The following is a 115,369-nucleotide window of genomic DNA, read 5'->3' as shown; positions in this document are numbered from 1 at the left end:
GTAGCAAAAATCCTCAAAAAATTACTGTTAATCAATTCCAGTAATGTATGAAAATGATAGAATGTCATCACCAAGTTGGTTTTTATCCCAATACAAGCTAGTTCAACATTTTAAAATCAATCAATATAATTCACTATATCAACAGACTAAGAAAAATTGTAAGATAAAGAAAAATCATACAATCCGATGTAGAAACATTTGACAAAATTCAACATCAATTCATTATTTACAAAACACCTCTTGCCCTAGCACATGTGGTTCAGTTGGTTGGAGCATTGTCCTGTAACCGAGGGGTTGTGGGTTTGATTTCTGGGGGTGAGGGAACATACCTAGTTGTGGAGTTCGATCCTCAGTCCTGGGTACATACAATCCCTGTCAGGGGAAAGGCAACCAATTGATGCTTCTCTCTCACATCAATGTTTCTCTCTTTCCTTTCCTCTCTCTCTAAAAGCAATAAAAATATGTCCTTGGGTAAAGATAACAGAAATAAAATAAAATAAAATAAAAAATAAAATAAAATAAAATAACACCAGCTCAGCAAACTGGAATTAAAAAACTTTTTCAGTCAAATAGGGACCTCTGTATTACTTCTATTTGCTGCATAATGACAAAAAAACATAAATATCAAAAACATTTATTATCTTACAGTTCCTGGAGGTCATGAACACAGATATGACCCAGCTGGGCTATCTCTGGATCAAGGCCTCTACGAAAGATTAACTTATATTTGTCAGCTGGGGCTCAATGTCATTGGAAGGCTCACTGTAAGGGTGTTGTGAGCAGTGGGGAGGTCTACTTCCAAGCTCATTCACATGGTTGTTGGCAGGATTCATTTCCTCACAGAATACTGGACTAGTGCTGAAGTTCTTCCTGGCTGTTGGCTGCCTCAGTTCCTTGTCATGGGGCAGCTCACAGCGTGGCATCTGTATTCCCTCAGGAGCAAGAAAGTGAGAGAGCACAAAGTGAGCAAGGTGGAAATCAGTCTCTGTAACCTACCCTCCAAGTGGTATTACATTACTTTTGACATATTCCATTCCTTAGAAGCACGTCACTAGGTCAAGCCTACCCGAAGGAAACTTTGGGCATGGCTGCAAGAAGCAGCGGTTATCAAGGGCCATCTAGAGGCTATCAACCACAGCATTGACAAAGGGAATCTCGCTAGCATCATACCTAGCGGTGCGAGACTGAATCCTTCCTCCTAAAATCGGTAGTATGTATATCTGCTGTCACCACTCCTATTTGAGTTCACACTGGAGAGCCTACCAAGTGCAATAAGACAAAAAAGAAATAAAAAGCATACCAGTTAGGAAGAATTAAAACTGTCCCTATTTGCAGATGATATGATTGTCTACAGAACAAGGAATTTCCAAAAACTTCCTAGAACTTATAAGTGAGAAAACATCTAGATAGCAAATAAGCATATAAAAAACTGTTCAACATTAGTCGTTAGGGAAATGCAAGTTAAACCACAGTAGACCATTACCTACATATTAAAATGGTTGAAAATCAAAGACCCTAGCATATTAAGTGTTGACAAAGATGCAGAGTAATTAGAACATTGCTGGCAGAAAGGTAAAATATCTCTGTGAACATTCTGGCAGTTAGTTCAGTATATACTTCTTATATGACCCAGCAGTACTCCTCTAGTTAATGAAAACATGTTCACACAATAGACCTGCACATGAATGTTTATTGTGGCGTGGCTTCTGATCACCAAGAGCTGGAAACAACTGAAATGTCTTCAACTGGGAATGGATAAACAAGCTATGGTACATCCATACAATGGAACATTACTCAGTGGTAAAAAAGGGAATAAACTTCTGATAATGCCAACAAAATGGATGAACTTCAAAATTTATGAGAAAGTCTTAGCTCAAGGAAGCTCCATAATATAAACTCCATTGACATGACATTCTGGAAAAGGCAAAACTAAGAAAAACACCGGTGGTTGACATTTCATGCACACAATTCTGGGAGGTTCAGATGACCTTTGGTGAACCCTTGGACCCTGCTGCTCCAATCAAGGCTGCCACCAGTCACTTCTCCAGCCAGCTCAGCTGCTACAGCCCCTATCTGATTTATGGTTGGTGCCATGCTGCTGCAGGGATTTTGTCTTTGTTTTATAGACAATACGTTATTTTCTCCTTGGGTATTCCTTCCAGAACAGCCACCTGAGTGCTGGTAGATGAAATGGGATAGATAGATAGATGTCAAGTATTGAGACGGATCTACCCATGCAAGTTCACTTTCATGATTTCCCGTTTATTAACCTTCCCTCCTTTGTGCTTAAATGAGCAAGTAGGAGCAGGAGAAGGATGGGACTAAGGAGCACTGAAAGCCTCCATCTTCGCATCAGAAGCCTGGGCTGTAGTGGAAGTCAGTCGCACGGGAGCACCCTCTCTCCAAGCTAATGGAGTGAAGTGCTGACCTTGATCAGTTTCCGGTCATACCTTCCTCTTCGTCTTTGCCTTTCTCTCCCGTTTTCTTTCATTCATTCATTCACTCACTGGATGCTATGGCCACCGATCAGACACTCGCGAAGCTTCCCTCAAGGCGTTTACAGGCTAGCAGAGGACACGGGGGAGTAAATCACAGTTGTTACACGATGCGGGGAACCTCTGTGTCCGTGATGCAGGCAGGTGGGGTGGGGAGGGGGTCTCGTGGCGCTGAGGTCTTCCCAGCAGACTCTGCTCCTGCGGTGTTTTTCCCCGACCTGTCAGAGTTTGCAGCCTTGCAGGCATCCTCTCCCGGCCGGGGGACGTACGTGCAGGGCCCAGGCGCCGGGTGCGAACAGCTCCATCAGGGGCCGAGGACAGCCCACAGGGCCCTTCCCCGCAGCAAAGACAGCGGCCGGGTCCAGCAGGGGAGCCGGGCACGGCGGCTCCGCCCAGGACAGCCGGGGTGGGGGGCCAGTTCCCATAGGGATAGCGGGCCAGGCAGGCCGAGAGCGGAGCCCGGCAGGAGTCGGCGAGGAGGAAGCAAGGCACGGCCGGCAGCGTGGCCCGTGAGTCCCGGGTCGGGAAGGGACGGGCCCGGCCTGCACGTGGCGCCTCTCGAAGCTGCGCGGCGCCGGCTGGAGCGCTGGTGGAGGCCAGGGCGGCGCTGGCTACGTCTTCCCGCGGCCGCGAGTTAGCAGCCGGGCGGGAGGGGTGGCCCCGCGCGGCGCCGGCTCGCCAGGGCCTGCGGTTCGCCAAGCTCCAGGCCTGCACCCCTGGGCGGGTGGCGAGGGCGCGGGCGCGGGGCGGGCACCTCTGTCGGCCGGGTCTCCGCTCCGCCTCCGCCTCGCCGCCACCCCCGCGGGGAGCCGGGCGGTGTCTTCTTGCTGCAAGGAAATCAGACCCGAAATTAGAACCGGGAAGCCCCTTAGCCTTCCTCGACCTCCAGCCAGCTCATGTATCTTAGATCGGGTGAACTACAATATAACATTTAAAAGATAGATTATCTTACAACTCGGTTCGTTTTAGGATGATGAGTTACATTTTAACTTGCAGGGTATATAAAACAGACGGTTAAAATTGGGTTACCTAACTCTAGGCTGTCGTTGGGTCACGTTGCCATTGCTGAGGGGCGAGGCTTTAAAGCTGTGGGTTAATTCCTAATTCTTGATCAGGTTGGTGGTGTTCTGTTCTAGGTCCTTGGTGAAGCCGTTGCTGAATGGGACTCCAGTACAGTCTGTTCGTGCTGATGTTTTACAAGCGACATTTTCAAACTATGTGAAGATCCATTTTAAGAAAGTTTATTCCTCTGTGATGGAGAAGTATGAAAAAATTGGGAAAATTGGTGAAGGATCCTATGGAGTTGTTTTCAAATGCAGAAACAGGGACACGGGCCAGATCGTGGCCATCAAGAGGTTTCTGGAATCAGAAGATGACCCTGTCATAAAGAAAATCGCCCTTCGAGAAGTCCGCATGCTCAAGGTAATGGATCCTTTTCAGTGAATTTTCAGGGGCTAAAAATTGGAGGCATGTTATGTTAAGTAAATGCCTTGAGGTATAGTTGCGTCTCCTCCCTTCAAGGACTTTTGTCCTCTGACACAAATGGAACGTCTGTGCACAAATCACCAATTATGTAATGAACTAGAAAGCAGAGATGTAAATACAGGCAAGATGGTATTCACTTTCAGACATGCTATGAGATATTTTATTTTTCTTCCCAATAGCTTCTTTTCCATGTCACCTGTAGAGCTAGTTCTTTGAGAGTCATCAACTTTGAGAGTTTAAGAACATACCACAACTCAGGTCTGTTAACATGCATAATTTTTAAACTCCTAGGCAATCTTCTGTTGATGTTCTCAGTCCATTAAGAGAATTAATCATCCATCTTTTTTTCAAATTGCTAGGAAGCTGACAGGTTTTCATTACATTTGAAAACCTCACATTTATCTACCTCTGAGCATCATAATGTCCTGTCTTGAAAAGAAGGATTTTTCTCAAAGGAGCAAAATGATCACTTAAAAAATGTTTCTTAGTTAACCCTAGAAGACCATGATATTAAGGGGGGGGGAGGGTTGTTAATTACAAGCTAAAACTTTTTTTCCCCTTCTAATGGAAAGAGGTTTCTTTTCTGAATTTCTGTGAAGATGAAACCCAAACCACAAAGTAGACGTGTAATGAATGCAGTGGGGTTAACTTGGTTTCAAATAGTTAAGGTCTGCGTCCTGACATGCTGACTGACTACAGGACAAGGAAAGAGCACCCTCACGGGAGGCGAGTGGAACACTCGGCATTTTCTCTTATCCCTGCTTCTCCATCGTCTCCAGGCCTCTCTCAAAGTCCTCTTTCCCCGGGAATTAAGTATGTGGGATACCTCTGGATAAGGGCCTGGAATGGGAAGCAGCAGCAGGCTTTGGGTAAAGTGGGTGGATAATAGGAACACTTTCTCTGTTTGGATTGAGGATGTTCTTTACCAGCAGGATGTTATCTGTTCTGATAAAAACACTTCCAACTCCCTCCCCTTCCCGAAGTGCTCCCCTAGGAAGGGGTGAGACCAGCAGTGTTTGCACAGCCCACCCCCTGGCCCCCTCTGCCCTTCCCCACCCTCTACCCAGGGAGAGATTGCCACCATTTCTTTTGGGCTGGTGGGCAGTTTTTCACTTTCTCTGGCTTGCCTAGAGGAGGAAGTGATCATTGCATTTCAAAGTTCCTTTCCTCCGAAGAAAAGAAAATTTCCTTCTAGTGGAGACCCTTGTTCTGCTTCTGAAGGCCCCCTGCGGCTGCCTTGCTGCGCTCCCTCACCGCTCTCTAGCGCTGTAGCGCTTACAGGTGTGGCTCCCTTAACTAACTGAACTCTGCCAGGACAGGAACCTCGCCTCTGTATCTCTGTGTCACTTACTTGGCACGTAGTGGGCCTCCAGTAAATGTTCTTGTTGGGTTTTTAAAAAGGTTAAAAAAGTAAGTTCTTAGGACAGGTGGGTATTGCCCATAAATTAGAAAGTGAGATGTGTTCTTTTGAATAACTGAATATTGATTTGCTCTAAAGGAGAGAGTTGTGCACACAGGATTTCAAAGCATGCAGCGCGCAATCCCCTCCCTTACCGCCCCCTCCCCCCGCCACCCCGCCGTCAGGGCACAGATGCGGACTCCCCGATCTGTATGAGGTGATGGGACTAGACTTCTGCAGAGGCTGTCTCTTTAAGCCCTAGCTTTTCAGAATTCTCTGATATTCCTAACATATAATGGCTACTTAATAAATACTGGCTGAATAAATGAACTGACCGTTTGTGCACTAAAGTCATGTTTTTCCATTTATTTTCTCAGTAAATACTTATAGTCCCTGAAACAATGTTTACACCAAGTTGCGCAGCCTGTCTTGCAGGTGCTTACCTTGTGCAAGGGAAGTGATTCCCCGTCGGCGCCCACTCAGGATAGACTGGGTTCCTACTGCGCAGGGCCTGTGTCATGTACCTCGTGTCCCCAGGCCTGGCAAGACCCCCTCTAAATGTTTGTTGAATAGTGAAAATAAATTGTTAGGAGGCACATTTGAGCTAGACTTTGAGATGTTCAGGGAGGCACGGAATGAGAGAGAAGGCATTCAGGGCAGATAGTGTGTCCTAGGAAAAGGTGCATGAGTGGGAAGCAGTGTATGGAGGGAGCCCAAGTGATAACTCCAACGTCTTAACCAAGATGCCTGCCGTGTGCTAGCAGGTCGCATAGACAAGGGGAGGCCAGGAAGCCAGGGTCTAGTGGGAGGGAGTGCGAGTGTTTCCTGGGAACACCCTGGCCCTGGGATGTGACGGTTAGCACAGAGCTCCACGTTGGTCCCAGGTGGTCTTTGGGGTTTGGAGCCTGACCCCAGGGCACGTGCTGTCGCCCCTGAGAAGAGGAAATCGGTGAGAGGTAGGGATGTGTTTGAGGGTCTCATCTGAACTGGAATTGAAGGCAGAGCTTCAGGGCCCATGGGAAGGAGGAGTACCAAACTGGAAGCAAAAAACAGTTCCTTGGACCCAGGGGAAGGTTGCAGCTCAGTGACTCAGTGAGTTTAAGTTCCTAGGGTTTTCCTTGAACATCCCTCAAAGAGCTGAGGGTTTAAATGACCCCTGCAAAGGTCAGGAACCAGGAGCCAGCAGGACTAAGGCTGAAGGTACCCCAGTCACCTTAGCCAAAGCAGGTGAGGACCGACAGGTGCTGATTGCCTGGCTGCCCCCGGAGTGATAAGGAAAGCTGGAAAGACACCTCAAGACCAAATGTAGAAGACTTTGAATGCCAGGCTAAGGATTTGGGTTTTCTCCTAGAAAGAAAGAAGGGAAGCTAGCTGAAATGTTTTTAGAAAGTTGTCATTTGTGGATGTTTTGTATTTTCATAGACCAGTAATAGTTTAAAAAAATTTTTTTTTTTGTTTTTACAGATTGGGATAGGGTTCGTAGCCTTTTAAAAAAACCAGCTACCAACTATCACCATTGCTTCATCAAAGAAAAGACGTTGTAATATTTTTTTATAAACCAGGAACGTCAGTTTTAGAATAAAGCAGTCTTCCCGAGAGAGAAGTTGATAACTACAAATAACATTTGTATAGATTCATTTCTCTGGTGTGTGTGAATGTATGTGTATAATTCTGTGAGTGTATCTATATCATTGTCCTTATTTTTCTTATTTTACTATCCATGGGAGAGAATGGTGACATCATTTGTTTTGTGAAGCCTAAATCTCATGAAATTAAGCACTATGTCTGGGAACAAAAAGATTCCCCAAGTCAGGTAATGTCCTGCTTAATAGGACCTATATTTGATACAACAAAACACTAATACTACAAAAGAACTGAATGGTTTCTTGGATTTTGTAATAGAATTTGGCCTGCATCAGTCAATCCTCAGAGAAGTCCTTGTTTGTCTGTCTCTTCTTAAAACTGTTTATTTAATAATTTAAAGCAACTATCTCCCAATAGTTGCTATTGGACTCTTAAAAATATTTGTTTCCTCTTAAGCAGGGATGATTGTAGGAGTGAATTGTCCAGTAATTGATTGTGTAATTTTTAAGGCAGCACATCTACAATGAAAATGTAGCGCTATATATTGGTAAATGCTTGCTTGCTTTTTAAAATATTCTCACCCGAGGATGTGTTTATATAGTTCGGAGAGGGGAAGGGAAAAAGAGAGAGAAACATTGATTGGTTACCTCCCACATGCGCCCTGACTGGGGATCAAACCCACAACCTAGGTATGTGCTCTGACTGGGAATTGAACCTGCAACCTTTCAGTTTACAGGACAACACTCCAACCAACTAAGCCACACCAGCCAAGGACTTGTTAGTAAATGCTTTTGAGGATGATAACTATTATCAAGAAATCTGTTTTGTTAATATTTTTAGAAAACATTTTTTTCTGAACATTTTAAACACTTCAAATAGCATTATTTTGTGCCATTTGAAAAAATGGGCGACACAGTTTTATGAGAAAAATTTAGTATTTGTACTAATAAACTACTTCTTAAACTAAATATAATTCACTCTTCACCAAGAGGTCCTACTGCAGTGAAACATTCAATGTTTTAATTTTGAATTATATTTTATCCAGGTTAGATAATTAGGCTTTATAAAAAATAAATAGTTCTTCCATTAAAATCAGTCAACTCATACTCTATTTAAGGACAAATTAAGTTCATTCTAGTGACAGTAATAAAATCATACGGTAATACCTGAGCTCAAAGCAACTATCCTACCCTTTCTCAACCTCATTTTCTTTTTTTAAAATTACATTTATTGGGGTTACACTGGTTGATTAGATTATATAAGTTTCAAAAGTACAATTCCGTAATGCATTATCTGTATATCGCGGTGTGTGCTTACCACCCAAAGCTTAGTCTCCTTCCGTCACCATATATTGACCCCTTTTACTTGTTTCAACCTCTCCTCACTCCTCCGCCCCTTCTGGTAACCACCATACCGTTGTCTGTGTCAATGAGGTTTTTGTTAGTTTGCCAAACTCATTTTACATTGTGGGGGAAAAAAGGGAAAAAGTCAGTATTTTTAGTTAGTGCTTTGATAAAACACCCATGCAAAATATAGTTGACATGTGTTCATTTGGCAGTTTTTACAGAACTCTTGCCATGTACCAGGTGCTGTTCGTGGACTCTTTTCTCACAGAGACAGAAAGACTGAGAATAAACAAATAATGATATGTCGAGTGGTGAAAAATAAAACGAGATAAGGCAGGGAGAGTAACGGAGGGGCTTGTCTTCTATTTAGGGTGGTTAGGAAAAGGCTTTCTGAAGAATGCCAGCTGAAGGGAGGCTGGAAGGCAAGGTGAAGGGAAGACTCATGTCGCTATCCAGGGCATAAGCGTTTCAGGCAGAGGGACGGCCCCAGGGCCCCAAAGCAGGATCAAGTGATGTGTTCTCCGCATGTTCCGGAGTGTCTGGAGCAGAGTAAGTAAGGTTGAGGGTTATAGGAGATGAAGGTAGAGAGGTAAGGGGGTCAGACATGAGGGCCCCGTGGGCCACGGTAGGGACTGTGGATTTTACTGTGAATGAGATGGGCGCCACCGGAGCATTTTGAGCAGAAGGATGCCTTGGCATGTCTTCTGTTCCAGAAGGGTTCCTCTGGCTGCTGGCTGCTCCAGCTCCACACTCGGGAAGGTCATGAGGAAGACTGTTGGAGTGATCCAGGTGTGAGACGATGGGGTCAGAGTGATAGAGGGGGGGGTCGTCAGATTCTAGAGTTATCCTGAGAGAAGCGCACATGGGAGTCTGGTGGTTGGATGAGGAACCCAGGATGACTCCAACATTCCTGACTAACTGGAAAAACAAAGAGAGAGAGAGGCTGAAGTACAAAATTGGGGGAAGGGAAATCAAGCCTTCTGTTGTGGTTGTGTTAAATTTGGAATGTGCATCCAAGGAGACTGTAAAGTAGACAATCAAATATACAAGTCTGGCATTGAGGGAAAAGTCCAGGTTTCAGATATGAAGTTGGGAGACATCAGCTTAGTAGTGACATTTAAGGCCATGAGACTAGGCCACCGTGGGGAACAGAGACAGCAGTACCAAAGCCTGCACCCTGGGATGAGGGCGTGGTCAATGGTGTCAAAGGTCCTCATTGGTATAGACTTAGGATTAAGTGCCGGCTTTGAAAATGTGAGGGTCATTTGTGATCTTCCAGGAGCTGTTTGGGAGGAGTGGTAGAAAGAAAAGTTTCATCCAAGAGGGTTAAAGAGAGAATGAGAGGTGTAAAGTGAAGACAGTGATACAGACAACTCTTTTGAGGAATTTTATCATAAAAGGAAGCTGAGAAATAGGGCAGCAGACACGTGGAAAGATGTGAGGTCAAGAGAGTTTTTGTTGCCATTGTTTCTAATACGGAAGTATATTTGGATGCTGATGGTATTAACCCAGTAAAGAGAAAATGATGATGTTGGAGGACGGGAATTTCTGGGGCCATGACACTGGTTTACTAATGTGGACCATGAGCAAAAAGCATAGCTATAATAACATAATAAAAGACCAATCCATAGACCAGCTAGGAGATTAGGCTCCCGCTTATTTCATTTGGAATGTTGCTAGGTTCTTTACAGAGACTATCCTTAATCTTTCTGTAGCAGGACCCACAGCTAGCTTCAAACTGTGGGTGTAGAACTTCTTCCACCAGCATGTACAACATCTTCTATTTGCATATGATCCATGTACCCTACAGGAAAGAATTCAACCCATTTTCATGACTGGGATTCAAGCATATAAAGATAGTTTGGATGGAAGGTAGGGCAGTCCTGACAGAAACCAGATTTCAGAGGGAAACAAAGTCACTGAAAGAAAATCACCTTAAATCAAGAAGTATGGCATGATAGGCTGGAGTCATTGCAGGCCCTGTAATGGGAAGTGGACACTGTTCCTGCATAAAGCATGTGACTGAACTTGAACCCAACCCAGACCCTTTGGGAAGTGTCCAACAAGAAAAGAGCTGTGGTTTCAAAACAAACACAAACCAACCAACCCAGAGTAATTGTATTGCTGAGGTCCCAAGCCACTATGTTGCTGAACCTTCTCTTTGGAATGAAGATGGTAGAACCATTGGAAGAGGAAGCAAAGAATTCCAATCAGCAGTGGTGGAAAGCATAGATGCTCCCAGAGCCGCTGAGATGAAGGACAGGACAGTGTCACTCTTCGGTGTCGGGGCAGACCGTCAGCAGTGTGGGAGATGGGAGTGGGCCTTAGAGATGATCAGACCAACATCAATCAAGAGCTGAAAGCAGCAACTAGGACATTGTCTGTGGCAGCTCACCCTCCAGAAGAGGAGAAAAATGAGAAACGACAAGGAGAAGGAATCACATATTGTCATTTGGTCACCTAGTAGACTTGAACAAAGTGCCCTGTGTCCTTACCTAGAATGCACAAATTACACTTAGACAACCTTGGAGGGTAAGTATTGTTATCCCATTTTACAAATGGATTGGGGATGGTTAATGATTGGCCAAGTCCACACCCTGCCGTCCCACACGTCAGAACCATGATGTAGCACTGCTCACCACACTCTGAAGTCTCCCCAAGACTGGTCCTCAGGTTCACCCTACCCTTGCTGCATCCAGGCCTGCGCTGTGGCACTCACGGTTTCCATGGGTGCCTAGGTGCAGATTCTTACTGGAATAGCAGTATTTTCCAACTCACATTCCATAACCATGTAGCTTATTTTAGAAGACAAAAAGTTAGAGTTTACCACCAACAAAGATAAGAATAACCATGGGGGGGGATGGTAAATGTCCATCAAAAACTTTACTATAAACATTACAATAAAGCTCTCCATTCTTCATGAGAACAGCATCACTTAAGATATGCGGATGACACCATTGTACTGGCAGAAAGCAGGAATGATTTGACGTGACTGCTGATGAAAGTCAAAGAAGAAAGTGCCAAAGCAGGACTGCATTTGAACACCAAGAGACATGAAATTATGACTACAGAAGAAATACACAATGAAGACATTGAAATTGTTCAAGATTTTGCTTAGTCTGGTTCAGTCATAATTCAAATGGAGACTGCAGCCAGGAAACCAAGAGAAGGCTAAGACTCGGAAGGCAGCAATGGAAGAATTAAGAAAGGTCACCAAGAGCAAAGATGTATCATTAGAAACCAAGGCTAAGACCATCCACACCTTCATAGTCCCAATTACTATGTACAGATGTGAAAGCTGAACAGTGAAGGAGGCTGATGCAAAAAAAAATAGACTCATTTGAAACATGGAGTTGGAGGAGAGCTCTACAGACACCCTCCAGAAAGACAAACAAGTGGGGCCTAGAGCAGATTCATTCTAAAACATCGCTGGAGGCAACAATGACATAACTGAAGCTGTTCCACTTCAGGCACATCCTGAGAAGGCAGGGTTCTTGGAAAGGTCAGCCATGCTGGGAAAAACAGAAGGCAGTAGGAAAAGAAGACCAGACTTGGGGGTGATTGACTCCATAGAAGAAACCATAGGCATGAGTCTCCAGCTGAGCAGGGCTGTTCGGAGCAGAACACTGTGGACACGACTCATTCACGGGCCACCAGGCCTCCGAGCATATCATACACGCACATCACTCCTAAACTGTGTACAGAGATATACAGTATATTTGTGGTAGAGAAACTTCAAAGGGAGGTAATTAGGAAAATACGTGTAGAAAGACTTCTTTGGGGGACAAATATGAAAAAAAGCTTCCCAGGGGCTGGGAAGGTAAGAATGTTGAGTGTGTACTTTGTGCTCATGAATAACGATAACCACGGAATGCTCGGGGCATCCCCCTTTTTCCTACCGTCCCTCACTTTTGGTGGCCTTCCAGTGAGGCTGTGCCCGTGCGACCGCACGGGGAGCAGAGCCATGGTTAGGAATTGCAGTCCCTGATCTGGCTCAAAGCTGTCGGGTGACCTTGAGTAAGCTCCAGTGCCTCCTGGAACCTGGCCCACCTCATCGCCATGATTTATGTCTCTGTCTGGCATTGCTTTGCTGACTTTTTTGCTGAGGGAAGCAAAGTGCTCTTGGACCAAACACCTATTGGCAGTTAAGCCACCTTAAGGCTCCAAAGGCAGGGAAGTAGAGGGTCAAAAAGAACAGCAAGTAGACTGCACAGCCACTGCAGGAAGCAGTATGGAGTTACCTCAAAAAATTAGAAATGGAACTACCTTATGACCCAGTGATTCCACTTCTGGAAATTTATCTGAAGAAACCCAAAACACTAATTCGAAAGAATCTGTGCTATCCTATGTTCATTGCAGCATTATTTACAATCGCCAAGATTTGGAAACAGCCCAAGTGCCCTTCAGTAGATGAGTGGATAAAAAGCTGTGGTACATTTGTACAATGGAAAACTACTTGGCTGTAAAAAAAGAAGAACATTTTTACCTTTTGGGACAGCCTGGATGGATGCTGAGAGTATTACGCTAAGTGTAATAAGCCAGTCATAGAAAAACAAGAACCATATGATTTCACTTATATGTGGAATCTAATGAACAAAATCAACTAATAAACAAAATAGAAACAGACTTAGATACAGCGAACAAAATGACAGCTGTCAGAGGGGAGAGGTGCTGGGGGCTGGGTAAAAAATGTGAAGGGATTAAGAAAAAAACAGAACAGAGCTCATAGACACAGACAACAGTATGGTGATTATCAGAGGGAAGGGCGGGATAGGAGAGGGTAAAGGGGGATAAATAACTTAGGGTGGTGAACACACAATTCAATATACAGATGATGTATTACAGAACTGTACACCTATAACATAGAACTTTATTAAGCAATGGCATCCCAACAAGTTCAATAAAAAAAGAGCAGTAGCACAGGAGAGAGAAACCCGCAGGTGGGAAGGCACAAAGGTGGGATATAAACACGGGTGCTAATTCCAAAGGGAGGGGCTGAAGGTGAAGCGGTTTGCCGGCTCCCCTAAGAGGTTCCCTGCTCTAAGATGTCAGCCCAGAAATGCTGCTGGACAAATTACTACCCTGGTGATGGTAATGTGCAATGGGAAGTATGACTGTCAAGGTCCCTGGTTATCCAAGGCACTTATTAAGTGCTTAATTCCATGTGCTCTTATACCAAGACCCTATTCCACTAAACGCTAACAGAGTACCATGTAAATGCTCCCTAGCATTAGAATCTAATTAGAGCTTTCATAATTTTTAAAGGCTTCTGCTTCCCCAATATTAGTTGAATAATATTTCTCAACTCAATAAAACTCTCAATGGAAAATTCTGTGACTTCTTTAAGACTTCAGTCCCGCTGTTGTCATTTGATGCTAATTTCTATGTCCCGTCTCTTCAAATTGTTTGGGTGGCTGGTTGAAATGCATTAGTAACATTTCTGTAAATGATTTTAGCTATGTTCAGCATTCTCTGTTATGGCTTAAGAGATTACGAACCACACTGATCACATAAATGAGTGAAGCAGGCTGAATGCGAGACGAGACAGAGCTGGAGACTGGGGCAAACTGGGGACCTCATGCCTCTCGTAAAGTGGGTGGCTGCTCCCTGGCTCCACAGACTGCAAGCCAGGGGCTAGGTTTTCAGTCTTTCTTGAAAGACTGAATTTTATGTAAAATCTCCTGGGTTTTTCCCTATTAGTTTTTGTTTTGAAAGCATTTTCAAAATATATAGAAGTGGAAAGAATAATACAACGAATACCTATATGCTTATCTAGACTCATTAATCATATGTTAGAAGTCTTTATTTTTGTTCTGTTTCTGTCACTCTCTCTCTCTCTCTCACACACACACACACACACACACACACACACTTATTTACACTTCTTTTGGCTGAATTATTTTCCTAAGTATGCAGTACGAATCTCCTAGAACAAAGACATTCTTCTATGTAACTGCAATATGACTTCTACACTCAAGAAATTTATCATTGATGCATTATAATCTAACATACAGTGCATAACTATAAATATATAATTTGATATACAATATATATTTCAAAATCCAGGATCAAATCAATGATCATACATTGCATTTAGTTGTCATATCTCTTTAGCATACTTTTAATCTAAAAGAGTTCCCTACCTGTTTAGTTCTTATTTTGGTCTTTCATGGTATGGCATCTAGGCCAATAGTTTTGCAGAATGTGCCTCTCAACATAGGTTGCATGGCTGTTTCCACGTGACTTGAGACAGGATAAATGGTTTCAGCAGGCTCACCGCCTGGGTGAGGGCGTGCCCGTCCCACTAGTTCTCAGGAGCTACATGATGTCAGTTTGTCCCATAATTACTGCTCGCAGTCTTCATCTCATGGTTGAGATGGGTCTGCTCTATTTCTCAATTATAAAGAAGCATTTTCCCCTCGGTAATTAGTAAGTAACCTGTGGGGTTATAATCTGAAACTATGTGGCTACCTTGTTCCCCAGTAAATTTTACCCAATGATGCTTGCCTCAATCAATTACAAGAAGAGGTAAAATGGTGACTTTTAACAATTCTTTCTACTGTATCCATTAGTTACAATTTTGGGGTAAAAAAAGAGTTTTCCTTTGCTCCTCTTCCCCCCTCCCCACACCTCATACATATATTTCCTAGCATCATTCTGAATTCGTGAATTTTTTTCAACATGTTAGAAACCATCACTGTCGTTATTCTTTTTGATTCCCAGATTGTACACATTTGTTCACGTGGGGCTCCCTGGCTCCAGGTCCTTTGGCAGATGCCCATGATTCCTTAAGCACCTCTTTACGATGTGCACAAAAAAATGTCTTATGTGCATCCTGCCCCAGCTATGCAATCAGCCATTCCTTCAAGGAGCCCGGTTCCTTTTAGTGACAATGAAATCTGACTTTAAAACATCGACAAGTAATTTAAAAAAAAATTTTTAAACACCATTCAAGCTAAACAAAACACATCTGCTGACAGTGGTTTCCTGCAAGCTTCACTGGGGGCCTTGAGATTATACAGCTTTCATGACATGCAGATATTGTCATTAGAGAATGGCAGCTCTGGCCCCTGGCTGGCTGTTACCAGCACATAGATAGGTGCTGGCAGTTTGTGGAAACTGGTTGTCAACAGCTTGAAAGGCAAGCAGACCATTCCCTTGCCCACAGTGACAGAAACCAAACAGTCTCCTTATCACCATCCCTCCTTGTTTGTTCAACAAGTGGAGACCTGTTTAATTTTATTTTTTTAAGATAACATACTAACTGCAAATAGTAACAGACTGTTTTGTTTGTTTATTAGAAGTTTTTTTTTGCCTTAGCTCATAATGTATTTATCTAGAAAGATTGTATTCCTGCTGTGTAGTGAACTCCTAAGTAATAAAGCTGCCACACAAATATTTCAAGAACAAAAGAAGCAGAAATCAACAAGCTGGTTCATTACCCTCTTAAAGACACCCAGCTTGCCATGTGTGAGATTAAGCACACACCACGTCCACCCTAAATTCTCCTCTGCACATCCTGCCACACACCATAGGATCTAGAAAATAAAATACCATAAAGCAGGAGGAGGCAGAATAAGGGATTTTATGATACACACTGATAAAAATAAATTTTGCTATAACTTTTTTTTTCCATTTAAATTATTTTTATTTCTGACAAATGAAATTGATAGGTAGACAACCTGTGTTACATACAGGGTTGGGCAAAAGTTAAGTTTACAGTTTGTAAGGAAAATAATATAATAATTAATAACCAATAATACAAGAATAAACTGTTTTGCATACTCACAACTGTAAACCTGCTTTTGTCCCACTTTGCATAGTTATTATAAACCACACTAGAAGGTAGTACTTTTTAAAAAATTGATTTGAGAGAGAGATCAATTTGTTGTTCTACTTATTTATGCACTCACTGGTTGCTTCTTGCATGTGCCCTGACTGGGGATCAAACCCACAACCTTGGCATACTAGGGTGACACTTTAACCAACTGAGCTACCAGCCAGGGCAGAAGGTAGTACTTTTTATATGAAATGGAATTTTTTTTAAATGGACCAGGCTCATGTCTTTCACTTTAAATTTTTTTAATGTTTTCATTTACCTTTTTATTTGGCAGGATTGATGTTTTAGGCCACAAATTTGCTTTCAACGGGCATATTTTCTTGCTAATTATTAACCTTCTTTATTACTTATTAACTTTAGAAGCACTGTAAAAATACTGTTGGATGCAATTGCCTGGTTGAAAATCTTTGAACTCCATTCCTTTTTTTGTTAGACTAACGAAAGGTGGGTTTCTAAATCAATGGATGGTATCAATCATACGTAAAAAACCAAGCTATGTGTTTTATAATGATCAGTACATTGCTGCGTTCATTTTTGGCTGTGTCATTGTTAATTTTCATTTTGATCACATTTGTACTATTGCTTCTTTCCCGGTGCTTTTCATACACTTGATAAATCACAGTAAAGTGGACTGAGCATCCACTGTGCACATTCTTAGCCAGTGCTGGGTCCAGGAGGGGATCCAGAAGAGATCACAGCCCACGGCTCTGGCCAGAGGACCCCCGGGAACATCCTATCCCATCTACAGTAAACCCAAAATAAATAAGCACCAGGCCCTCCTCCACCTTCCACCCCTGGTTCCAGCTTTTTCGTTACTCCTCCACTCCATATGTCCCTCCCTTTCCTTCTCTCGTCCTCCCTGGAACAAAACATTAGCCAGGGTGTTTACCATGAGGGTTCTTGGCATTTGGAGGAAATGTGGGATTAAGCACCTTTCCTTTCCCAAAAGAGAGTGTTAAAGGATGATTCCTCAGCAACTCCATAATGAGTGTGGAATATTTCCCTCTAGGCTGGAGATGGTGGTAATAATTAAATAGCTTTTAAATAATGAAAATAGCTTTTCCTTCCCCACAGCTGATGTATTAACTCTCTGAAACTGACTTTAAAATATCTATCTTGGTTAGACAATACAGTGAAGAGACCTATGCAATCACTTAAAAGATATTTGTATGAGAAAGTACTACATGCTTATGTAAGAAGAAGACTGAATGTGCAGAGAAATGTAAAGTGAAAAAGGAAACCTACATTGGCCTTCACTCTCCTTTCCCATCCCCCCGCTGTCTCTCGTACATCATTCCAGAAGACTTCTGTGTTGTACAAGGACATAAATTTCCTTCTTAAAAACAGATACAAATGCTACCATATTGAATATACTATTCTGTAATTTCCTTTTTTACATTTAACATCATACCTTGAACTTCTTTCCAAGTCAGCACATATAGATATGCCTGCTTTTCTTTTTCTTTCTTTTTTTTTTTTAAGATTTTGTTTCTTTATTTTTAGAAACTGGGGAAGGGAGGGAAAGAAGGAGGGAGAGAAACATCTATTGGTTGCCTCTTGCACACGCCCTGACTGGAAACTGAACCCACAACCAGGCATGTTCCCTGACCGGGAGTCAAACCAGGTGACCTGTTGCTTTGTGGGACAATGCCCAGCCCACTGACCCACATCAGTCAAGGATGCCTTCTTTTTAACAGCCGCATACTACTTTATCATTTGAATGGACTATAACGTCCTGTAGTTTATTTAACTACTCACCTACTAACGAACATTTGGGTTTTTCCAATGGCTAATAATGTACAAATGGAGCCCTGGAAATTTGAGAGAATATTGGGGATAGGAAGCATGATTCCTGTAAGTGGACCGTTGGGAGGGATGTTGAGAGAGTCCAGTCCTACTTCCGCTCCTGGTTCCCAGCCCCACAGATTAGCTACTGAAATAAAGACTCAACACCGCATTGTGGCTGCTAGTTCAATGCATGTGTCCTCAAAGGGCTTGCGTACAGATTCCATCATTCCACCAGGCTGGCTGGCTGTAGGTGATGATGAGGTTTATCGTAGAACCGATGGATTCCATAGCCATGTGCTAATCGTCACGCCTCCTTTGCTGTAAAATGGGCCTCTTGGTCTGATGTCGTGTGGACTCCCATACTGCTAAAGCAGACATTCTCCCTTGAGAATGGGGCTGGCAGGAAAGCCCTTGATTGTGGGGCTGGCAGGAAAGGCAAACCCCATATCTCAAGTAAGTATCAGTCCCAGTAAGGACAAATCGCAACCCCCTCCGTGTAGCAGCTGGTCTCCTTAAAGCACACGGCCTGTCAGTACCTAAGTATCATATTTTGCTACTGGCAGGTTAGGTACTCAGCAACAGCAGTAGCCAGATCAGCCTTGGAGGGAGGGAACTGGTGTTGCTGGGCCATGCCTCCCCCTATCCCTGCAACCATGGCCATCCTGTTCATGGATCAATTACACGAGCACCAGGGTGGCCAAGGACAGAGCAGGCTGACACCCACCAGAAAAGACATCCTCTGTCTGGTTGCTCAGTGCTTCCTCTGCAGTAGCTGTTCTCTGGTGGGCATTCGTAGGAGGTGGGCATTGGTCGGAATTAAGTCCTCAAGCTCTGTGCCCACTCCCACAAGGATGTGTTATGTTTCTTCTCCGAATGTTCTTTCAACCTTGCTCCTTCCAGACTTAAATCAACAAGACAAACTATTTTGCCACTACCCATAGGTCCATGCTTATCCCAGGTCCTTTCTTCTTCACACGAAGTGGACCATCAAGAGCACTGCTTGGAGCTCTGCTCAGTGGGAGCTTTCCCTTTCATCGTTGTCCTTCAAGGCCTCTGCCAAGTGGGCTATGGTATGGTTGCAGACCAACTGCAACTAGTGCCAACATAATGAGCTGATCCGTCTGTGAGCTGGACTTGGGGTTTTTCTCCCCCATTATAGGAAACTCTCATGGAACCATACAGGGATGTATGGAGGAGGGATGACAGTGCAACAGAGTAGATGACATGGGAGAACAGGCCACCTCTTTTTGTAACTTGCTTGTCGCCCCCAGACCTTCTTGAGCCTGACCACAAATGTATAGTTTTCGTAGTTTGGTGGATTGCTGGTGCACCCTGGCAGCCTAATGACAGTCTGTCTTTATGACCCAATCCACAGGAGCAGCTCTGGGTCACAGAATCACATGATGTCCCAAGGTAAGGGGGGCTCAGTCTCTGTTAGGGACTTAACAGGTGTCCTTGTCGGAATTAAGTCCCAAGTCACAGGACAGTGCTGCCATGCCAATGAATTTCACCCTGTCCAGCCTTATATTTCTCCCCTGCCATGGCCCAACACCCCCAAAGTCCCTGCTGGTATGTATGAGCCAGGTCTTATAATTCTTTGAGGATACTTCTCTCCTCCTGGAGCAAGAGCTGTATGCCATGCTCAGGCAGTTACAGCCTCGTGCTAGGTCAGGGCTGTGGGCTGGGAGGAGGCTGGATCGAGTCAGGAGGCCTCTGCCCCATTGAGTGATTTTCAGGTCTCCGTGTGAGAGGAAGCATTTCACCTTTGGCAAAGGGGCAGAGGCTACTTCTCCCAGCCCAGAGGGTTCAGAGAAATTTAAGGGTTAAGATTCTCAGCCTCATCCCTCTAAATGTCCCTATCCCAGGCCTCTGGGTCCCTCGCATTTCTCATCAGAGCCCTGACTTTGACAGAAGGGACCTGTTGAAGCTCTACACTGTCTCTTTTGTATCTCTGCTCCTTTTTTTTTTTTTTAATCCTCACTCAAGGATATGCTCATTGATTTTAGAAAGAGAAGAAGGAAGGGAGAGAGAGGGAGAGAGACATTAATGTGGTAAACATTGATCAGTTGCCTTCCGTATGCGTCCTGACCAGGCATGTGCCCTGAATGGGAATTGAACCTGCAGCCCTTTGACTTGCAGGATGACACTCCAAACAACTGAGCCACACCGGCCAGAGGTATCTCTACTACTCTTAAAAATTAAGTTCTGAGTCTGATTTTAGCACAGTCTATCCTGTGTCTACAGGAAATGTCTCTTTAAATAATGCCACAGTGGCCTTCTGACTCCCACAGTTGATGGGCAGCTAACTGAAACCTATCTATCATTTTCTCTTTTCTTTTCTCAATGACCTAAATGTGTTAACAAAAGCCAGCTCATTCAATAATCCCCTTAATTACCATTGCCCCATATTACTCATGTGCCACTGCTATTGCATAAGCCAACTGCACGTCATTCAAAAGCACCCCTGATTAAAGTCTTAGCAATTGTGTCCCTGCAGTCCCTCAGAGTTTCCCCGCGCCTGGGCGGGGCGCCTTTGGTCATTCCTGATGCCTCCCTCCCCTCCGCCTTCCCCTCCAGTCCATCACCATAACTCTAATAACAAAATATCTCTGAACAGGGCCTTTCTTGCCATCTTCCTTCCTCTGCCCTGGTCTGTGTTCTAGATACACACCTTCAGGTGTATCAGATTGAAGAATCTTCCTCATTTTCCTGTGTTAAGATGTTTCATCAACCTAGGAAATGTGATGTACTTTTTTTATTCACAAATAATTACTGAGTGCCTATTACGTGTGAGGCGCCATGCTAGGGATTCAACAACATCATTTTAAGTAAACGAGAATGCAAGCCCGGATATCACGGTTCTTACATTCTATTGATTGTATCTATTATACCTGTCGACAGCAGAGGACGCTGAACAATCAACTGAGTAATCCTTACTTTGTAATTACATAGTAAATACAAAAGATGCTGAAGGACACACACTGCAGCGGAGCTATCAGCCTTACGGGGGCATTGAACCAGTCTGGGGAGATCAGGGGAGACCTCCCTAGGAGGGGACATTTCATCTGAGCCTTAAAGGATGAGTTTGTATTAACTAAAAATCTTTCCCTGCTCTTCATTCTCCTTTCTTTTCCAGCCTTCTCATATCTCTCTCTGCCTTCACCATCTGGGTTATAATTGCTTTTCACTTACAAGTTGTTAACAAACAGCTCACAAAGACAAGTAAGGTAATACTGTTTACAGCCTACTTCAACCAAGACAGCGCAGTTCTTAAAGGACAAACCACTTTCCTTTTATTGGATCAAAACTAGAGAAAGCTGTCTTTCACAAGTCACATTTAGCACCTTGCTTTTTATGTTTTCAGCAACTCAAGCACCCCAACCTTGTCAACCTGATTGAAGTCTTCCGGAGGAAGCGGAGGCTTCACCTGGTGTTTGAGTACTGTGACCACACGGTTCTCCATGAATTGGACAAATACCAAAGAGGGTGAGTGATCCATCCCTGACAAGCAAAACACCACAAAATACACCAGCCTTTGTGCGGGAAAATGAGCAATGACCCTTTTTCAGATCAGACAGGAGCAGCCAGTGTTTGGACAGCACACTCTGCTGCTGGGGTTGACAGAGGGGGAGACCAAAAACGCTGGGAAAGGGACCGTAACGAACCATGTTCGCGAAGAAAGCAATGGCAGCATTATTAGGTTGAACTTGATTTCTTCGGTGTATTATCTTTGTATTGAAGCTCCCTGAGTCTCTAAGAAAGAAAAGGAGGGGTATTTGTTATTCTGATTAGGGAAGTGTAAGGACTTGGAGATTGAAAAGAAGATTCCAAAGACAATGGCTAATAGGAAGTTTACAGCTGAAACGAACAGGTGGCTTCATCCAAAGCAATCCGGGTGTCTGTTCTGCTGTCTTGGCCTGGACTTCTTTGGTTACAAGTGACAAAAACCCAGCTGAAGCAAGGATGGGTGAAAAAGGAATGTGTTGGTGGCTGTAGCTAGGAAGGATTGGGGTGGGGAGGTTGGGGGGGTGAATTTAAAGGCTTCACCAATCTCATCACATCTCTCTAGCATAGGCAACTCTTCTATGTGCATTAGAAAAAGGCTTAGTAAGCAGGCAGAGTCTTTGTTTGGAAGAAAATGGGGGATTCCTTCCTCTGGCTGAGGGTAGCCCCTTGCCAAGGCAAGCAGAATGCAGGCTGGAGTTTGGCTCCTGCCCACTCCTCCGCCGAATGTCTTAAGGTAGAGTGTGATAGGCGGTGGCTGTTCTCTCTCTCTCAACTATTCTTTATGTTGACTTCATTCTACCTGGCAGGCAAGTGTCCCTTATAAGGTGAATTTTGGAGGGTGTGTATGTCTGTGTGTGTGTGTGTGCGCGCGCGCTCGTGCACGAGAGAGAGAGAGAGAGAGAGAGAGAGAGAGAGGTGGGATGCAAAGAGTAAGGAAGGGAAAAAATATGATAGAAAGCATGACCACAGACTTTTATCAACCTGTGTAGCCATTCTAGAAGAAAGGAAGTTCTAGAAGAAGGTAGCATCTGCATATAAAGTACCGTGGAAGACTCTGATTGGTTCAGCTCAGGTGATGCAACTATCCTTGAGGCCAATCATTGTGACCAGAAGGAGAGGGTAGAATAATTAACAGGCCCTGGGAAATATGATTCAAAACAGGTCAGTCAAGGAAGACTTCTTGGAGGAGGTGGCCTTTGTGTTGAACAGTGAGATTTAAGAGAATTTAAGCAGTAAAGAATATTCCATCCTTTCCTTTTGCTCTGTTTCTGGGAGCCCAACCTTGGCTAGGGACAATATGCGTAGTGCATTGTAAATCAGAGTGATGGAATGATGCCCCATCTTGATCACATTCATACTCAGTGGCTGGAGGCTGAGGCTCTTTTAACAATGCTGTCAAGCCTTGGCCAAGAGCTTGCTCTGTCATGTAATTGTGGTTATATATTATCTGCCTGAACCTCCAGGCAAATGGGATTAAAGTGACTTGTAGTTTGACCATGGCATAGGTTTTTCATGTTAATTTACACAACCAGAGGGAGCCAAGAAAACAGACACCTCCCTTCAGGAAGTCATTGATGTGGAGAAATTATGCATTCAAGGGAGAAAACCTTTAGTATGTTGATATTTGCTCTTTTGACAGCTTGGAAGTGACACTTCAATGAAATTTATGAGTATAAGTTACCTGTGGCTATGTACAAGGTGTTGCAGGAAGTTTGATTAATCATATTAGATTGAGTCACTTGAAAACACTGGTTAGTAGGGGTTTGAAAGCAATAAGGAGTCAGTTCTTTTTTGGCATATAGTTTGAGAAGAAAAAAAGATAGGACAAGGAGTGATTAGAGTTTGTTCGTTTTTTAATCCTAATCCGAGGATGTGTTTATTGATTTGAGAGAGAGAGGGAGGCAGACAGAGAGAGAAACATCAATCTGTTGCCTCCTGTATGTGCCCCAACCTGGGATTGAACCCCTAATCTACATGTGCCCTGACTGAGAACTGAACCTGCAGCCTTTTTGTGTATAGGACCAATTGAGCCCCCAAGCCAGAGCATAGTTTTAAAAGCTGATTTTTTTTTCATCTCTACTGGCTAAAATATATTTTATATGCTCCAGAAAAGACGAACATGTTTTCCTATGGACGTGGGTTATTTGTAAGTACATTCTAGTAAAAGTAGGTCACCATAATCTGTGTGACCTTTGTCAGGTTGTCTCCAGGTGTCCCCACCTGGGAAAATGAGAGTTTAGTACCAGGTGAAGTGAAGGGGAACTTCAAGCTCTATAATGCTATGAGCTGATGATCTAATGTCCCAGAATGGTTCTTCTTTAGTTTCATATTTGATCTGTTAGATGCTGTCCACAAAGGATAATGTGCGAATGCTGGTGTTTTCCCTGCGTGGTGCCAGGCTGAGTCCTCCTTAGGTTTGCGCACTTACTGCCAGAACACCCCGTGATCACCATAGGCACTCTGCAGGATCACCCCATTCCCACCAGTTTCCCATGCTGCGGGAATAATTTGCATTCTAGGATTTAGGATGTGCTGTTTTCTCACATCTTGGGTTGTCCTACCTTTGCTACTCTCCCTAGCAAAATCCTGCTTGTCCTTCAGATATAGCTCAAATATGACCTTTGTGATACCTATCTTTACAAAAATTTTTTATTTATTGAGAGAGCGAGAAAGAAAGAAAGAGAGTGAGAGAGAGAAACATCGATTTGTTATTCTATCATTGATGCATTCAGTGGTTCTTTTCATGTGTCCTGACCTGGGATCAAACCCATAACCTTGGTGTATCAGGTCAATGCTCTAACCAACTGAGCTACCTGTCCAGGGTTCCTATGAGCAATCTTAAAGATATTGTTTGAGTTGACTAGTGATTGCATGTTTTATCTAATGACAAGACCCTCATTATTTGGAGATAGGTATGCCTAAGCTGTCACAGACTATTGACAGTAACCAGTCACATAGCTACTGTCCCTTATCCCAATATTTTACTCACCAAACACCATCTGATTATAACTTGACTTTCTTTATGGAATTGTCTACAAAGAGAGCATAAGCTGGTACTCAGGATTTCAACAGGATGAATAAATTGGCATTCGGGTTTTACATATCATGCTGTTAAATTTATTTAATGTTCACCTACCCCTTTGAAATGGATACTGCCTTAGTGCGCTCACAAAATAGTCTGTGTCTGCAAGCCTGAGACCATTGTCAAAGCGGTCAACCTGCTGGCTGCTTTTCCAAACAAAACACCACATTCTTTGAGTTGCTGTGGTGAGATGACCTTTCCCCGCTCAATTCTGCTGTTCACTTAATAGTCTTTCATATACATTTCTATTTATGTCATAATATAATCTTTAGATCTGCTATTAATAACTATAAGATTGTACATGTAGTTACATTACTATCTAACTATTCCTCCATTGTTGATATTTAGGCTATTTTCAGTGTTTGGTCTGATAAGTGTTTCTGCTATCAAACTTTCCCTGCAATAGATGTTTCTTCTTTTGCACTTTTGCCTTAGAAGCTCTCAAAAAGGGATTATTGGGTCGTATGGTTTGCCAAACTAAACCAATTTACCTTACCAGCCATGTGGTAGATTTATAGTTGTGCTATTGGTTTTTATTATTAAAATGTTTGAAGAATGAATTCCATCAAACATATAAAGCAGAAATAATGGCAACCCTACACACACTCCTTCAGAAAATACAGGAGGAAGAAACATTTCCCAAATCGTTTTATGAGGGCACTATACCCTAGTACCAAAACCAGATGAGGACATTTCAAGAAAAGAAAATGAAAGACAAATATTGCTCATGAACATAGTTGTAAAAATCTATAGCAAAATTATTATTAACAAATCAAATCCAGCAATATAATATAATATAAAAGGAATGATGTACCGCTATTTCTTGATTTTATCAATTTAGATGTTATCTATAGACTTCCTATTATGATAGATAAGAATTTTGCTTTCTTACACCATTATTCCCTCTGTTTACCCTTTCTATGCCCCCAAAATCATTACATTAAAGTTTTTTTAATTCCATATTCACTGTTCCAACTGTTATAACTATGTAAATATTACTTAGAGCTGAATATTTTACCATACTAGGGTTTCCTTTTGTACTTTTTCCACAAATTAATATTTGCCTTGCTTTTTAAATTTACTTAATATTCTTTAATCTGACCTGGCCGGCATGGCTCAGTTGGATGGATATTGTTCTGTGAAATAAAAGGTCACTTGTTTGATTCCCAGTCAGGGCACGTGCCTGGGTTGCGGACCTGGTCCTCAGCTGTGGTATGTGCGAGAGGCAGCCAATCGACGTTTCTCTAGAAGCATCCCTTTTTCACTTCCTCTCTTTCTTCCTACCTTCTCCTCTCTCTGAATAAATAAATAAGATATTTAAAAATTATATTCTTTAACCCTATTACTAACTGTTCTCACTCTAATAGCATCTCAATATACTTTTCCACAGGATAATCACATCAGATAATCCATTCATTCCTTTTCTGGGGTACCTTCCTGCCTTTAGAAGCCCATTCTCCCTCTCGCTGGCTTGCTGTGCCCGGAGCCTGTTATCCAGCTGTCTTCCTGGGACTTTCTTTTGCTGTCATCCTTGGAATCCTACTGCGTTTCTCTATGGTTGGACTCACTACCTCCTGGATTTCCTGTCTTTCTCTTTCTGGGTTTACTTACTTATTTTGGCCAAGCACATCCCTCTCCAATCCTTTAAAAAAATGGCACAGTCACACAGAATTCTAGATGACAGGCATTTCTAATAATATCCCAACCCCTGAGCCTCATCTCTCCGTGGAGTCACGCAGTTGGGATCCCCTTATGTTCCTGGGGGTGAAACTAGATTCCCAAAGCAGGCAGGAAGAAGGCCATGGGGTCACGCTGGTGGAGGACTCCGGAGCACATTCCTCCCCCACCTCTTCCTACTAGTGGAAGAAGGATTCCATTGCACTCGCCCCAGAAGGAGCCCCTCTGCTGAGCTGAGAGACAACCCAGTGGGCTTCGGAGGAACGGTCGGAGCTCTCAGTGAGGCCACTGACCTGAAGACCCCAGGAAAGACCACCCAGCTACTCAGGGAATGAAGACGTGCCTTGCTGAGCCCCTCCCACCTAGGTTTGGGGCAGAAAATAAAGCGAGTGTCCTTGCTCAGTGTTCTCACTTCCTGCCTAGACTTGCACTTCTAGGTCTGGGGAGCTGACAGCTTCAGGAGTGCAAATCCCGCGAGACCTGCCCAGCTGGCTGGGAGTCCACGAGGCCCAGGCTGGATCCTGTCCAGCTCCTCTGGAGCACTGTTTACTGGGAGAGGAAATGGGGATAAGGTTTGTTTGAAGTTCAATGGCCTAACCTCATGGTGGAGGAGAACCAGGCCCAGGAATAAAGCTCAAATGCCACTTCCCTCCCAGGTTAAGGTTGAGCTTATGCATAATTCCCCTAAAGGGACAGCTTGTCTTTGAGTTAGAATCCAAACAGGGACTCTTAAAGGCAGTCAAGAATGCGAGAGAATTGGGGCCCCTTCCCTCCATCACTGTTCCAGCCCTTCCCGCTCTGCCCCGGAGCTTGGCCACGAGACCATCAACCACCAGTTGGGAAACACACACTATAAAGTGCAGTGAATTCCTTAGCCTTGCCAGCATAAGCTAGAGCTTTAAGAATGTCTGCTTTAGCCTGAAGGGTCTGGCCAGACACCCAGGCTCTTCCAAAGCTTTTAAGTTTGTTTGTCAAATATTTTCATATTTATTTAAGATGGTATAAGGCAGAGGGCATGATGATGACAACCCTCAACATGCCTGGCTCTTGAGTCACGCTCTTCTGAGCCGGACGGGTTGCTGTCTGCGCCTGGAGTGCAGCTGTTGTCCGTGATTTCCCTTCACCTCCCCCTCCAAGTTGCTGTTGCCCCCCTCTGGGTCAGGTCTCCAGTGCTCTCCGTTCCACGGAGCCTTCTTTGGTAGTTTACTCCTTTTTTGGGGGAGGGCATCCTCTGGGGGGCTTCCCGAGAAAGGGTGTGTGAGAGGTTAAAGGAGAGCGAGAGACTGAGACTTTGCCTTTGCATGTTTAAAAAGTATGTTCTCTTCATGCTTACTTAATATTTTGTTTGTTTTTGGTGAAAAATAATATTTCTTCAGAATTTTGGAGGCATTTTTAAGTACCTTCTAGCTCAGTGCTGTTAAGATGTCTGTTGTCATTCTCTTTTCTGCTTCTTTGTGAATTTCTGTTTCTTTTTTATTTCCAGAAGCTTCTAGCACCCTCTTTACTCGCAGCACTCTGAATTATGAAAGTCATGGGCCTTGCTTTTCACCCATTATTCTGGCACTTGGTGGGCCCTTTCTGTCTGAGAAAAAATTTTTTTTGAATTATTTTGTTATTGATTTCCTGTCCTTTGTTTTCTCTATTTTCTCTTTTCCTGGGCCTTCTATTATTTGGATGTCTGAGTTTTTGGCCCTCTTGTTTTCTTATAGTGTCCTGTGCTTGTTTCACGGATGCAACAGCTTTCCTGTTCCACCCTCTCTGAGGATATTAATGATTTTTTTTAATGTTCTCTTCATTCTCCCTAGTTTTTGTTTTTTTCTTTTGAGTTGCTTTCTTTCTGTTTGCTTTGGTCTTTAACTTTCTTATGTGATACTTCCTTGGGCAAATATAATGTCTGGTTGTATGCCTATGGTTTAGAGTAGGAAGCTATGGAAAGCTCAGAGCTTCACTTTTGGGTAATCTGGCCAGACCTTTTGCTGGGGAAACCCCATTGTTGGATTTTTTGTCCTGAACTTCCACTAGAAAAAGCCTTCCAATATTTTGCCTAAAGAGTAAAGTCAGGCTGCCGGCTTTCTCAGAACCTAGTGCTGTAAGAGGGTTGGGGAGTCTCAGAATTCGATACTTAGTGTGAATGCAATACTCAGTATGTATCCTGCTTTTGGAACAGAATCCAAAATCTCAACTGACCCAAATGTGCTCTGTTTTGTCCTCCTCAGAAAACAAAACTCCAGCCTTCTACTTAGTAAGGGAAGAGTATTCCCTACTGGACTAGAACAGGGGAGAGGGTCTAGGGACTTCTTTCCCAAACAGATTTTTCCACACTCCTTTCCCCCCATTTCCACACAGATCTTGACTGCTGGGTCCTGAGCCTTCTGAGGGATCTTTGGGGTAAATGGGCTTGTCCTCCCCTCTCCCCACTCTGGGCTTGGCTTTCAGCTTTCTAGGACCTGTTGTCAGTTATCATTCATCAGACTGCTTTCCAGATTCCAAAATGCGTTATCACCTCTTTCTCTATTCTCTCTGAACAGTTCTATTCTCTCGGTGTATTTCTAGTCCGGTTTGGGAAGGCAGTGAAGTGAGACGGGTTTGTTCAGTCCACCATCCTAATCCAGAAGTCCTTTGAGGCACTTTTTTTCAGTTGGCTTCAGTGATGCTGTTCTCCTGAGTGAGGTCTTAATTCATGCGATGCTCAACCCCAGTCTTTTGCTGGTCCCTCCAAGTTTCTGGGCCTCTGGACTTTGATCTCCTTTTCTTCTGTATTCACTTCTCAAGTGGCTCCATCCTGTCCTAGGGCTCTAAGTACCACCAATAGTCTTGTGATTTCCACATTTATATTTCAAGCTGGACCTTCCTTCTGAATTCATAACTTCCTACTTAGAGTCCCTTAGAAGTCCCCAGGGCATCTCAGTTTATCCACCTTCCCCTCCCCCCAAGCCAAACCCCACCCCCGCCCTCTCCCTGCCCCAGCATTCTTCTCAGTATAAGGTCCAACATGAACCAGGTACTTAAACTAACCCTCATGTCAGTCCTTGTTTTCTCTCTTTTTCTCACAAATCCCTCAGAAAATCCTGAAGGCTCTATTTTTAAAATGTGGCCTAAATCTGGCCAAATATTATCACTTAACCACTGTGTCTGAAGTAGTGAAGCAGAGGAGCTTTCTGGAACATTTTATATAAGATAGAACCCCTTACAACACAGCACCCTCCTACATATGTGCATATCCAATTCCAGTCCAACACCACAGAATAGATTCTACCTTTCTCCCTTTCCATATTTATAACTCCCATCTTCAGCAGTGAAAAACCTGACTCCTAGCATAAGCAGCTAAAAAGAATCGTAGAGGTAGAATCCGAGGCCCTGGCATTTCAGAGAAGAAATGGAGCAATAAAGAAATGAAGGGATGCCCTGGCTGATGTGGCTCAGTAGATTGAGTGCTGGCCTGCAAACCAAAGAGTTTCTGGTTCAATTCCCAGTCAGGGCACATGCCTGGGTTGCAAGCCAGGTCCTGGGTAGGGGGCATGCAAGAAGCAGCCACACATTGATGTTTCTCTCCCTCTCTTTTTCCTTCCCTTCCCCCTCTCTAAAAATAAATAAAAGAAAATCTTAAAAAAAAAAAAAAAGAAGTGAAATGAGTGGTGAGCCCAAGACAACACTAGGTCATTTGCATAGAGTTTTCATACATGGGAATTGTGTAATAAGTGTGCTCAGCCTTAAAGGAACATTAATAATATGCTATTATAATGTAATTTAAATGTTCCTTTTAAATAATTTCTTTTGGGAAATGTTCTTAAAAACTTAATTTGCCTGGGATGGATAACCTTATATTAATAGTTAATTCATTAAATAATCAAGATATATTCCATTTTTCTGGACAGAATGTGGAGGCTAGGGGAAAACATTTTCCCCAAAATATTCCCTTCTTAGTTGTCTTTTTCTAGACAGGTGAGTTTTTCTAGCATCTGGGCCTACCTGCCACGAGAATAAGGAAGAGAACTTAGAGGGGAGCTACTTGAATCCAAGGGCCATAGTTCTGATGTGGAAATGTTCCAGCTTGTCTTCCTGGAAGTGGCCTCTTTCATGTTGTCCCACTGTTGAAGCAGCCTCTTATCTGCTTGAAAGGATTTCCTAAACATCTGGTCTGTGGCAACAGTGACCTTGCAGCCCCTCTCAGAGACTGGAAGTGACTTTTTTTGGTCACCTTGACACAACTACTCAGGAGTTTCCTCCCTTCCTTACTTCTTAGTTCTGCCTGGGGACCACAACAACATTGTTTAATATTTGATTCGTCAAAACACTAGGTCCAGCTGGTGGGTAGGAGTCTCTGAAAATAAGTGTACACTTTCTGTGGCCCCTTTCACCCCTGCCTAACTTTTTTAAAAAAAGTCTCCCCTAGGAGGTGCTTTTCTTCTAATTCGCACAAAGGACCTCCTGGGGCTCGTGGGTGCCTGGTTATATAAGCTCAAAGTCAGAGGTGTACTGGCAACAGTGGCATCAAGTTTAGATGCGGTGAAAGGGCAGAGGCAGGAAGAGGAGAGGGGTGCAGCGAGCTAGCAGGGAGGAGCAGTGTGGGGACGGGACCGGGCTGCCCACGTGGGTTTTTAATTATCGTTAACTTTTGTTACGTGGTGTACAATGTAAACTTCTTCCCTATCTTCAGTAAAATCTTCATTGCCTTAAAAAATATCCTGCCTAGGGAGCCTGAAGAAACCAAGTGCTCACACACAGAAAAAGAGTTCTGCTGCAAGGCCATGAGTTTGGGGCAACTAGACAAAACAAACAGCATATTTTATGCTATATGTTAACTACCTTTCCACCCACAAAAATCTTCTTATAGAAATGGAGCTCAAGTTACCAGGAAGGTTCCCAGTGGTGTCACAGATATTTGAGATCGCTGGTCATAAACATGTGCTGAAATCCCCATGGGTCTTCATGGTCCTCCCCACCTCCCATCAAAGCAGATGAGAGCATTGTTGTTGGTTTGCTGTGCCTAGAGTTCAGCAGTGTGCTGATCACGTGTCCTTCACACTTTGACGCTGCGATGAGTTCGATGACTGTATGTGCCACCTAGGATTTTTCACTATTTAAGCCTGTATTCATGCCGCTTCTTTGTTTTCTGTAGGGTTCCAGAACATCTCGTGAGGAGCATAACTTGGCAGACACTGCAAGCTGTAAATTTTTGCCATAAACACAATGTAAGTCTCATGATTTCCCTTGAAGAAATCAGAAGGCTGCCCTTAAGCTGAGGTGGAGCCTTTGTTCAAAGTTTATATTGTGCTTTTGTGGATATCATTTCTTATCCAAATCTTCTTAAACCTTTGTAAGTAGAGGCTAAAAATGCCTCTACTTACAAAGTAAGTAGTTGGGGTAAGTAGAGGCTAAAAATGCCAACCTAACTATTCCTTCTTGCTCAGGTTACATAAAGGATGCCTTTTTATGATTTTCAGAAAGTAGTTACACTGATCAGAAGCTACTCAGATTTCAGGTAGCATCTCATTCACTTGGAGTCTCTGTGGGTCTGCTCCATTTCCAAGACTCTGAAATTGGGAAGGGGAACCCACATCACTTGTGTCTGTTCAGTTGCAGCAGGTGGGGTTCCAGGCACGATGCCTCAGTGCTAGCGTCTGCTTTGCTGAGCTATGAGTGCCAGGTCTGGCATGAACCAGCCCAGTGGAGGCCTGTGACGCTCCTGGCCACCGTGAGGCCTGACAGAGGCAGTGGCCCCAGATGGTGTGATTTCACACAGGCTGGGAAGCCTGTTGCCCCCTCCTATAGAACACTGCCCACTCCCTGCACACAGGAGCCAAGTCCCAATGTTAGAGCTTCATTTTGGCCACAAGGCTGTCTGACTGCAATAGGTCAGTGTACTGACTGCCAGGGTCAATTTAGCTGATGGGCCTGAATCCTCATCTTGGAGCTCTTTCTAAATGATTTTTCCCAACGCTGCCTTCCAGGACGGAGAAAAAATGATAGTAGTCAGCACTTCTCCCTACTGAGTCTCCACCTTGCTGAATGAAGGCTACGATCCTTGTCAAAATGCAAAAAGCAGAGAACATGGATACCTTATACTACTATTAACTACAAGCGAGTGAGAATTAGCACTCTCCTGAAAGTAGGTGTTAGGATGGGGGAGCAAGAGAGGCTGCATAAAGACCCTGGTGGGGCAAATGAGAGACACCAAGGGCAAATGCATACCTCTGTTCCCTGAAGAGCCCCTGACTGCTGTTTGGCTGCAAGTGCTGATGAGGGGAGGGCGTAGCAACTTGTAAAGAATTCCCAGAACAGAATAGGAGCACATTCTTGCTTACAAGTCCTTCTGCCCATCTGTCATCGTGGTATCTATGGGTGTGCCCATTTATAGTAATATGTGAAGCCAGTGGGAAAAGAGTGAAGATCTCAGGGCCACTAGTTGCTGAGAACCAGATAGATTCAAATAAAATAATTCAGAAATTGTTTCCCAAATTTTTTTCCAGAGGAATTAATACCCTTTGGGGAAACACTGACATTGATCTCTCACCCTGAAGGGCCTTTGGAGTGAGTACTAGGCCAGACCCAAGAAGAACCTTTGTCCCTTTTCCAGATTCTAGAAAGTCAAGAATACCCCCAGGGGTTCAGCTGCAAGCCAAAGAGGGTGGGTCTCTCCTTGTAGGATCCGACATTCTTCTCCGGAGTGGAAGAAGGAGAGATGATTAGGGACCCTGAAAAGTAATTTAAGCCAACCATTTTTATATAATTGTTAATTAGGTTGTTGATTTGTTCTTTGCCAAGGAAGTTATTTTATAAGAAAATCATGTGACAATTCTTAAACATTCTTCTAACATCTCCCTGGTAAGCAATATCTGCTGTGGTTTGGAAAGCACAAGTGATTTCAGTCCAAACTATGGTGTGGATGCAGCTCAAAGTACCCTTGATGTGTGTGGGACGGAGCTGACATCTAGCGACTCCCTCCAGAGGGTGAGCGCTGCCTACTCTTGTTTATCTTGTCAGAACAAATGTCAGAGCTGGAAGGGAGGTCCCTCGGCAAGCTGGGCAAGCTCGGGGTCCCCGCCCTTCTCTTCCCCAGCTTATCTCAGCAGGCCCAGGGCTTGTCCTGTTTACCAGGCAGGCTGTGTTCTGTTCTGTTAAACAACTGAATGGTGAATCCTGCTTCTGCACCAGCTTGCAGCTCCAGCAGCCATGGTGGAGGCCTTGTCCAGAGCCTTTTGACATTTCCCTTTCCCCTAGGGTTGCCAGATTAAATACACGCCAAGTACTACATGAGACATACTTATACTCAAAAATTGTTTAACTAAAATGTAAATTTACCTGGCTGTCCTTGTTGGTCCTTTTGTCCCCTTCAGGAATTTGGAATGATACAGGCTATGACAGGTAGGACACTAAATTTATTTCATGCTGCTCTTTTGCAAATTTTGGGACTTTGCAGCTTATTATCCAAAAGACCAGTGAGAGGTTCAAATGACTTCTCAATGATTTGCTAATTATTCATGTGTTTTATTTATCCCATATATTATAGTTTCTCTTTAATAATCTATTTTGGTTCTATTTCTGTGACTAGTGCATACATAGAGATGTGAAGCCAGAAAATATCCTGATCACAAAACATTCAGTGATTAAGCTTTGTGACTTTGGATTTGCTCGGCTTTTGAGTGAGTATTGAAGCTTCTCTTAAGTATAAAAGGTGGAAAGATCCTTTATATATTAAATGCTATAGAAAGCTAGTTCCTGTATATTTAGGTCCTAAGCTTGCTACAAATTATTATGTAGTTACTGAAAACATGTAGACACATACAGTGGTTTAAAAATTGTATGCTATATGGAAATTATACTGCAGCAAAGTGGTTATTAAAAAAATATGTTACCCTCCTGGTTTCTACCATTTTTTGGATACTAAAATAGTACCAAAGTACTATTTTAGAAAAAGGCGTTTTTCAACTGTGGCTGCAGTTTAGACTCATATGGGGAACTGTAACTGTAAAAACTATATGGATCCACCTCGCCCAGGGACTGTGGTTTAATTGGACTAGGGTGGGGCCCAAGCATCAGTACTTTGAAAAATTCAATATTCTAAGTGATTTTAATGTACAAGTAGTACTGAGAGCCACTGATTTAGAAAAGCCACAGCTGGGGCACAAGCTGGATGTCTTAGGTCTCTGCCCTCCCAGTTTTGATCTCACGCTTCCACTGCTCTCTCTGTTTCCCATGTCCCATCCCTGGCCAGCTGGACCGAGTGACTACTACACGGACTACGTGGCTACCCGGTGGTACCGCTCCCCGGAGCTGTTGGTGGGGGACATGCAGTATGGCCCCCCAGTAGATGTTTGGGCAATCGGCTGTGTCTTTGCTGAGCTGCTGTCAGGGGTGCCTCTGTGGCCAGGAAAATCCGATGTGGATCAGCTCTACCTGATCAGGAAAACCTTGGGTAAGCGGTACCTCTGTCCCGCCTTTTGGAAAACGGGGTAGTTTTACTCACATCAGTGCAGAGCAGAGCCAAGCTCCTAGTCCCACCTACTGCCCTTTACAGTTGTGGAGGAGGGACACTCTCAATGTCTCATTTAAATGATCCCATTGAGGGTGTCCACGTTTGTCTTAATAAAAAGAATCCACAGTTTTGACTATGTATTAATTGTCCAAAAGGACACAATTCTCTCTTTTGGCATTTGTTTGGATCAAGTTAAACTCTGAATCATGATTGTAGCAACAATACACACATATATTTCTACAAGGGCTTAGCAGTTTAGAGGACGCTGACGAAATTATTTCATTGACGATGATGTGGTAACTCATTTGTTTGTTGTCCTTGACCCCAGCCTGCCAGGCTAACTTGGATTATTCAGACCCTATAGAGAAAGATTCTCAACCTCCTGTGTGTCAGGAAGAAAGTCACTCCTCTAATGTCCCTCTTCTTGTCGTGCTTTCTCACCCCAAAGCCACTTCTTTTCTTTCCCCTCTTGGGGTGGAGGCGCAGAGGGGAGGAGAAGAGAGAGGAGAGGGACAGATGAAAAGACCTATAAGCAGTGATTGTCCTCTTCAAAAGTCGGGGAGTTTAGCTACTACTTCCCTGAGTAGTATCCCAATTTAAAGAGAACTGTCCTCTTCCAAAAACTTGCAGCCCCTGCTGTCACCCGGGCTTTTACTATCTCCCCAAATATACTGTAAATTGCCTGAGGGTGATGTCGTGTCTTTTATTTCTGTCTGCCCTCCACCAGTGTCTGCACACGGTAGGCAGTAAATAGTTGCTGATGGCTGTTGTTGAGTGACAAGTAAGAGACCTGGGAACCCTTGCAGGGGCACTGATCCTTCCTTGGCTGTGTCTCCTCTGGTCATTTTAGGACACCCTCTCCATGCCCCCCCAACTCTGATGGAAGAAGGTTATTAAGGTACGGGCACTGTTCCCAGGCTGAAGCTCAGAGGTCTGGGGTAAGGTATTAGAGAGTATTTTTTAGCTGCTTGTGCAAAATGGGGTGGGACAGCAGCTTTTGGATTTGAGTGAGAGATAAATTTCCAAACCAAATTGATAAAATTAGACAACTTGATACCCTGGGGTAGGAACTCTAGCCCAGTCCAATAGCAGCAATTCTGGAGGCCTGATTTGGAGGGTTTTTTGCTCACTGTGCTCTGGGAAGTGGTCCTGGGTGTGCCTCGGGGGTGCCCTTTTCTGAGTATCTCCTTGCATTCTCTGAACAAAATTCCTCTTTAAGTGTACAATCCCTAGAATTTTGCGTGAGGGCAATTCTAGCTGATTTGGTTGAAATGTGGGCAGAGTGAGCCTCACATAATCCCCAGAATATAGAAATGCTCCTTTTGTTTTGTCGCTTCACATTGTCAGTACTGTTAAACAGTGGATAAAACAGGATTTTCAGGTGACCGCTACTTGGTGAAACAAGAAAACAAAGTGGTTCCAGGTTAGAAATGTATTCCTTCTAGTTACATCTTCCAAGGGTCCCCTTTCTCCCTCCCCCTTTCTCTCTCCCTCCCTCCCTCATTTCTCCTTCCTTCACCTCCTTTTCCCCTTCCTTCCTTCCTTCCTTCTCTCCTTCCTAAAATATTTTTTGAATGCTTGTTAAATGTTAGGTACTGTGCTAATCTTAGGCCAATAATACACTTTTATCTTAACCCATCAGGATTCATTCAGTTAACATGATTTTGATGTGTAGTTGTACTTTTGCTAATAAAAACGAGGGGTTTATTTGATCTGTGTATGTGCTTCTGAGTTGTTTGGTTTGGATTACGTAAGCACACTCTGAGCCTTGAGGGGTAAGAACCTTGTAGTCCTCCGTTTCTGTGCGTGCCTCCTCTGTGCCTCACTGCGCTTCGTGCAATGTAGACCTCAGTGCAGGTTGTTGACGCTGCCTCAATGCCTCTCCCTCTGATTGGAGAGTAGACTGTAGCCTTCGTAGGTTGCAGGCACAGGCAGACACAGAACCAGAAAAAGGGACACCACAGGTTAGTGCTTGCTAACCCATCTCATGTTACTTCCTCTTTCTTCTCTCCAAAGGAGATCTCATTCCTAGGCACCAGCAAGTGTTTAGCACCAATCAGTACTTCAGTGGGGTGAAAATTCCAGACCCTGAAGATATGGTGAGTGACCCATTTTGGAAAGAATCCTGCATGCGAGAGCGGAGGTTAACAGAGTATTTAAGTGGTGATCATCCTATTTAAACAGGGAGAGGCTAACTACATTTTGGTAGTTACTTTCTTGAGCCCTATGGCCCAGTCTGCCCTGGAAGGTCACTCTAAGGGTGGGAAAAAAAAAAAAATTGGGACTCAGGCAAGTGAGTAACTACCAAAACCTAGCTAGTGGTGGTTAGTGAGCATGAGGGACAGGAATGCAGAGTGCCTGCCCTGCGCTCACCGGCCCTTCATCATTTCAGCAGTTGAAGCTCAGAGCCAATCAACTTCAGACAATGACTCATCCAGGAAAATCCAGCATTGTCCAAATCCCCTGCTCTGCTGTGCCCTCACTGCCCAGACCATGAGGGGAACGGGAATGACCTTGCACGGCCAGCCTCACTCGGGGGCCTGCGCTCTGTGCTCAATGTGGGGAACGTACTCATTCTAAAAACAACGGAAAAATTAAAAATATGCATGTCCTTAGTCCACTTTGAAGAATTTATTCCAATGAAAGGCATAAAGATGTAACATTCTTTAATAGAAATCATTTCCTTTTTTGTCCCTCAGTAGAGGATTAAATAACTTACGGTATATCCTTACCATAGAAATACCACAGAGCCAGTAAAAATATTTTTATGTATTCACTTGAAAAAAAATTCACAACATATTGCCAAATGAAAAAATGCTTATAAAACAGTATATATAATTTGACATAATTGTAATAAATATTTGCTACACAATGTATATATTTATATATAAGTATAAAATAATATGACAGCCTTTGAAAAATCATGCAAAGCTTTTTACATTTGTGAGATAAATGGCTGCATATAGATACAACAATATTAATAGGGTATATCTCTTGTGGTGGGGTAATTTTTTTCTTTTCTTTATGGTTTTTCAATATTTTTTATGTCTTCTAATGGGCTTGTATAATAATCAAAAACATTTCAGAGCACAGTTAAAGTTTGTCTGAGTTTCTACTGTCTAAGAAAGGTACTTTCAAATCGAAACTAACCCTCCAGTTGCTCAGTTTCCACGTCGGGGTTCTGTCAAGTGCCATTTGCGCTGTCTGTTCCCTCAGCCCCTTGGCTTGCCTCGCAGAGAACACTTCCTCTTCCCATTCCTGCCACCGCTAGCAAGGGGAAAAGTGGGTCGTGCTGGGAGCATGCTGGGACAGAGAAGTAGGAATGACACCTGGCATATGGGAGGTGACCCAGCTGGCTCCCTAGTGACCTGGACATTCCCAGTTCCACACTAAATATCCCTTAGGATTTCCTGTTTGCTTGTGTACTGGTGAAGCCTCAGAAACAGTCCAGGTTTCATAAATGTAAAAGCTTCCCATGGTGTCCCAGAGGTGGTTCTGCAGGGGATTTCCTGTTGACAGAAACACAGGAAGCAGCAGTGAAGGGGATGTGCTGGTTCAACATCTGTGTTTGAGTCCCTCTGCTGGTCAGTAACCTTGCTGGAGGGAGGCCTGCTTGCTTCTGGGGCTGGGAAAACTGGCTAAGCCGGCAGGATGGGCCCATTGTATCGCGGCCGACCCACCAGCCTCACCCCACGCCCTGCTGCTGAGACAGCAGGGCCCAGTGTCAGCAATGTCCTATCAATTCCCAGCCGAGCTCAGAGGCAACACACAGAAATAGCAAGAGAAATATTTAAGCCAGCAATTTTCAACCTTTTTCATCTCATGGCACACACAAACTAAAACTAAAATTCTGCAGCACACTGAAAAATGTATTTTTTGCTGATCAGACAGAATATAGGTTTATTTTGATTTATTCACACTGGGTGTCTAGCATTGTGTTGGCTGTTGTCATTTTTTTTATTTGACATTCGAAAGAAAAAGAGGTCAGTGCCCCTGACTAAGTAGCTATTTCATGTTTTAAAAATTCTTGTGGCCCACCAGTTAAAAACGCTGACTTAAGCTCTGGCTGTGGAGGGCAGGGGGCGAGAGGGCGCTACTCTCAAGGGCTAATACAAATCTGCTTAAGGATTTTTTTTTTCCCCTCCCTGTATCTGGTAGGGAATTCCAAAACGGAGGCTCTGGTCTCTTACTCTTATCAAAGATTAATAAGTACACACCTGGGAATTGGTTGTTTTTGTCTGGTTCCCTCTTTAAAACAGCACTGTGCTTGCAGTGCCAGGGGTGGCGTTTCTTTTGCTGAGCCGGGCCAGCCACTCCAGACCCCAGCTCACACACTGCCATCGTTGTACACTCAACACAGCTGGCCGTTTATTTTACTCAGCTTGGCTGGCTCTTATTTTCCCAGCTCCCCTCTCTGATTAGCCTGTTCATCTGTGGTGTATCCCTTTCACTGGCTTATCTGTTTGTCTGGCATTGGGCATTTCTTCCACTTTATCGTGTTTGTTATCTCTCATTGTCTCTAGCATGTGACTGGAACAAAATAAGTCGTACAGGGCCAAAGGGAGTTTGAAGACTATCTGCTTGGGAGACTCTTTAAACAGTAGGATGATCAGGGAAACAGCAGGTTCTTGTGGGAGAAGACAACAGTGTTCATTTTAGAAAACCAAGAAGCATCTGTTCACGTGGGTAATGAAAAAAAAATCTATTTTGAAGCTCTGTTTTTGTGAATGTCAATAAATGCAAAATTGGGCCCCTTTATATAAAAAGCCAATATTAGTGCCAAAAATTATTCTGAGGCAAGGCAAGTTATATAAACTGAGGCAGGAAAAAAAGGAAGTAACAATTGCTCAATGAATTTGCTTGTTTGTTTGTTTCACTAGTGTTTTCTCATAATTTGCTACCTGCATCAGTTATTCAGAAAGTGAAGGGAGTGGCTCGGAAGAAGATTTGGAAAAGCAATCTGGAGGTGGGGAGAGAAGGGCTGGTGAAACAGGCAGAGGGAGGCTGTTGCGGGTGAGCGGTATGGTGGGCAGAGGGTGGAGGAGGCAAGGAAGGTGCCAGGAAGATGCTGCTCTCACTCAGAAGAAATGCAATCTGAAGTAACCTCTTACTGGAATACATGCTGTAAGTAAAACCCCCTTTTCTTTCTTTCTTTCTTTCTTTTCTTTTTTAAACAGGAACCACTTGAATTAAAATTTCCAAACATCTCTTATCCTGCCCTGGGGCTCTTGAAGGTAAAATCATGGCTTTTCCAGCAGCTGTTGTCATTGGGGAATCCACTGATTGAAAGGTGTTCCTTTTAGAATTCTTCTCCTTTGAAAAGTATACATGTTTTCAGTTTTTAAAATGGGTCACATTCTACTACAGTACAAACATCTGTAAGTGTTTTTCACTTTAAATAAACCTAACATTGTATTTGACTTCTAAATTTACACAAAATAGAAATTACAGAGGAGTGGTTTATTTTAAAAAAGATCTTTTTCTTCAAAAAATGATAGCCATAGGATCCTTTTAAAGAGCCATCTCCCTGGTATACTTGAAGTAGGTTTTGATTTTAAAATTTATATACATACACATTTTCAAGAATATCTAGGCCTTATGTGGATGAGGAGCTGTTAAAATATTTGCAAGTTACTGTCAATGTCCCACCCATTTCAAAAAGTATTGACTACATTTACTGATGTATTTATAACATAATTTAAAACGTGAGACAGTTCCTTGGGGTATGGGGTCACGAGATGTAATATATCCAGGATGAGCCCTATGGAAAGCTCCCTGGCAAAACAAATAGTTAAAATGGTGTTATACAAAAGGATGTATACTATGCCTCTCCTTCCATGCAGACACATGTATGCTTGTAATGCATAGACTATTTCTGAAAGAATTTAAAAAAAATTTTGATTTTAGAAGGGGGAATGGAAAAACTAGAGTGGTTGAGAGACTTTGCTGAATCTTGTATGCACTTTATTTTTACCATGTGTTGGCATTATTTTTGAAGTGAAAAAAAAATCAACCTAGTTTTCACAAAATATATGCAAGGGACCAAAGAGGCTAAGTGGATAATTCAAGCTAGACACTGAGGTCAGAGTAACAACTGCCTCAAGAAGAGAACAAGGTGGGAAAAATGATTTTTTCTTACTATTTCCAGAAACTATTTATTTATTCTGTGGCTCCTCATTTAGGAATCATCATGGAAGGAACTAAAACCATGATTGGGTGTTTCCTCCCCTTTTCCCTCTATCTTGTTCCCAACTGATCAAACTATAAGTTTAATCTTACAAATATAAAAAATGACATTAATACATTCGTATTATTTTTAAAGGAAGGTGGAATTTTTCCTTCTTTTAGGGCTGTCTGCACATGAATCCTGCTGAGAGACTGACGTGTGAACAGTTGTTGCAGCACCCATATTTTGACAGCATCAGAGAAAAAGGGAATTTGGCAAAAGATCACGACAAACCAGCAAGGAAGGCCCTGAGGCAGAACCGAAAGCACTTGCCTGGGGTAAGAATGGGGCATGGCTTTACAAAAGCATCCAAGGTTGCAATGTCAAATGATCTATCTGCCACCTAGTCAAGAGGGTCTGAATCTACACTTGTGGTGGCAATCGCGGCTTGCAGCTCCAGGACCTCATTCCTGCCCCAGGACACTGGTCCCATGATTTACCAACCAGGGCCCCCTAGACAGCTGCCTCCCAAGGCCCCTTTTCCCTGAATCCGAAAGATGTTCTTGCCCTGCAGTTCCCAGCTGCCACACAAGGGCCGGGATTTTTGGTGTGCTTGAGCGCAGGTCTCGGCCAAGTACCCACTGTCAGTCCAGCAGAGTATGCTTTTTGTGCTTTGGAAAATGAACCCAGATTCATCCTAGTAGCTCTCTGTCATCTTGTTTACCTTCAGTATTAATTGACATTCCAGGTTTCCCCTCAAAGGAACTGTTTTCCCTCCTGATCCTTTAATCACCAGAGTTGACTTGGGTAAAAGCAGTGATGAGTGCCTTCCGGGATAGCAGCAGAACAGCACATTTAACCAAAGAATTGCCTCCAAAACAGCACCCTGAGAGCCTGTGAAGCTTCATGATTGGTGTAAAGTGGCAAAATGGCCTTACAATAAGTGTCTTGTCATAAGCCAGAAGCTGTAACAATTTAGAATGGACTGTAGTTGGGAATGACAACTAAGATGAGCTGGCTGCTCCTGGTCACTTCTGAAACTGTCTAGATACCCCTTAGCTTAAATTATCTTGCCTTAGCTTAGACTTCCCCTTTGCAGCCTCCACTGTACAGCATGTTCAGTAGTATCTGGTGGTGTGTGTGAGGTTTAGAGGAGGGAAGAGGGTATCCTGACCATTAGGAACAGGTACCACAAGAACTTCAGGACCCTAAGATAGGTCAGTTTCAAAATGAAGAATGCTTTTATTTTAGTCTCTGTCATATATGATCCAGGTAGCAAAGCAGGTTGGAAATAGACTCCCGCTTCAGAGTTACACCTTATCTTGCCGTTTCTTTGTGTTCAAGAGTAAAGGGTCTTGATGGAAATATTTTTATTTGAAAAAAATATGGGAATCCTGCTAATTTGTGTATTGCTTGTAATTACTGAAGGATTCAACTGTAATTTAAAATTAAAAAAAAACCCTGCTTTTCAGATATCTACAGTCGTATAGTACAATAAAAAAGTAGATGTGTGTGTTCTCCTTGTTTTCACATGACATTTACAATAAATTCAAGCATTTTCTGGCAGCATGAAGGAGACAGTTTTGTCTTTTTTTAACTGAGGAGAAAGTGAGCAAATTGCCTAAGTGCTCCAGATACCAGTTTTCTTTGCTGTAAAACAAGGCATTGGCTCAAATGATCCTGTGAACGTATGCCTCGCTCTTGTGAATATATGCTTTTTTCCAATAATGTTAACATGTAGACTTTTCCTTTTTATATTCTCTAAATTTTCCTTAATGTGCATGTTTTTATTCTTAATAGGAAATAAACCTCTAAAAGGAAAAGCAGAGACCAAATGTAAACATTTTGTCCTCTCTCAGGTTCTGGATTCAGTGCAGAAAAAGTATTTCTGTGCTGAAAATTTAACTTATTTACCTCTTTTGTGACATGTTACCAACAATGAAAAAAGTACATGGCATTAAACCTAATTCTGTGCCTTGTATTTTCAGTTGCAGTATCTACCTCAGCTGACTAACAGCAGCATCCTTCCAGCTTTGGATAATAAGAAGTACTGCTATAATCCGAAGAAACTTAACTACCACTTTCCAAACATTTAAGAAGCTTGGATAAAAAAAGAACTGATCAATAACTCAAAAGAAAAAAAAACCCATACATTTGATTGAAAACCATTCCAATGTTGAGAAAACATAAGTAACTAACTGGGAGAGACAACTTGGCAAGATATGAAGAGAAATTTCAGAAGCAGTCCTCCATGCTTGGTGATGCTGCCTGCAACAGAAGGGGAAAACTTATTTGGATTCCCACTTGTGTTTTTGTTGTATCTAAGTAGCTGGACTTATGGACAGATATAGAAATAGTATCTACTTCCTGTTCCTCTGGCAAAACTAAAGATGTAAAAAAGGTTTATGCTTCCATTGTACCATATGCAACAAGTGAAAAATGGATTACACAATGCCCGTTTCCTCAGATCTCTATTGCCTTGAGTCCTATCTCCAGTCTTTTTAGATTGTTTCACCATCATATTTAAGAAGGGTGTAAGTTCTTGAAATCAAAATATTTAAAATTCCATTTCCTGCATGCTCTTAGTTCTTAAATTTTAAAACTTTTTGAAATATTTAAGTTATTCAAAATACTTAAAATCATGTACTATCATAAAAAACTCACATGTTTATATATCCAATGATATGTTTATAGACATTTCTCACATATACTTTTGTCTTTCCGTTTAGTAAAGGATGCATCTTAGTCGTTTTTGCAGCAAGATGGATTACTATATTCCATCTACATTTGTTCACTCAATTCCTTTGCAAACAACGGCATGAAGATTGACAGCTGACCAAGGTGCAAGGGGTAGACCAAAACCTATGGGTTTGGCAGGAACTGAGCCTGACAGCCTAAAAGTAATTAGTACTTCATTCTCTCCAGCTTAGTCTAAGACTTGAAGTCAGACCCATAGGCAGGACTATAGTGACCTGGATTTTGTAAGAAATTGCTTGTGAGCTTTTACTTGGTCATTAGAGACCTTAGGTTGTAAACTGTTTTCCCTGAAATATCTTTTTACACTGTGTGTGTGTGTGTATACACACACATGCACATTTATTTTATGTGTGTGTATATACATACTATTCTAACAACTAGTAATAAAACTGTAGTCCAAAATGATATTGAGGATTCCTAATTTTGCACAGTGATACTTAAAATGCACAGTGATACTTAAAATGACATAATTAGCTCTGATTTGGCCTGTTGCTCCTATTCAAACAGCTTCTTCCTCGTCACTAGGACACAAGGGCAATATAAAATCCGTGTCTTTTCTTATAACTCAAAGCCATTTTTGGTTGATGTGCTGCTACTATTTCCTAGTAGTTCTCAGCCATGGTTTTTGAAGTTATATTTTACTATATCTTCAAAACATTTCTTATGCACCCTCAGTTTACTGCTGTACTAATTTTCTTCATGAGAGTATTTGACCTTATTCACTAACAGCTAAGTAATGCACCAAATTCTGGCAACTGTTAATCAGTTTGGCTACCCCAGCCAGTTTAATGATATCCAAAGTCTTCCTGATGTATGTAGCTTCTTGCATAGGTCTGATAGTAAGTTAATCACTAATCCTAGTATTATCTAATTCTTGCTTTGAAGTCTTGCATCAAATGACAAGGAAGGATATCCAACTTCTGTGCATAGTTTACATTTTGTGTTTCTTCTTTTCCTTAACCCAAAACAATGCACTTGACAAGGCAGGTGACTGTAACTGCCTAATTTATTTGTTTTACAGAATACCATTCAGAATAGAAAGTAGCTCCAGACTAAACTGTGGTTAATCAGTTGCCTCATTACACAGCAATCAAACAAACCTGAGACAGATGTGCTTGTTTTCTCTAATGAGTTCTAGTAAATGTATGCTTATGTTTAACTTAACCATATCTGCAACCTTTTTTCACATAGAATATCTATTGTTTCACATGAGACTGTTCTATATCCTTGTCTTTTTAAAAAATTTATTATTTTCTGATTCTTAAAAAATGACAGTGGTAATTATATTAGTAAATATTATAATAGTATATAGTGTATAATTTATGGTATGTGTATTTACATAAGCTGGTTTCTAAGCGCAATTAAGATTCATTTATTTACCAGAATGCTGTATCATAGAAAATGTTTATTTCCGAAGTCATATTCAACAGCTTAATATTTAAACCAAACATACAGAAATCCACAAAGAAATCGGCATATAACAATAATAGAATCAGAGCCATTTCGGGTAAAGATAAAGACATGTTTTATTTAATGATATTCTTTATCACTGCTTTCTAGGCATTGAATTTTTTGTTTATATTCCTTCATGATGTCCCTTGAGCTCATAGGGAATAGTATCAAACAAATAGGGGGGAATAAAAATCAGTTTCTAATTGACATGTTAAAATTTTCTGTTTAAAGCATTTTTAAAATTTAATTTAAAAATTAAATTTAAGCAAAAAGCAAGTACAGTTGTACTGGTCTTCATGTTTATTTCCTCTGTTTTACTGCAATCAGCAAAACTATTTGACTTCAGCCAACTATTTATGTCTACTTTTAATAAAACACCAGACTAAACTTACCAAATAGGCAAATTAGCCAGAAACTAGTCATTCAGAGAAAGGATGATATTATAAAAAACAGGAATGCAGGATCATGAGAAAGGCATGCAAACCCTGGGAAGCAATACGAATGCCTCAGTAACCACTGGTTACTTTGCATAATTGACTTCATCAATGAATCACTTTCAATTTTTCATAGTTGTACATTTATAGTAACATGCTTCAATATCTTTAAGCCAAAATTTAACATAAATTACTGTCAAAATACAATAAGGAATATCTGTGTTGTACATGTAAATAACTTGAAAAAACTCAAGTCAGTATCTAAATCAGAGTTATCTGTACAGGTATCTATATAAAATGAGGGGTATATTAAGATTAAAATGCTACCTGGTTTGCACCACTTCCAAATTAGTAACTTTAGGGAGTCTTGTCTGAATATTTATTTTCTACATGATGGACTTTCTGCTTTTAAAATATGAGATGATATCCTGATAGGTCTACTGATGATTACATAATATTCGCTATATTTGGGATCAACAATTTTAAATGATACTTTATATTGAATAAGGCACTTATTTTTTATTATTATTATTTTCACTTCAAGTCTAATTTTAGTTCCAGAGAAGGTAGTGTTGTCTTAAAGGCTTGGACAAGGTTTTCTTTATTTCTTATTCCAGGAAGATCACATAAAAACAAATACTTGAGGTTTCTGTAAAAGAGAAAAAAAAAGAAGTTACTTCAATTTGGCTTTTACTCTTACAGCATTAAAACTAAACTCAATTTATTCACTTTTAGAAAAAAGTTACACACTGAATGTGTATCTTAGTTCTGAATTAAACCAATAATTCTAGCTGAATCTTTCCAAATACTATATGTATTTTACGGCATAAAACACCTTCACATGTGAGATATAAAATATGAACCTTAACCTAGAAAGGGAAACAAATTAGAAAAGTTGTTAAAGGAATTCAAAAGGAAGCCTTGAAGCCTCAACCAATGTAAGAAACAAACAATCTAGTACTTATGGTTCTAATGTTTAAAATTTCTCATACTTCCTGTGATAGATTATTGGCAGAACTTGGGGAAAATTGCTTTAAAAGATGGAGAGGAAGGATAATAGCTAATGCTTATTGAGAGCTTACTGCAGTAGGCACGATGCTAGGTGCTTTACACAGACTTAATTTTTTAAAAAAAGATGCTCCCTAAATATGCAATAAAACCATAATGCATTAAGGTTGATGATTTCAACTGTTTTAAAGTATTACAGATGAAAGTTAAGTCATTTTCTCATTTCAGAACTAAAACAAGATACTACCCCTCAACTGTTTTAAATTCTGATTTTTCACCTTAGCATCACTATCAAGTTTCCATTTTGGCACTGATCACCTACCTTAAGTGACGCAAAGCAATGATGCCTTTGTCTGTGACATTCCCACATGAAATTATTTCCATTTCCAACAAACTTTTTTGTAAATTTTCAAATTGACCAATTCTCTCCAAACAGCCATCCTCGATGTAATGGCACTTGCAAAGCCTTATTTTTTCAACATGCTTTAGGCCCTCTAGGGGGAAAAAGTGCAGTTTAAGATTCTGCTTTGCCATTAAAATAACCTACTATCCCAGGTTTCCCAGGACTGTTCTGATTTTAGAATTGAAAGTCCTATGTCCTGGGAAACCTCTTAGTCCCAGGAAAACTGGAATGATTGGTCACCTTATTAACTATAGAGGGTATTCACTATACTGCTGATAGGACCATACTGCTGTCAGACAACCATGCACTGAGGGAAGAAATGTCTGCCCAGCCAGAAGCTATGTGAATATAATTTTAGTTCACATAAACATATCTACATATTGAGGCTTTTTCAATGACAAAAGTTTGAATTTTAAGTCAATAAACTACAGAATAAAGTTATGTAGAGACAAGCTTAGTAAGGGGAGAAAGGAGAGGAAGGTGTTTGTAACCTCTATTTAGTTCAAAAATAAATACTATACATAGGAAGAAACAAACTGGATTATATTGAAAAGGCAAAAAGGACACATCTATAATATTAAGAAACAAAAGGTCACTGTAAAATCACCTGCATTTCTCATAAGCAAATGATAGGGTAGTTACCCATGTAATCAAATCCAATATTCATGATACAAGAGTCAGTGGCATCAATGGCCTGGATCTTGTATTTGTCCAGAGGGCCCGTTGGGAGGTTGTTGTAGTCCTTCTGCCACCTCTCCTGGCCATGGTAGCGCACCATGGCCCCACAGCGAAGCAGCCACTCGGAGGCCGCCCTTTCAGGGCCAGCCTCCCTGATGCGTTCATAGTCTACTCTGTTGGAAAGAGAACAAACGCAGTTAGGTTTTACTATAATCATTACCTTCTTAACTACATTCACCAACAGAAACATAGAATAGCAATAACTTTCCATTTCAAATGACTAAGGAGAGAGACAAGTATATTAGTGAGACCCATGCAAACAAACAAACAAACAATAAAACCCCCATACAATGGCTCTACCTGCTCCCTTTCCTGCTTTTATTTTTGTTTCCAAGTGAACTCTGCCAAGGCTTGTTATTTTTATGTGAGTTATCAGGCAGGCATGAGTCTTCATTGATTTATATGCAGCACAGTGCTTGACACCAGGAGGTACTCAGTAACTATGTATTGAATGATGCACTTGGTTATTGTTTTTATTAATGGTAGAAGAGGGAATAATTTTGAACTTATGTTCAAATTAATCTTAAGTGATGTTTATTAATTTCTATATATGACTTTTTCTCTAGTTAGTGGTGTTAATGCAACAAGGAGGTCAGCCTCACCAGTTTCTAAATGATGTTTCTAAGCATGCCACTCATTACCTTTTTAAAAACTGGAGTTCACTTGATACTATTCAAAAGGCTAACTAGATCCTTTAAGAAGCCATAGAATAAAATATTCTAAAATTACATTTACTGAGCTTTTCTAATCATAAAAGTAATAAATATTCATTTTAGAAAACTTGAAAGGCAGGGATAGTCCAAGTAAGATAAAAAATCACTGAAATCCTGCAACCCAGGCATGTTAACATTTTGTATTCTATTTTTCATCCTTATTCAATGTTTGTATGTGTTTTGTTATTAAACAAAAGGAGGACCATACTGTATACACTGTACAAAAAACCAACTTGAAACACAAGAAATAATCACATAGCTAATGGGAACTCATCTAACTCTAACAATCCCCATGTTTCTTCACTTTAATGAGAGTAACTTACTTATTAAACACTGCATTCAACCAGCCCCAGAAGTATCTGGTGTCACATGACCGTGGGAGTTTCTTTAAGCCACATAACTGCCAGGAAATTTTTCCAAACAGCATCGTTTACTCTAGATACACAAAACAGCATTAATATTCAGTAATTAGCTAGCAATCGGAGTCACATATGTACAGTCACTTCACAACTTCAAAGTCAATGCTCTTGCGCCAAGAAAGCTGATGATTCACTTGCCTCTCAATAGTCACTGAGCAAGTCACTCCTGTCTCAGTTTCCCAGTTTCTATTGCTGCAAAAGAAATGAGGAACTCTATGGTTCCTTCCAACCTTCACACTGTTTCATTGTTCTATCCTCATTGGCGTCTGTCTGCGCGGTTGCCCCCTGGTGTCCATTCAGGCAGTGCACCTACATATTGACAAATCACCTCCACTCCCGATCTCCATTTCCAGTATGAAAATGGCAAACTAAATTGCCTAGGGAGCAGTGTGTGGAGGTCAAGACCTCCAGGGAGGAAGAGGACACATGGAAACAGATCTGTGACGAGGCTGCAAATAGTGTCACCAGGAACAGTACAAAGAACTGTGGAAGGGCAGCAGGGAAAGCCTGGGGCAGCAACTTCACCTCTCTGACCCTTGGTTTTCTCACTTGTGAAAGGAGATGAGGTGCTCAGATGATTTCCAGCTGTAAAAATCTATAACCATGAGTTGAGAAACTGATTTTTACATTGGGTCTCAATCTGATTTATGCCAATTCAAGTTTCTCTAGGACTGTGCCAGGTGGGGGAAAAACAATGATAAATGGAGTTTGGTTTCTGCCTTTGAGGAGCTAACAAGTTAAGGCAGGATGGAGAGAGCTAGAACAATTTACCAAGTAGTTAAAATACAGGATAGAACCTCATCAATATTTTAAAAGAGTTAAAATAAGAACAGGCTAGGATTTAAATACAGATACCAGGCAAAGGTCTGTCAGGTTAGCTGAGGCAGAGACATTTAAGGCGTGCTGTATTTCAGTTGGGTTAGCACATGGGGATAATGAGGAGACAGACAATTTAAACAGTCACATCAAAAAGCGTCTGGCATAACCAGCCAGGGAATTTGGACGGTCTTCTGCATGTGGTTGGGAGTCACTGAGGTTTTAGCACCGAACACTGGCATTGCTAGAGATATGCTTCAGGAATATTACTCAGACAGCAACGTCAGGATTGCGAACAACAGAACAGGATAGAAAGACAGCTAACAAGGTCTTCAACTACATGTGGGCATGGGAAAGGGCCAAGTGGGGAAAGAATGAAAATGACATTATCGAATGGATTCCACATGACTCAGTAAATGAGATGTAGGGGCAAGAGCCAGAGAAGTTGAAGATGACACTAACTTGTGGTCCTGAGTCACTGGTAAGATGATGATGCCATTATGAAATCAATGTCAGAAGGGACAGGGTTGTGGGTTCAGGTTCTTTTTATTTCCCACTTTTTATATTCTAAATATGAAGTGTTGAACTTCTAAGAGGAGATGACCAACAAATGATTAGAATCTAAGTCACATAATGGTACTGCTGAAAAGAATTCAGACCACCTAGACTAAACCTATTATTCAGAGATAAGGAAACTGAAGCCCTGATATTAAGTAACCTGCTGACACCCTAAATCCTTTCTAGAACAAGGTGTGGCTTTAATAAATGCATGTGTTTAAAAGAACTTGCCCAATGTTTCATGGCTAATTGGTGGCAGTGCTGAAACTTGAATGTAGTTCTGTCTGTTACCAGTTCAGGACTCCTTCCTTAGTCATTGGATGGTTATTCAACTCATCGAAAAAAAGAGGACTAGAAAGAGGCCTGAGTGGGAACCATCTCAGAGCTGAGGAAGTGACTGAGGATGCTGAGGTTGTGGAACAGTGAGAGAGGAGGTCTGAGGACAGAACCTGGCATCGCCTACCCTCCCGCTCCCTTTTCCACGATCACTGGGCCTTCATTACTGTTAACCTCTCACCTCCCCACCTCCACACGCACCCCCACCTTGCTATCACTTCACGCTCTCAGCTCTTTCCAGCTTTTTGTTAAAGCTCCCTTCACCTGTGCCCTCCTCTATAAACACCATTGGCTGTCAATCTCATTTACAAGTCTGGGCTTTCCAGCTTCAACTCAGGCTGTGACTTACTTATCATTACTCCCTGCCCACCCAATCCTCTCTGTGGAAATCTTACCCAACCTCAAGGGTTTATTCAAATACGATTTTTATCCATCTGTCCATTCATTCAATAAACATTTATTGATGTCTGCTATACCTAGTGCAAGAGATACAATGGGAAGGTAGAAAAAATAAACAAGAGACAAAGACATGGTTCCTGTCCTCATAGAAATGTATAGCCTAATGAAGAAGGCAGAAGATGTAAACAAATAACATGCAACATGATCTCTTGGTAGAGGTATGAACAAGTTCTGTCAGAGCCTAAAAGAGTGAGGGGAAGGCTTCACATTAGCATTTTCTTTTGGATGGCTCTTAAAAGATGATTAAGTGTCCAGTGAGGCAGAAAAAAGAAAAGTGTGTAGAGCAAAAAGAAGATCAGGATCACCTTATTCATCTCCATCTCGCTTAGCACCTAGCACAGTGTCATACCCCTAATGCAAGAGTTTAATAAATATTTGCTAACTAATAGGCTTTAATGGTTGATATAGTTCCATGGAGAAATGTAAAACCAAAGAAACTGTTATTAAGCAGATAAATTTGTGTGACCTGTGAAATCTGAAGTACTTTCATTTGATTTATTTTGGCCTACCTTCTAATTCAGCCTAAAGAAAAGGTCAAATTTACTACTTCAGCTATGACCTCTAAAAATATTAGGTATCTTATTTAAATAATTTAAATATGAAAATCAAATTTTTATTTCGCAGTAAAGGTAAAAAATTGATTGGTAGGTTTTTACATTCTTAACTGTAACTTTGCTATTTGATTTTAGCAATTTCAGATGATTTCAATCAGCTACCTCTGGGAATGCTTTCTATAGGGAAAGAGGAGACCTCTAGTGGTAAGTAGGTGAATTTAACTCTAATGAATTAACAGAAACCAGTTAAAAGCAAGTTAAAAATAACCTACTGCCTGTCTGGAGCTGTTTGTTGGAGGGTGGTCCTGTACACCAAAAGGCTGCAGGGATGGGTATGGGAGGCAACTGATCGATGTTTCTCTCTCTCAAATCAATAAGCATATCCTTAGGTGAGGATTAAAAAACCACCCACTACTAAATTACTACTGTGATAAATAATTCAAGAATTAAAATCATTAAAAAAAAATCCTACTATCAGAACATGGCTTAGAGCCACAAATTTGTCACTGATGTTCCTAAAAGTTGCAATTATGTTTGTGACTTAGAAAAGGCCAGACCTGTGTGTGACTCAAAAGGATACACACGAGTGTTTCTGAGTAGGTGTGATTGAGAGTTGCCATTTGCATAAAAACAATATTTGGTTTTTTTAAGTGGAAGTTCTGTTTACATATTAAATATAATACTTCTGTGGGCTGTTCAAAATGATGGCTAACTTAGTGGTCAAAAGGACTGTGAAGACAGGGTTATCAGAATTGGGGGATTGCTACCCCCAGTTACAACCTACTTCACTTCAAATAACCTATTATTGATGCCAATTTTTATTCCTGAGGCATGAAGAGTGTCGTGAAATATGATAGAGCAATTCATTAAGAACTGGAAGCAAAGGTCCCAAAAGCCATTTCTAGGCCAATACCACATGGCATTTATTGAACTAACATTTACAGGTTCTGACACAGAGGAAGATGAACACGAATTCTCAGCCGAGGAGGGTGGTGTCCTGGACACAAATGTCTCTAGCCAAAGACACCACAGAGTATATAAATGTAAGGTTAGCTCTTGATTTGAAATTACTTAATTGAAACACATTAACGTACAATCCCAGGGGAGGGTAAGCAGAAAATAATTGTAAAAAGAGGATGTGTATTGTAAATTCTTTCAACCTGCTGAACTAAGAGGCACATGCTCAAAATCAGAGCAGTAAAAAAGTTACTATGGTCTATGAAAGTCTGATCACAGACCCTGGAAGTGTCTAATTCTGCATTCAACCTGGTAACAAATCAACTACATGCTGTGCGAACTGAAAAATAACCATCTCCACTACGTATCTATCAAAATGATTAAAATAAAAAATAGTGATACCCCCATATGCTGGTGATGAGGAGAAACTGGATTACTCAGATATTGCTGGTGGGAATGTTTAAAGGTACAGCCACTTTGGAAAAGCAGTTTGGCAGTTTCTTTCAAAACTAAATGTGTACTTGTCATATGACCCAGCATTCGGAGCTTTGGACATTTATCCCAGGGACACAAAAACAGATTCACACAAAAAAGTTGTACACTACTGTTAATAGCAATTTTATTCAAAATAGCTAAAAACTGGAAACTCAGATGTCCTTCAATGGGCAAATGGTTAAATATACTGTGGTACCATAAAATACTATTTGCCAATAAGGAATGAACCATGGATACATGCCACAGTTGGGATGGATCTAAAGGGATTACTCTGAGTGAGAACAGCTAATTCTAAAAAGTTACATACTGTATAGTTCTGTTAAAAAAAATCGCTGAAGTGACAAAATTTTAGAAAGGGAAAACAATTGGGGAAGGGGTGCCCTGCAGTAGGAAAGTGCAGCTATAAAAGGGCAACAGAGGAGCCCTAGCCAGGTAGCTCAGTTGGTTAGAACATCATCCAGATGATACGTATGATTTATATATAGGAACGCTTGCAGGTTAGATCCCATCAGGGCACATACAAGAATTAACCAATGAATGCATAAATAGCGCTGACTGGTGTGGCTCAGTGGGTTGGGGGTTGTCCCACAAAAGAAAAGGTCCCCAGTTCACTTCCAATGACGGCACACGCCTCGGTGGCAGGCTAGGTCTCCTATTGGAGGCTTAAGATAGGCAACCAATCAATGTTTCTCTCTCACATCCATGTTTCTCTTCTTCTGTTTCTCCCCCCCTCCCTTCCCTTGCTCTAAAATAAATAAATAATCTTTTTTTAAAAAGCAAGCATAAATAAGTGGAACAATAAGTTGATATTCTTTTCCTCTCTCCTTAAAAATCAATAAATTTAAAAAAGGGGAGGGGGCAGTGGAGGGATTCTTGTGATGGAACTGTACTCGATTGTGATGGTGGGTACAAGAACCTACACACAGATAAAAACTATAAAGAACTTGCCCAGCCGGTATGGATGGGTTGGTTGGAGCATCCTCCCCTGCACCAAGAGGTCACAGGTTCAGTTCCCTCCTCATGCAACTGATCAGTGGTTCTATCTCACATTGATGTTTTTCTCTCTTATTCTCTCTCCCCCGCCCCCCTTCCTGTCTCTCCAAAATCAACAACTGTGTCCTTGGGAGGACTGATTAAAACATGCATGTAAAACTGGTGAAACCTAAGTAAGATCAATGGATGTGTCAATGTCGATTTCCTGGTTGTAATGTACTATACTTTTGCAAAAAGTTATCATTGAGGGAGACTTAGTAAAAAGTACACAGAATCACTATTGTTCCTTACAACTGCATGGAAATCTACAATTATCTCAAAATTTTTAAAAATAAATTTAAAAATCCCTTTTCCAAAAAAGAAAAATTGTGATGGAACAAGCAGGTAACATTCTACATTGTTTTCACAAATAAAGCAAAATATGTACAACTATCTGGGAGGTAAAACCATTTGAGCATAATAAAATCAGTCATTTACCGAATACTTCACTGTGCTAAAACCTGATGAGCCTCATCTCCTAATCCGAACAGTCCTATAAGGGAGACACCGCAGGTTACTCCTAGTGCACAGAGGAGGGGAGGGTCTGAGGCAAAGAGGTGAAGTGACCTCCCCAAGCTACCTAAAGACTGGAACCAAATCCAAATGGGCAAGTCTTTCCAGCAATTAAGTTGTATCATTCTACTTTTCTGTCCAGCTGTTCTGACCCTAAAAATTAAAAACTGCCATTATGCACAGAGAACGGGTGTTAACTGGCACGGTGATAATCACATAATTTTAGAATAATAGCGATTTTAGAGATTACATAGCCCACCTCCCTTATTTTACAGACAAGGAAACGGGGGGATATGGGACCTGTACAGGTGAGTCGGTGTTCTCAGGCCCGCACAGCATAGTTTAAACTGAAGGTCGGCCCAGTAGTAAAGATACGGAAAGAGATCGCTAAATGATGGCAGAGACCTAGTGGGGTCTAGTTCCTCTAGGCGGTATCTACAGGACCGATAAACAACCGAATGAATGATACCGCCAGGAATCTGACGAAAATAAGTCCAGAAGATCGCAGGCTATCAGGAGTTGCCGTGATACAGCGCCTCGGTCCAGAGCGAGGACTAAGGCCGGACGGGCGCGCCCCTTCAAGAGGCACTCGGCTTAGTGGGGGCCGGGGGCTCAGCAATACGCCTCCTGCTGACCCCGGACCGGGCCGACAGGCAGGAAGGGAGGCCGCTGGGCCAGCCCAAACGAGTTTTCACCGTAATCATGCCCTGATTTTCTCCCACAGCCCCGCGTCCCCTCGACGATGAAGGTCGAAGGCGCGCAACTCGGCGGGTCAGGTTTTCTGTAAGCCAAGCGAGTGGAGAGGGAAAAGGGCAGAACTTAGGCGCTACTACTCTAGTCCCGCCCGCTCGGGCCTAGCTCCTCTACTCACAGCGTCGGAGGGAGGGAGGAAGCGAGCGTCCCAGGCGTGTACGACAGCGCCAGCCTGCCCTTCGCCCTCCGCCGCGCGCTCCCATTGGTCACCGTCGGCCACTCCCACGTGGGGCGAAGGTACGCGCCTCATTGGCCCCTGCGTAGGAGGCGGGGCTAGAAGCGCCGGGCCCCTGTAGTGTCTTGCTCTAGTGGCCGCTCTGGGGCTAGGGCAGGGGAGGGGTCGCAGGCGATGGTCCCCTCGCTGCGTTACCTGGGCAGTGCCTACGGACTGGCCCGTGGGAGTTTCCCCGGGGGCTTCTCCGCGGCGTGCGGGCCCGCGCTGGGGAGGCCCCGGCCGCTGTGCCAGGGTGGCCGCAAAGCCAGCACTAGGTGAGTAGCCGCTGGCCCGCCCCCGCCACCTGTGCTGCATCTTCCCTCAAAGGTGCCTGGTGCTGGACCTATGCCCCTGTTCTACTTCCCTGTCCCTGGCGTTGGAGGTCGGAATCCTGTGGAGCACGGGGTCCAACCTCGGATCCCCGGAGCTACCTGCAGGATTTTTTCGTTGTGTTTGTGGGCGGGAAGAAAAGAGTAAGAGCAATGCTGAGTAGAGGTCTACAACAGTCTGTCTCTGAAAAAAAACTTCTTCACATCCTGTCTCACTCTGGGCGTGTTAACTGAAGCTCCCCTAAAGATTCAGTTGTGAATGGGAGCCTTGCCTTTCCCACAGGTGATAGTTTTGAGCGTTGAAGGACTTAGCACACTATAAGCAATCAAATACGCTCTTTTTTAGCTGGCATCGCTGGTGTTACTTGGAAGATCTCAAACAAGTCGTAAATCAGTTCCAGGCCAGCACTGCATAGAGTTACCTCAGTGAAAAGCAGCTCAGTTGCTAATTAAAGCCTGCAGAATTCAGTGTCCTGTGATTTAAAGTTTGGAGGTCACACTGGAAACCAGTCTCTCTCTGCTTTCTGTGGAGATGGTGGTTTATGAGAAGCTTGAAAGCTGGAAAGTTTGGCTCTTTCTAGAACTAGAGTGTGACTGGAGCTTAGCGTCAGAGATGGTGTGGAATGACACCAGGAGAGGGGCTCCAATCACAGAAGGGTTTTTATTTTAACCACACATTGAATTTCATTCTAAGAGCGTTGGGAGGCTTTTAAAAGGTTTTTGTTTTTTTGTTTTTTTTTTTTGAAGAAGAGGAAGTGATTAAATGCCGATGTTTCAGAAATTTACTCTGATTGCTGTGTGTTAGTGTATTGGAGGGGGATTAGAACGTCATAGGATTTGTAATTCATCGTGAGCTATGTAGACAATTTTTTGGGGAAGCTTTTCTTAAGGGAAAGAAAGTAGGGTTAGTGGATGTTTTGTTTATACTTTTTATTTTGAAATAATTGTAGAGTTATAGAAGATTGCAACAAAGTAGAGATCTTATGTACCTTTCACCCAGTTTACCCCATGATAACGTATTATAGAACTATATAGTGCCATATCAAAACCAGGAAATTGACGCTGGCACAATCCATAGACCTTGTTCAGATTTCATCAGTTTTACATGTACTCATTTCCATGTGTGTATGTTTCTATTCAATTTAGTCATGCGTTAACGCGTATATCTATCACAATTCAGAAACAGAAATGTTCCATCAGTTCAAAGATATTCCTTGTGTTACCTACTGTGTTATAGGTGTTACAGTCACATCTCATCTCTACACCCTTCCGAACCACTTCCTAACCTCTGGCAATCACTAGTCTATTCCCCAGCTCAATAATTTTGTCATTTTAAGAATGTTCTGTAAGTGGAATCACACAGTATGTCATCTTCTGAGAATGTCTTTCTTTTACACAGCATAATGTCCTTGAGATTCATCTAAGGTGTTACTTATATGGATATTGGGGTTCCTCTTAATTGTTGAGTAGCATTACATGGTATGGATGTATCACAGCTTGTTTAACCATCCACCAGCTGAAGGATAGCTGTACCAGTTTCAGTTTTGGGCTACGAATAAAGCTGCTATAAACATTTATGTACAGGGCTTTGTATGGACATAACTTTTCTTTTCTCTGGAATAAATGCAGTCACTAAGACCTGTAGTAAGCACGTGTTTAGTTTTTTAAGAAACGCCATATTCTTAATCCACAGTGACTGTACTATTTTATATTCCTACCAGTTAATATGTGAGTGGTCCATTTCCTCTTCATTCTCACCAGTATTTGGTGTTACCACTTTTTGTTTTTAATTTTAGCCATTCTGCAATGATAGCCAATCTACAATGATATCTCATTGTAGATTGTAGTTTTAATTTTCATTTCCCTAATGATTAATGGTATTGGACATCTTTTCACGTGCGTATTTGCCATCCGTATAGCTGTCCTCTTTGACAATATGTTTATTCACATCTTTTGCCCATTTTTCTAAGTGGCTTGTTTTGAGAGTTCTTAACAGATATTCTAGATAGAGTACTTTGTCAGATAGGTGGTTCACAAGTATATAAACTCCAGTTTATTGATTTTTCTTCTTATTCTCTTAACAGGATCTTTTGTAGAATAAAAGTTTTTAATTTGATGAAGATCAATTTATCAACTTTTTTCTTTTATGGATCATTGTTTTTGGTGTAAACTCTTCACCTAGCCCAACATCCCAAAGAATTTTTTCCCCTGTGTCTTCTTCCAAAAATTTTATGGTTAATATTTAATGATACAAAATGTTTGTTGTTACATTTTTTAGTTAGAATAATGGTATTATATATGTGTGTTTTGAAGAGGCCTTTTAGAAATAACATTAAAATATTTACAGATGATATTTAGGATTTGCATCAACATAATGTAATATAGGAGGGGGAGAAATAGGTGGGGTGTGGAAGAAACAAGAGTGGCCATGTTTCTATAAAACTGATTTCTTGACCACAAGGTCAGTGTTAAAGGGAAAGTTTTACCCCCTCTCGTTGAAAAAGTTAGACTGTACTGAACCCTTTCTAATTTTTGAAATGGTTTATAATCAGGGTTTGTTGTGGCTAAAATTGTGGTTCCAGGACTGTTTTCTTCTCAACAGGAAAAAAAGAATTCTTGCACACTAAGGTGTTAAAGACTTAATGTGTTAGCTGACCCTCAAGAATATTGCATTTGAATTTTAAAAGAACAGGTGGTAAAGAAGAGTGTGATGCCTAACACATGTAGCTAGGCCAGGCAGAGTGCTGTGCAGATTTAGAGCAGCTCGATCAACTAACCACCCTGCATGCTGGGTGTAGACGATTATAGTACTGACTAGCCATGCATGTAACTTTTTAAAGGTTTCTTCATGAGTATGAAGCCAAATAGCACAAAACCCAATACTTATTTGTGGTTTTTTAAAAGATTTTATTTATTTATTTTTAGAAAGAGGAGGAGAGAGAGAGAAAGAGGGAGAGGAACATCTATGTGTGAGAGATAGAGTGATCAGTTGCTTCTCACCCTTCCCCAGCTGGGGACCTGGCCCGCTGAACCCAGGCACGTGCTCTGACTGAGAATCTGACTGGCGACCTTTTGGTTCACAGGCTGGTGCTCAATCCACTGATCCACACCAGCTAGGGCAAATATTTGTTTTTAATGATTATAAGTTAGTAGTTTAATTAATTGTCCATAGATGATAAAATTTTGCATGCGAAGTTTGATGAGATCTACTGTAAACATGCTAAAGGTGACTTTTTCTTAAAGCTCATTTTGATGTATCATCGGTGGACAATTAGTTATGACTACTGGCATAATCATTAAAAAACAAATATTTTCCTTGTGGATCAGTGGATTGAGCACCAACCTGTGACCAAATCATTCTCAGTCCAGAGCACGTCTCCAGTGAGCAACTGATCATATCTCTCACACATAGATGTTCCTCCTCTCTCTCTGCCTCCTCTTTCTAAAAATAAATAAAAATAAAATCTTTTAAAAACCACAAAAAAATATTGGGTTTTGTGCTATTTCTCATACTCATGAAGAAACCTTTAAAATTACATCATGGCTGAATCATACTATATCACACCACAACAGTCTGCTTCTGCACAGCACTCCTGCCTGGCCTAGCTACATTTGTTAAGCATCACACTCTTCTTTACCACCTGTTTTTTAAATTCAAATGACTGTTCTTGGGTCAGCACCTTAAGTCTTTAACACTTAGTGTGCAAAAATTCTTTTTCCTGTTGAAAAACAGTCCTGGAACCACAATTTTAGCCACAACAAACCCTGATTATAAACCATTTCAAAAAATGAGGGTAGTACAATCCCAGACTAGGTACCCGTACCGTGTGATCAAGAAAGTAGTTTTATAAAAACATGGCCCTCTTCTTCCACACCCACCTATTTCTCCCCCTCTATATTACATTATGTTGTGCAAATCCCCAAATATCATCTGTAAAAATATTTTAATGTTATTTCTGCCTCTTCCAAAAACACACATATATAATACCATTATTCTAACTAAAAATGTAACAACAAATTTTGTATCATTAAATAAATTTTTGGAAAGAAATCCTTTGGGATGTTAGGGGCTAAATAGAAAGAGTTTACACCAAAAACAAAAAAAAATTGTTTGTGCTTCATCAAATTAAAAACTTTTATTCTACAAAGATCCTTTAATAAGAAGAAAAATCAATAAACTGGAGTTTATATACTTGTGAACCATCTGACAATACTCTATCTAGAATATCTGTTAAACTCTCAAACAAACCCAAAATGGACAAATCACAATTTGTCAGACAGCTATACGGATAGCAAACGTGAGATATCCAATACCATTATCATTAGGAAATGAAAATTAAAACTACAATCTACAATGATATCATTATAGATAACTCAATACTATAAAGACAAAATGTAACACCAATACTGTGAGAGGGAAATGGACCACTCAACTGGTAAGAAATAGGTCACTGGATTAAGAATATGAAACGTTTCCTTAAAAAACTAAACCGTTTACTACAGATGTTAGTGACTGCATTTATTCCAGAGAGAAAGAAAAGTTATGTCCATACAAACCCTGTACATAAATGTTTATAGCACTTCTGACAACTGGTACTAGCTATCCTTCACTGTGATGTTAAACAACCCCAACATGTATCTAAAACCCCAATATCCATATATAACACCTTAGATGAATCTCCAGGACATTATGCTATGTAAAAGAAGACATTCTCAGAATGACAACTTTCCCCTTACAGAACATTCTTAAAATGACAATATTGAGCTGGGAAAGACTTATTCCAATTATTGGAAGGTTAAGATGTGACTGTATTTCTACTCTTTAGTAGGTGTAACGCACAAGGAATTATCTTTTAGACTGATAGGTATTTCTGTTTCTGCAGATTGTGATAAATATAGCGTTCTATGACTAGGTTAACAAGAAAGCATACACGAAATGAGTACATGTAAAACTAATCTGAGACCCAAAGATCTATGGATTGTGCCAGCGTCAATTTCCTGGTTTTGATATGGCACTATATCAATTCTATAATACATTATCATTGGTGAAATCTCTGTTTGCAATCTTTTTAACTCTCAAATAAAGGTATAAACAAAACATCCCCAACCCTACTTTCTTTTCACTTAAGAAACTTCCCCAAAACAGATTACCCCACTCCCATACACTGCACCTCAGAGTAAATTTCTGAGCATCTGACATTTAATCATACAAAAAAAACAAAAAACAAAACCCCTTTAAAAACTCCACTCTTAGAATGAAATTCAATGTGTTAAAATAAAACCCTTCTGTGATTGCCCCCTCTCCTCTTCCTCGGGTTAAAGCCAGTCACTCCTAGTTCTAGAAAGGAACCCAAACTTTCCCTTCAACTCTTACCCACAGGAACGTTTCCAGTGTGACCTCCAAACAATCACAGACACTAATTCTGCAGGCTTTTAATTAGCAACTGAACTGCTTTTTCACTGGTTCTCTGTGGCCTGGAGACTGTTTACTTGTTTGAGCTCGATGCCAGCAAAAAAGAGCGTTTGTTGCTTATAGTGTGCTTCAAATCCTTCAACGCTCCAAACTACGGCCCCTTCTGAATCTTTGGGACTTCGTTAACACCCACCTCGTCTCTTGCTCTTTCTTCCCCACAAACACAAAAAAATTGCTCCGGGTCCGAGGGTTGGACCCCGTGCTTCCACAATTCCGACCTCCAACGCCAAGACAGGATGGAACAAGGGCATAGGTCCACACCGACACCTTTGAACGGGTGGCGGGGGCAGGCCCTTGGCGCCTCACCTTCTTCGGCCCCCAGCGGCGGGGCCTCCCCCGCGGGCGCCGAGAAACCCCCGGGGAAACTCCCCCAATCCAAACCGCATCCCGGCCTCCCCTCCCTCCCGACGGACAAAACACTACAGGGGCCCGCACTTCTACCCCGCCTCCCGCGTGCGCGTCTTCGCCCCACGTGGGGTGGCCGACGGTGACCAATGGGAGCGCGCGGCGGAGGGCGAAGGGCAGGCTGGCGCTGTCGTACACGCCTGGGACGCTCGCTTCCTCCCTCCCTCCGACGCTGTGAGTAGAGGAGCTAGGCCCGAGCGGGCGGGACTAGAGTAGTAGCGCCTAAGTTCTGCCCTTTTCCCTCTCCACTCGCTTGGCTTACAGAAAACCTGACCCGCCGAGTTGCGCGCCTTCGACCTTCATCGTCGAGGGGACGCAGGGCTGTGGGAGAAAATCAGGGCATGATTACGGTGAAAACTCGTTTGGGCTGGCCCAGCGGCCTCCCTTCCTGCCTGTCGGCCCGGTCCGGGGTCAGCAGGAGGCGTATTGCTGAGCCCCCGGCCCCCACTAAGCCGAGTGCCTCTTGAAGGGGCGCGCCCGTCCGGCCTTAGTCCTCGCTCTGGACCGAGGCGCTTTATCACGGCAACTCCTGATAGCCTGCGATCTTCTGGACTTATTTTCGTCAGATTCCTGGCGGTATCATTCATTCGGTTGTTTATCGGTCCTGTAGATACCGCCTAGAGGAACTAGACCCCACTAGGTCTCTGCCATCATTTAGCGATCTCTTTCCGTATCTTTACTACTGGGCCGACCTTCAGTTTAAACTATGCTGTGCGGGCCTGAGAACACCGACTCACCTGTACAGGTCCCATATCCCCCGTTTCCTTGTCTGTAAAATAAGGGAGGTGGGCTATGTAATCTCTAAAATCGCTATTATTCTAAAATTATGTGATTATCACCGTGCCAGTTAACACCCGTTCTCTGTGCATAATGGCAGTTTTTAATTTTTAGGGTCAGAACAGCTGGACAGAAAAGTAGAATGATACAACTTAATTGCTGGAAAGACTTGCCCATTTGGATTTGGTTCCAGTCTTTAGGTAGCTTGGGGAGGTCACTTCACCTCTTTGCCTCAGACCCTCCCCTCCTCTGTGCACTAGGAGTAACCTGCGGTGTCTCCCTTATAGGACTGTTCGGATTAGGAGATGAGGCTCATCAGGTTTTAGCACAGTGAAGTATTCGGTAAATGACTGATTTTATTATGCTCAAATGGTTTTACCTCCCAGATAGTTGTACATATTTTGCTTTATTTGTGAAAACAATGTAGAATGTTACCTGCTTGTTCCATCACAATTTTTCTTTTTTGGAAAAGGGATTTTTAAATTTATTTTTAAAAATTTTGAGATAATTGTAGATTTCCATGCAGTTGTAAGGAACAATAGTGATTCTGTGTACTTTTTACTAAGTCTCCCTCAATGATAACTTTTTGCAAAAGTATAGTACATTACAACCAGGAAATCGACATTGACACATCCATTGATCTTACTTAGGTTTCACCAGTTTTACATGCATGTTTTAATCAGTCCTCCCAAGGACACAGTTGTTGATTTTGGAGAGACAGGAAGGGGGGCGGGGGAGAGAGAGTAAGAGAGAAAAACATCAATGTGAGAACCACTGATCAGTTGCATGAGGAGGGAACTGAACCTGTGACCTCTTGGTGCAGGGGAGGATGCTCCAACCAACCCATCCATACCGGCTGGGCAAGTTCTTTATAGTTTTTATCTGTGTGTAGGTTCTTGTACCCACCATCACAATCAAGTACAGTTCCATCACAAGAATCCCTCCACTGCCCCCTCCCCTTTTTTAATTTATTGATTTTTAAGGAGAGAGGAAAAGAATATCAACTTATTGTTCCACTTATTTATGCTTGCTTTTTAAAAAAAGATTATTTATTTATTTTAGAGCAAGGGAAAGGGGGGGGGGAGAAACAGAAGAAGAGAAACATGGATGTGAGAGAGAAACATTGATTGGTTGCCTATCTTAAGCCTCCAATAGGAGACCTAGCCTGCCACCGAGGCGTGTGCCGTCATTGGAAGTGAACTGGGGACCTTTTCTTTTGTGGGACAACCCCCAACCCACTGAGCCACACCAGTCAGCGCTATTTATGCATTCATTGGTTAATTCTTGTATGTGCCCTGATGGGATCTAACCTGCAAGCGTTCCTATATATAAATCATACGTATCATCTGGATGATGTTCTAACCAACTGAGCTACCTGGCTAGGGCTCCTCTGTTGCCCTTTTATAGCTGCACTTTCCTACTGCAGGGCACCCCTTCCCCAATTGTTTTCCCTTTCTAAAATTTTGTCACTTCAGCGAGTTTTTTTAACAGAACTATACAGTATGTAACTTTTTAGAATTAGCTTTTCTCACTCAGAGTAATCCCTTTAGATCCATCCCAACTGTGGCATGTATCCATGGTTCATTCCTTATTGGCAAATAGTATTTTATGGTACCACAGTATATTTAACCATTTGCCCATTGAAGGACATCTGAGTTTCCAGTTTTTAGCTATTTTGAATAAAATTGCTATTAACAGTAGTGTACAGCTTTTTTGTGTGAATCTGTTTTTGTGTCCCTGGGATAAATGTCCAAAGCTCCGAATGCTGGGTCATATGACAAGTACACATTTAGTTTTGAAAGAAACTGCCAAACTGCTTTTCCAAAGTGGCTGTACCTTTAAACATTCCCACCAGCAATATCTGAGTAATCCAGTTTCTCCTCATCACCAGCATATGGGGGTATCACTATTTTTTATTTTAATCATTTTGATAGATACGTAGTGGAGATGGTTATTTTTCAGTTCGCACAGCATGTAGTTGATTTGTTACCAGGTTGAATGCAGAATTAGACACTTCCAGGGTCTGTGATCAGACTTTCATAGACCATAGTAACTTTTTTACTGCTCTGATTTTGAGCATGTGCCTCTTAGTTTAGCAGGTTGAAAGAATTTACAATACACATCCTCTTTTTTACAATTATTTTCTGCTTACCCTCCCCTGGGATTGTACGTTAATGTGTTTCAATTAAGTAATTTCAAATCAAGAGCTAACCTTACATTTATATACTCTGTGGTGTCTTTGGCTAGAGACATTTGTGTCCAGGACACCACCCTCCTCGGCTGAGAATTCGTGTTCATCTTCCTCTGTGTCAGAACCTGTAAATGTTAGTTCAATAAATGCCATGTGGTATTGGCCTAGAAATGGCTTTTGGGACCTTTGCTTCCAGTTCTTAATGAATTGCTCTATCATATTTCACGACACTCTTCATGCCTCAGGAATAAAAATTGGCATCAATAATAGGTTATTTGAAGTGAAGTAGGTTGTAACTGGGGGTAGCAATCCCCCAATTCTGATAACCCTGTCTTCACAGTCCTTTTGACCACTAAGTTAGCCATCATTTTAACAGCCCACAGAAGTATTATATTTAATATGTAAAACAGAACTTCCACTTAAAAAAACCAAATATTGTTTTTATGCAAATGGCAACTCTCAATCACACCTACTCAGAAACACTCGTGTGTATCCTTTTGAGTCACACACAGGTCTGGCCTTTTCTAAGTCACAAACATAATTGCAACTTTTAGGAACATCAGTGACAAATTTGTGGCTCTAAGCCATGTTCTGATAGCAGGATTTTTTTTTAATGATTTTAATTCTTGAATTATTTATCACAGTAGTAATTTAGTAGTGGGTGGTTTTTTAATCCTCACCTAAGGATATGCTTATTGATTTGAGAGAGAGAAACATCGATCAGTTGCCTCCCATACCCATCCCTGCAGCCTTTTGGTGTACAGGACCACCCTCCAACAAACTGAGCTCCAGACAGGCAGTAGGTTATTTTTAACTTGCTTTTAACTGGTTTCTGTTAATTCATTAGAGTTAAATTCACCTACTTACCACTAGAGGTCTCCTCTTTCCCTATAGAAAGCATTCCCAGAGGTAGCTGATTGAAATCATCTGAAATTGCTAAAATCAAATAGCAAAGTTACAGTTAAGAATGTAAAAACCTACCAATCAATTTTTTACCTTTACTGCGAAATAAAAATTTGATTTTCATATTTAAATTATTTAAATAAGATATCTAATATTTTTAGAGGTCATAGCTGAAGTAGTAAATTTGACCTTTTCTTTAGGCTGAATTAGAAGGTAGGCCAAAATAAATCAAATGAAAGTACTTCAGATTTCACAGGTCACAGAAATTTATCTGCTTAATAACAGTTTCTTTGGTTTTACATTTCTCCATGGAACTATATCAACCATTAAAGCCTATTAGTTAGCAAATATTTATTAAACTCTTGCATTAGGGGTATGACACTGTGCTAGGTGCTAAGCGAGATGGAGATGAATAAGGTGATCCTGCTCTTCTTTTTGCTCTACACACTTTTCTTTTTTCTGCCTCACTGGACACTTAATCATCTTTTAAGAGCCATCCAAAAGAAAATGCTAATGTGAAGCCTTCCCCTCACTCTTTTAGGCTCTGACAGAACTTGTTCATACCTCTACCAAGAGATCATGTTGCATGTTATTTGTTTACATCTTCTGCCTTCTTCATTAGGCTATACATTTCTATGAGGACAGGAACCATGTCTTTGTCTCTTGTTTATTTTTTCTACCTTCCCATTGTATCTCTTGCACTAGGTATAGCAGACATCAATAAATGTTTATTGAATGAATGGACAGATGGATAAAAATCGTATTTGAATAAACCCTTGAGGTTGGGTAAGATTTCCACAGAGAGGATTGGGTGGGCAGGGAGTAATGATAAGTAAGTCACAGCCTGAGTTGAAGCTGGAAAGCCCAGACTTGTAAATGAGATTGACAGCCAATGGTGTTTATAGAGGAGGGCACAGGTGGAGGGAGCTTTAACAAAAAGCTGGAAAGAGCTGAGAGCGTGAAGTGATAGCAAGGTGGGGGTGCGCGTGGAGGTGGGGAGGTGAGAGGTTAACAGTAATGAAGGCCCAGTGATCGTGGAAAAGGGAGCGGGAGGGTAGGCGATGCCAGGTTCTGTCCTCAGACCTCCTCTCTCACTGTTCCACAACCTCAGCATCCTCAGTCACTTCCTCAGCTCTGAGATGGTTCCCACTCAGGCCTCTTTCTAGTCCTCTTTTTTTCGATGAGTTGAATAACCATCCAATGACTAAGGAAGGAGTCCTGAACTGGTAACAGACAGAACTACATTCAAGTTTCAGCACTGCCACCAATTAGCCATGAAACATTGGGCAAGTTCTTTTAAACACATGCATTTATTAAAGCCACACCTTGTTCTAGAAAGGATTTAGGGTGTCAGCAGGTTACTTAATATCAGGGCTTCAGTTTCCTTATCTCTGAATAAGAGGTTTAGTCTAGGTGGTCTGAATTCTTTTCAGCAGTACCATTATGTGACTTAGATTCTAATCATTTGTTGGTCATCTCCTCTTAGAAGTTCAACACTTCATATTTAGAATATAAAAAGTGGGATATAAAAAGAACCTGAACCCACAACCCTGTCCCTTCTGACATTGATTTCATAATGGCATCATCATCTTACCAGTGACTCAGGACCACAAGTTAGTGTCATCTTCAACTTCTCTGGCTCTTGCCCCTACATCTCATTTACTGAGTCATGTGGAATCCATTCGATAATGTCATTTTCATTCTTTCCCCACTTGGCCCTTTCCCATGCCCACATGTAGTTGAAGACCTTGTTAGCTGTCTTTCTATCCTGTTCTGTTGTTCGCAATCCTGACGTTGCTGTCTGAGTAATATTCCTGAAGCATATCTCTAGCAATGCCAGTGTTCGGTGCTAAAACCTCAGTGACTCCCAACCACATGCAGAAGACCGTCCAAATTCCCTGGCTGGTTATGCCAGACGCTTTTTGATGTGACTATATAAATTGTCTGTCTCCTCATTATCCCCATGTGCTAACGCAACTGAAATACAGCACGCCTTAAATGTCTCTGCCTCAGCTAACCTGACAGACCTTTGCCTGGTATCTGTATTTAAATCCTAGCCTGTTCTTATTTTAACTCTTTTAAAATATTGATGAGGTTCTATCCTGTATTTTAACTACTTGGTAAATTGTTTAGCTCTCTCCATCCTGCCTTAACTTGTTAGCTCCTCAAAGGCAGAAACCAAACTCCATTTATCATTGTTTTTCCCCCACCTGGCACAGTCCTAGAGAAACTTGAATTGGCATAAATCAGATTGAGACCCAATTTAAAAATCAGTTTCTCAACTCATGGTTATAGATTTTTACAGCTGGAAATCATCTGAGCACCTCATCTCCTTTCACAAGTGAGAAAACCAAGGGTCAGAGAGGTGAAGTTGCTGCCCCAGGCTTTCCCTGCTGCCCTTCCACAGTTCTTTGTACTGTTCCTGGTGACACTATTTGCAGCCTCGTCACAGATCTGTTTCCATGTGTCCTCTTCCTCCCTGGAGGTCTTGACCTCCACACACTGCTCCCTAGGCAATTTAGTTTGCCATTTTCATACTGGAAATGGAGATCGGGAGTGGAGGTGATTTGTCAATATGTAGGTGCACTGCCTGAATGGACACCAGGGGGCAACCGCGCAGACAGACGCCAATGAGGATAGAACAATGAAACAGTGTGAAGGTTGGAAGGAACCATAGAGTTCCTCATTTCTTTTGCAGCAATAGAAACTGGGAAACTGAGACAGGAGTGACTTGCTCAGTGACTATTGAGAGGCAAGTGAATCATCAGCTTTCTTGGCACAAGAGCATTGACTTTGAAGTTGTGAAGTGACTGTACATATGTGACTCCGATTGCTAGCTAATTACTGAATATTAATGCTGTTTTGTGTATCTAGAGTAAACGATGCTGTTTGGAAAAATTTCCTGGCAGTTATGTGGCTTAAAGAAACTCCCACGGTCATGTGACACCAGATACTTCTGGGGCTGGTTGAATGCAGTGTTTAATAAGTAAGTTACTCTCATTAAAGTGAAGAAACATGGGGATTGTTAGAGTTAGATGAGTTCCCATTAGCTATGTGATTATTTCTTGTGTTTCAAGTTGGTTTTTTGTACAGTGTATACAGTATGGTCCTCCTTTTGTTTAATAACAAAACACATACAAACATTGAATAAGGATGAAAAATAGAATACAAAATGTTAACATGCCTGGGTTGCAGGATTTCAGTGATTTTTTATCTTACTTGGACTATCCCTGCCTTTCAAGTTTTCTAAAATGAATATTTATTACTTTTATGATTAGAAAAGCTCAGTAAATGTAATTTTAGAATATTTTATTCTATGGCTTCTTAAAGGATCTAGTTAGCCTTTTGAATAGTATCAAGTGAACTCCAGTTTTTAAAAAGGTAATGAGTGGCATGCTTAGAAACATCATTTAGAAACTGGTGAGGCTGACCTCCTTGTTGCATTAACACCACTAACTAGAGAAAAAGTCATATATAGAAATTAATAAACATCACTTAAGATTAATTTGAACATAAGTTCAAAATTATTCCCTCTTCTACCATTAATAAAAACAATAACCAAGTGCATCATTCAATACATAGTTACTGAGTACCTCCTGGTGTCAAGCACTGTGCTGCATATAAATCAATGAAGACTCATGCCTGCCTGATAACTCACATAAAAATAACAAGCCTTGGCAGAGTTCACTTGGAAACAAAAATAAAAGCAGGAAAGGTAGCAGGTAGAGCCATTGTATGGGGGTTTTATTGTTTGTTTGTTTGTTTGCATGGGTCTCACTAATATACTTGTCTCTCTCCTTAGTCATTTGAAATGGAAAGTTATTGCTATTCTATGTTTCTGTTGGTGAATGTAGTTAAGAAGGTAATGATTATAGTAAAACCCAACTGCGTTTGTTCTCTTTCCAACAGAGTAGACTATGAACGCATCAGGGAGGCTGGCCCTGAAAGGGCGGCCTCCGAGTGGCTGCTTCGCTGTGGGGCCATGGTGCGCTACCATGGCCAGGAGAGGTGGCAGAAGGACTACAACAACCTCCCAACGGGCCCTCTGGACAAATACAAGATCCAGGCCATTGATGCCACTGACTCTTGTATCATGAATATTGGATTTGATTACATGGGTAACTACCCTATCATTTGCTTATGAGAAATGCAGGTGATTTTACAGTGACCTTTTGTTTCTTAATATTATAGATGTGTCCTTTTTGCCTTTTCAATATAATCCAGTTTGTTTCTTCCTATGTATAGTATTTCTTTTTGAACTAAATAGAGGTTACAAACACCTTCCTCTCCTTTCTCCCCTTACTAAGCTTGTCTCTACATAACTTTATTCTATAGTTTATTGACTTAAAATTCAAACTTTTGTCATTGAAAAAGCCTCAATATGTAGATATGTTTATGTGAACTAAAATTATATTCACATAGCTTCTGGCTGGGCAGACATTTCTTCCCTCAGTGCATGGTTGTCTGACAGCAGTATGGTCCTATCAGCAGTATAGTGAATACCCTCTATAGTTAATAAGGTGACCAATCATTCCAGTTTTCCTGGGACTAAGAGGTTTCCCAGGACATAGGACTTTCAATTCTAAAATCAGAACAGTCCTGGGAAACCTGGGATAGTAGGTTATTTTAATGGCAAAGCAGAATCTTAAACTGCACTTTTTCCCCCTAGAGGGCCTAAAGCATGTTGAAAAAATAAGGCTTTGCAAGTGCCATTACATCGAGGATGGCTGTTTGGAGAGAATTGGTCAATTTGAAAATTTACAAAAAAGTTTGTTGGAAATGGAAATAATTTCATGTGGGAATGTCACAGACAAAGGCATCATTGCTTTGCGTCACTTAAGGTAGGTGATCAGTGCCAAAATGGAAACTTGATAGTGATGCTAAGGTGAAAAATCAGAATTTAAAACAGTTGAGGGGTAGTATCTTGTTTTAGTTCTGAAATGAGAAAATGACTTAACTTTCATCTGTAATACTTTAAAACAGTTGAAATCATCAACCTTAATGCATTATGGTTTTATTGCATATTTAGGGAGCATCTTTTTTAAAAAATTAAGTCTGTGTAAAGCACCTAGCATCGTGCCTGCTGCAGTAAGCTCTCAATAAGCATTAGCTATTATCCTTCCTCTCCATCTTTTAAAGCAATTTTCCCCAAGTTCTGCCAATAATCTATCACAGGAAGTATGAGAAATTTTAAACATTAGAACCATAAGTACTAGATTGTTTGTTTCTTACATTGGTTGAGGCTTCAAGGCTTCCTTTTGAATTCCTTTAACAACTTTTCTAATTTGTTTCCCTTTCTAGGTTAAGGTTCATATTTTATATCTCACATGTGAAGGTGTTTTATGCCGTAAAATACATATAGTATTTGGAAAGATTCAGCTAGAATTATTGGTTTAATTCAGAACTAAGATACACATTCAGTGTGTAACTTTTTTCTAAAAGTGAATAAATTGAGTTTAGTTTTAATGCTGTAAGAGTAAAAGCCAAATTGAAGTAACTTCTTTTTTTTTCTCTTTTACAGAAACCTCAAGTATTTGTTTTTATGTGATCTTCCTGGAATAAGAAATAAAGAAAACCTTGTCCAAGCCTTTAAGACAACACTACCTTCTCTGGAACTAAAATTAGACTTGAAGTGAAAATAATAATAATAAAAAATAAGTGCCTTATTCAATATAAAGTATCATTTAAAATTGTTGATCCCAAATATAGCGAATATTATGTAATCATCAGTAGACCTATCAGGATATCATCTCATATTTTAAAAGCAGAAAGTCCATCATGTAGAAAATAAATATTCAGACAAGACTCCCTAAAGTTACTAATTTGGAAGTGGTGCAAACCAGGTAGCATTTTAATCTTAATATACCCCTCATTTTATATAGATACCTGTACAGATAACTCTGATTTAGATACTGACTTGAGTTTTTTCAAGTTATTTACATGTACAACACAGATATTCCTTATTGTATTTTGACAGTAATTTATGTTAAATTTTGGCTTAAAGATATTGAAGCATGTTACTATAAATGTACAACTATGAAAAATTGAAAGTGATTCATTGATGAAGTCAATTATGCAAAGTAACCAGTGGTTACTGAGGCATTCGTATTGCTTCCCAGGGTTTGCATGCCTTTCTCATGATCCTGCATTCCTGTTTTTTATAATATCATCCTTTCTCTGAATGACTAGTTTCTGGCTAATTTGCCTATTTGGTAAGTTTAGTCTGGTGTTTTATTAGAAGTAGACATAAATAGTTGGCTGAAGTCAAATAGTTTTGCTGATTGCAGTAAAACAGAGGAAATAAACATGAAGACCAGTACAACTGTACTTGCTTTTTGCTTAAATTTAATTTTTAAATTAAATTTTAAAAATGCTTTAAACAGAAAATTTTAACATGTCAATTAGAAACTGATTTTTATTCCCCCCTATTTGTTTGATACTATTCCCTATGAGCTCAAGGGACATCATGAAGGAATATAAACAAAAAATTCAATGCCTAGAAAGCAGTGATAAAGAATATCATTAAATAAAACATGTCTTTATCTTTACCCGAAATGGCTCTGATTCTATTATTGTTATATGCCGATTTCTTTGTGGATTTCTGTATGTTTGGTTTAAATATTAAGCTGTTGAATATGACTTCGGAAATAAACATTTTCTATGATACAGCATTCTGGTAAATAAATGAATCTTAATTGCGCTTAGAAACCAGCTTATGTAAATACACATGCCATAAATTATACACTATATACTATTATAATATTTACTAATATAATTACCACTGTCATTTTTTAAGAATCAGAAAATAATAAATTTTTTAAAAAGACAAGGATATAGAACAGTCTCATGTGAAACAATAGATATTCTATGTGAAAAAAGGTTGCAGATATGGTTAAGTTAAACATAAGCATACATTTACTAGAACTCATTAGAGAAAACAAGCACATCTGTCTCAGGTTTGTTTGATTGCTGTGTAATGAGGCAACTGATTAACCACAGTTTAGTCTGGAGCTACTTTCTATTCTGAATGGTATTCTGTAAAACAAATAAATTAGGCAGTTACAGTCACCTGCCTTGTCAAGTGCATTGTTTTGGGTTAAGGAAAAGAAGAAACACAAAATGTAAACTATGCACAGAAGTTGGATATCCTTCCTTGTCATTTGATGCAAGACTTCAAAGCAAGAATTAGATAATACTAGGATTAGTGATTAACTTACTATCAGACCTATGCAAGAAGCTACATACATCAGGAAGACTTTGGATATCATTAAACTGGCTGGGGTAGCCAAACTGATTAACAGTTGCCAGAATTTGGTGCATTACTTAGCTGTTAGTGAATAAGGTCAAATACTCTCATGAAGAAAATTAGTACAGCAGTAAACTGAGGGTGCATAAGAAATGTTTTGAAGATATAGTAAAATATAACTTCAAAAACCATGGCTGAGAACTACTAGGAAATAGTAGTAGCACATCAACCAAAAATGGCTTTGAGTTATAAGAAAAGACACGGATTTTATATTGCCCTTGTGTCCTAGTGACGAGGAAGAAGCTGTTTGAATAGGAGCAACAGGCCAAATCAGAGCTAATTATGTCATCATTTTAAGTATCACTGTGCAAAATTAGGAATCCTCAATATCATTTTGGACTACAGTTTTATTACTAGTTGTTAGAATAGTATGTATATACACACACATAAAATAAATGTGCATGTGTGTGTATACACACACACACACAGTGTAAAAAGATATTTCAGGGAAAACAGCAGTTTACAACCTAAGGTCTCTAATGACCAAGTAAAAGCTCACAAGCAATTTCTTACAAAATCCAGGTCACTATAGTCCTGCCTATGGGTCTGACTTCAAGTCTTAGACTAAGCTGGAGAGAATGAAGTACTAATTACTTTTAGGCTGTCAGGCTCAGTTCCTGCCAAACCCATAGGTTTTGGTCTACCCCTTGCACCTTGGTCAGCTGTCAATCTTCATGCCGTTGTTTGCAAGGGAATTGAGTGAACAAATGTAGATGGACTATAGTAATCCATCTTGCTGCAAAAACGACTAAGATGCATCCTTTACTAAATGGAAAGACAAAAGTATATGTGAGAAATGTCTATAAACATATCATTGGATATATAAACATGTGAGTTTTTTATGATAGTACATGATTTTAAGTATTTTGAATAACTTAAATATTTCAAAAAGTTTTAAAATTTAAGAACTAAGAGCATGCAGGAAATGGAATTTTAAATATTTTGATTTCAAGAACTTACACCCTTCTTAAATATGATGGTGAAACAATCTAAAAAGACTGGAGATAGGACTCAAGGCAATAGAGATCTGAGGAAACGGGCATTGTGTAATCCATTTTTCACTTGTTGCATATGGTACAATGGAAGCATAAACCTTTTTTACATCTTTAGTTTTGCCAGAGGAACAGGAAGTAGATACTATTTCTATATCTGTCCATAAGTCCAGCTACTTAGATACAACAAAAACACAGGTGGGAATCCAAATAAGTTTTCCCCTTCTGTTGCAGGCAGCATCACCAAGCATGGAGGACTGCTTCTGAAATTTCTCTTCATATCTTGCCAAGTTGTCTCTCCCAGTTAGTTACTTATGTTTTCTCAACATTGGAATGGTTTTCAATCAAATGTATGGGTTTTTTTTTCTTTTGAGTTATTGATCAGTTCTTTTTTTATCCAAGCTTCTTAAATGTTTGGAAAGTGGTAGTTAAGTTTCTTCGGATTATAGCAGTACTTCTTATTATCCAAAGCTGGAAGGAGGCTGCTGTTAGTCAGCTGAGGTAGATACTGCAACTGAAAATACAAGGCACAGAATTAGGTTTAATGCCATGTACTTTTTTCATTGTTGGTAACATGTCACAAAAGAGGTAAATAAGTTAAATTTTCAGCACAGAAATACTTTTTCTGCACTGAATCCAGAACCTGAGAGAGGACAAAATGTTTACATTTGGTCTCTGCTTTTCCTTTTAGAGGTTTATTTCCTATTAAGAATAAAAACATGCACATTAAGGAAAATTTAGAGAATATAAAAAGGAAAAGTCTACATGTTAACATTATTGGAAAAAAGCATATATTCACAAGAGCGAGGCATACGTTCACAGGATCATTTGAGCCAATGCCTTGTTTTACAGCAAAGAAAACTGGTATCTGGAGCACTTAGGCGATTTGCTCACTTTCTCCTCAGTTAAAAAAAGACAAAACTGTCTCCTTCATGCTGCCAGAAAATGCTTGAATTTATTGTAAATGTCATGTGAAAACAAGGAGAACACACACATCTACTTTTTTATTGTACTATACGACTGTAGATATCTGAAAAGCAGGGTTTTTTTAAATTTTAAATTACAGTTGAATCCTTCAGTAATTACAAGCAATACACAAATTAGCAGGATTCCCATATTTTTTCAAATAAAAATATTTCCATCAAGACCCTTTACTCTTGAACACAAAGAAACGGCAAGATAAGGTGTAACTCTGAAGCGGGAGTCTATTTCCAACCTGCTTTGCTACCTGGATCATATATGACAGAGACTAAAATAAAAGCATTCTTCATTTTGAAACTGACCTATCTTAGGGTCCTGAAGTTCTTGTGGTACCTGTTCCTAATGGTCAGGATACCCTCTTCCCTCCTCTAAACCTCACACACACCACCAGATACTACTGAACATGCTGTACAGTGGAGGCTGCAAAGGGGAAGTCTAAGCTAAGGCAAGATAATTTAAGCTAAGGGGTATCTAGACAGTTTCAGAAGTGACCAGGAGCAGCCAGCTCATCTTAGTTGTCATTCCCAACTACAGTCCATTCTAAATTGTTACAGCTTCTGGCTTATGACAAGACACTTATTGTAAGGCCATTTTGCCACTTTACACCAATCATGAAGCTTCACAGGCTCTCAGGGTGCTGTTTTGGAGGCAATTCTTTGGTTAAATGTGCTGTTCTGCTGCTATCCCGGAAGGCACTCATCACTGCTTTTACCCAAGTCAACTCTGGTGATTAAAGGATCAGGAGGGAAAACAGTTCCTTTGAGGGGAAACCTGGAATGTCAATTAATACTGAAGGTAAACAAGATGACAGAGAGCTACTAGGATGAATCTGGGTTCATTTTCCAAAGCACAAAAAGCATACTCAGCTGGACTGACAGTGGGTGCTTGGCCGAGACCTGCGCTCACGCACACCAAAAATCCCGGCCCTTGTGTGGCAGCTGGGAACTGCAGGGCAAGAACATCTTTCGGATTCAGGGAAAAGGGGGCTTGGGAGGCAGCTGTCTAGGGGGCCCTGGTTGGTAAATCATGGGACCAGTGTCCTGGGGCAGGAATGAGGTCCTGGAGCTGCAAGCCGCGATTGCCACCACAAGTGTAGATTCAGACCCTCTTGACTAGGTGGCAGATAGATCATTTGACATTGCAACCTTGGATGCTTTTGTAAAGCCATGCCCCATTCTTACCCCAGGCAAGTGCTTTCGGTTCTGCCTCAGGGCCTTCCTTGCTGGTTTGTCGTGATCTTTTGCCAAATTCCCTTTTTCTCTGATGCTGTCAAAATATGGGTGCTGCAACAACTGTTCACACGTCAGTCTCTCAGCAGGATTCATGTGCAGACAGCCCTAAAAGAAGGAAAAATTCCACCTTCCTTTAAAAATAATACGAATGTATTAATGTCATTTTTTATATTTGTAAGATTAAACTTATAGTTTGATCAGTTGGGAACAAGATAGAGGGAAAAGGGGGGGAAACACCCAATCATGGTTTTAGTTCCTTCCATGATGATTCCTAAATGAGGAGCCACATAATAAATAAATAGTTTCTGGAAATAGTAAGAAAAAATCATTTTTCCCACCTTGTTCTCTTCTTGAGGCAGTTGTTACTCTGACCTCAGTGTCTAGCTTGAATTATCCACTTAGCCTCTTTGGTCCCTTGCATATATTTTGTGAAAACTAGGTTGATTTTTTTTTCACTTCAAAAATAATGCCAACACATGGTAAAAATAAAGTGCATACAAGATTCAGCAGTCTCTCAACCACTCTAGTTTTTCCATTCCCCCTTCTAAAATCAAAATTTTTTTTAAATTCTTTCAGAAATAGTCTATGCATTACAAGCATACATGTGTCTGCATGGAAGGAGAGGCATAGTATACATCCTTTTGTATAACACCATTTTAACTATTTGTTTTGCCAGGGAGCTTTCCATAGGGCTCATCCTGGATAGATTACATCTCGTGACCCCATACCCCAAGGAACTGTCTCACGTTTTAAATTATGTTATAAATACATCAGTAAATGTAGTCAATACTTTTTGAAATGGGTGGGACATTGACAGTAACTTGCAAATATTTTAACAGCTCCTCATCCACATAAGGCCTAGATATTCTTGAAAATGTGTATGTATATAAATTTTAAAATCAAAACCTACTTCAAGTATACCAGGGAGATGGCTCTTTAAAAGGATCCTATGGCTATCATTTTTTGAAGAAAAAGATCTTTTTTAAAATAAACCACTCCTCTGTAATTTCTATTTTGTGTAAATTTAGAAGTCAAATACAATGTTAGGTTTATTTAAAGTGAAAAACACTTACAGATGTTTGTACTGTAGTAGAATGTGACCCATTTTAAAAACTGAAAACATGTATACTTTTCAAAGGAGAAGAATTCTAAAAGGAACACTTTTCAATCAGTGGATTCCCCAATGACAACAGCTGCTGGAAAAGCCATGATTTTACCTTCAAGAGCCCCAGGGCAGGATAAGAGATGTTTGGAAATTTTAATTCAAGTGGTTCCTGTTTAAAAAAGAAAAGAAAGAAAGAAAGAAAGAAAAGGGGGTTTTACTTACAGCATGTATTCCAGTAAGAGGTTACTTCAGATTGCATTTCTTCTGAGTGAGAGCAGCATCTTCCTGGCACCTTCCTTGCCTCCTCCACCCTCTGCCCACCATACCGCTCACCCGCAACAGCCTCCCTCTGCCTGTTTCACCAGCCCTTCTCTCCCCACCTCCAGATTGCTTTTCCAAATCTTCTTCCGAGCCACTCCCTTCACTTTCTGAATAACTGATGCAGGTAGCAAATTATGAGAAAACACTAGTGAAACAAACAAACAAGCAAATTCATTGAGCAATTGTTACTTCCTTTTTTTCCTGCCTCAGTTTATATAACTTGCCTTGCCTCAGAATAATTTTTGGCACTAATATTGGCTTTTTATATAAAGGGGCCCAATTTTGCATTTATTGACATTCACAAAAACAGAGCTTCAAAATAGATTTTTTTTTTCATTACCCACGTGAACAGATGCTTCTTGGTTTTCTAAAATGAACACTGTTGTCTTCTCCCACAAGAGCCTGCTGTTTCCCTGATCATCCTACTGTTTAAAGAGTCTCCCAAGCAGATAGTCTTCAAACTCCCTTTGGCCCTGTACGACTTATTTTGTTCCAGTCACATGCTAGAGACAATGAGAGATAACAAACACGATAAAGTGGAAGAAATGCCCAATGCCAGACAGACAAACAGATAAGCCAGTGAAAGGGATACACCACAGATGAACAGGCTAATCAGAGAGGGGAGCTGGGAAAATAAGAGCCAGCCAAGCTGAGTAAAATAAACGGCCAGCTGTGTTGAGTGTACAACGATGGCAGTGTGTGAGCTGGGGTCTGGAGTGGCTGGCCCGGCTCAGCAAAAGAAACGCCACCCCTGGCACTGCAAGCACAGTGCTGTTTTAAAGAGGGAACCAGACAAAAACAACCAATTCCCAGGTGTGTACTTATTAATCTTTGATAAGAGTAAGAGACCAGAGCCTCCGTTTTGGAATTCCCTACCAGATACAGGGAGGGGAAAAAAAAATCCTTAAGCAGATTTGTATTAGCCCTTGAGAGTAGCGCCCTCTCGCCCCCTGCCCTCCACAGCCAGAGCTTAAGTCAGCGTTTTTAACTGGTGGGCCACAAGAATTTTTAAAACATGAAATAGCTACTTAGTCAGGGGCACTGACCTCTTTTTCTTTCGAATGTCAAATAAAAAAAAATGACAACAGCCAACACAATGCTAGACACCCAGTGTGAATAAATCAAAATAAACCTATATTCTGTCTGATCAGCAAAAAATACATTTTTCAGTGTGCTGCAGAATTTTAGTTTTAGTTTGTGTGTGCCATGAGATGAAAAAGGTTGAAAATTGCTGGCTTAAATATTTCTCTTGCTATTTCTGTGTGTTGCCTCTGAGCTCGGCTGGGAATTGATAGGACATTGCTGACACTGGGCCCTGCTGTCTCAGCAGCAGGGCGTGGGGTGAGGCTGGTGGGTCGGCCGCGATACAATGGGCCCATCCTGCCGGCTTAGCCAGTTTTCCCAGCCCCAGAAGCAAGCAGGCCTCCCTCCAGCAAGGTTACTGACCAGCAGAGGGACTCAAACACAGATGTTGAACCAGCACATCCCCTCCACTGCTGCTTCCTGTGTTTCTGTCAACAGGAAATCCCCTGCAGAACCACCTCTGGGACACCATGGGAAGCTTTTACATTTATGAAACCTGGACTGTTTCTGAGGCTTCACCAGTACACAAGCAAACAGGAAATCCTAAGGGATATTTAGTGTGGAACTGGGAATGTCCAGGTCACTAGGGAGCCAGCTGGGTCACCTCCCATATGCCAGGTGTCATTCCTACTTCTCTGTCCCAGCATGCTCCCAGCACGACCCACTTTTCCCCTTGCTAGCGGTGGCAGGAATGGGAAGAGGAAGTGTTCTTTGCGAGGCAAGCCAAGGGGCTGAGGGAACAGACAGCGCAAATGGCACTTGACAGAACCCCGACATGGAAACTGAGCAACTGGAGGGTTAGTTTCGATTTGAAAGTACCTTTCTTAGACAGTAGAAACTCAGACAAACTTTAACTGTGCTCTGAAATGTTTTTGATTATTATACAAGCCCATTAGAAGACATAAAAAATATTGAAAAACCATAAAGAAAAGAAAAAAATTACCCCACCACAAGAGATATACCCTATTAATATTGTTGTATCTATATGCAGCCATTTATCTCACAAATGTAAAAAGCTTTGCATGATTTTTCAAAGGCTGTCATATTATTTTATACTTATATATAAATATATACATTGTGTAGCAAATATTTATTACAATTATGTCAAATTATATATACTGTTTTATAAGCATTTTTTCATTTGGCAATATGTTGTGAATTTTTTTTCAAGTGAATACATAAAAATATTTTTACTGGCTCTGTGGTATTTCTATGGTAAGGATATACCGTAAGTTATTTAATCCTCTACTGAGGGACAAAAAGGAAATGATTTCTATTAAAGAATGTTACATCTTTATGCCTTTCATTGGAATAAATTCTTGAAAGTGGACTAAGGACATGCATATTTTTAATTTTTCCGTTGTTTTTAGAATGAGTACGTTCCCCACATTGAGCACAGAGCGCAGGCCCCCGAGTGAGGCTGGCCGTGCAAGGTCATTCCCGTTCCCCTCATGGTCTGGGCAGTGAGGGCACAGTAGAGCGGGGGATTTGGACAATGCTGGATTTTCCTGGATGAGTCATTGTCTGAAGTTGATTGGCTCTGAGCTTCAACTGCTGAAATGATGAAGGGCCGGTGAGCGCAGGGCAGGCACTCTGCATTCCTGTCCCTCATGCTCACTAACCACCCCTAGCTAGGTTTTGGTAGTTACTCACTTGCCTGAGTCCCAATTTTTTTTTTTTTCCCACCCTTAGAGTGACCTTCCAGGGCAGACTGGGCCATAGGGCTCAAGAAAGTAACTACCAAAATGTAGTTAGCCTCTCCCTGTTTAAATAGGATGATCACCACTTAAATACTCTGTTAACCTCCGCTCTCGCATGCAGGATTCTTTCCAAAATGGGTCACTCACCATATCTTCAGGGTCTGGAATTTTCACCCCACTGAAGTACTGATTGGTGCTAAACACTTGCTGGTGCCTAGGAATGAGATCTCCTTTGGAGAGAAGAAAGAGGAAGTAACATGAGATGGGTTAGCAAGCACTAACCTGTGGTGTCCCTTTTTCTGGTTCTGTGTCTGCCTGTGCCTGCAACCTACGAAGGCTACAGTCTACTCTCCAATCAGAGGGAGAGACATTGAGGCAGCGTCAACAACCTGCACTGAGGTCTACATTGCACGAAGCGCAGTGAGGCACAGAGGAGGCACGCACAGAAACGGAGGACTACAAGGTTCTTACCCCTCAAGGCTCAGAGTGTGCTTATGTAATCCAAACCAAACAACTCAGAAGCACATACACAGATCAAATAAACCCCTCGTTTTTATTAGCAAAAGTACAACTACACATCAAAATCATGTTAACTGAATGAATCCTGATGGGTTAAGATAAAAGTGTATTATTGGCCTAAGATTAGCACAGTACCTAACATTTAACAAGCATTCAAAAAATATTTTAGGAAGGAGAGAAGGAAGGAAGGAAGGAAGGGGAAAAGGAGGTGAAGGAAGGAGAAATGAGGGAGGGAGGGAGAGAGAAAGGGGGAGGGAGAAAGGGGACCCTTGGAAGATGTAACTAGAAGGAATACATTTCTAACCTGGAACCACTTTGTTTTCTTGTTTCACCAAGTAGCGGTCACCTGAAAATCCTGTTTTATCCACTGTTTAACAGTACTGACAATGTGAAGCGACAAAACAAAAGGAGCATTTCTATATTCTGGGGATTATGTGAGGCTCACTCTGCCCACATTTCAACCAAATCAGCTAGAATTGCCCTCACGCAAAATTCTAGGGATTGTACACTTAAAGAGGAATTTTGTTCAGAGAATGCAAGGAGATACTCAGAAAAGGGCACCCCCGAGGCACACCCAGGACCACTTCCCAGAGCACAGTGAGCAAAAAACCCTCCAAATCAGGCCTCCAGAATTGCTGCTATTGGACTGGGCTAGAGTTCCTACCCCAGGGTATCAAGTTGTCTAATTTTATCAATTTGGTTTGGAAATTTATCTCTCACTCAAATCCAAAAGCTGCTGTCCCACCCCATTTTGCACAAGCAGCTAAAAAATACTCTCTAATACCTTACCCCAGACCTCTGAGCTTCAGCCTGGGAACAGTGCCCGTACCTTAATAACCTTCTTCCATCAGAGTTGGGGGGCATGGAGAGGGTGTCCTAAAATGACCAGAGGAGACACAGCCAAGGAAGGATCAGTGCCCCTGCAAGGGTTCCCAGGTCTCTTACTTGTCACTCAACAACAGCCATCAGCAACTATTTACTGCCTACCGTGTGCAGACACTGGTGGAGGGCAGACAGAAATAAAAGACACGACATCACCCTCAGGCAATTTACAGTATATTTGGGGAGATAGTAAAAGCCCGGGTGACAGCAGGGGCTGCAAGTTTTTGGAAGAGGACAGTTCTCTTTAAATTGGGATACTACTCAGGGAAGTAGTAGCTAAACTCCCCGACTTTTGAAGAGGACAATCACTGCTTATAGGTCTTTTCATCTGTCCCTCTCCTCTCTCTTCTCCTCCCCTCTGCGCCTCCACCCCAAGAGGGGAAAGAAAAGAAGTGGCTTTGGGGTGAGAAAGCACGACAAGAAGAGGGACATTAGAGGAGTGACTTTCTTCCTGACACACAGGAGGTTGAGAATCTTTCTCTATAGGGTCTGAATAATCCAAGTTAGCCTGGCAGGCTGGGGTCAAGGACAACAAACAAATGAGTTACCACATCATCGTCAATGAAATAATTTCGTCAGCGTCCTCTAAACTGCTAAGCCCTTGTAGAAATATATGTGTGTATTGTTGCTACAATCATGATTCAGAGTTTAACTTGATCCAAACAAATGCCAAAAGAGAGAATTGTGTCCTTTTGGACAATTAATACATAGTCAAAACTGTGGATTCTTTTTATTAAGACAAACGTGGACACCCTCAATGGGATCATTTAAATGAGACATTGAGAGTGTCCCTCCTCCACAACTGTAAAGGGCAGTAGGTGGGACTAGGAGCTTGGCTCTGCTCTGCACTGATGTGAGTAAAACTACCCCGTTTTCCAAAAGGCGGGACAGAGGTACCGCTTACCCAAGGTTTTCCTGATCAGGTAGAGCTGATCCACATCGGATTTTCCTGGCCACAGAGGCACCCCCTGACAGCAGCTCAGCAAAGACACAGCCGATTGCCCAAACATCTACTGGGGGGCCATACTGCATGTCCCCCACCAACAGCTCCGGGGAGCGGTACCACCGGGTAGCCACGTAGTCCGTGTAGTAGTCACTCGGTCCAGCTGGCCAGGGATGGGACATGGGAAACAGAGAGAGCAGTGGAAGCGTGAGATCAAAACTGGGAGGGCAGAGACCTAAGACATCCAGCTTGTGCCCCAGCTGTGGCTTTTCTAAATCAGTGGCTCTCAGTACTACTTGTACATTAAAATCACTTAGAATATTGAATTTTTCAAAGTACTGATGCTTGGGCCCCACCCTAGTCCAATTAAACCACAGTCCCTGGGCGAGGTGGATCCATATAGTTTTTACAGTTATAGTTCCCCATATGAGTCTAAACTGCAGCCACAGTTGAAAAACGCCTTTTTCTAAAATAGTACTTTGGTACTATTTTAGTATCCAAAAATGGTAGAAACCAGGAGGGTAACATATTTTTTTAATAACCACTTTGCTGCAGTATAATTTCCATATAGCATACAATTTTTAAACCACTGTATGTGTCTACATGTTTTCAGTAACTACATAATAATTTGTAGCAAGCTTAGGACCTAAATATACAGGAACTAGCTTTCTATAGCATTTAATATATAAAGGATCTTTCCACCTTTTATACTTAAGAGAAGCTTCAATACTCACTCAAAAGCCGAGCAAATCCAAAGTCACAAAGCTTAATCACTGAATGTTTTGTGATCAGGATATTTTCTGGCTTCACATCTCTATGTATGCACTAGTCACAGAAATAGAACCAAAATAGATTATTAAAGAGAAACTATAATATATGGGATAAATAAAACACATGAATAATTAGCAAATCATTGAGAAGTCATTTGAACCTCTCACTGGTCTTTTGGATAATAAGCTGCAAAGTCCCAAAATTTGCAAAAGAGCAGCATGAAATAAATTTAGTGTCCTACCTGTCATAGCCTGTATCATTCCAAATTCCTGAAGGGGACAAAAGGACCAACAAGGACAGCCAGGTAAATTTACATTTTAGTTAAACAATTTTTGAGTATAAGTATGTCTCATGTAGTACTTGGCGTGTATTTAATCTGGCAACCCTAGGGGAAAGGGAAATGTCAAAAGGCTCTGGACAAGGCCTCCACCATGGCTGCTGGAGCTGCAAGCTGGTGCAGAAGCAGGATTCACCATTCAGTTGTTTAACAGAACAGAACACAGTCTGCCTGGTAAACAGGACAAGCCCTGGGCCTGCTGAGATAAGCTGGGGAAGAGAAGGGCGGGGACCCCGAGCTTGCCCAGCTTGCCGAGGGACCTCCCTTCCAGCTCTGACATTTGTTCTGACAAGATAAACAAGAGTAGGCAGCGCTCACCCTCTGGAGGGAGTCGCTAGATGTCAGCTCCGTCCCACACACATCAAGGGTTCTTTGAGCTGCATCCACACCATAGTTTGGACTGAAATCACTTGTGCTTTCCAAACCACAGTAGATATTGCTTACCAGGGAGATGTTAGAAGAATGTTTAAGAATCGTCACATGATTTTCTTATAAAATAACTTCCTTGGCAAAGAACAAATCAACAACCTAATTAACAATTATATAAAAATGGTTGGCTTAAATTACTTTTCAGGGTCCCTAATCATCTCTCCTTCTTCCACTCTGGAGAAGAATGGCGGATCCTACAAGGAGAGACCCACCCTCTTTGGCTTGCAGCTGAACCCCTGGGGGTATTCTTGACTTTCTAGAATCTGGAAAAGGGACAAAGGTTCTTCTTGGGTCTGGCCTAGTACTCACTCCAAAGGCCCTTCAGGGTGAGAGATCAATGTCAGTGTTTCCCCAAAGGGTATTAATTCCTCTGGAAAAAAATTTGGGAGACAATTTCTGAATTATTTTATTTGAATCTATCTGGTTCTCAGCAACTAGTGGCCCTGAGATCTTCACTCTTTTCCCACTGGCTTCACATATTACTATAAATGGGCACACCCATAGATACCACGATGACAGATGGGCAGAAGGACTTGTAAGCAAGAATGTGCTCCTATTCTGTTCTGGGAATTCTTTACAAGTTGCTACGCCCTCCCCTCATCAGCACTTGCAGCCAAACAGCAGTCAGGGGCTCTTCAGGGAACAGAGGTATGCATTTGCCCTTGGTGTCTCTCATTTGCCCCACCAGGGTCTTTATGCAGCCTCTCTTGCTCCCCCATCCTAACACCTACTTTCAGGAGAGTGCTAATTCTCACTCGCTTGTAGTTAATAGTAGTATAAGGTATCCATGTTCTCTGCTTTTTGCATTTTGACAAGGACCGTAGCCTTCATTCAGCAAGGTGGAGACTCAGTAGGGAGAAGTGCTGACTACTATCATTTTTTCTCCGTCCTGGAAGGCAGCGTTGGGAAAAATCATTTAGAAAGAGCTCCAAGATGAGGATTCAGGCCCATCAGCTAAATTGACCCTGGCAGTCAGTACACTGACCTATTGCAGTCAGACAGCCTTGTGGCCAAAATGAAGCTCTAACATTGGGACTTGGCTCCTGTGTGCAGGGAGTGGGCAGTGTTCTATAGGAGGGGGCAACAGGCTTCCCAGCCTGTGTGAAATCACACCATCTGGGGCCACTGCCTCTGTCAGGCCTCACGGTGGCCAGGAGCATCACAGGCCTCCACTGGGCTGGTTCATGCCAGACCTGGCACTCATAGCTCAGCAAAGCAGACGCTAGCACTGAGGCATCGTGCCTGGAACCCCACCTGCTGCAACTGAACAGACACAAGTGATGTGGGTTCCCCTTCCCAATTTCAGAGTCTTGGAAATGGAGCAGACCCACAGAGACTCCAAGTGAATGAGATGCTACCTGAAATCTGAGTAGCTTCTGATCAGTGTAACTACTTTCTGAAAATCATAAAAAGGCATCCTTTATGTAACCTGAGCAAGAAGGAATAGTTAGGTTGGCATTTTTAGCCTCTACTTACCCCAACCAGGTTTAAGAAGATTTGGATAAGAAATGATATCCACAAAAGCACAATATAAACTTTGAACAAAGGCTCCGCCTCAGCTTAAGGGCAGCCTTCTGATTTCTTCAAGGGAAATCATGAGACTTACATTGTGTTTATGGCAAAAATTTACAGCTTGCAGTGTCTGCCAAGTTATGCTCCTCACGAGATGTTCTGGAACCCTACGGAAAACAAAGAAGCGGCATGAATACAGGCTTAAATAGTGAAAAATCCTAGGTGGCACATACAGTCATCGAACTCATCGCAGCGTCAAAGTGTGAAGGACACGTGATCAGCACACTGCTGAACTCTAGGCACAGCAAACCAACAACAATGCTCTCATCTGCTTTGATGGGAGGTGGGGAGGACCATGAAGACCCATGGGGATTTCAGCACATGTTTATGACCAGCGATCTCAAATATCTGTGACACCACTGGGAACCTTCCTGGTAACTTGAGCTCCATTTCTATAAGAAGATTTTTGTGGGTGGAAAGGTAGTTAACATATAGCATAAAATATGCTGTTTGTTTTGTCTAGTTGCCCCAAACTCATGGCCTTGCAGCAGAACTCTTTTTCTGTGTGTGAGCACTTGGTTTCTTCAGGCTCCCTAGGCAGGATATTTTTTAAGGCAATGAAGATTTTACTGAAGATAGGGAAGAAGTTTACATTGTACACCACGTAACAAAAGTTAACGATAATTAAAAACCCACGTGGGCAGCCCGGTCCCGTCCCCACACTGCTCCTCCCTGCTAGCTCGCTGCACCCCCTCTCCTCTTCCTGCCTCTGCCCTTTCACCGCATCTAAACTTGATGCCACTGTTGCCCGTACACCTCTGACTTTGAGCTTATATAACCAGGCACCCACGAGCCCCAGGAGGTCCTTTGTGCGAATTAGAAGAAAAGCACCTCCTAGGGGAGACTTTTTAAAAAAGTTAGGCAGGGGTGAAAGGGGCCACAGAAAGTGTACACTTATTTTCAGAGACTCCTACCCACCAGCTGGACCTAGTGTTTTGACGAATCAAATATTAAACAATGTTGTTGTGGTCCCCAGGCAGAACTAAGAAGTAAGGAAGGGAGGAAACTCCTGAGTAGTTGTGTCAAGGTGACCAAAAAAAGTCACTTCCAGTCTCTGAGAGGGGCTGCAAGGTCACTGTTGCCACAGACCAGATGTTTAGGAAATCCTTTCAAGCAGATAAGAGGCTGCTTCAACAGTGGGACAACATGAAAGAGGCCACTTCCAGGAAGACAAGCTGGAACATTTCCACATCAGAACTATGGCCCTTGGATTCAAGTAGCTCCCCTCTAAGTTCTCTTCCTTATTCTCGTGGCAGGTAGGCCCAGATGCTAGAAAAACTCACCTGTCTAGAAAAAGACAACTAAGAAGGGAATATTTTGGGGAAAATGTTTTCCCCTAGCCTCCACATTCTGTCCAGAAAAATGGAATATATCTTGATTATTTAATGAATTAACTATTAATATAAGGTTATCCATCCCAGGCAAATTAAGTTTTTAAGAACATTTCCCAAAAGAAATTATTTAAAAGGAACATTTAAATTACATTATAATAGCATATTATTAATGTTCCTTTAAGGCTGAGCACACTTATTACACAATTCCCATGTATGAAAACTCTATGCAAATGACCTAGTGTTGTCTTGGGCTCACCACTCATTTCACTTCTTTTTTTTTTTTTTTTAAGATTTTCTTTTATTTATTTTTAGAGAGGGGGAAGGGAAGGAAAAAGAGAGGGAGAGAAACATCAATGTGTGGCTGCTTCTTGCATGCCCCCTACCCAGGACCTGGCTTGCAACCCAGGCATGTGCCCTGACTGGGAATTAAACCAGCAACTCTTTGGTTTGCAGGCCAGCACTCAATCTACTGAGCCACATCAGCCAGGGCATCCCTTCATTTCTTTATTGCTCCATTTCTTCTCTGAAATGCCAGGGCCTCGGATTTTACCTCTACAATTCTTTTTAGCTGCTTATGCTAGGAGTCAGGTTTTTCACTGCTGAAGATGGGAGTTATAAATATGGAAAGGGAGAAAGGTAGAATCTATTCTGTGATGTTGGACTGGAATTGGATATGCACATATGTAGGAGGGTGCTGTGTTGGAAGGGGTTCTATCTTATATAAAATGTTCCAGAAAGCTCCTCTGCTTCACTACTTCAGACACAGTGGTTAAGTGATAATATTTGGCCAGATTTAGGCCACATTTTAAAAATAGAGCCTTCAGGATTTTCTGAGGGATTTGTGAGAAAAAGAGAGAAAACAAGGACTGACATGAGGGTTAGTTTAAGTACCTGGTTCATGTTGGACCTTATACTGAGAAGAATGCTGGGGCAGGGAGAGGGCGGGGGTGGGGTTTGGCTTGGGGGGAGGGGAAGGTGGATAAACTGAGATGCCCTGGGGACTTCTAAGGGACTCTAAGTAGGAAGTTATGAATTCAGAAGGAAGGTCCAGCTTGAAATATAAATGTGGAAATCACAAGACTATTGGTGGTACTTAGAGCCCTAGGACAGGATGGAGCCACTTGAGAAGTGAATACAGAAGAAAAGGAGATCAAAGTCCAGAGGCCCAGAAACTTGGAGGGACCAGCAAAAGACTGGGGTTGAGCATCGCATGAATTAAGACCTCACTCAGGAGAACAGCATCACTGAAGCCAACTGAAAAAAGTGCCTCAAAGGACTTCTGGATTAGGATGGTGGACTGAACAAACCCGTCTCACTTCACTGCCTTCCCAAACCGGACTAGAAATACACCGAGAGAATAGAACTGTTCAGAGAGAATAGAGAAAGAGGTGATAACGCATTTTGGAATCTGGAAAGCAGTCTGATGAATGATAACTGACAACAGGTCCTAGAAAGCTGAAAGCCAAGCCCAGAGTGGGGAGAGGGGAGGACAAGCCCATTTACCCCAAAGATCCCTCAGAAGGCTCAGGACCCAGCAGTCAAGATCTGTGTGGAAATGGGAGGAAAGGAGTGTGGAAAAATCTGTTTGGGAAAGAAGTCCCTAGACCCTCTCCCCTGTTCTAGTCCAGTAGGGAATACTCTTCCCTTACTAAGTAGAAGGCTGGAGTTTTGTTTTCTGAGGAGGACAAAACAGAGCACATTTGGGTCGGTTGAGATTTTGGATTCTGTTCCAAAAGCAGGATACATACTGAGTATTGCATTCATACTAAGTATCGAATTCTGAGACTCCCCAACCCTCTTACAGCACTAGGTTCTGAGAAAGCCGGCAGCCTGACTTTACTCTTTAGGCAAAATATTGGAAGGCTTTTTCTAGTGGAAGTTCAGGACAAAAAATCCAACAATGGGGTTTCCCCAGCAAAAGGTCTGGCCAGATTACCCAAAAGTGAAGCTCTGAGCTTTCCATAGCTTCCTACTCTAAACCATAGGCATACAACCAGACATTATATTTGCCCAAGGAAGTATCACATAAGAAAGTTAAAGACCAAAGCAAACAGAAAGAAAGCAACTCAAAAGAAAAAAACAAAAACTAGGGAGAATGAAGAGAACATTAAAAAAATCATTAATATCCTCAGAGAGGGCGGAACAGGAAAGCTGTTGCATCCGTGAAACAAGCACAGGACACTATAAGAAAACAAGAGGGCCAAAAACTCAGACATCCAAATAATAGAAGGCCCAGGAAAAGAGAAAATAGAGAAAACAAAGGACAGGAAATCAATAACAAAATAATTCAAAAAAAATTTTTTCTCAGACAGAAAGGGCCCACCAAGTGCCAGAATAATGGGTGAAAAGCAAGGCCCATGACTTTCATAATTCAGAGTGCTGCGAGTAAAGAGGGTGCTAGAAGCTTCTGGAAATAAAAAAGAAACAGAAATTCACAAAGAAGCAGAAAAGAGAATGACAACAGACATCTTAACAGCACTGAGCTAGAAGGTACTTAAAAATGCCTCCAAAATTCTGAAGAAATATTATTTTTCACCAAAAACAAACAAAATATTAAGTAAGCATGAAGAGAACATACTTTTTAAACATGCAAAGGCAAAGTCTCAGTCTCTCGCTCTCCTTTAACCTCTCACACACCCTTTCTCGGGAAGCCCCCCAGAGGATGCCCTCCCCCAAAAAGGAGTAAACTACCAAAGAAGGCTCCGTGGAACGGAGAGCACTGGAGACCTGACCCAGAGGGGGGCAACAGCAACTTGGAGGGGGAGGTGAAGGGAAATCACGGACAACAGCTGCACTCCAGGCGCAGACAGCAACCCGTCCGGCTCAGAAGAGCGTGACTCAAGAGCCAGGCATGTTGAGGGTTGTCATCATCATGCCCTCTGCCTTATACCATCTTAAATAAATATGAAAATATTTGACAAACAAACTTAAAAGCTTTGGAAGAGCCTGGGTGTCTGGCCAGACCCTTCAGGCTAAAGCAGACATTCTTAAAGCTCTAGCTTATGCTGGCAAGGCTAAGGAATTCACTGCACTTTATAGTGTGTGTTTCCCAACTGGTGGTTGATGGTCTCGTGGCCAAGCTCCGGGGCAGAGCGGGAAGGGCTGGAACAGTGATGGAGGGAAGGGGCCCCGATTCTCTCGCATTCTTGACTGCCTTTAAGAGTCCCTGTTTGGATTCTAACTCAAAGACAAGCTGTCCCTTTAGGGGAATTATGCATAAGCTCAACCTTAACCTGGGAGGGAAGTGGCATTTGAGCTTTATTCCTGGGCCTGGTTCTCCTCCACCATGAGGTTAGGCCATTGAACTTCAAACAAACCTTATCCCCATTTCCTCTCCCAGTAAACAGTGCTCCAGAGGAGCTGGACAGGATCCAGCCTGGGCCTCGTGGACTCCCAGCCAGCTGGGCAGGTCTCGCGGGATTTGCACTCCTGAAGCTGTCAGCTCCCCAGACCTAGAAGTGCAAGTCTAGGCAGGAAGTGAGAACACTGAGCAAGGACACTCGCTTTATTTTCTGCCCCAAACCTAGGTGGGAGGGGCTCAGCAAGGCACGTCTTCATTCCCTGAGTAGCTGGGTGGTCTTTCCTGGGGTCTTCAGGTCAGTGGCCTCACTGAGAGCTCCGACCGTTCCTCCGAAGCCCACTGGGTTGTCTCTCAGCTCAGCAGAGGGGCTCCTTCTGGGGCGAGTGCAATGGAATCCTTCTTCCACTAGTAGGAAGAGGTGGGGGAGGAATGTGCTCCGGAGTCCTCCACCAGCGTGACCCCATGGCCTTCTTCCTGCCTGCTTTGGGAATCTAGTTTCACCCCCAGGAACATAAGGGGATCCCAACTGCGTGACTCCACGGAGAGATGAGGCTCAGGGGTTGGGATATTATTAGAAATGCCTGTCATCTAGAATTCTGTGTGACTGTGCCATTTTTTTAAAGGATTGGAGAGGGATGTGCTTGGCCAAAATAAGTAAGTAAACCCAGAAAGAGAAAGACAGGAAATCCAGGAGGTAGTGAGTCCAACCATAGAGAAACGCAGTAGGATTCCAAGGATGACAGCAAAAGAAAGTCCCAGGAAGACAGCTGGATAACAGGCTCCGGGCACAGCAAGCCAGCGAGAGGGAGAATGGGCTTCTAAAGGCAGGAAGGTACCCCAGAAAAGGAATGAATGGATTATCTGATGTGATTATCCTGTGGAAAAGTATATTGAGATGCTATTAGAGTGAGAACAGTTAGTAATAGGGTTAAAGAATATAATTTTTAAATATCTTATTTATTTATTCAGAGAGAGGAGAAGGTAGGAAGAAAGAGAGGAAGTGAAAAATGGATGCTTCTAGAGAAACGTCGATTGGCTGCCTCTCGCACATACCACAGCTGAGGACCAGGTCCGCAACCCAGGCACGTGCCCTGACTGGGAATCAAACAAGTGACCTTTTATTTCACAGAACAATATCCATCCAACTGAGCCATGCCGGCCAGGTCAGATTAAAGAATATTAAGCAAATTTAAAAGGCAAGGCAAATATTAATTTGTGGAAAAAGTACAAAAGGAAACCCTAGTATGGTAAAATATTCAGCTCTAAGTAATATTTACATAGTTATAACAGTTGGAACAGTGAATATGGAATTAAAAAAACTTTAATGTAATGATTTTGGGGGCATAGAAAGGGTAAACAGAGGGAATAATGGTGTAAGAAAGCAAAATTCTTATCTATCATAATAGGAAGTCTATAGATAACATCTAAATTGATAAAATCAAGAAATAGTGGTACATCATTCCTTTTATATTATATTATATTGCTGGATTTGATTTGTTAATAATAATTTTGCTATAGATTTTTACAACTATGTTCATGAGCAATATTTGTCTTTCATTTTCTTTTCTTGAAATGTCCTCATCTGGTTTTGGTACTAGGGTATAGTGCCCTCATAAAACGATTTGGGAAATGTTTCTTCCTCCTGTATTTTCTGAAGGAGTGTGTGTAGGGTTGCCATTATTTCTGCTTTATATGTTTGATGGAATTCATTCTTCAAACATTTTAATAATAAAAACCAATAGCACAACTATAAATCTACCACATGGCTGGTAAGGTAAATTGGTTTAGTTTGGCAAACCATACGACCCAATAATCCCTTTTTGAGAGCTTCTAAGGCAAAAGTGCAAAAGAAGAAACATCTATTGCAGGGAAAGTTTGATAGCAGAAACACTTATCAGACCAAACACTGAAAATAGCCTAAATATCAACAATGGAGGAATAGTTAGATAGTAATGTAACTACATGTACAATCTTATAGTTATTAATAGCAGATCTAAAGATTATATTATGACATAAATAGAAATGTATATGAAAGACTATTAAGTGAACAGCAGAATTGAGCGGGGAAAGGTCATCTCACCACAGCAACTCAAAGAATGTGGTGTTTTGTTTGGAAAAGCAGCCAGCAGGTTGACCGCTTTGACAATGGTCTCAGGCTTGCAGACACAGACTATTTTGTGAGCGCACTAAGGCAGTATCCATTTCAAAGGGGTAGGTGAACATTAAATAAATTTAACAGCATGATATGTAAAACCCGAATGCCAATTTATTCATCCTGTTGAAATCCTGAGTACCAGCTTATGCTCTCTTTGTAGACAATTCCATAAAGAAAGTCAAGTTATAATCAGATGGTGTTTGGTGAGTAAAATATTGGGATAAGGGACAGTAGCTATGTGACTGGTTACTGTCAATAGTCTGTGACAGCTTAGGCATACCTATCTCCAAATAATGAGGGTCTTGTCATTAGATAAAACATGCAATCACTAGTCAACTCAAACAATATCTTTAAGATTGCTCATAGGAACCCTGGACAGGTAGCTCAGTTGGTTAGAGCATTGACCTGATACACCAAGGTTATGGGTTTGATCCCAGGTCAGGACACATGAAAAGAACCACTGAATGCATCAATGATAGAATAACAAATCGATGTTTCTCTCTCTCACTCTCTTTCTTTCTTTCTCGCTCTCTCAATAAATAAAAAATTTTTGTAAAGATAGGTATCACAAAGGTCATATTTGAGCTATATCTGAAGGACAAGCAGGATTTTGCTAGGGAGAGTAGCAAAGGTAGGACAACCCAAGATGTGAGAAAACAGCACATCCTAAATCCTAGAATGCAAATTATTCCCGCAGCATGGGAAACTGGTGGGAATGGGGTGATCCTGCAGAGTGCCTATGGTGATCACGGGGTGTTCTGGCAGTAAGTGCGCAAACCTAAGGAGGACTCAGCCTGGCACCACGCAGGGAAAACACCAGCATTCGCACATTATCCTTTGTGGACAGCATCTAACAGATCAAATATGAAACTAAAGAAGAACCATTCTGGGACATTAGATCATCAGCTCATAGCATGATAGAGCTTGAAGTTCCCCTTCACTTCACCTGGTACTAAACTCTCATTTTCCCAGGTGGGGACACCTGGAGACAACCTGCCAAAGGTCACACAGATTATGGTGACCCACTTTTACTAGAATGTACTTACAAATAACCCACGTCCATAGGAAAACATGTTCGTCTTTTCTGGAGCATATAAAATATATTTTAGCCAGTAGAGATGAAAAAAAAATCAGCTTTTAAAACTATGCTCTGGCTTGGGGGCTCAATTGGTCCTATACACAAAAAGGCTGCAGGTTCAGTTCTCAGTCAGGGCACATGTAGATTGGGGGTTCAATCCCAGGTTGGGGCACATACAGGAGGCAACAGATTGATGTTTCTCTCTCTGTCTGCATCCCTCTCTCTCTCAAATCAATAAACACATCCTCGGATTAGGATTAAAAAACGAACAAACTCTAATCACTCCTTGTCCTATCTTTTTTTCTTCTCAAGCTATATGCCAAAAAAGAACTGACTCCTTATTGCTTTCAAACCCCTACTAACCAGTGTTTTCAAGTGACTCAATCTAATATGATTAATCAAACTTCCTGCAACACCTTGTACATAGCCACAGGTAACTTATACTCATAAATTTCATTGAAGTGTCACTTCCAAGCTGTCAAAAGAGCAAATATCAACATACTAAAGGTTTTCTCCCTTGAATGCATAATTTCTCCACATCAATGACTTCCTGAAGGGAGGTGTCTGTTTTCTTGGCTCCCTCTGGTTGTGTAAATTAACATGAAAAACCTATGCCATGGTCAAACTACAAGTCACTTTAATCCCATTTGCCTGGAGGTTCAGGCAGATAATATATAACCACAATTACATGACAGAGCAAGCTCTTGGCCAAGGCTTGACAGCATTGTTAAAAGAGCCTCAGCCTCCAGCCACTGAGTATGAATGTGATCAAGATGGGGCATCATTCCATCACTCTGATTTACAATGCACTATGCATATTGTCCCTAGCCAAGGTTGGGCTCCCAGAAACAGAGCAAAAGGAAAGGATGGAATATTCTTTACTGCTTAAATTCTCTTAAATCTCACTGTTCAACCCAAAGGCCACCTCCTCCAAGAAGTCTTCCTTGACTGACCTGTTTTGAATCATATTTCCCAGGGCCTGTTAATTATTCTACCCTCTCCTTCTGGTCACAATGATTGGCCTCAAGGATAGTTGCATCACCTGAGCTGAACCAATCAGAGTCTTCCACGGTACTTTATATGCAGATGCTACCTTCTTCTAGAACTTCCTTTCTTCTAGAATGGCTACACAGGTTGATAAAAGTCTGTGGTCATGCTTTCTATCATATTTTTTCCCTTCCTTACTCTTTGCATCCCACATCTCTCTCTCTCTCTCTCTCTCTCTCTCTCTCTCTCTCTCTCTCGTGCACGAGCGCGCGCGCACACACACACACAGACATACACACCCTCCAAAATTCACCTTATAAGGGACACTTGCCTGCCAGGTAGAATGAAGTCAACATAAAGAATAGTTGAGAGAGAGAGAACAGCCACCGCCTATCACACTCTACCTTAAGACATTCGGCGGAGGAGTGGGCAGGAGCCAAACTCCAGCCTGCATTCTGCTTGCCTTGGCAAGGGGCTACCCTCAGCCAGAGGAAGGAATCCCCCATTTTCTTCCAAACAAAGACTCTGCCTGCTTACTAAGCCTTTTTCTAATGCACATAGAAGAGTTGCCTATGCTAGAGAGATGTGATGAGATTGGTGAAGCCTTTAAAGTCACCCCCCAACCTCCCCACCCCAATCCTTCCTAGCTACAGCCACCAACACATTCCTTTTTCACCCATCCTTGCTTCAGCTGGGTTTTTGTCACTTGTAACCAAAGAAGTCCAGGCCAAGACAGCAGAACAGACACCCGGATTGCTTTGGATGAAGCCACCTGTTCATTTCAGCTGTAAACTTCCTATTAGCCATTGTCTTTGGAATCTTCTTTTCAATCTCCAAGTCCTTACACTTCCCTAATCAGAATAACAAATACCCCTCCTTTTCTTTCTTAGAGACTCAGGGAGCTTCAATACAAAGATAATACACCGAAGAAATCAAGTTCAACCTAATAATGCTGCCATTGCTTTCTTCGCGAACATGGTTCTTTGTTACGGTCCCTTTCCCAGCGTTTTTGGTCTCCCCCTCTGTCAACCCCAGCAGCAGAGTGTGCTGTCCAAACACTGGCTGCTCCTGTCTGATCTGAAAAAGGGTCATTGCTCATTTTCCCGCACAAAGGCTGGTGTATTTTGTGGTGTTTTGCTTGTCAGGGATGGATCACTCACCCTCTTTGGTATTTGTCCAATTCATGGAGAACCGTGTGGTCACAGTACTCAAACACCAGGTGAAGCCTCCGCTTCCTCCGGAAGACTTCAATCAGGTTGACAAGGTTGGGGTGCTTGAGTTGCTGAAAACATAAAAAGCAAGGTGCTAAATGTGACTTGTGAAAGACAGCTTTCTCTAGTTTTGATCCAATAAAAGGAAAGTGGTTTGTCCTTTAAGAACTGCGCTGTCTTGGTTGAAGTAGGCTGTAAACAGTATTACCTTACTTGTCTTTGTGAGCTGTTTGTTAACAACTTGTAAGTGAAAAGCAATTATAACCCAGATGGTTGGTGAAGGCAGAGAGAGATATGAGAAGGCTGGAAAAGAAAGGAGAATGAAGAGCAGGGAAAGATTTTTAGTTAATACAAACTCATCCTTTAAGGCTCAGATGAAATGTCCCCTCCTAGGGAGGTCTCCCCTGATCTCCCCAGACTGGTTCAATGCCCCCGTAAGGCTGATAGCTCCGCTGCAGTGTGTGTCCTTCAGCATCTTTTGTATTTACTATGTAATTACAAAGTAAGGATTACTCAGTTGATTGTTCAGCGTCCTCTGCTGTCGACAGGTATAATAGATACAATCAATAGAATGTAAGAACCGTGATATCCGGGCTTGCATTCTCGTTTACTTAAAATGATGTTGTTGAATCCCTAGCATGGCGCCTCACACGTAATAGGCACTCAGTAATTATTTGTGAATAAAAAAAGTACATCACATTTCCTAGGTTGATGAAACATCTTAACACAGGAAAATGAGGAAGATTCTTCAATCTGATACACCTGAAGGTGTGTATCTAGAACACAGACCAGGGCAGAGGAAGGAAGATGGCAAGAAAGGCCCTGTTCAGAGATATTTTGTTATTAGAGTTATGGTGATGGACTGGAGGGGAAGGCGGAGGGGAGGGAGGCATCAGGAATGACCAAAGGCGCCCCGCCCAGGCGCGGGGAAACTCTGAGGGACTGCAGGGACACAATTGCTAAGACTTTAATCAGGGGTGCTTTTGAATGACGTGCAGTTGGCTTATGCAATAGCAGTGGCACATGAGTAATATGGGGCAATGGTAATTAAGGGGATTATTGAATGAGCTGGCTTTTGTTAACACATTTAGGTCATTGAGAAAAGAAAAGAGAAAATGATAGATAGGTTTCAGTTAGCTGCCCATCAACTGTGGGAGTCAGAAGGCCACTGTGGCATTATTTAAAGAGACATTTCCTGTAGACACAGGATAGACTGTGCTAAAATCAGACTCAGAACTTAATTTTTAAGAGTAGTAGAGATACCTCTGGCCGGTGTGGCTCAGTTGTTTGGAGTGTCATCCTGCAAGTCAAAGGGCTGCAGGTTCAATTCCCATTCAGGGCACATGCCTGGTCAGGACGCATACGGAAGGCAACTGATCAATGTTTACCACATTAATGTCTCTCTCCCTCTCTCTCCCTTCCTTCTTCTCTTTCTAAAATCAATGAGCATATCCTTGAGTGAGGATTAAAAAAAAAAAAAAGGAGCAGAGATACAAAAGAGACAGTGTAGACCTTCAACAGGTCCCTTCTGTCAAAGTCAGGGCTCTGATGAGAAATGCGAGGGACCCAGAGGCCTGGGATAGGGACATTTAGAGGGATGAGGCTGAGAATCTTAACCCTTAAATTTCTCTGAACCCTCTGGGCTGGGAGAAGTAGCCTCTGCCCCTTTGCCAAAGGTGAAATGCTTCCTCTCACACGGAGACCTGAAAATCACTCAATGGGGCAGAGGCCTCCTGACTCGATCCAGCCTCCTCCCAGCCCACAGCCCTGACCTAGCACGAGGCTGTAACTGCCTGAGCATGGCATACAGCTCTTGCTCCAGGAGGAGAGAAGTATCCTCAAAGAATTATAAGACCTGGCTCATACATACCAGCAGGGACTTTGGGGGTGTTGGGCCATGGCAGGGGAGAAATATAAGGCTGGACAGGGTGAAATTCATTGGCATGGCAGCACTGTCCTGTGACTTGGGACTTAATTCCGACAAGGACACCTGTTAAGTCCCTAACAGAGACTGAGCCCCCTTACCTTGGGACATCATGTGATTCTGTGACCCAGAGCTGCTCCTGTGGATTGGGTCATAAAGACAGACTGTCATTAGGCTGCCAGGGTGCACCAGCAATCCACCAAACTACGAAAACTATACATTTGTGGTCAGGCTCAAGAAGGTCTGGGGGCGACAAGCAAGTTACAAAAAGAGGTGGCCTGTTCTCCCATGTCATCTACTCTGTTGCACTGTCATCCCTCCTCCATACATCCCTGTATGGTTCCATGAGAGTTTCCTATAATGGGGGAGAAAAACCCCAAGTCCAGCTCACAGACGGATCAGCTCATTATGTTGGCACTAGTTGCAGTTGGTCTGCAACCATACCATAGCCCACTTGGCAGAGGCCTTGAAGGACAACGATGAAAGGGAAAGCTCCCACTGAGCAGAGCTCCAAGCAGTGCTCTTGATGGTCCACTTCGTGTGAAGAAGAAAGGACCTGGGATAAGCATGGACCTATGGGTAGTGGCAAAATAGTTTGTCTTGTTGATTTAAGTCTGGAAGGAGCAAGGTTGAAAGAACATTCGGAGAAGAAACATAACACATCCTTGTGGGAGTGGGCACAGAGCTTGAGGACTTAATTCCGACCAATGCCCACCTCCTACGAATGCCCACCAGAGAACAGCTACTGCAGAGGAAGCACTGAGCAACCAGACAGAGGATGTCTTTTCTGGTGGGTGTCAGCCTGCTCTGTCCTTGGCCACCCTGGTGCTCGTGTAATTGATCCATGAACAGGATGGCCATGGTTGCAGGGATAGGGGGAGGCATGGCCCAGCAACACCAGTTCCCTCCCTCCAAGGCTGATCTGGCTACTGCTGTTGCTGAGTACCTAACCTGCCAGTAGCAAAATATGATACTTAGGTACTGACAGGCCGTGTGCTTTAAGGAGACCAGCTGCTACACGGAGGGGGGTTGCGATTTGTCCTTACTGGGACTGATACTTACTTGAGATATGGGGTTTGCCTTTCCTGCCAGCCCCACAATCAAGGGCTTTCCTGCCAGCCCCATTCTCAAGGGAGAATGTCTGCTTTAGCAGTATGGGAGTCCACACGACATCAGACCAAGAGGCCCATTTTACAGCAAAGGAGGCGTGACGATTAGCACATGGCTATGGAATCCATCGGTTCTACGATAAACCTCATCATCACCTACAGCCAGCCAGCCTGGTGGAATGATGGAATCTGTACGCAAGCCCTTTGAGGACACATGCATTGAACTAGCAGCCACAATGCGGTGTTGAGTCTTTATTTCAGTAGCTAATCTGTGGGGCTGGGAACCAGGAGCGGAAGTAGGACTGGACTCTCTCAACATCCCTCCCAACGGTCCACTTACAGGAATCATGCTTCCTATCCCCAATATTCTCTCAAATTTCCAGGGCTCCATTTGTACATTATTAGCCATTGGAAAAACCCAAATGTTCGTTAGTAGGTGAGTAGTTAAATAAACTACAGGACGTTATAGTCCATTCAAATGATAAAGTAGTATGCGGCTGTTAAAAAGAAGGCATCCTTGACTGATGTGGGTCAGTGGGCTGGGCATTGTCCCACAAAGCAACAGGTCACCTGGTTTGACTCCCGGTCAGGGAACATGCCTGGTTGTGGGTTCAGTTTCCAGTCAGGGCGTGTGCAAGAGGCAACCAATAGATGTTTCTCTCCCTCCTTCTTTCCCTCCCTTCCCCAGTTTCTAAAAATAAAGAAACAAAATCTTAAAAAAAAAAAAAGAAAGAAAAAGAAAAGCAGGCATATCTATATGTGCTGACTTGGAAAGAAGTTCAAGGTATGATGTTAAATGTAAAAAAGGAAATTACAGAATAGTATATTCAATATGGTAGCATTTGTATCTGTTTTTAAGAAGGAAATTTATGTCCTTGTACAACACAGAAGTCTTCTGGAATGATGTACGAGAGACAGCGGGGGGATGGGAAAGGAGAGTGAAGGCCAATGTAGGTTTCCTTTTTCACTTTACATTTCTCTGCACATTCAGTCTTCTTCTTACATAAGCATGTAGTACTTTCTCATACAAATATCTTTTAAGTGATTGCATAGGTCTCTTCACTGTATTGTCTAACCAAGATAGATATTTTAAAGTCAGTTTCAGAGAGTTAATACATCAGCTGTGGGGAAGGAAAAGCTATTTTCATTATTTAAAAGCTATTTAATTATTACCACCATCTCCAGCCTAGAGGGAAATATTCCACACTCATTATGGAGTTGCTGAGGAATCATCCTTTAACACTCTCTTTTGGGAAAGGAAAGGTGCTTAATCCCACATTTCCTCCAAATGCCAAGAACCCTCATGGTAAACACCCTGGCTAATGTTTTGTTCCAGGGAGGACGAGAGAAGGAAAGGGAGGGACATATGGAGTGGAGGAGTAACGAAAAAGCTGGAACCAGGGGTGGAAGGTGGAGGAGGGCCTGGTGCTTATTTATTTTGGGTTTACTGTAGATGGGATAGGATGTTCCCGGGGGGTCCTCTGGCCAGAGCCGTGGGCTGTGATCTCTTCTGGATCCCCTCCTGGACCCAGCACTGGCTAAGAATGTGCACAGTGGATGCTCAGTCCACTTTACTGTGATTTATCAAGTGTATGAAAAGCACCGGGAAAGAAGCAATAGTACAAATGTGATCAAAATGAAAATTAACAATGACACAGCCAAAAATGAACGCAGCAATGTACTGATCATTATAAAACACATAGCTTGGTTTTTTACGTATGATTGATACCATCCATTGATTTAGAAACCCACCTTTCGTTAGTCTAACAAAAAAAGGAATGGAGTTCAAAGATTTTCAACCAGGCAATTGCATCCAACAGTATTTTTACAGTGCTTCTAAAGTTAATAAGTAATAAAGAAGGTTAATAATTAGCAAGAAAATATGCCCGTTGAAAGCAAATTTGTGGCCTAAAACATCAATCCTGCCAAATAAAAAGGTAAATGAAAACATTAAAAAAATTTAAAGTGAAAGACATGAGCCTGGCCCATTTAAAAAAAATTCCATTTCATATAAAAAGTACTACCTTCTGCCCTGGCTGGTAGCTCAGTTGGTTAAAGTGTCACCCTAGTATGCCAAGGTTGTGGGTTTGATCCCCAGTCAGGGCACATGCAAGAAGCAACCAGTGAGTGCATAAATAAGTAGAACAACAAATTGATCTCTCTCTCAAATCAATTTTTTAAAAAGTACTACCTTCTAGTGTGGTTTATAATAACTATGCAAAGTGGGACAAAAGCAGGTTTACAGTTGTGAGTATGCAAAACAGTTTATTCTTGTATTATTGGTTATTAATTATTATATTATTTTCCTTACAAACTGTAAACTTAACTTTTGCCCAACCCTGTATGTAACACAGGTTGTCTACCTATCAATTTCATTTGTCAGAAATAAAAATAATTTAAATGGAAAAAAAAAGTTATAGCAAAATTTATTTTTATCAGTGTGTATCATAAAATCCCTTATTCTGCCTCCTCCTGCTTTATGGTATTTTATTTTCTAGATCCTATGGTGTGTGGCAGGATGTGCAGAGGAGAATTTAGGGTGGACGTGGTGTGTGCTTAATCTCACACATGGCAAGCTGGGTGTCTTTAAGAGGGTAATGAACCAGCTTGTTGATTTCTGCTTCTTTTGTTCTTGAAATATTTGTGTGGCAGCTTTATTACTTAGGAGTTCACTACACAGCAGGAATACAATCTTTCTAGATAAATACATTATGAGCTAAGGCAAAAAAAAACTTCTAATAAACAAACAAAACAGTCTGTTACTATTTGCAGTTAGTATGTTATCTTAAAAAAATAAAATTAAACAGGTCTCCACTTGTTGAATAAACAAGGAGGGATGGTGATAAGGAGACTGTTTGGTTTCTGTCACTGTGGGCAAGGGAATGGTCTGCTTGCCTTTCAAGCTGTTGACAACCAGTTTCCACAAACTGCCAGCACCTATCTATGTGCTGGTAACAGCCAGCCAGGGGCCAGAGCTGCCATTCTCTAATGACAATATCTGCATGTCATGAAAGCTGTATAATCTCAAGGCCCCCAGTGAAGCTTGCAGGAAAGCACTGTCAGCAGATGTGTTTTGTTTAGCTTGAATGGTGTTTAAAAATTTTTTTTAAATTACTTGTCGATGTTTTAAAGTCAGATTTCATTGTCACTAAAAGGAACTGGGCTCCTTGAAGGAATGGCTGATTGCATAGCTGGGGCAGGATGCACATAAGACATTTTTTTGTGCACATCGTAAAGAGGTGCTTAAGGAATCATGGGCATCTGCCAAAGGACCTGGAGCCAGGGAGCCCCACGTGAACAAATGTGTACAATCTGGGAATCAAAAAGAATAACGACAGTGATGGTTTCTAACATGTTGAAAAAAATTCACGAATTCAGAATGATGCTAGGAAATATATGTATGAGGTGTGGGGAGGGGGGAAGAGGAGCAAAGGAAAACTCTTTTTTTTACCCCAAAATTGTAACTAATGGATACAGTAGAAAGAATTGTTAAAAGTCACCATTTTACCTCTTCTTGTAATTGATTGAGGCAAGCATCATTGGGTAAAATTTACTGGGGAACAAGGTAGCCACATAGTTTCAGATTATAACCCCACAGGTTACTTACTAATTACCGAGGGGAAAATGCTTCTTTATAATTGAGAAATAGAGCAGACCCATCTCAACCATGAGATGAAGACTGCGAGCAGTAATTATGGGACAAACTGACATCATGTAGCTCCTGAGAACTAGTGGGACGGGCACGCCCTCACCCAGGCGGTGAGCCTGCTGAAACCATTTATCCTGTCTCAAGTCACGTGGAAACAGCCATGCAACCTATGTTGAGAGGCACATTCTGCAAAACTATTGGCCTAGATGCCATACCATGAAAGACCAAAATAAGAACTAAACAGGTAGGGAACTCTTTTAGATTAAAAGTATGCTAAAGAGATATGACAACTAAATGCAATGTATGATCATTGATTTGATCCTGGATTTTGAAATATATATTGTATATCAAATTATATATTTATAGTTATGCACTGTATGTTAGATTATAATGCATCAATGATAAATTTCTTGAGTGTAGAAGTCATATTGCAGTTACATAGAAGAATGTCTTTGTTCTAGGAGATTCATACTGCATACTTAGGAAAATAATTCAGCCAAAAGAAGTGTAAATAAGTGTGTGTGTGTGTGTGTGTGTGTGTGTGAGAGAGAGAGAGAGAGAGACAGAAACAGAACAAAAATAAAGACTTCTAACATATGATTAATGAGTCTAGATAAGCATATAGGTATTCGTTGTATTATTCTTTCCACTTCTATATATTTTGAAAATGCTTTCAAAACAAAAACTAATAGGGAAAAACCCAGGAGATTTTACATAAAATTCAGTCTTTCAAGAAAGACTGAAAACCTAGCCCCTGGCTTGCAGTCTGTGGAGCCAGGGAGCAGCCACCCACTTTACGAGAGGCATGAGGTCCCCAGTTTGCCCCAGTCTCCAGCTCTGTCTCGTCTCGCATTCAGCCTGCTTCACTCATTTATGTGATCAGTGTGGTTCGTAATCTCTTAAGCCATAACAGAGAATGCTGAACATAGCTAAAATCATTTACAGAAATGTTACTAATGCATTTCAACCAGCCACCCAAACAATTTGAAGAGACGGGACATAGAAATTAGCATCAAATGACAACAGCGGGACTGAAGTCTTAAAGAAGTCACAGAATTTTCCATTGAGAGTTTTATTGAGTTGAGAAATATTATTCAACTAATATTGGGGAAGCAGAAGCCTTTAAAAATTATGAAAGCTCTAATTAGATTCTAATGCTAGGGAGCATTTACATGGTACTCTGTTAGCGTTTAGTGGAATAGGGTCTTGGTATAAGAGCACATGGAATTAAGCACTTAATAAGTGCCTTGGATAACCAGGGACCTTGACAGTCATACTTCCCATTGCACATTACCATCACCAGGGTAGTAATTTGTCCAGCAGCATTTCTGGGCTGACATCTTAGAGCAGGGAACCTCTTAGGGGAGCCGGCAAACCGCTTCACCTTCAGCCCCTCCCTTTGGAATTAGCACCCGGTTTATATCCCACCTTTGTGCCTTCCCACCTGCGGGTTTCTCTCTCCTGTGCTACTGCTCTTTTTTTATTGAACTTGTTGGGATGCCATTGCTTAATAAAGTTCTATGTTATAGGTGTACAGTTCTGTAATACATCATCTGTATATTGAATTGTGTGTTCACCACCCTAAGTTATTTATCCCCCTTTACCCTCTCCTATCCCGCCCTTCCCTCTGATAATCACCATACTGTTGTCTGTGTCTATGAGCTCTGTTCTGTTTTTTTCTTAATCCCTTCACATTTTTTACCCAGCCCCCAGCACCTCTCCCCTCTGACAGCTGTCATTTTGTTCGCTGTATCTAAGTCTGTTTCTATTTTGTTTATTAGTTGATTTTGTTCATTAGATTCCACATATAAGTGAAATCATATGGTTCTTGTTTTTCTATGACTGGCTTATTACACTTAGCGTAATACTCTCAGCATCCATCCAGGCTGTCCCAAAAGGTAAAAATGTTCTTCTTTTTTTACAGCCAAGTAGTATTCCATTGTACAAATGTACCACAGCTTTTTATCCACTCATCTACTGAAGGGCACTTGGGCTGTTTCCAAATCTTGGCGATTGTAAATAATGCTGCAATGAACATAGGATAGCACAGATTCTTTCGAATTAGTGTTTTGGGTTTCTTCAGATAAATTTCCAGAAGTGGAATCACTGGGTCATAAGGTAGTTCCATTTCTAATTTTTTGAGGTAACTCCATACTGCTTCCTGCAGTGGCTGTGCAGTCTACTTGCTGTTCTTTTTGACCCTCTACTTCCCTGCCTTTGGAGCCTTAAGGTGGCTTAACTGCCAATAGGTGTTTGGTCCAAGAGCACTTTGCTTCCCTCAGCAAAAAAGTCAGCAAAGCAATGCCAGACAGAGACATAAATCATGGCGATGAGGTGGGCCAGGTTCCAGGAGGCACTGGAGCTTACTCAAGGTCACCCGACAGCTTTGAGCCAGATCAGGGACTGCAATTCCTAACCATGGCTCTGCTCCCCGTGCGGTCGCACGGGCACAGCCTCGCTGGAAGGCCACCAAAAGTGAGGGACGGTAGGAAAAAGGGGGATGCCCCGAGCATTCCGTGGTTATCGTTATTCATGAGCACAAAGTACACACTCAACATTCTTACCTTCCCAGCCCCTGGGAAGCTTTTTTTCATATTTGTCCCCCAAAGAAGTCTTTCTACACGTATTTTCCTAATTACCTCCCTTTGAAGTTTCTCTACCACAAATATACTGTATATCTCTGTACACAGTTTAGGAGTGATGTGCGTGTATGATATGCTCGGAGGCCTGGTGGCCCGTGAATGAGTCGTGTCCACAGTGTTCTGCTCCGAACAGCCCTGCTCAGCTGGAGACTCATGCCTATGGTTTCTTCTATGGAGTCAATCACCCCCAAGTCTGGTCTTCTTTTCCTACTGCCTTCTGTTTTTCCCAGCATGGCTGACCTTTCCAAGAACCCTGCCTTCTCAGGATGTGCCTGAAGTGGAACAGCTTCAGTTATGTCATTGTTGCCTCCAGTGATGTTTTAGAATGAATCTGCTCTAGGCCCCACTTGTTTGTCTTTCTGGAGGGTGTCTGTAGAGCTCTCCTCCAACTCCATGTTTCAAATGAGTCTATTTTTTTTTGCATCAGCCTCCTTCACTGTTCAGCTTTCACATCTGTACATAGTAATTGGGACTATGAAGGTGTGGATGGTCTTAGCCTTGGTTTCTAATGATACATCTTTGCTCTTGGTGACCTTTCTTAATTCTTCCATTGCTGCCTTCCGAGTCTTAGCCTTCTCTTGGTTTCCTGGCTGCAGTCTCCATTTGAATTATGACTGAACCAGACTAAGCAAAATCTTGAACAATTTCAATGTCTTCATTGTGTATTTCTTCTGTAGTCATAATTTCATGTCTCTTGGTGTTCAAATGCAGTCCTGCTTTGGCACTTTCTTCTTTGACTTTCATCAGCAGTCACGTCAAATCATTCCTGCTTTCTGCCAGTACAATGGTGTCATCCGCATATCTTAAGTGATGCTGTTCTCATGAAGAATGGAGAGCTTTATTGTAATGTTTATAGTAAAGTTTTTGATGGACATTTACCATCCCCCCCATGGTTATTCTTATCTTTGTTGGTGGTAAACTCTAACTTTTTGTCTTCTAAAATAAGCTACATGGTTATGGAATGTGAGTTGGAAAATACTGCTATTCCAGTAAGAATCTGCACCTAGGCACCCATGGAAACCGTGAGTGCCACAGCGCAGGCCTGGATGCAGCAAGGGTAGGGTGAACCTGAGGACCAGTCTTGGGGAGACTTCAGAGTGTGGTGAGCAGTGCTACATCATGGTTCTGACGTGTGGGACGGCAGGGTGTGGACTTGGCCAATCATTAACCATCCCCAATCCATTTGTAAAATGGGATAACAATACTTACCCTCCAAGGTTGTCTAAGTGTAATTTGTGCATTCTAGGTAAGGACACAGGGCACTTTGTTCAAGTCTACTAGGTGACCAAATGACAATATGTGATTCCTTCTCCTTGTCGTTTCTCATTTTTCTCCTCTTCTGGAGGGTGAGCTGCCACAGACAATGTCCTAGTTGCTGCTTTCAGCTCTTGATTGATGTTGGTCTGATCATCTCTAAGGCCCACTCCCATCTCCCACACTGCTGACGGTCTGCCCCGACACCGAAGAGTGACACTGTCCTGTCCTTCATCTCAGCGGCTCTGGGAGCATCTATGCTTTCCACCACTGCTGATTGGAATTCTTTGCTTCCTCTTCCAATGGTTCTACCATCTTCATTCCAAAGAGAAGGTTCAGCAACATAGTGGCTTGGGACCTCAGCAATACAATTACTCTGGGTTGGTTGGTTTGTGTTTGTTTTGAAACCACAGCTCTTTTCTTGTTGGACACTTCCCAAAGGGTCTGGGTTGGGTTCAAGTTCAGTCACATGCTTTATGCAGGAACAGTGTCCACTTCCCATTACAGGGCCTGCAATGACTCCAGCCTATCATGCCATACTTCTTGATTTAAGGTGATTTTCTTTCAGTGACTTTGTTTCCCTCTGAAATCTGGTTTCTGTCAGGACTGCCCTACCTTCCATCCAAACTATCTTTATATGCTTGAATCCCAGTCATGAAAATGGGTTGAATTCTTTCCTGTAGGGTACATGGATCATATGCAAATAGAAGATGTTGTACATGCTGGTGGAAGAAGTTCTACACCCACAGTTTGAAGCTAGCTGTGGGTCCTGCTACAGAAAGATTAAGGATAGTCTCTGTAAAGAACCTAGCAACATTCCAAATGAAATAAGCGGGAGCCTAATCTCCTAGCTGGTCTATGGATTGGTCTTTTATTATGTTATTATAGCTATGCTTTTTGCTCATGGTCCACATTAGTAAACCAGTGTCATGGCCCCAGAAATTCCCGTCCTCCAACATCATCATTTTCTCTTTACTGGGTTAATACCATCAGCATCCAAATATACTTCCGTATTAGAAACAATGGCAACAAAAACTCTCTTGACCTCACATCTTTCCACGTGTCTGCTGCCCTATTTCTCAGCTTCCTTTTATGATAAAATTCCTCAAAAGAGTTGTCTGTATCACTGTCTTCACTTTACACCTCTCATTCTCTCTTTAACTCTCTTGGATGAAACTTTTCTTTCTACCACTCCTCCCAAACAGCTCCTGGAAGATCACAAATGACCCTCACATTTTCAAAGCCAGCACTTAATCCTAAGTCTATACCAATGAGGACCTTTGACACCATTGACCACGCCCTCATCCCAGGGTGCAGGCTTTGGTACTGCTGTCTCTGTTCCCCATGGTGGCCTAGTCTCATGGCCTTAAATGTCACTACTAAGCTGATGTCTCCCAACTTCATATCTGAAACCTGGACTTTTCCCTCAATGCCAGACTTGTATATTTGATTGTCTACTTTACAGTCTCCTTGGATGCACATTCCAAATTTAACACAACCACAACAGAAGGCTTGATTTCCCTTCCCCCAATTTTGTACTTCAGCCTCTCTCTTTGTTTTTCCAGTTAGTCAGGAATGTTGGAGTCATCCTGGGTTCCTCATCCAACCACCAGACTCCCATGTGCGCTTCTCTCAGGATAACTCTAGAATCTGACGACCCCCCCTCTATCACTCTGACCCCATCGTCTCACACCTGGATCACTCCAACAGTCTTCCTCATGACCTTCCCGAGTGTGGAGCTGGAGCAGCCAGCAGCCAGAGGAACCCTTCTGGAACAGAAGACATGCCAAGGCATCCTTCTGCTCAAAATGCTCCGGTGGCGCCCATCTCATTCACAGTAAAATCCACAGTCCCTACCGTGGCCCACGGGGCCCTCATGTCTGACCCCCTTACCTCTCTACCTTCATCTCCTATAACCCTCAACCTTACTTACTCTGCTCCAGACACTCCGGAACATGCGGAGAACACATCACTTGATCCTGCTTTGGGGCCCTGGGGCCGTCCCTCTGCCTGAAACGCTTATGCCCTGGATAGCGACAGGAGTCCTCCCTTCACCTTGCCTTCCAGTCTCCCTTCAACTGGCATTCTTCAGAAAGCCTTTTCCTAACCACCCTAAATAGAAGACAAGCCCCTCCGTTACTCTCCCTGCCTTATCTCGTTTTATTTTTCACCACTCGACATATCATTATTTGTTTATTCTCAGTCTTTCTGTCTCTGTGAGAAAAGAGTCCACGAACAGCACCTGGTACATGGCAAGAGTTCTGTAAAAACTGCCAAATGAACACATGTCAACTATATTTTGCATGGGTGTTTTATCAAAGCACTAACTAAAAATACTGACTTTTTCCCTTTTTTCCCCCCACAATGTAAAATGAGTTTGGCAAACTAACAAAAACCTCATTGACACAGACAACGGTATGGTGGTTACCAGAAGGGGCGGAGGAGTGAGGAGAGGTTGAAACAAGTAAAAGGGGTCAATATATGGTGACGGAAGGAGACTAAGCTTTGGGTGGTAAGCACACACCGCGATATACAGATAATGCATTACGGAATTGTACTTTTGAAACTTATATAATCTAATCAACCAGTGTAACCCCAATAAATGTAATTTTAAAAAAAGAAAATGAGGTTGAGAAAGGGTAGGATAGTTGCTTTGAGCTCAGGTATTACAGTATGATTTTATTACTGTCACTAGAATGAACTTAATTTGTCCTTAAATAGAGTATGAGTTGACTGATTTTAATGGAAGAACTATTTATTTTTTATAAAGCCTAATTATCTAACCTGGATAAAATATAATTCAAAATTAAAACATTGAATGTTTCACTGCAGTAGGACCTCTTGGTGAAGAGTGAATTATATTTAGTTTAAGAAGTAGTTTATTAGTACAAATACTAAATTTTTCTCATAAAACTGTGTCGCCCATTTTTTCAAATGGCACAAAATAATGCTATTTGAAGTGTTTAAAATGTTCAGAAAAAAATGTTTTCTAAAAATATTAACAAAACAGATTTCTTGATAATAGTTATCATCCTCAAAAGCATTTACTAACAAGTCCTTGGCTGGTGTGGCTTAGTTGGTTGGAGTGTTGTCCTGTAAACTGAAAGGTTGCAGGTTCAATTCCCAGTCAGAGCACATACCTAGGTTGTGGGTTTGATCCCCAGTCAGGGCGCATGTGGGAGGTAACCAATCAATGTTTCTCTCTCTTTTTCCCTTCCCCTCTCCGAACTATATAAACACATCCTCGGGTGAGAATATTTTAAAAAGCAAGCAAGCATTTACCAATATATAGCGCTACATTTTCATTGTAGATGTGCTGCCTTAAAAATTACACAATCAATTACTGGACAATTCACTCCTACAATCATCCCTGCTTAAGAGGAAACAAATATTTTTAAGAGTTCAATAGCAACTATTGGGAGATAGTTGCTTTAAATTATTAAATAAACAGTTTTAAGAAGAGACAGACAAACAAGGACTTCTCTGAGGATTGACTGATGCAGGCCAAATTCTATTACAAAATCCAAGAAACCATTCAGTTCTTTTGTAGTATTAGTGTTTTGTTGTATCAAATATAGGTCCTATTAAGCAGGACATTACCTGACTTGGGGAATCTTTTTGTTCCCAGACATAGTGCTTAATTTCATGAGATTTAGGCTTCACAAAACAAATGATGTCACCATTCTCACCAATGGATAGTAAAATAAGAAAAATAAGGACAATGATATAGATACACTCACAGAATTATACACATACATTCACACACACCAGAGAAATGAATCTATACAAATGTTATTTGTAGTTATCAACTTCTCTCTCGGGAAGACTGCTTTTTTCTAAAACTGTGACTTTCCTGGTTTATAAAAAAATATTACAACGTCTTTTCTTTGATGAAGCAATGGTGATAGTTGGTAGCTGGTTTTTTTAAAAGGCTACGAACCCTATCCCAATCTGTAAAAACAAAAAAAAAATTTTTTTTAAACTATTACTGGTCTATGAAAATACAAAACATCCACAAATGACAACTTTCTAAAAACATTTCAGCTAGCTTCCCTTCTTTCTTTCTAGGAGAAAGCCCAAATCCTTAGCCTGGCATTCAAAGTCTTCTACATTTGGTCTTGAGGTGTCTTTCCAGCTTTCCTTATCACTCCGGGGGCAGCCAGGCAATCAGCACCTGTCGGTCCTCACCTGCTTTGGCTAAGGTGACTGGGGTACCTTCAGCCTTAGTCCTGCTGGCTCCTGGTTCCTGACCTTTGCAGGGGTCATTTAAACCCTCAGCTCTTTGAGGGGTGTTCAAGGAAAACCCTAGGAACTTAAACTCACTGAGTCACTGAGCTGCAACCTTCCCCTGGGTCCAAGGAACTGTTTTTTGCTTCCAGTTTGGTACTCCTCCTTCCCATGGGCCCTGAAGCTCTGCCTTCAATTCCAGTTCAGATGAGACCCTCAAACACATCCCTACCTCTCACCGATTTCCTCTTCTCAGGGGCGACAGCACGTGCCCTGGGGTCAGGCTCCAAACCCCAAAGACCACCTGGGACCAACGTGGAGCTCTGTGCTAACCGTCACATCCCAGGGCCAGGGTGTTCCCAGAAAACACTCGCACTCCCTCCCACTAGACCCTGGCTTCCTGGCCTCCCCTTGTCTATGCGACCTGCTAGCACACGGCAGGCATCTTGGTTAAGACGTTGGAGTTATCACTTGGGCTCCCTCCATACACTGCTTCCCACTCATGCACCTTTTCCTAGGACACACTATCTGCCCTGAATGCCTTCTCTCTCATTCCGTGCCTCCCTGAACATCTCAAAGTCTAGCTCAAATGTGCCTCCTAACAATTTATTTTCACTATTCAACAAACATTTAGAGGGGTCTTGCCAGGCCTGGGGACACGAGGTACATGACACAGGCCCTGCGCAGTAGGAACCCAGTCTATCCTGAGTGGGCGCCGACGGGGAATCACTTCCCTTGCACAAGGTAAGCATCTGCAAGACAGGCTGCGCAACCTGGTGTAAACATTGTTTCAGGGACTATAAGTATTTACTGAGAAAATAAATGGAAAAACATGACTTTAGTGCACAAACGGTCAGTTCATTTATTCAGCCAGTATTTATTAAGTAGCCATTATATGTTAGGAATATCAGAGAATTCTGAAAAGCTAGGGCTTAAAGAGACGGTCTCTGCAGAAGTCTAGTCCCATCACCTCATACAGATCGGGGAGTCCGTATCTGTGCCCTGACGGCGGGGTGGGGGGGGGGGGGGCGGTAAGGGAGGGGATTGCACGCTGCATGCTTTGAAATCCTGTGTGCACAACTCTCTCCTTTAGAGCAAATCAATATTCAGTTATTCAAAAGAACACATCTCACTTCCTAATTTATGGGCAATACCCACCTGTCCTCAGAACTTACTTTTTTAACCTTTTTAAAGACCCAACAAGAACATTTACTGGAGGCCCACTACGTGCCAAAGTAGGTGACACAGAGATACAGAGGCGAGGTTCCCGTCCTGGCAGAGTTCAGTTAGTTAAGGGAGCCACACCTGTAAGCGCTACAGCGCTAGAGAGCGGCGAGGGAGCACAGCAAGGCAGCCGCAGGGGGTCTTCAGAAGCAGAACAAGGGTCTCCACTAGAAGGAAATTTTCTTTTCTTCGGAGGAAAGGAACTTTGAAATGCAATGATCACTTCCTCCTCTAGGCAAGCCCGAGAAAGTGAAAAACTGCCCACCAGCCCAAAAGAAATGGTGGCAATCTCTCCCTGGGTAGAGGGTGGGGAAGGGCAGAGGGGGCCAGGGGGTGGGCTGTGCAAACACTGCTGGTCTCACCCCTTCCTAGGGGAGCACTTCGGGAAGGGGAGGGAGTTGGAAGTGTTTTTATCAGAACAGATAACATCCTGCTGGTAAAGAACATCCTCAATCCAAACAGAGAAAGTGTTCCTATTATCCACCCACTTTACCCAAAGCCTGCTGCTGCTTCCCATTCCAGGCCCTTATCCAGAGGTATCCCACATACTTAATTCCCGGGGAAAGAGGACTTTGAGAGAGGCCTGGAGACGATGGAGAAGCAGGGATAAGAGAAAATGCCGAGTGTTCCACTCGCCTCCCGTGAGGGTGCTCTTTCCTTGTCCTGTAGTCAGTCAGCATGTCAGGACGCAGACCTTAACTATTTGAAACCAAGTTAACCCCACTGCATTCATTACACGTCTACTTTGTGGTTTGGGTTTCATCTTCACAGAAATTCAGAAAAGAAACCTCTTTCCATTAGAAGGGAAAAAAAGTTTTAGCTTGTAATTAACAACCCCCCCCCCCCTTAATATCATGGTCTTCTAGGGTTAACTAAGAAACATTTTTTAAGTGATCATTTTGCTCCTTTGAGAAAAATCCTTCTTTTCAAGACAGGACATTATGATGCTCAGAGGTAGATAAATGTGAGGTTTTCAAATGTAATGAAAACCTGTCAGCTTCCTAGCAATTTGAAAAAAAGATGGATGATTAATTCTCTTAATGGACTGAGAACATCAACAGAAGATTGCCTAGGAGTTTAAAAATTATGCATGTTAACAGACCTGAGTTGTGGTATGTTCTTAAACTCTCAAAGTTGATGACTCTCAAAGAACTAGCTCTACAGGTGACATGGAAAAGAAGCTATTGGGAAGAAAAATAAAATATCTCATAGCATGTCTGAAAGTGAATACCACCTTGCCTGTATTTACATCTCTGCTTTCTAGTTCATTACATAATTGGTGATTTGTGCACAGACGTTCCATTTGTGTCAGAGGACAAAAGTCCTTGAAGGGAGGAGACGCAACTATACCTCAAGGCATTTACTTAACATAACATGCCTCCAATTTTTAGCCCCTGAAAATTCACTGAAAAGGATCCATTACCTTGAGCATGCGGACTTCTCGAAGGGCGATTTTCTTTATGACAGGGTCATCTTCTGATTCCAGAAACCTCTTGATGGCCACGATCTGGCCCGTGTCCCTGTTTCTGCATTTGAAAACAACTCCATAGGAGCCTTCACCAATTTTCCCAATTTTTTCATACTTCTCCATCACAGAGGAATAAACTTTCTTAAAATGGATCTTCACATAGTTTGAAAATGTCGCTTGTAAAACATCGGCACGAACAGACTGTACTGGAGTCCCATTCAGCAACGGCTTCACCAAGGACCTAGAACAGAACACCACCAACCTGATCAAGAATTAGGAATTAACCCACAGCTTTAAAGCCTCGCCCCTCAGCAATGGCAACGTGACCCAACGACAGCCTAGAGTTAGGTAACCCAATTTTAACCGTCTGTTTTATATACCCTGCAAGTTAAAATGTAACTCATCATCCTAAAACGAACCGAGTTGTAAGATAATCTATCTTTTAAATGTTATATTGTAGTTCACCCGATCTAAGATACATGAGCTGGCTGGAGGTCGAGGAAGGCTAAGGGGCTTCCCGGTTCTAATTTCGGGTCTGATTTCCTTGCAGCAAGAAGACACCGCCCGGCTCCCCGCGGGGGTGGCGGCGAGGCGGAGGCGGAGCGGAGACCCGGCCGACAGAGGTGCCCGCCCCGCGCCCGCGCCTCGCCACCCGCCCAGGGGTGCAGGCCTGGAGCTTGGCGAACCGCAGGCCCTGGCGAGCCGGCGCCGCGCGGGGCCACCCCTCCCGCCCGGCTGCTAACTCGCGGCCGCGGGAAGACGTAGCCAGCGCCGCCCTGGCCTCCCCCAGCGCTCCAGCCGGCGCCGCGCAGCTTCGAGAGGCGCCACGTGCAGGCCGGGCCCGTCCCTTCCCGACCCGGGACTCACGGGCCACGCTGCCGGCCGTGCCTTGCTTCCTCCTCGCCGACTCCTGCCGGGCTCCGCTCTCGGCCTGCCTGGCCCGCTATCCCTATGGGAACTGGCCCCCACCCCGGCTGTCCTGGGCGGAGCCGCCGTGCCCGGCTCCCCTGCTGGACCCGGCCGCTGTCTTTGCTGCGGGGAAGGGCCCTGGTGGGCTGTCCTCGGCCCCTGATGGAGCTGTTCGCACCCGGCGCCTGGGCCCTGCACGTACGTCCCCCGGCCGGGAGAGGATGCCTGCAAGGCTGCAAACTCTGACAGGTCGGGAAAAACACCGCAGGAGCAGAGTCTGCTGGGAAGACCTCAGCGCCACGAGACCCCCTCCCCACCCCACCTGCCTGCATCACGGACATAGAGGTTCCCGCATCGTGTAACAACTGTGATTTACTCCCCCGTGTCCTCTGCTAGCCTGTAAACGCCTTGAGGGAAGCTTCTGTGAGTGTCCTGATCGGTGGCCATAGCATCCAGTGAGTGAATGAATGAATGAAAGAAAACGGGAGAGAAAGGCAAAGACGAAGAGGAAGGTATGACCGAAACTGATCAAGGTCAGCACTTCACTCCATTAGCTTGGAGAGAGGGTGCTCCCTGACCACTGACTTCCACTACAGCCCAGGCTTCTGATGCGGAAGATGGAGGCTTTCAGGCTCCTTATTCCCATCCTTCTCCCAAATGGCCCCTACTTGCTCAGGTTTGAGCACAAAGGAGGGAAGTTAATAAACCGGGGGAAATCATGAAATAAGGCGACTTGCCACTGGGTAGACTGCCTCAATACTTGACCATCTATCTATCTATCCCATTTCATCTACCTAGCACTCAGGTGGATGTTTCCCCTGGAAGTAATACCCAAGGAGAAAAAAAATAACGTATTGTCTATAAAACAAAGACAAAATCCCGTGCCGAGCAGCATGGCACTAACCATAAATCAGGATAGGGGCCAGGTAGCAGCTGGAGCTGGCTGGAGAAGGACTGGTGGCAGCCTTGACTTGGAGCAGCATATGGTGGGGTCCAAGGGTTCACCAAAGGTCATCTGAACCTCCCAGAAATTGTGTGCAAATGTCAACCACTGATGTGTTTTCTTTCTCTATAGTTTTGCCTTTTCCAGAATGTCATGTCAATGGAGTTATATATTATGGAGCCTTTTGAGCTAAGCTTCTTTCACTTTCATAAATCTTTTGAAGTTCATCCATTTTGTTGCATTATCA

The 115,369-nt window shown here is 42.1% G+C and overlaps 3 protein-coding genes and 1 pseudogene across 5 annotated transcripts; 2 read left to right on the top strand and 2 right to left on the bottom strand.

Moving 5' to 3' along the window:
• The first annotated feature begins 3,650 nt into the window (after positions 1-3,650).
• LOC129066050 (cyclin-dependent kinase-like 1) lies at positions 3,651-43,837 on the top strand. Of its 2 annotated transcripts, XM_054567590.1 has the most exons (9): positions 3,651-3,917; positions 21,302-21,423; positions 31,323-31,395; positions 33,756-33,846; positions 34,419-34,619; positions 36,696-36,778; positions 39,857-39,913; positions 41,028-41,183; positions 42,834-43,837. In XM_054567590.1, the coding sequence occupies exons 1-9, from the start codon at positions 3,750-3,752 to the stop codon at positions 42,939-42,941; spliced, it is 1,059 nt and encodes a 352-aa protein (XP_054423565.1). In that variant the 5' UTR covers positions 3,651-3,749; the 3' UTR covers positions 42,942-43,837. The 2 variants fall into 2 exon arrangements, with proteins under 2 accessions (XP_054423565.1, XP_054423567.1); XM_054567592.1 differs by lacking the exon at positions 39,857-39,913.
• Positions 43,838-45,981: 2,144 nt separating this feature from the next.
• On the bottom strand, positions 45,982-55,492 carry LOC129066051 (ATP synthase subunit s, mitochondrial-like; annotated as a pseudogene).
• A 6,285-nt stretch (positions 55,493-61,777) lies between these two features.
• LOC129066049 (ATP synthase subunit s, mitochondrial) lies at positions 61,778-71,211 on the top strand. 2 transcript variants are annotated; one of them, XM_054567588.1, is made up of 4 exons: positions 61,778-61,837; positions 68,409-68,520; positions 69,444-69,652; positions 70,204-70,379. In XM_054567588.1, the coding sequence occupies exons 2-4, from the start codon at positions 68,417-68,419 to the stop codon at positions 70,377-70,379; spliced, it is 489 nt and encodes a 162-aa protein (XP_054423563.1). In that variant the 5' UTR covers positions 61,778-61,837; positions 68,409-68,416. The 2 variants fall into 2 exon arrangements, with proteins under 2 accessions (XP_054423563.1, XP_054423564.1); XM_054567589.1 differs by lacking the exon at positions 61,778-61,837 and adding an exon at positions 71,056-71,211 and having other exon boundaries at positions 70,204-70,375.
• A 2,835-nt stretch (positions 71,212-74,046) lies between these two features.
• On the bottom strand, positions 74,047-114,285 carry LOC129066048 (cyclin-dependent kinase-like 1). The gene is given in 11 exon segments (XM_054567587.1): positions 74,047-74,346; positions 75,995-76,150; positions 77,263-77,319; positions 80,402-80,484; positions 82,560-82,623; positions 82,625-82,761; positions 83,333-83,423; positions 85,742-85,814; positions 95,723-95,844; positions 113,226-113,511; positions 114,138-114,285. Coding segments are annotated over 10 exon segments (1,059 nt in total). The 5' UTR covers positions 113,394-113,511; positions 114,138-114,285; the 3' UTR covers positions 74,047-74,238.
• Between the last annotated feature and the right edge of the window lie 1,084 nt (positions 114,286-115,369).

The sequence above is a fragment of the Pteronotus mesoamericanus genome, unplaced genomic scaffold, assembly GCF_021234165.1.
Source record: "Pteronotus mesoamericanus isolate MK-2021 breed Mesoamerican mustached bat unplaced genomic scaffold, CSHL_Meso_final contig_182, whole genome shotgun sequence".
NCBI lineage: Eukaryota > Metazoa > Chordata > Mammalia > Chiroptera > Mormoopidae > Pteronotus > Pteronotus mesoamericanus.
Note: the sequence above shows the minus strand (reverse complement) of the source record. Positions and strands in the feature narration are given on the sequence as shown.

Bases quoted from the DNA above. Each gene is read 5' to 3' on its own strand.
- LOC129066050 (XM_054567590.1), top strand. From the start codon at position 3,750: ATGGAGAAGTATGAAAAAATTGGGAAAATTGGTGAAGGATCCTATGGA. The intron at 3,918-21,301 runs GTAATGGATCCT...TTATGTTTTCAG, and splicing joins GAGAAGTCCGCATGCTCAAG to CAACTCAAGCACCCCAACCT. The intron at 41,184-42,833 runs GTAAGAATGGGG...TTGTATTTTCAG, and splicing joins ACCGAAAGCACTTGCCTGGG to TTGCAGTATCTACCTCAGCT.
- LOC129066049 (XM_054567589.1), top strand. From the start codon at position 68,417: ATGCTGTTTGGAAAAATTTCCTGGCAGTTATGTGGCTTAAAGAAACTC. The intron at 68,521-69,443 runs GTAAGTTACTCT...TCTTTCCAACAG, and splicing joins TTGAATGCAGTGTTTAATAA to AGTAGACTATGAACGCATCA. The intron at 69,653-70,203 runs GTAACTACCCTA...TTTTCCCCCTAG, and splicing joins TATTGGATTTGATTACATGG to AGGGCCTAAAGCATGTTGAA.